Below are 144179 nucleotides of genomic sequence, written 5' to 3' on the forward strand. Positions count from 1 at the left end.
TCTGGAAAAAGTTCCAAATAATGTGGGAGTTCATTCAGTGCTCGTATGTCAATTGGGCATTGTAAGTTCATTGAGTATGATGCCTTTTCTGCTATTGTTCTAGACCAATCATTGCACTGAAGTTTGATCTTTGCACGCTATGGCTGGTTTGTCAACATTTCCTTTGTAATTTCTTCTTTTGTCAGTTGGTTGAGCAGCTCGTTCTTCTATGCTTTCAAGCTGGTATTATGCATTGCTTGTGGGGTTATTTTAAGGATCTGCATCGCTGGGACTGTGTCTTCATTTATGATCTTACGAAGGAGTTCAAACTGCTTCCAGCGTACTATTGAAGCAAGTGATTGTAGGGCTACCTCAAAACGTATTCTGGGCATCGGGTAGTTCCTTGGGAGCTAGAAGATTTTGAACCAGAACGATGCCTCTAGCTTTTGCCAGTTTATTTTATTGGCAATAATCATGGCGTCACTACCGTAAGTGATGATCGGAATTACCTTTTGGCGGTAAAACGCTATGATCACTTTCGCAGAGAATTTCCCATAGCGTCTATGCAGCATCACGCCTTGCTGTGCCAGCAGTTGGATTTTTCCTTCGTGACTGGTCACCCAGGCTGTTTCTTCCTTTTGTTGGTTTGATAACACACCAAGATATTTGAACGACGTAACCGTGTTCAGCACTTTGTTGTCCAGTGTGAAATTTGGTCTGTTTTGGCAATGCGACTTATGATAATTGGTTAATGCCATGATTTTAGTTTTTTTAATATTTATCTGAAGTTCGTTATTGGTCATGTATGATTCTGTCATACGTAAATTCTCCTGTAGTCCAGATGGAGTTTTGTCTAGGAGTACGATGTCGTCAGCATACATCAAGCATGGAATCGGAATTGAATTTATCTTTGGTGGATTGGGATTTGCAGTCTTGATGTTCGTAGAGTAATCAGCAGTATACAGATTATACAGGGTCGCTGCTAAGGGGCATCCCTGTTTTGGGCCATTCCAGATTCTTATCGCCTCCGTAGTTGTACCTTCTTTTGTTAGTCTGATCGAAACTGGCGTGTTGGAATATAATAGTTTGATCGGTTCGCTGATTTCAAGTGGGCGATTCCATTTAGCAAGTTTGTTCCACAGGATGGACCTGTTTATGGCATCGAAGGCCATGTGTAAGTCTATGGCTTCATGTTTTAACAGATTTAAAGTTAGAAGGTTTACATTAGTTCTTACGTTCGGGGAAAGCCGGTTTGTCGACTATCCAAACGGTTAGAAGCTTTCGCCCATATGGTCAATTTTCGTAGCAGATATGATGCGAACAATTTTCCCAATGGGTCTAGCAGGGCAATAGGTCTGAAGTTGGCCGGGTTATCTCTGTCGCCCTGTTTATACATTGGAACCAGTATCGCTTTGGTCCAAGTAGTTGGTAATAACTTGACTGTATTTATTAGGGCTAGTATGAGATCCATTAGGTTCGCCCAGGTCTCCCGATCACGCTTCAGGGCAGCATTAGATAACCCATCAGGTCCGGGTGCTCTGTAAGAATTTAGTTTGCCAATCATTTAAGCAAATATATGCTTTTCCCAGGAGATGGTCCATTGATTTGAAATTGTCGCTATCTCCATATTTTCGTCGCTATTCTGGAATTTGTAAAGATTAGAAAAATGTGCGATCCAATTCTTTTGGGTGACATTAGATACCATCGTTTGTTACTGCTGGGGGTTGTTATTTAGCAGATCCCATAGAGATCTCAAGTTCTTGTTTCTGAGTGTTTGTAGCATAGCTTCGGCATCTGCTTGCTGCAGGGCCATCACGTTCGATTTGTTCCAATTTCTGTATGCTTTTTTTGCTTTCCAGATATTTTCCAGGTTTCTCGGGTTTGGATCTTTTCTCCATTTAGGTGGGTTTTGGCGCAGCAATTTCTTTTATTTTTACTATTTCTTGGTTGTAGTAATGTTGGTGGATCGATTTCTCTTTGAGAGGCTTGTTTTTTTGGAAAGGAAGAAGGACCCAATCGTAATTTATTTTCTGGTCATCTGGCAGAGGCGTTTGTTGGAAAACCTGCGGAATGGTGGCCAACAGATCTTTGCTGATTCTTAATCTGGTGTTACCTCCTACAATTTCTACTCGGGGAGGCGGGGGACAGGGCGCGGGCTCTTCCTCTCCCGCAACTGCTATCGAGAGGATCGAGTGATCACTGTCACCATTATCTTATGTGGCTACAGTGCACACGGCCAACAGAGTGCCCAGTTCTACTTACATAACGACATGCACATGCATTATCACTCTAAATTGAATAGTTGGCATCACTAGCCTAACACAAAGGTGCCCATGGTTGTACAATGGAGCTGGTGGATCACGCATTCTATCTGCATTTATTAAATATGCATGCTATCCGAGCATTACCACTATGAAAATATATAATGACAGAGATGGTTAAACAAACATGGTGGTGGGAATGCAATAGTGTGTATTTAGGAAAACACTTTGTTGCAGTGATGACATTGTACCCCAGTCTGATTGATGTCTGGTTTCTGTTTTGTTTTTCCTCTATTGATCTCCCCTCCTACCAACAATCCTACTATGGGTATGTACTTACCAATGTGATATGGACAATGTGCCGTGTTTCATTTGTATCACAACACTTGAAGTGATGTAATGAATTGCATATATGTGCCAATCACCTATGTATACAATGCTTTACAACCTTGAAAACGGCTGCAAAGGCTGAAACACATGTCGGCTGTCTCAGATACAGTTTGAGATTAAAGCACATTGGAGACACCTATGTAGAAATTGTTTTTGGACATTCTTGCTTAAAGATTTCATTCATGCTAGTATATGAGGTCATAGCACCATTCAACAGCACTTAGCCTTTGTCCAGATTGTTTAATTCGGGAGTTTAGGGTTTTCTCCCCCTGTTGTCGAAGCTGCAATTGACCAACTACCTGACTTTGGAGAGCAGGGCACCCATCTTTGGCTTAAATAGGCATTAATAACCTTCTGCACTGCCTCCCGGCCACCCCTCGCACTGGGAACTGTATCTGTACCCCTACAGTCCCCCACCCCCATTTTCCTTCTTTTTATGCACTTATCAGACTTACCCAGTCCTGCTGCCATAAACACAGCACTTGCCACTTGCTGACCGCACTACCCCTGTTTATTGCTTCATTATCTATTTATTTGTATTTATTATTATGTATCTGTTCTCCTCTGTTCTGCACTTTCCACTCTCCCTTCCATGCACTTTTCCCCTTTCCCTTTCCCATGTACTTCCACCTTCTCAATGTCACTGGCCCTAGTAAGATCGCTGTTTTGTTCTCCCCTGCTCCCCTCCCTTGCCTTGTCGCGCTCTGAAACACCTTTGTACGAGCGTGATGCAAATAAAATATCATATATCATACAACCCACCCAATCCTTTTACATCAATGATTACAATGCAATCATTGCCCTCTTGTGGAATGCAAACATAGATATACAATATATTGCAGACAATTCAACTGCTGTTGCAAGATATCTCACCAAAGCTGAGAAAACCGAGCTAAATGACCTCTGGGATGACATATCATCTGACAAAACAATGTCACAAAAATTGTACAGCTTTGGCATAAAAATGCTGCCCCATAGAGGATGTGGATACTACGAAGCTGCAGACTGTTTAACAGGAACAGCCTTATATGGCAAATCTGAACACATAGTCCGGCTAAGCCTTGGTCCAGCTACATTCAGAAAAAGAGTGCTAAAATCCTACCAAGACATATAAACAATCACCAGAAATGACCCGAACAGCCAGGACATTTTAAAAAACAATTTATTATACACTTACTATCCAAACAGAAGTACTGCCTTGGAAAACATGTGCCTGTACCACATAGCCCAAAAGTTCTCCTACTAAAATATTGTTGAACCAGATGAAAAAAGTGGAAAATACATGGTCTCAGCTTGTCAAGGAAGTCTCGTCAAAATTACCAAACCAAGCCTATGACATTATCATTTAAAGCTCCTCAACATAGACAAATGTACTACATGGCCCTTCTGCAACTATTAAACCATGGTGAAAAGAAGAGGATTTATTGGGTAACCATGACTCATTTGAAGCTGCATTCAATGAAAATGAAAGCAGTGTAACAAATGCCAATTTCAAGCAATACAAAAACATGTTGGACTATGAACGCCAACAAGAGGAAGGAGTTCAAGAACAACTGGATGAAGATACTCCTGAGGGCAGTCCACCTTCTCTTACAGGAAGCCAAGAACCACTTGGAGAGCCACTCATTCTAAATGAAGCATATATAGCCATGACTGAAGTAGAAAATACCATACATAAATATGAACAATCAGAAGGAAATGTGTCAGTGCTGAAATGACAGCTAAATGAGGAGCAATTTAGCATTTACCTAGAAGTGACTGAAGAAATTGAACATAGTTTGAAGCATGAAAATAAAACTTGTAGCTGCCAAAATTATAAGGCTCTGCTCCTCTATGTAACTGGTGAAGCTGGTTCTCGAAACACATTCTTAATTAAAATCATCAGCAAATTCCTCCAAAACTTAAACAACAACCTTTCAGCTGTTGTAACAGCCTCCACAGGTTTAGCTGCCTACAACATAGGAGGTGTTACTTTACACTGACTACTGCTCCTTCCAGTAGAACACCAAAACAAATTAGAGTACTACAGACTATCTACAGAAGCTGCTACTGAAGTACGCAGAATTCTGAAACAAATGAAAATGCTCCTAATAGATGAGGTAAGCATGGTTTCCAACCTAATGTTGTCTTTAATTCACCTCAGATTGCAAGAAGTCCTTAAAACAGACTACGAAGAACTCTATGGAGGAAAACACATTATTGTTTTTGGAGATCACCTACAATTAACACCAGTGAAAGGTGAACCTATTTTTAAAACCTTAGGACACACACAGTGCTGCAACACACTTTGCAGCATAGGAAATGTAAATCTTTAGCAACATTTCTAATACAGAGAACTAACTCAAAACATGCATCAGTCTGCAGACCTCACCTATGCTAACATTTTAAAAAGCATTAGAACTGGTCCTCTTCCTAAATATGCACAATCCATCTTAAACCGTAGACTCATCCATGAGCTATATGGGCGTAACACATCTGCTCCTGATGTCATGGAACAATCAGCACACAAACAATGTATGTGTCAACACGCAACAGCACAAATAAATAGCTGAGGAAAATGTATCTCCAACACAGCTGGTTTGGAAAAAATAATAATATTGTGTTAAACTGCCCAGTAATTCTAAAACACAACTTTGAAGTGGAGCAAAGTTTAGTCAATGCAGCAATTGGTACAGTTGTTGGCTTCCAGATATATCCGCATGACAGCAACTTTCAGTTTGTCAACATCCACTTTCACAGAAGTTTCAGACTTTAAAAGGATAGGATGCTCAACAGCACGATTCCTTCTTTTCAAAGACAAGAATACATGCAGAGAATAATTCTCACTATCTCTTGCATATGCCATCACTATTAACAAATAGCAAGGTCTAACTCTAGATAATGCATTGATTGACATTGACAGCACAGTCTTTAAAGAAGGTATGAGTTATGTAGCACATTCACATCTACGTGCACTCGAAGGACTAGTTCTAGTCGATTTTGATGCAAACAAAGTCAAGGCTGACATTGCTTGCATCCTAGAGTACAACAGACAATGTGCACTCTATACACCCCATCCAGATATGTACCCTGTTCCTCAAAAAGGTACAGTTTTAAAAAGGAAATTAATGCAAACAGAATTTATAAGAGATCTCCCAACAGTACCTACAAAGAAACAAACAACAACTGCTACTCAATCAAGCACTACAACCACAATACTATCTAGTGCAAACACAACTGCACATCCATCAGCACGTAAAGAGAAATCTGTCTTCTAAAAAAAAACAAGTGGAACTCCAACAAATGACACAGAGACAGAACTCTCTGGTCCATTTACATTTTCCAACACAACCGGTGTAAATTGCTATGCAAATGTAGCAATCAATCTTCTGTTCCAATTGCCACCAATTGTTCAAAACATTTACTTGAACGGTGCAGATCAATTGTGTTTGCAAATGCTCTTTCTTCATAGAAATTCCACAAATAATCCTGACAACACTTATTGTATAAGGCAAGAATTGGACTACTGTGTAGGAGTGGTAAAATTCACCATAAACACAGGAAGATCCATAGGACTTTTAAATGTACTTTTAATGTACTTACTACAAGTACTGGAAACCAAAAAGAGCACATCCCTAATGAACTATTTGTGTATGTATGTATACAGAATTGTGAATCCATTCCATTTCATCAGCTGGTGCAACATGCAAATCATGCCATATTATGTACTTTTTGCAATTCAGACAATCGTTCCACCTTGCAGATAAACTCACATAGCCAATATCTGATATGAATGCTTTGAAGGTACAAAGCAAATGGTACCAAAAACAAATGCAAGCTTACTAGCTTCATACACGGGCAAGTATCTCTTGGCAAGAAAACCTTCACACCAGTAGGCATAATCTACCACACTCGTGCCACAACCACCGCATGTCACTATATTGCATACATTAAAAAATCATGTGGTTGGTTTGAATGCAACAACACTTCTGTTACTGTAAAACAGAGATTACCAGCAAATCTAAAAAATGCCTACTTAATATTCCTTAAACCTAAATTTAGTCACTGACTTGTGAAGCTGCCAGTAGTTAGTGAACCTTAAGCATTCCCTTAAGTACTGCACACTCCAAACAAACATACTGTGGAAGGTAAACTCACATAAATGTAGTATGTTTTTTTATTTTGTATAGAATGTGTAGACTGTATAGACATGTGTGATGTCATCATTGATGTCCTGGGTGTTAGTCTTAGCAATGCACGTTGGTGGAGCGAGTTATGGTTGCTTAGCTGAACATAACTAGCAAATTTCAGGGGTTTTTCAGTTTTACTTTGAACCATAATGTCCCTTTAACAAAGTTTTTTTACTGAATTTCATAGGTTTTTAGTAGCACAACTTAGCCATAACGTCCCTTTAACAAAGATTTTTTACTGAATTTCATAGGTTTTTAATAGCACAATTTAACCATAACCTCCCTTTATCAACTGTTTTTTACTGAACATACATATTCATAGTGTGAATTTGATACATGTTTACTAGGATTCCCTTACTTTATATACATTTAACATAGAACATACTAAACCCCCAGCTAGTGATTTTAATGTCCGCGGACTGTGCGTATATGCGCGGACAGACGCGGACAACATCAACACTACCCAAACATTCAGGGGGTATCTTAAATTGTTCTATCATGCCACATAAACACTGCACAAGTTCAAAAAGCAGCACATAAACACATTGGGCATCATTATGACCCAGGCGCTAAGTGTTTAACGGCGCCGTAAAAGGCGCCATTAAACACCTAGCGCCTAATTACGAGGTCCCTTTGCAGGATCCGACCTTAACGGCTGGTTTTACCAGCCGTTAAAGTAGGGACCCGCAAAGGGACCTTGGTGCTAATTACGGTACCGCAATTTGCGGTACAGTAATTAGCGCCTTCACCATTCCCATTGAGCCCTATGGGGCAAAAATGGGAATGGGGAAGGGCCATGGCGGCATGGGGAATTACCGCCCCACCAACCTCAGAATGGGGTGGTAATTCCCCATTCCGCCATGGCGGACTCCGGCATGGACCATGTTGCTTTTAGCACCATGGTTTAGCGCCGGAGTCCTAATGAGGCCCATTATATGTAATAATAAATAAGAAGTGGAACCTATATATGTAACACATCAACCGTCCATTTAAATAGCATATGTACTAAAATGGAATATACCAAAACAAAAAAGATATGCCTCCGACATAATTACCTCACAGAAACTGCAGAGCAAGAAGCAACAGCAGACCTACTCAACAGTAACAACGAAACTTACCAGAAACTAGTAATTTTTCTTATATATTTTTAAACTTTCTGTATTAGGTACACTAAAAGTAATATATTTTCTTTTCCACAGAAATGTCCAGTACTTTGGAATGGCTTGAAGAAAATTTCCCACGTGAGGAAATGACTTAACACAGTGATAATAAAGGTAGACACTTCTCTATATAAGCAAATTAATAATCATTACTTTATGTGTACTTAACATATATATATATTTTTTAACAGACCATACGAACAATGAAAATAATATACCAAAAGAGACATTACAAAATACTCTGCAGTGCATGGAAAAAAAATAGATATGCTTATGGAAAATTTCAATCTTTTAAAACATTATGTGGAGGACCACATAAAAGAAAAAAATATATATCATTGTCCTACATGCACCTGTTCCCCCTCTCCATGTCCCAGTCAACTATCCCCAAACCCTCACCACCAAGAAAAACATTATAATGAGACTTCCATCCCTTCATCCCCTCCCATCCATCTTCTCCAAACCCTTAATTCCCCTGTATTTGTGTCAGTTTCTGCTTCCCCGTCTCTTTCATAAATTTTATATCTGGATATAATAAAAAAAATATTATGTGTGTTTTAATTCAGTCCTTTGTGTGTTATTTATTTTAAAAAGGCAGTTAGGGTCTCCGCGGACAGTGCGGGTGTCTGGGATGCCCACAATTAACCAAAATGGGGGTGTCCTAAGGACATTTTAGCTGTCTGTATGTGTTCTCGACATCATCATGTGACCGCACCCACGATGAGCATGTGTCCTGATTTGCAGACACTGTCCGGGTCCCTGAACATTTTAAAAGTACTTTTTTGGACAATCCGATGTATTTTACACTAAGAATTCACCATTGCACATGTCCCAGACAATGACCCTGGTGTTCTACATACTGTTTGTAACTTTTTGTGCCTTTTTGAGGTGTTCAATCTGTTCGCAGACAGCGCGACTGTCTGCGGAGCGTGCACCTGCTCCCATAAAAAGGCCACACCCCAGAGCTCATCCTCATTGTGCTTCTGGCTACCTGATAGAGCATTGTCTATTTCAGCTTTTGCTGCTCTTGCTACTCTTGCTGCTTTCCATCATCAAACATGAGGCATCTATGGTTGCTGCTGCTCCAGCTGGTGCTACTTCTGCCTCAGCACCACCCCTACCCCCTCCACCACCACCATCTCCCCAAGGGCCTGCAGAGGGGAACAGGCATGAGGATGTAGAGGAGGAGGATGAAGAGGATGAAGAGGATGAGGTAGTGGAAGTCCATACTACCAGCACTCGCTGTGAGTCTTGGGTGTGGCGGTTGTTTACTTTTCATGGTAGAGTGCCAAAAGCATGAGCGAATAAGGTCACCTGCAACCAGTGCAAAATGGTGCTGAGTCATGGGAGGCCTGGTTAGTATAGCTTTGGTACGACATCCATGAAGCAACACCTAAAGTCGTTCCACGGTGGGGCTATTTGCAAGGTTGTACCTTGTGATAAATGTAGTAGGTTGAGTTCCTCTACAACATTCTCTGTTTCCGCTCCTGTCACCACAAGAGACACTCCTGTGGGACAGTGCATCCCTCCAGCTGCCTCACAGGCCATTCATGATGCTGGTGACCCTTACCTTTTGAGGGTTACAATATTGTGTATGTACTGTGACGCAGTACTCTGCAGGGGGAGAGTCTTCGGAGTGCTTTCGAGGCTGCGGTCACAGAGCATAAGAAGGTCTGCTACCTACCTAAATAAGACCCACCCTACATCTTCCTCTCTCCACCTGCCCTTTCTTATCCCCGTGGTTGGTGTCCCTTCCTTACCCTCCTTTCCCCTCGTTTCCTTGTGTGTCGTGTTAAAAAAATCCCAAAAAATATAAAACAACAAAAAAAAAGGATCTTTTCAGAGCCGCCTTTCACAGTTTAAAAATAGAAGTGGCAAATAAATATTTATTTTTGGGGGTGCTGCCCTATCACAACCATTGCACTTTTCTCTGGGAGGAAGTGGTGTCTCTGAAAAGAGCCTTTTGGTGTTTTTTTTTTTCGTTTGAAAAACTTCAGATGGTGAACACCTACTGCAAAATGGATTGCTGTAATTCCAAAAAAGGTTGCAATGCATTTTGTACATTTCTCAGAAAAATCTGATTGCCAGCATAAGTAAGATGGACTCCATCTCTGCGAAAAATGTATGTGTTACAAAACATAATATTTTCATTCTGAAAAGAGGACATGCCAACATCTCTTGAAAAAGGCAGAAACAGCCTTATTGACATTGCGCCTCGATTTCTCCATTTTTGGACCAAATGAAGAAGAACGCAGCCACATTTGTCTCTGCGCAATACGAGAAAAAATTACTTGGGAATTTGGAAACATGTCCATAACCTTCCCAAGTCCTTCTTTCATTGCAAATTGCAAAGAAATTCCAGATACATGGCCTAAACCGTTCCCTCCACAATGAATTATAATTATGTCTGGATGATGCTGTGTCTCCAAAGTAGCACAGATAGGTACCAAGTCCAGCCACTTCATTCCACGCACTCCATGCCAATGCACTTTCACATGAGGGAATCCAAGATGTGCAGCTACTCCACAGCGTTCTGCATGCACCTCCAACCAATGTATCCATGAGTCTCCCAAAATCCAGATAATCTGTTTTCTGAAACACACAGCCATAGCTATCTGTTCTTATCTCAGGAAAAAGGCTTTCTGACAAACTCTCTCCTTATACAACACACCTAGTAAACTTTATTGACCAATCCCTTGCACTGCTCATTCTCATTTGCATGCCTCTCCACCCCAAAACCCCCATATATGACTACCACCATGTCCGCGGACATATCGAAAATCTGACCGTGGTGAATTTAAATTTTAATAGTGTGCCCCATTTCCCCTTTGAGGTTGGCTCTGAAAAGAGCCTTTTTTTTGCAGATGCTTGACAGACACCTGTTATTTTGTATTTGTTTTTTTTTCTTACTTTACTCCTCAAATCTTCACATAGCCTTCTCCAAAGCAACCCTTACATTCCAGAACAGCATGGCATTTCCCATAAAAGATAAAGAAATGCCATCTTCTTTAAAATAAACAGTATTACTGGAATCAATATTCTCATTATTACAGAAGAGCATACCAGCCCTAGGTATGAAGGAACACATGCCTCGGTTGATTGCACACCTAGCAATGTTTTGCTGAGGACAAAAAACATAACTATTGTCTCATATTGCCCTAGGTACTAATCCAGAAAAAATTACTTTGGCATTTGGAAGAATGTTCATTACTGCTTGAACCAAATAATTCAAATCTGCCAACAAAGTAGGGGCACTGACATAGCCCAAATGGAAAGCACCACAGTGCAAAACTACCACATGGGGACTGATCATCCTGCCCATATCTTCACAAACCTGTACAATTTCTTGTACATTGCAGTCAGGCACAGTGCTCCACACCACCTCCACTCCTTTAACATCAAAATTATTTGCTACATGCCTGCATTGAGCATACTGTTGTAAACCATGCACAAACATATCTCCAAGCACCAATACCCTGACTTTCTCCACCTCTGCCACCTTCACTACACACAGTCTCTTTCAACACAAATCCACAACATCAACACCTGATTGGCTAATCCCTACAGTCCCCTTTCTATGCTGGATTTGCTGGAAAACCCCGGATGTGGCACGCCCTGTCCGCGGACAGCCGCGGTGTCTGCAAAGCGTGTAAGTCTTAGACAGCCCTTCTACCCTTTCCACTTCACTCTCTGTGCCATTCCCTCATTGGATACAGCTAAGCAGTCACACATCCATTCACCAATCGCATCCAAGACCTCTACATCTAACTCCATCATCAGAGTTCAGCACTTCAAATGTACGATTGATCACTCTGAGTACAAGTCTCATATCATTGGAAAGCAACTACTACAAAAACTACTGAACAAGTCTACAAGATTTCTACTTGCAGCTGCATGCATATTCACATGCATGAATACAAACCACAGGTATGCATATTTTATGCAGAGTACATGTCCAACTCTTATGCATATAAACAGAGTAACTGCCACTTAACCTGTATAACCTATAACATGAACTTACTATTATTTTTCCCATCTGCTATAATAAACTGTCACTTCCAAACCTGTCGGCTATCTATATTCTTTTTTTACACACGCAACTATCTAAAAAAATTATAATATTAAAAGATGGGAGCAAAAAACAGTATAATTGTAGAAAAACACGTAGTAGTGTATTATAAAATTACACACAGCCAGGATAAGTGCATGCATCTTTATAAACACACACAGATTGACACTATCATTTAAAAGCTCCCAGCTGAAATAACACCAATGCTTGTACATCACACCCTTCTGCTTTATTACACACACCTTCACAAATGCATACATTCTATGCTTTTCTAAAAGGTTTTGCCATTTACTTTACAAAAATTGCAAAACAAGTATATCATTATTTCTTCTTTCTCCTAACATGCAATAACACAACCTTAAAAAACCAAGTGAGTTTCATACACTTAGTATTCTACTCATTTGAAAAGCATGTTGAACTAACATATTGTAAGTAAAATATAAAGGCTGCACATAGTCAAAGGAAACTGCATGCACACCCTGTGTTCAGTTATCAAACAACAATACTACTACAAAAACATAAAAATCAACGTCAAAATTAACATCAGTGCTATAAACACACAAAATTACAAAATTACTAACTTCTTTCTTTTACAATTGCAGTGAAGACCACTCCCCTGAAAAGCAACAGCATCTGAAGTACAAACAACAACTCAGAATAAACCTGCTCATTCCAAACAATAAAAGAAAGTACAATACTACCATAATATTCTTACTGTTACTGAAACACACTGTGGGGTTGATTGATGGAATTTGAGCACCGAAAAACGGGGATTTGTGCGCCATTCTGCCCACAAATCCCCATTTGTAAAACAGGGATTTCCAGGCAGATTGGTGCACAAATACCCATTTTTTGGAGCACAAATTCTATAAATCAGCCCCTAGAATGTTAGTACTGCAGAACAAAGAACTGTTTTAATTCTATACTATTAGATTTAGTATTATTGTTTCTCCTCACCATTAGCTTACTTTGTACTGTCATCTGAACCACAGTATAGTAACACATAAATTCAAGAATAGCATTTCCAACTAGTTGAAGCTGCCCACTGCACAATCACACACCGCCACATACATCCTTACCATCATACTCAGACACACATGCACACAGCACACATACATTGCAGAACAGCCCAACCCATACCTTCTATTTATTTCCAACAGACCCCAAAGAATGCCTACCAAAAAGCAAGTCCGTAGAAAGCAACGCAAAAACTTTGCCTCCTCTTTCAAAATGTAAAACGAAACAGAAAGTGATTAACAAGAATTCAGCTACCACTACTGCTAACACTGCTCCTATAAATCTTGATGTAGTAGCATGTAACAATACCAAAAAAAGTATTTTACAAAAAATTATCCGCCACAGAGTCCTTCAGAATCTTATAAAAACAAGAGAAATATCATGCACAAACCTTAAAACCTACAGTAGAAAATGTATCTTAGAAGCTCTCATAGATAGTGCCATCCTTCTCAAAAGGAAGTTATTTATTTTAGTGTTAAACAGAATGAAACCACTAACAAAACTAACTACTAAATTACAACAAAGACATCTCAATAAATGGAATGCCAACAAAAATAACTTCTTAATTATCTGTGGAGGTTAATGGAGTCACACCATGAACCCAGAACCATATTACAATGAAGAAGCATACAAACAAAAGCAAACAAACACAATTGCCATACATAGCAGCAGACGAGGGTATGAAAAACTTAATAATACCATTATGGAACAAGAAACGCTGCTCACAAAAATATCCACAGAAAACTCAGTATCACCTCTCCATCAGACTGAACCAAAACGTCCAGTGTACAAATGGCCGTGCACATTAATTTGTAAAATTGATAAAAACTCTTTCAAATCTTTACACCAGTTCATCAATCAATATGTAAAAGGCAAAGACAAATTCAAAATGAAACTTCTACAAAATATGGATACCTGTCCAGTGCGCAAACACACAGGACGTCAAGGACATTCATTAGCCTGCATTTCAGGACCTAATTGCAAAAGCACCTTCCATCATATCAAAATGATATCAACACATCATTCAACTATATGAAATCTAGTCCATAAACTGCACTATGCTAAAAGTCCAGCTTTAGCATTAGACAATTTAAATAAACATCTTCTACATGGTACAGCCAAAGACCTACTTGAAGAAATAGAGCATATCCAGAAAATATTTTGGAAGTGAAAGCCACTTACAAAATGCAATAGCTTTACAACAGACTAGGAACAATTCTACAAATGGCAACGTTCTACTACACACATACAAAAAATAAATACTAAAAGTACATCTGCTGAAGTACCAAACCATGTGTGTGTGTGTGTTGCCGCAGAACTTTTTATAAAAGTAGCACGAAAACTGTAGACATAACATACAAAATAGAAGACAATGAAGATTCCAAATGGTTTGAATTAGCTCTCTACCTTATAGCAGAAAACAAATATGAAATAAATGACCCCTTAATACTTTGCAGTTACTGCAATGCAAAACTTGACAATAACCAAACTCCTTCATGTTGTATCAAAATAACAACTCAATTTACATGAGAGCATCATAATTCAAACAGTGCATCCATTTCAAGCAATAATACACCTTCAACCAAAAACAGCAAAATTACCTCCCTCAGAATTAGTGAAAGGCATTCATGGCAAAGTAGTTTATTTACCATTAGATCTGAAAGAAAATGTACACACTCTAGGAGTGCAACGTCCAATAGAGAAATCTTTAATTGTCTTAGTAAATGGTGTACCTACAAAAGACAAAACAAATTGGTGACAACCCAGAGACTTACATAAAGTTAGACAAGACTTGCAATATCTAAAAGACAACAATGAATACTACAAAGAAATTAATATTGAAGAAAACCTAAGGGAAACGACTGAAATATTTCAAGAGTCACCAGAAACTGGACGATTTGAACTTCTACATCCTGCTACAGTATCCAATATTTTACACCTTTATACAATTCATCCATTACACTCTAAAGACACCATAGATGATGCACTAGAAACATACCAAATGCAACAAACCAAAGGATCACCAATCTGAATATGGGAAAAAAGTATAGAAGCACGTGCTTTTCCTCTACTTTTTCCCACTGGGAAAGGAGGAAGATACGATGATAGACCCACTAAGATAACAGGTTCAAAATACCGTTCGTTACGAATGTATTCTGAAGATCCCAGATTTAGACAAAATGTGGAATACATGTTCCACCTACTCTTTGAAAGTGAACTAGCAACTCTATGCTACGGAGTTGTAGATACATTGAAATCAGGTACCCATTTTCAAAATATGTCAGCTACGCAATTACTACAAAAAGTGCAAGAAAAATATGAGGTTTTACAATCAAGCATTACAAATCTGTTAGCAAAGATGTGTGGTACTAAAGAGTACTGGTTCTGACGTCACGGAGATGTACGTTGTATGATAAGAAACTTTGGCCCACCCACTTGGTTTGTTACATTAAGTTGTGCAGAATATGCATGGGAAGATTTACATGATTTCCTATGCATATCAAACAAAAACAAAATAAACATAGATATACTAACACCTGGAGAACTTTGCTCTCTAGATCCTGTTAATGTTTCAAGATATTTCCATCATCACTTCATTGCTATGCTACACTTTATTTGTAATAAAACTGTTCCTCCCATGGGAGAAGTGCAACACTTCATTTAGAGAAAAGAATACCAACCCAGAGGAGCACCACATATCCACATGCTTTTATGGATTAAAGATGCTCCTAAATTTGTTCTAGACAGTGATGCCACTGTTTTACAGTTTATCGAAAAATATGTCACTTGTGAAATTCCATCCGAAGCAACAAATAGTGATCTTCATGCACACATTTTACAATTTCAAGGACACAAATGTGGGAAATATTGTCGTTGCAAATACAAAAACAAAGGGAAATACTACACCAAATGCCGTTTTGGTTTCCCTAGACCAGTTACAGGTCAAGTAAACATCTTCATGTCTTCAGTTAGACATAGTGTTGAAGGTAAATTGCCTAAGAACACATATTACATAAAAAAAACAGAAGAAGCAAAATATATCAATGATTACAATGAAGTCAGTGCCCTCTTATGGAATGCAAACATAGATGTGCAGTACATTGCAGACAATTCCTCTGCATTTGCACGATATGTTACAGCCTACTTGGCGAAAGCAGAAAAAACAGAGCTTCAAGACCTCTTGGATGACCTATCATCGGACAAAACACTGTCTCGAAATTGTACATCTTAGGCATACAAATGCTCTCTCATAGATAATGTGGCTGCTATGAAGCTGCAGATCGTTTAACTGGTACTTCTTTGTATGGAAAATCTAAAAATATAGTATGGCTAAGTCTTGGTCCTGCTAAATCTAGAAAAAGAGTTCTCAAATCATACGACAACATAGAAACAATAGCCAAAAATGATCGTAACAGCCAAGACATTTTGAAAAACAATTTACTAGACACATACTACCCAAACAGGAGTACCACTTTAGAAACCATGTGTCTATACCACCTAGCCCAAAACTTCACATACAAAAATAATATAAAACCAGATGAAAATAGAGGTAGATACAGAGTGACAAATTGTGAAGGCAGTTTAGTGAAACTTAACAAACAAAGCTTAATTAATCATATCAAATTATCATTGAAAACTCCTCAACATAAAGAACTATATTACATGTCCCTGCTACAACTTATTAAACCATGGAGAAAAGAAGAAGAGTTGCTAAATATCTATGACTCCTATGAAGACGCTTTCAAAGCAAATGAAAGCACTATAACCGATGTAAAGTTTATACAGTACAAAACAATGTTGCACAATGAACAGCAACACAAAGAACTCCAGGCCCAACTAGATAAAGACACTCCCGACAGTAGTCAACCTTCTATAACAGGAAGCCAAGAACCACTGGGGCAGCCGCTAAAAGTAAATGAGTCAGAATTAGCTATGACAGAAGTAGAAAACACCATATGTCACTATGAAGAAGATACAGAAGACATAACTGTACTGCAATCAAAACTGAACAATGAGCAGCGTAGCATTTTTTCAAGAAGTAGCAAAACAAATTGTACATGGTGTACAACATGAAAATAAAGAATGTACCTGCCAAAATTACAAACCTATACTACTATACGTCAGTTGTCAAGCTGGTTCAGGCAAAACATTCTTAATCAAAATCATCAGCAAGTTCCTTCAACAATTGACAAACAACAAAATGTCAGCTGTTATAACTGCCCCCACAGGTTTAGCTGCCTACAACATAGGCGGTGTCACTTTACACCGATTACTACTCCTTCCAGGAGAACATCAAAACAAATTAGAATATTACAAACTTTCTACAGAAGCTGCAATGGAACTACGCAGAGTGTTAAAACAAATGAATATGCTATTAATAGATGAAGTGAGCATGGTCTCCAACCTAATGTTGGCTTTCATTCACCTCAGATTACAAGAAGTACTCAAAACAAACTATGAAAAGCTCTTTGGAGGAAAACACATTATTTTTTTCAGAGATCTTCTTCAATTGACACCAGTGAAAGGTGAACCTATTTTTAAAATCCTGAGGGCACAAACTGTGCCGTAAAACTGTTGGCAGCATAGGAAATGTCAACCTTTGGCAACATTTCCAATACAGAGAATAAACTGAAAACATGTGCCAGTCTGCAGACCTCACCTACGTATTAGAGTTGGTGTACTATCTCAAGAAGCACAGTCAATATTAAAAAACAGGCACATCCATGCACTCTATGGCCATAACTCATGTGCTACTGATGTCATGGAACAATTAGCACACAAAAATGTTAAATGTATGTCCTTGATGCCAACTCTTGCAAGCTGTTCAAAATTCAATGAAACAATGTTGAAAAAAGATATGCAACCAATAATTGAAATTTTCTCTACAGATAAACTGGGCGTACATGCTATGACACTACCCATGTGTCAACAAGCCACAACAAGACTAAATACCTTAGAAAACTCCAACACAGCTGGTTTGGAGAACATATTAAAATTATATTTAAACTGTAGAGTAATGCTTAAACATAACCTGGACGTGGAGCAAGGACTAGTTAATGGAGCACTTGGTACAGTTGTTGGCTTTCAAACATACCCACGTGACAACAACAATATTCTCTTTCACAAACTATCAGAAGTTAAAAGGATAGGATGCTCAACAGCCCGCTTCCTTCTTTTCAAAGACATGTATGTACGCAGAGAACTATTTTCACTAACTTTACCATATGCAGTTACCATTCACATATCACAAGGTCTTACCCTAGATAAAGCATTAATAGATATTGGTAGCGCAGTCTTTAAAGAAGGCCTGAGCTATGTAGCACTATCACGCTAACGTACACTTGACGGGCTATTTCTAATCAACTTTGATGCAAGTAAAGTAAATGCAGACATTCCTTGCATTCTAGAATACAATAGGCTGCGTTCACTCTAAAGCCCCATTTAAAATACTATCCTGTTCCGCAAAAAGCAAAACGTTGTAAAAGAAAACTACTTCAAACAGAAACGCAACCGGATCACTGCCAATCCTCCAAAGAGAGTAAAATAAGTTAATACTTCATCAATTACTACAACCAAAGAAGAATCTACTACTCAAAGTAACTCAGGTACTTCTTTAAAGAAGCACCACACACTCCGAAGAAATGACTTGGACACAGAACTATCTGGTCCATTCAAATTTTCAAATATAACTGGTGTAAATTGCTACGCAAATGTAGCAATAAATATTCTATTCCAATTGCCACCAATTGTTGACAACATTTACCTACACAATACAGACCAATTGTATTTGCAAATGTTAGTCCTTCATAGAAATGCAAGCAACAATCCTGACAACACATACAGTGTTCATGGAATAAGACAAAAATTGGACTAATGTGCTGGAATGGTGAAATTCACTATAAACTCACAAGAAGATCCAGAAGAATTTCTAATGTACTTACTACAAGTACTGGAAAACAAAAACATACCTATAAATGAAATCTTCCAGATTTCATACATGTGGAAATATACATGCATTCTCTGCAACAATGTTGGGCAGGAACGAATCCCTAATGAACGCTATGTGTATGTAGCCAAACCTAACTGTAAATCCATTCCATTTCAGCAACTTGTACAAAATGCAAACCATTGCAAATTATGTACTACCTGCAATTCAGATAATCGCTCCACGTTACAAATACAAACACATAGAAAATACATAATACTAATGCTTTTACGTTACAATGCAGATGGTACCAAAAATAACTGCAAGCTGACTGGATTCAGATATGGTCAAGTATCACTTGGTAAGAAAACCTTCACAAAAATAGGTATAATCTACCACGCAGGAGCCACAACCAATGCAGGTCACTACACTGTATATATAAAAAAGAATTGTGGATGGTTTGAATGAAATGATAGCACTCTAAAGCAGAGATTACCAGCAAATCTTATAAACGCTTATTTAATATTCTTAAAACCAAATGTAATAACTAATCTGTGCATAAACATTAATAAAACTTCAATTAGAAAACTATAAACAGAATACACCAACAGGTATCCAACTGCCCCAAGATTCTGCAACAACCAAACAGATAAATCAATACCACTAAATTAGAAGAAGAAATAAACAGTTAGAATACACCAACAGGTACCTAACTGCCCCAAAAATCTGCAACAACCCAACAGATGAGTAACTTGAAAATATAAATAAAAAAACTATAACCAGTTAGTATACGCCAACAGATATCTAACTGCCCCAAGATTCTGCAACAACCAAACAGATAAATGAATACCACTAAAATATAAGAAGAAATAAACAGTTCAGAATACACCAACAGGTTTCTAACTGCCCCAAAAATCTGCAACAACCCAACAGATAGATGAGCAACTTGAAAATATAAATAAAAAACTATAACCAGTGTTATATTGTTAATTGGCCAACAGTTATCTAACAATCTGCAACAAGCCAACCGATAGAACATTAGCCAGAAATAACAAATAAACACTGAAAACAAAGAAAGAAATGTACTGTACATAACAAAAATGTTTTTTTTTAATCCAACATGTATTTTTTTCCCACAGACCCAATGATTTAAGAAACAATCACAGAAACTGAGCACATTTGCACAGTACACTGGTTTGTAAACTACTAAGAGGCCGATTCATGGAATAATTAGCGCGGCGCAAGTGGGCAAAAACGTGCGAATCGCAGTGGAATAGCGAAAATCGCAGTGCAAGTGCGAAAATCGCACGAAAAGCAGCGCACGTCGATTCATGGAAGGCCGTGCGCGAGAAAACCAGCGGATGTGCGATAAAAAAGTGCGCGGCGCACGTTGGCGCACGTTGGCGCACAGGCCATCTAACAGCGTGCGCCAGGTCACAGCGAAAATCGCACAGGCCACAGCGAAATTCGCACATAGCGCGGCGCACGCAACAAAAGTAGGCGGAACACGGGCGTAACACTCGGAATGGGGAACAACTTGCCAAAACGTGGGCGTCACGGGGGAAGTACAGGGCACAAGTGCGCGGAACGCCCACACGCTCGCCTACAACACGTATTCATGGAATAGAATAGGGGAAAAAAGCGCACGCTCAAACCAGCGCACAGGCACAAACACGACCGCCACAAGAAAGGAGGCGGTAGCGTCTCTGCGGCTGTAAGAAATGTGCGCCAAAAGGTGCGCCAACAAATAGCACCTATATACTGCCATGATGAATGTCCCATACTGTGGCCCTCCAGGAAAAATGACGTGCAAAGGGGTACCCACAAACACGGACACCCGCTGACAAAAAATACGTGTGCATGTATACCGGGGTGCGCGGGAAGTGTCACACGCGATTTGCAGGGTACGTGCATCACAGGGGTTCGCGTGAAGTTATTCACGCGATCGGGCCTGGGGGAGCGGGCTACGTGTATTACAGGGGTTCGCGTGAAGTTCCTCACGCGATCGGGCCTGGGGGAGCGTGCTACGTGTATTTCAGGGGTTCGCGTGAAGTTTCACACGCGATCGGGCCTGGGGGAGCGGGCTACGTGTATTACAGGGGTTCGCGTGAAGTTCCTCACGCGATCGGGCCTGGGGGAGCGGGCTACGTGTATTACAGGGGTGCGCGGGAAGTTCCACACGCGAATAGCCTGGGCGTGTGAATTTGAGGGGTGCGCGGGAAGTTCCACACGCGAATAGCCTGGGCGCGTGTATTTCAGGGGTGCGCGGGAAGTTCCACACGCGAATAGCCTGGGCGCGTGTATTTCAGGGGTGCGCGGGGAGTTCCACACGCGAATAGCCTGGGTGCGTGTATTTCAGGGGTGCGCGGGAAGTTCCACACGCGAATAGCCTGGGCGCGTGTATTTCAGGGGGGCGCGGGAAGTTCCACACGCGAATAGCCTGGGCGCGTGCATTTCAGGGGTGCGCGGGAAGTTCCACACGCGAATAGCCTGGGCGCGTGTATTTCAGGGGTTCGCGGGAAGTTCCACACGCGAATAGCCTGGGCGCGTGTATTTCAGGGGTGCGCGGGAAGTTTTACACGCGAATAGCCTGGGAGCGTGTATTTCAGGGGTGCGCGGGAAGTTTTACACGCGATTTCTGCACGGTACGTGTATTTCAGGGGTGCCGGGGAGTCCCACATGTGATTTGACAGTGTGGGTCCTCCCAGGTGTACCCTGTACACCCTCCACGGCCCTGCAGGCAGCCCACACCACAGGGGACTACTCTGCATCCCTGGTCATGTCCCGCAGGCAGCCCACCCAACATGGGCATGCCCCCCAGCAAAGGCACATGTCTCCTTGAACTAATGACCACCAACTCATGTCCCCTTGCACCCCCACCCCCCAGCACTGTGGGGCACCTGCCAGCAGGCCCCCACCCATGTCCAACTCATGTCCCCCACCACCCCCACCCCCCAACACTGTGGGGCACCTGCCAGCAGGCCCCCACCCATGTCCAACTCATGTCTCCCACCACCCCCACCCCCCAGCCACCAGGGTCACCCTCCACCAGGCCCCCACCCATGTCCCCTATCACCCCCACCCCCCAGCCACCAGGGGCACCCTCCACCAGGCCCCCACTCATGTCACCCACCACCCCCACCCCCCAGCCACCAGGGTCACCCTCCACCAGGCCCCCACTCATGTCTCCCACCACCCCCACACCCCAGCAGTGCAGGGGCACCCTCCACCAGGCCCCACTCATGTCTACCACCACCCCCACACCCCCAGCCACCAGGGGCACCCTCCACCAGGCCCCCACTCATGTCACCCACCACCCCCACCCCCCAGCCACCAGGGTCACCCTCCACCAGGCCCCCACTCATGTCTCCCACCACCCCCACACCCCAGCAGTGCAGGGGCACCCTCCACCAGGCCCCCACTCATGTCTCCCACCACCCCCACACCCCAGCAGTGCAGGGGCACCCTCCACCAGGCCCCCACTCATGTCTCCCACCACCCCCACACCCCAGCAGTGCAGGGGCACCCTCCACCAGGCCCCCACTCATGTCTCCCACCACCCCCACACCCCAGCAGTGCAGGGGCAGCCTCCACCAGGCCCCCACTCATGCCAGCCCAGCCACCAGGGGCACCCTCCACCAGGCCCCCACTCATGTCTCCCACCACCCCCACACCCCAGCAGTGCAGGGGCAGCCTCCACCAGGCCCCCACTCATGTCACCCACCACCCCCACACCCCAGCCACCAGGGGCACCCTCCACCAGGCCCCCACTCATGTCTCCCACCACCCCCACACCCCAGCAGTGCAGGGTCACCCTCCACCAGGCCCCCACTCATGTCTCCCACCACCCCCACACCCCAGCAGTGCAGGGGCAGCCTCCACCAGGCCCCCACTCATGTCACCCACCACCCCCACCCCCCAGCCACCAGGGGCACCCTCCACCAGGCCCCCACTCATGTCTCCCACCACCCCCACACCCCAGCCACCAGGGGCACCCTCCAACAGGACCCCACTCATGTCTCCCACCACCCCCACACCCCAGCAGTGCAGGGGCACCCTCCACCAGGCCCCCACTCATGTCTCCCACCACCCCCACCCCCCAGCCACCAGGGGCACCTTCCACCAGGCCCCCACTCATGTCTCCCACCACCCCCACTCCCCAGCCACCAGGGGCACCCTCCACCAGGCCCCCACTCATGTCTCCCACCACCCCCACACCCCAGCAGTGCAGGGGCAGCCTCCACCAGGCCCCCACTCATGTCACCCACCACCCCCACCCCCCAGCCACCAGGGGCACCCTCCACCAGGCCCCCACTCATGTCTCCCACCACCCCCACACCCCAGCCACCAGGGGCACCCTCCACCAGGCCCCCACTCATGTCTCCCACCACCCCCACACCCCAGCAGTGCAGGGGCACCCTCCACCAGGCCCCCACTCATGTCTCCCACCACCCCCACACCCCAGCAGTGCAGGAGCACCCTCCACCAGGCCCCCACTCATGTCTCCCACCACCCCCACCCCCCAGCCACCAGGGGCACCCTCCACCAGGCCCCCACTCATGTCTCCCACCACCCCCACACCCCAGCAGTGCAGGGTCACCCTCCACCAGGCCCCCACTCATGTCTCCCACCACCCCCACACCCCAGCAGTGCAGGGGCAGCCTCCACCAGGCCCCCACTCATGTCACCCACCACCCCCACCCCCCAGCCACCAGGGGCACCCTCCACCAGGCCCCCACTCATGTCTCCCACCACCCCCACACCCCAGCCACCAGGGGCACCCTCCACCAGGCCCCCACTCATGTCTCCCACCACCCCCACACCCCAGCAGTGCAGGGGCACCCTCCACCAGGCCCCCACTCATGTCTCCCACCACCCCCACCTCCCAGCCACCAGGGGCACCCTCCACCAGGCCCCCACTCATGTCTCCCACCACCCCCACCCCCCAGCCACCAGGGGCACCCTCCACCAGGCCCCCACTCATGTCTCCCACCACCCCCACACCCCAGCAGTGCAGGGGCACCCTCCACCAGGCCCCCACTCATGTCTCCCACCACCCCCACACCCCAGCAGTGCAGGAGCACCCTCCACCAGGCCCCCACTCATGTCTCCCACTACCCCCACACCCCAGCAGTGCAGGGTCACCCTCCACCAGGCCCCCACTCATGTCTCCCACCACCCCCACACCCCAGCAGTGCAGGGTCACCCTCCACCAGGCCCCCACTCATGTCTCACACCACCCCCACCCCCCAGCCACCAGGGGCACCCTCCACCAGGCCCCCACTCATGTCTCCCACCACCCCCACACCCCAGCAGTGCAGGGGCACCCTCCACCAGGCCCCCACTCATGTCTCCCACCACCCCCACACCCCAGCAGTGCAGGAGCACCCTCCACCAGGCCCCCACTCATGTCTCCCACCACCCCCACCCCCCAGCCACCAGGGGCGCCCTCCACCAGGCCCCCACTCATGTCTCCCACCACCCCCACCCCCCAGCCACCAGGGGCACCCTCCACCAGGCCCCCACTCATGTCTCCCACCACCCCCACACCCCAGCAGTGCAGGGGCAGCCTCCACCAGGCCCCCACTCATGTCACCCACCACCCCCACACCCCAGCCACCAGGGGAACCCTCCACCAGGCCCCCACTCATGTCTCCCACCACCCCCACATCCCAGCAGTGCAGGGGCACCCTCGACCAGGCCCCCACTCATGTCTCCCACCACCCCCACGCCCCAGCAGTGCAGGGGCAGCCTCCACCAGGCCCCCACTCATGTCACCCACCACCCCCACACCCCAGCCACCAGGGGCACCCTCCACCAGGCCCCCACTCATGTCTCCCACCACCCCCACACCCCAGCAGTGCAGGGGCACCCTCCACCAGGCCCCACTCATGTCTCCCACCACCCCCACACCCCAGCAATGCAGGGGCAGCCTCCACCAGACCCCTACTCATGTCACCCACCACCCCCACACCCCAGCCACCAGGGGCACCCTCCACCAGGCCCCCACTCATGTCTCCCACCACCCCCACACCCCAGCAGTGCAGGGGCACCCTCCACCAGGCCCCCACTCATGTCTCCCACCACCCCCACACCCCAGCAGTGCAGGGGCAGCCTCCACCAGGCCCCCACTCATGTCACCCACCACCCCCACACCCCAGCCACCAGGGGCACCCTCCACCAGGCCCCCACTCATGTCTCCCACCACCCCCACACCCCAGCAGTGCAGGGGCAGCCTCCACCAGGCACCCACACATGTCCCCCTGCCCCCAGGTCCTGACGATACTCAATCATGGCAGTAATGGGCAGCATACCCAGCACAAACACCCAGGCAAGGATTGCATCCACCCACATAGTGAATGCAATTACATGATACAACCCCAATGGCAAGTCTGTAAATGAACACATGTCCGTCACACACACATACACAATGGGTGCAAGTCAATGTCAAAACCCATATCATGACATGTATGAAACCAATGAGAAAATACCACAAGTGAAAGTCAAAAAGAACATGTATTAAAGATGAAAAATAAGTAAAAAAATTCAAACATACAACAATGGCGATAACAAAATAAATGGTCCATGTCCGAGAACAAATGTAAAAATAAAATAAACAAAGTAATCCAAAAACAAATGTTGTCCAAAGCAAAATCATGTGGAAGTAAAATAATCAAAAACCATTTCCTCATGGTGAACACAATAATTAATAAAAAACTTTTTCTTCAAAAAGCAAACTATATACACGAAAATTCCAGGGTCCATGAGCCCAACACCATAAATGAAACCTACTACTACCTAATGAAAATAATATATACAAAAAAGTGGCCATTGTCCGAGCGGTCCAAAAAAAAAAATTAATAAAGGAAACCTAACACTAAATAACTAAATAACTATATACAAAGGCAGCGGGCAAGTCCTGCGGCTCACTCGGTGATGTTGCTGGCCAGGGCATCATCGAACTCCATGTCGATGTCCTGGAGGCGGGACTCTGTCCTGGCCCTGAGGTCTCGCAGGGATAACCCCATGTCCAGCTCAAACTCCATGCGAGCTTCCTCGAGGCACTCAGCCCGCCTCAACGCCCGACGCATGGAGAACTCCGCTCTGACCATGGTGAGCCGCTCCTCTTCCGCCCGCTGCCGCTCCGCACCGATCCGCTGGACCAACTGCTCCCACACGGAAGACACCACCATCCCAGTGTTGCCCTGCCCTCCGGCCGATGCCTGCCCCTCTGATCTTGAAGGCCCCGAGCCATGATGCCTCCCACGTCGAGCCTGCTGCTGCCTCCGACGCCACTGCCTCTGCCAGCACGACGGCATCCAGGCTGATGGAAACCACCGATGCCGTCGTGCACGTGCCCTGCCTGATGATGCTGTCACATCTTCCACCTGCTGGGGTCCAGTTGCTGTGTTGTCCACCCCTGCTGGACCTCCGACTCCCAACTGTGGCAGGGATGGGATCCCCACCGAGCTGGCTGCATTGGTCGGGGCAGGTCCACAGGGGGCCCTGGTGGCATCTGGGCCGGAAGACGGCAAGGAGAACGACTGGTGTATAGCCTGCACAGAGGAGGAGAGGGCCGCCAGATTGGACAACACATGCAGAAAACCCCCGAACATGGCCGATCCCAATTGGGCCACGTCGGCACGGTGCACTTCGTGATGACGTGTGTCGGTCTCCCGGGAAGCACGCACAGCATCACGAATCACAGCCGTGCGCATCGCGACCCCAATCAGGACCTTCTCCACACGGCCAGGGGTTCCCACGTCCGCAGGTGGAGGGGAGTCAGGTGACATGGACATCCCCTCTACCTGCGGACGGGCCTGGGACGGGGCATCCCTGCTGGTGCATGGTGGTGCACTCACAGGGTCAGGGACAGCGACATGCACAGGCCCCTCCACAGTGACCTGTGCTGCCTCCTGCCCCTGGCCCTGGACTGCACCACTTGCACCAGCAGGGATGCCCCCACCAGGCCCCATGTGTGCCCCAGTGGCAGCCTCCTCCTCCTCTGTGCAAACCACCAACCTGGATGGCTCCTCACCGTCTCCCACCGTAGCAGGCCCCTGTGGGGGCTCACCCACCCCTTCCGCTGCAGCCGTGGGGGCATCCCCGCCGCCTTGCTCCACAGCGCCGTCTCCGCCCTCTTCTTCACTAGCCGCTGCGTAGAGGGAGACAAAGAACACAAGCATCAGGGCACTGTACAATGGTCCCCTAGACAGGAAGCAATAGCAGATGAGCACCACTGTCAAAGTACACTTCCATCATGTCCCTCCACAACACATGGGTCAGTCCAGGCAAAACACACACAGTAACAGGCATGCTGCATGCCATGGACATTTCCATGCATGTCCAATGGACTCTTGAAACATTCAATGATATGTAACTCACATGCATCATGGCTCATGCCTATCACATGCACACACTTCACCTCAGTCACATCCATCTGGCCCCAAACACACCAAACACAGCGGATACAAGGTAATTTGGCTGCTTCACTGAATCTGTGCATTGTCACACACATGTGTCATGCATCCATGGCATGCACAAGTCACAGACATGCAGGTCAGGCAGACAGACATGGCTACCATATATGTACCTGGCATCAGCACCCATCCCTCACCCCCACCCATGTCCAGGTACAGAGACTGGCATGCTCTCATGTTCAAAATCTGCATAGGGCTCCCCATGCAGCATTTGAACACATGCAACAACCATGTGGGTCACACATCACTGGTCGCACATGCATTACCATGATGTCCCTGCACACATACATGCATACATGGCCTATGGCACACATACAGGCAAGTATCATAGAACCAGCACACCGCAACATGCCCTGTCTCACACAGTAATGCTTGGATACTTACCGCTCAACTCCAGACGGGCCTCCCTCTCAAGGATCTGGGCGTGGAGCGCTGGGCGTACGCGTTCCATGACCCTCATCTGGATGGAACTCATGCGGCCCCGGCCCCCCTCCACGAGGCGCCGGGCCTTCACAAGGGTCCTGGACCTCAAGTCCTCCCAGCGCTTCTTGATCTTCAGGACGTCGCGGGTTGCCACCCCCTCCGCGTTGATGGCAACCACACAGTCGGCCCAGATCCTCTGCCATCCTTCCTTGCTGGCGCGGGACGATCCAAAGAGGGCATCATACTGCCCCAGGACATGCTCCACCAGGACACCAACTTCGGTGTCAGTGAAGCTGGTGCCCCTCTGCCCCTCTGGCCTGGGGTTGCCACTGGTGCCAGATGTGGAAGTGCCCGACATGGCAACCCCAGAGGCAGGTGTGGGTGGGCAACTGGGTCCTGGGGCTGGGCTGTGGAGCGATGTAATCCCAGTCGGGAGTCTTCAGTTCCAGCAGGGGTGGACACAGCAACTGGACCCCTGCAGATGGCTGATGTGCAGGCACCAAATGGCAGGGCACGGTGGCAGCAGGCAGGCAGGCAGCAGCAGATGGCACGTGGGAGGCTGCTCGGGGCACTGGGGGGCAGTAACTCGGCCTTCTGGGCAGGAGCGTGGTCTTCCGTGTGTTTTCGCGTGGCCAGCTTGATACGGAGTGATTTGGCACGTGAAAATCCTACACGTCAGCGTGAAATCCGAGGAAAGGCCCTTAGCGCGTAAGCGCGTCAGCACGCATACGCGATTCTATTGGACCAGACTCCCTCAGTGCGTAAGCGCATCTGTGACGTGACCCGCACGGGTGTTCCCCACTCAGCACGTGATGACGAGGCACACGTGGAAATACTGCACGTCAGAGTGTCATCGCGTGTAATTGGACAAAAGTGCGCATACACGCGATTGGCCTATATACGTGTATTTAATGGGTGCGCGGGCACTTACACACGCAAGTACGTGAGCGAACCTGTATCCCGTGGTGCGTGTGAATTTCCACATGCTATTGGACTGGGAACTGGATTCCAGGGGTGCGCGGGTCACACGCTGTATCCCGTGGTGCGTGTGAATTTCCACACGCTATTGGACTGGGAACTGGATTCCAGGGGTGCGCGGGTCACACGCTGTATCCCGTGGTGCGTGTGAATTTCCACATGCTATTGGACTGGGAACTGGATTCCAGGGGTGCGTGGGTCACACGCTGTATCCCGTGGTGCGTGTGAATTTCCACACGCTATTGGACTGGGAACTGGATTCCAGGGGTGCGCGGGTCACACGCTCGCCTAGAACACGCGCAAAGCATACATTTGCGCACTTTAACAATAACAAGCTCAGACGCCAGGATGAACATACCGTTCCTAGCAGCAGTGGCAGTGGGCTACCAAAGGAGGAGGAGGAGGATAGTCAGGGCCAGAATATTCACACCCAGAACCAGCCTTTTCGGGATGCCTGATGACCAGGTGTATGGGAGGTACAGGTTTCCACCACACATTATACTGGACCTGGTGAGTGAGTGGGAGGATGACCTCACATCACCCACCCTGTGCTCCCAAGCACTCAGCCCCCTGGAGAAGGTCCTCAATGTACTGCACTTCTTAGCCACTGGATCATTTCAGCGGACAAGTGCCATAGTGGGTGGGGTGTCACAGGCCACCCAGTCACGCTGCCTACACCAGGTCTTGAACATCATGACTGCACGCCCATCAGTCCGCAGGCGCATATACCTGCCCAGAACACCTGCAGAAAGGCATGCTGCGGCCCTGGATTTTTACGGTGTGGCACGATTCCCCAAAGTGCTAGGTGCCATCGACTGCACCCATGTGGAGTGAGCTCCATGTCTACTACTGGAGACCCACCTCCAGTCACTAGAGTTGCGGCATGACTTGAAGCCAGCTTACTCTTTGCCCTGCGCTTTAGGTCATTCCAGCGCTTATAGCAATCATTGGCTGTGCGCCTCACGATTCCAAGGGCACTTACGATGTCCGCAACGGTCTGCCAGTGTGCCTGGCGTTGTGCAGGTGTGGTCTTGGATCCTGCTACAATGACCATCTCGTTGTCATGTCCGGACACATACTCGACAAGTGCATTCAGTTCGTCATCCGTGAAGCTGGGCTTCCTGGATGGGCCGGACTGTGTAGCCGTGTCTGGGGCATCAGCCTGTGCCGGACGAGCACTCTTCCTCTTCCGCTTGGAAGGTGGTGGTGATCCTGAGTGTCCTGCGCCGCTCTGGACACTAGGGGCAGGAGCCCTGGTGGACTCTGTATCAGGAGTGTGGGATTGCACACTCAGCATGGGAGTTGGTGCAGGCATTGGCTCTAGTGTGATGGTGTCAGGGGGAATGTCAGCAGCATGGACTAGGACCGACACTGTCCTGGCTGGGTGTGTGAGGGCTGGGGTGGATGGAGCCGCAGCTGCCCCTGCAGCCTCTCCGCCCTGCCTCCTTGGTGCAGCAGATGACCTTGCTGGCCCAGATGCACGTGGCATGGTGACATCAACGGGCACCAGCGCACGCGTCATAGGCCTGCTGACCTGGAAGTCAGCCATGGAGTCAGCCAGATCTGGTGCCACAATGGGCTGGTCCAACAAGGGCTGAGCATGGATGGTGTCAGCCACATCAGCCTCAACGGGAGGGGGGGGATTATGGGTGCCCTTGACTGGTCCTCCACACATGGGGGGACAGGCTCACCCTACAAGTAACGACCACGTCCCCTACCGGATCCACCACGGCCACCACTTGTGGCTCTTCCACCTTTGCCACCCTTACGGAATCCTCGCCTCCCAGCCATGGCACTGATGTAAATGTGCGTATGGGAGTGGCTGGAAACTATTGTCCTGGGCAATAGGGGGTCAAAGGGGTTGGGTACCAGATGGTAATTGTACCCTAGTGCTCTTGCAAGGCTGATTGTAACCCCTGGGGAAAGATGACGGGTCACGCTACGCACAGGAGCCCCAAAAAAGGGAGATGACATGCACGCAACCCCTCCTAGACCACGTGTGCAGAAAGTAAAACCTGCACTACGCTGTGGCACCCAATAACACAAGAATGAACGTATGCGTGTCACACGCAGCCTAGAATGACCTCTGAAAGGGTAGGCTACACACGGGGCAAGCACAGATGTAAGATACGTGCGTGACTCACCGTCTGCCTGGTAAACGAGCGTGTAAAAGGAGCACGTTTGGTTGGCAACACCCCCGCCAAAAGAAGATTTGTACGCTGTCTGAGGAGACAGGACAACAGTAGAAGGGAACACTGTTTGAGGGAACAGGCCCAGGTAAACCAGTAAAAGCGAAAAAAGAGAAAAAGCTGTCAGAGGTAACAGGGAATATGAACTTGAAAGGCCGTGAAGTAAATCGCGTGTGAAACGACAAGAAGTACAGAATTCACCCACTCGCTCTCCACGAAAAGCACGTACAAGGAAAACGTGTTCTACACATACCTTTTATACAGGGCCATACGTCCAGCGTCACTTACGCGGCGTGTACGCGCTAGGGCCATTTCCACCAATTATACGCTTTGTCACTTCTGCGTGTAGGGACATTTCCACCAATTACACGCTTTGTAACTTCTGCGTGTAGGGCCATTTCCACCAATTACACGCTTTGTCACTTCTGCGTGTAGGGCCATTTCCACCAATCACACGCGATGAGACTCTGACGTGCAGTCTTTCCACGTGTGCTCTGTCATCACGTGCTGTGTGGGAAACACCCGTGCGGGTCACGTCACAGACGCGCTTACGCGCTGAGGGCCTTTGGTCCAATAGAATCGCGTATGCGTGCTGACACGCTTACGCGCTAATGGCCTTTCCTCGATTTTCACGCTGACGTGCAGGATTTTCACGTGCCAAATCACTCCGTACCAAGCTGGCCACGCGTAAGCACACGGAAGACCACGCTCCTGCCCAGAAGGCCGAACTACTGCCCCCCAGAGCCCTGAGCACGCTCCCACCTACCATCTGCTGCTGCCTGACTGCCTGCTGCCCACGTGCACTGCCATTTGCTGCCTGCACATCAGCCAGGGGTGCTGTTGCTGTGACCACCCCTGCTGGAACCGAAGACTCCCGACTGGGATTCCATCGCTCCACAGCCCAGCCCCAGGACCCAGTTGCCCACCCACTCCTGCCTCTGGGGTTGTCATGTCGGGGCAAACACCATCTGGGACCACTGACAACCCCCGGCCAGAGAGGCAGAGGGGCACCAGCTTCAGTGCCACCGAAGTTGGTGTCCTGGTGGAGCAAGTCCTGGGGCAGTATGATGCCCTCTTCGGAAGTTCCCGCGCCGACAAGGAAGGACGGACTCGGATCTGGACTGACATTGTGACTGCCATCAACGCGGAGGGGGTGGCAGTCCGGGACTTACAACATGTCAGGAAGCGCTGGGAGGACTTCAGGTCCAGGACCCTGAACAAGGCCCGGCGCCTCTTGAAGGCAGCGGATGCCAAGGGGCGCCGGGGCCACTTGTCGGAAGAACAGATGGGGGTCCTGGAACGCATATCCCCAGCGCTCCACGTCCAGGTCCTGGAGAAGCAGACCCGTCTGGAGTCGAGCGGTGAGTGTACATGCATCCTGATTGTGAGCAGTGCGTGTGGTGATTATTCGGTATTGTGCAGGTTGCACATCTGTTTGTATGGGGTCGAGTATGGGTGGGGGTGTACATGGCCGTGGGGCTGACACATGCGAGGGCTGTAATGTGTGAGACATGGATGGTGCTTGTGTGTGTAGGCTTGCATGGCAAATGCAGTTGTGCGTGCACACATGTTTGTATGTATGTGTATGTAAGTAGACATGTCCGTGATGTCACGCATGTATGTTGTTTTGGGCTGCATGTATGAGCACTGTGTACATGTGCATGTGTGTGTATTTGACAAGGGTGCAACAGTGATGCAACATGGATGCATGTGACTGCGGTATGTGTAAGCCTGATTGGCAGATGTGACATGGATGCCCGTCTGAACAGTGCGACACTTGGCAGAGGTGTACACATGCATGCAAGTGTGGTGGTGTGTGTACATGTGTGGTGCACTTCCTGTGTTGCATGTGATGTCTGGGTCACCTTTGGCTGCTCATGCTGTTGTATGTGTATGGATGGTGGTGGCAGTTGCGATATGGCTGTGGTATGGCTCATGTGTGCGAGTTGCAATGACATGTGTGTTGGGGATTGTGATGACATGTCTGAGGTTTGCCAATGCCACTCATGTGCAACTGTCATGTGTGTATGTGTCCATTGTACAGTGCCCTGATGCCTGTGTTTTGTTTCTCCCTGTCTGCAGCGTCAACTGATGAAGAGGGCGGAGAAGGTGCTGTGGAGCACAGGGGCGGGGATCCGACCGCCAGCCGGAGACGCAAGGCCCGGCTCCCCTCCCGTGTTGTCATCTCGTCGGGGAGTGAGGAGTCCGGTGCCGCGTCCCAGGCCGCAGCTGCCGGGGGGAGGTCCAAGAGGCGGAGGTTGGAGTTGGACTCCTTGGCAGCAGAAGGGGCAGCTGGGACCCCACAGGGCCCAACAGGGGAAGATGGCACGGAGTCATCCAGGTTGGTGGGGGGTCTGGTGGAGGAGGAGGCCGTGCAAGCACCAGAGACGGGGTCTGGAGGTGGGGATCCCACTGGTGCTAGTGGTGCAGTCCAGGACCAGGGACAGGAGGCAGCACAGGCCGCCGCGGAGGTGCCTGTGTGCAATCCTGTCCCCGATCCTGTCCCTGCATCGTCTTGCACCAGCAGGGATGCCTACGTCCAGACCCGTTTCCAGGCAGGGGATGAACTGACGTCAACTGGCCTTCCTCTGCCTGCGGACATGGCTATCCAGGTCCGGGTTGAGCCTGTCCTGGCTGGTGTGGCGTTGCGTCAAGGGGCCATGCGAGGTGACCTGCAGTCTTTTCATGGAGAGACTGCACGTCATCTCGAATGGCTCGTTGACCACGTCAGCCTGCTGGGACAGGTCACCCAGACCGGATTCCTCCATCTGATGGGGCTTGTTCCGACCCCCTCCTCAACTGGACCCCCTATGCGCCAGTCGTCCTCTGTGCCATCTTCCCACCCATCAGTCACCTGGGTGCCCTGTGGAGCTGCCTCTGACAGTGCGGCCAGGCTGGTGGAGGAGGCATCCCTGCCACAGTTGGGAGTCGGACGTCCAGCAGGGGTGGCCACATCAACAACTGCACCCCAGCCAGCGGAGGATGTGCAGGCAGCAGGAGGCAGTGCACGGGCAGAGGCAGAGCAGCAGCAGCAACATGGTGGGAGCCATGAAGGCTCGGGGCCTTCGACATCGGAGGGGCAGGCATCGGCCGGAGGGCAGGAGGACACAGGACAGAGAGTGTCTTCCGTGTGGCAGCGGTTGGGCCACGCCATAGGTGCGGAGCGGCGGCGGGCGGAAGAGGCCCGGCTCACAATGGTCAGAGCGGAGAACTCCATGCGGAGGGCCCTGAGGCGGGCCGAGTGCCTCGAGGCAATCCGCAGGGGGTTGGAGGAGGACACGGCGTCGTCCCTGCGGACCCTCGGGGCCATGGAACTGGACCGCCTCCGGGACATCGAACAGGAGTTCGATGATGCCCTGGCCCGGAACACCACGGAGTGAGCCGCTGGACTTGCCCGCCGCCTTTGTATATAGTTCTTTAGTTTTAGGTTTCCTTTGTTTTTTCTTATGATTTGGAGTCGACGGACACTGCTCCACTTTTTGTATATAGTTGATATTTAGGTAGGTTTTTTAGGAGGTTTCCTTAGTTCAGTTGTGATGATGGACCCTTGTTATTTTTGTACATAGTTCTTTGTTGCATGGAGAGTTTTTACATTTCACTTTGGACAAAATTTTTTGGATTTGATTTTCTACTTTTGTGTTTTTATGCGGACATGCAGCTTATTTTTTCACATTTACATTGTAGTTAGTTTTCTTTCTTTAGCATTCGTATTTTTGTCCAATACATTTTTTTTTCCATTGTTCACTGTGTGGTTTCATCTCATTGCTTTCATGCATGTCATGTTGTGTGTTTTCCCATTCAATTGGAAAATATGTGTGTGACGGACATGGGTTCATTTGCTTCATGAACATTGGGGGTGTAACATGTGTTTTCATTTCCATGTGGGTGAATGGGTTACTTGGTAGGGCTTTTTGGCTGTGGAGGCTGACCATTACGCACATGATTGGGGATTGTGAGGACCTGGTGGGGGCTGCACATGGTGCCGGGGGGGTGGGGGTGATAGGGGACATGAGTGGGGGCCTGGTGGAGGCTGCCCCTGCACTGCTGGGGGGTGGGGGTGGTGGGAGACATGGGTGGAGGCCTGGTGGAGGGTGCCCCTGCACTGCTGGGGGGTGGGGGTGGTGGGAGACATGGGTGGGTGCCTGGTGGAGGGTGCCCCTGCACTGCTGGGGGGTGGGGGTGGTGGGAGACATGAGAGGGGGCCTGGTGGGGGCTGCCCATGGTGGCAGGGGGGTGGGGGTGGTGGGAGACATGAGTGGGGGCCTGGTGGAGGCTGCCCCTGCACTGCTGGGGGTGTGGGGGTGGTGGGAGACATGAGTGGGGGCCTGGTGGAGGGTGCCCCTGCACTGCTGGGGGCTGCCCATGGTGGCAGGGGGGTGGGGGTGGTGGGAGACATGAGTGGGGGCCTGGTGGAGGGTGCCCCTGGTGGCGGGGGGATGGGGGTGATAGGGGACATGAGTGGGGGCTTGGTGGAGGGTGCCCCTGGTGGCGGGGGGTGGGGGTGATAGGGGACATGAGTGGGGGCCTGGTGGAGGCTGCCCCTGCACTGCTGGGGGGTGGGGGTGGTGGGAGACATGAGTGGGGGCCTGGTGGGGGCTGCCCATGGTGGCAGGGGGGTGGGGGTGGTGGGAGACATGAGTGGGGGCCTGGTGGAGGGTGCCCCTGCACTGCTGGGGGGTGGGGGTGGTGGGAGACATGAGTGGGGGCCTGGTGGAGGCTGCCCCTGCACTGCTGGGGGGTGGGGGTGGTGGGAGACATGAGTGAGTGCCTGGTGGGGGCTGCCCATGGTGGCATGGGGGTGTGGGTGGTGGGAGACATGAGTGGGGGCCTGGTGGGGGCTGCCCATGGTGGCAGGGGGGTGGGGTGGTGGGAGACATGAGTGGGGGCCTGGTGGAGGCTGCCCCTGCACTGCTGGGGTGTGGGGGTGGTGGGAGACATGAGTGGGGGCCTGGTGGAGGGTGCCCCTGCACTGCTGGGGTGTGGGGGTGGTGGGAGACATGAGTGGGGGCCTGGTGGAGGGTGTCCCTGGTGGCGGGGGGGTGGGGGTGATAGGGGACATGAGTGGGGGCCTGGTGGAGGCTGCCCCTGCACTGCTGGGGGGTGGGGGTGATAGGGGACATGAGTGGGGGCCTGGTGGAGGGTGCCCCTGGTGGCGGGGGGGTGGGGGTGATAGGGGACATGAGTGGGGGCCTGGTGGAGGCTGCCCCTGCACTGCTGGGGGGTGGGGGTGGTGGGAGACATGGGTGGGTGCCTGGTGGAGGCTGCCCCTGCACTGCTGGGGGGTGGGGTGGTGGGAGACATGAGTGGGGGCCTGGTGGAGGGTGCCCCTGCACTGCTGGGGGGTGGGGGTGGTGGGAGACATGAGTGGGGGCCTGGTGGGGGCTGCCCATGGTGGCAGGGGGGTGGGGGTGGTGGGAGACATGAGTGGGGGCCTGGTGGAGGCTGCCCCTGCACTGCTGGGGGTGTGGGGGTGGTGGGAGACATGAGTGGGGGCCTGGTGGAGGGTGCCCCTGCACTGCTGGGGTGTGGGGGTGGTGGGAGACATGAGTGGGGGCCTGGTGGAGGGTGACCCTGGTGGCTGGGGGGTGGGGGTGGTGGGAGACATGAGTGGGGGCCTGGTGGAGGCTGCCCCTGCACTGCTGGGGGGTGGGGATGGTGGGAGACATGAGTGGGGGCCTGGTGGAGGCTGCCCCTGCACTGCTGGGGGGTGGGGGTGGTGGGAGACATGAGTGGGGGCCTGGTGGAGGCTGCCCCTGCACTGCTGGGGGGTGGGGGTGGTGGGAGACATGAGTGGGGGCCTGGTGGAGGGTGCCCCTGGTGTCGGGGGGGTGGGGGTGATAGGGGACATGAGTGGGGGCCTGGTGGAGGCTGCCCCTGCACTGCTGGGGGGTGGGGGTGGTGGGAGACATTGGTGGGGGCCTGGTGGAGGCTGCCCCTGCACTGCTGGGGGGTGGGGGTGGTGGGAGACATGGATGGGGGCCTGGTGGAGGGTGCCCCTGGTGGCGGGGGGGTGGGGGGTGATAGGGGACATGAGTGGGGGCCTGGTGGAGGGTGCCCCTGCACTGCTGGGGGGTGGAGGTGGTGGGAGACATGGGTGGGGGCCTGGTGGAGGCTGCCCCTGCACTGCTGGGGGGTGGGGGTGCAGGGGGACATGAGCAGGTGTGCAGGGTAGTCCCCTGTTTTGTGGGCTGCCTGCAGGGGCCGTGGAGGGTGTACAGGGAACACCTGTGAGGACCCACCCAGCCTAATTGCGTGTGATAATTCCCGCACACCCCTGTAATACACGTACCTGGCCAAATCGCATGTGAGAATTCCCGCGCACCCCTGTAATACACGTACCCAGCCGAATCGCGTGTAGAACTTCCCATGTACCCCTGTAATACACGTACCCAGCCAAATCGCGTGTGATAATTCCCACGTACCCCTGTAATACACGTACCCTGGCCAATCGCGTGTACAACTTCCCACGCACCCCTGTAATACACGTACCAAGCCAAATCGCGTCTGATAATTCCCGCGCACCCCTGTAATACACGTACCTGGCCAAATCGCATGTGAGAATTCCCGCGCACCCCTGTAATACACGTACCCAGCCGAATCGCGTGTAGAACTTCTCGTGTACCCCTGTAATACACCTACCCAGCCAAATCGCGTGTGATAATTCCCGCGCACCCCTGTAATACACGTACCCAGCCAAATCGCGTGTGATAATTCCTGCGTACCCCTGTGATACACGTGCCCTGGCTAATCGCGTGTAAAACTTCATGCGTACCCCTGTAATACACGTACCCTGGCTAATCGCATGTATAACTTAACGCGTACCCCTGATATGCACGTTACCCGCTTTGCGTTCCTTGTTTGGCAGCCCTGTGGACTGGTCCAGGGTTAGCGCTGCCCTTTGCGATGATTTAGCGATTTTGATGGCTTTTCCTTGCGCGAGGGCGTTCTTGGGGGCGTTACTGGCGCTGCTGCAGGTTTGCTGCGATACTCTGCGCCACGGCTGGTTTGGGAGCCTAAAATCCATGAATACGCTGTGCGTGGAAATCGGTTTTAGCGCACGAACCTGGCGCAGACAATCGCACGCGGACACTCTGCTCCAGCCGCTTGCGACACTTTTCTGCGAAATTCTATGAATTACCCTGTAAATATGAGGGTTGAAATAATGCAGAAATGTCTATTATGTAATGCAATAACTCTTTATAAACTACCTAAACTAACATGATCTTTTCTTTTATCACAGACATTGAAAAAGAATATCTGCTCCTGTTACCCAACTCATGAAAAAAATATATCCACTCACAAAAAATCAAACAGTAAGTATATTATAATTCAACTCACAGATACCGCATCAAAACACAACAATTGAACCACACATCTAACCATGCACCACAATCCAAAATATTTACTTCCATGGATATGTTATACTGCAGTGTTTGTTACCAAACTCTACAATCTTAATTACATGACATAGCCAAAACGGCCATGCACCCAAGACCCTAGGCCCTGGCCACAACCAACGCAGCATATCACACCCATAGAATCAAACATTTTAACTGTACTATATGGGCTACTGCATTCTTTATGTCCGCAGACAGCCACGGTGACCGCAAACATGACAAACGCATCAGGGGTGTCTACCACCTAAACAAATACAGCATTTGACCCATCTTTCACTCCCCCACCCTCCCCAAGCACTCTTACACACCAACACACTCCCCAAAGTTGTATTTTTTCCCTGTTCGTCGCTGTGCTGTCTGCGGATGTCCGCGGATCTAAGATGGCGGGCGCATCAAAACAATACGACACACCTCGTGCTTTATTCCAGCCAATCAGCGAACACGTCGTATGTCTGCGGACATGACACAAGCTGATTAGCCAATCAGTGTCCTGTCCGCGGAGCGAACAGGGAAATGTGTCCACGGAGCGGACATAGATAGCACTAATTTTTTAAGACCTACTTTTTGGTCGTTTTAAAAAAAAGTACTGGACGGATTACCACCAAATATACAAAAGCACGCGTTCAGTACCAAGCCGCTGCCCCTGCCATAAATTTGGTGCAAATCCGTCCAGCGGTTTGAGCTGTAGGCATGAGCAAAGTTTTTCCCAATCACTCTATGGGAAAAAAATAAATTTTGGGATCCCCCTTATAACTTTGCCCCCCTGCACATATGACTTAAAAAACATATGACAATGTTAACGTCTAGATATATAGCATCTTTTTCAATTTTATTATTCTGACTGCCAGTGAACAAAACCACCTGGCCTATATATGTCAATTAACAAAAACAAGTGGCCCAGATATGTGATGCCATCAGTGATGTCATCAATGACATTTGTGATGTCATCTTTGATGTCCTGGGTGTTAGTCTTAGCAGTGCACGGTGGTGGCGCGAGTTATGGTTGTTTAGCTTACCATAACTGGCGAATTTCTGGGGTTGTTTGATTTTACTTGAAACCATAACGTCCCTTTAACACATTTTTTTCTTTGAATTTCATAGGTTTTTATTAGTGCAACTTAACCATAACGCCTCTTTAACAACGTTTTTTTCAGTGAATTTCATGGGTTTTTACCAGTGCATGCTATTTTCCTATAACTTACTAATATCTTACTTACCCAATACAGCAATATTTGTGTCCCATTTACAAAGTGTCACCTTAAAACTCTGCCATTTCCCACCTTCTGGAATCCTTTTTAACCCTTCTATACACTTTTTGCAACTAATTCAACTAGTTTTGCATCCGTAGACGTCTACGAACATTTGCCTTCATAGCAGACCTTCCGGACAGTGCCACATGACCATACGCTGGTTGCGCGGCATGATGACGTGTCCGAGAACCCATCAGCACTTCACGATAAGATCTCTGCTTCGTGGACAGTTCAGAACTGCATTTTCTGCTAATCTAGGAACTTTCAACTTCAAACTTTCCCTTGCACAGCTCCAACACCTATTCCTACTCTTTATCCATTAACAATCTAGTACACAGTACATACTTTTAGCAAAACTGCTATTTATCTTAAAATGGCATCAGCTAATGCCATCCCTCCTCCCCAAGAGCCACCAACACTGCTGTAATCAAGGAGCATGAGAACCTTAGAAATAACACACGCGCAACATTTTCCCTTGTCCACCTACCCTTCCATATTAGTGTTTGGTTCCTCTGCCCGCATTTCCCTCCCCACCTTTCCTTCTCAGCTCTCCTTCCAAAAAGAAATATCCAAAAACAACAAAAGTCATATTCCTTTAGGAACCACCTTTCACAGTTAAAAAATAGAACTAAAAAAAAATCATGTATAGACTGCATCTACTTTATATTTATCAGTAAAGTACATAGACTCAATAAGATTTTCCAAAATTTCCATTTGCATTTTGTGTTATGCTAATGGGAATATTGTGGCGTTCAACCTCCGTTCCAAGGACTGGAACGATGGATACCAGCCCAGCAGCCCAAGTTATCAGCCCAAGCGAAACAAGGGTGGATAACGAGGTCTCTGGACCATTATTCCCCCATTCCAGACCCTGAAATGGGGGATGAAGGCCATTAGCACACTATGTTCCCAAGGCGGGAACCCAGGGTGCTAAAAAAGAGGATTTTTCTTCCTACACCGGGACGCCTGTGGCGTCGCAGTGTAGGAAGAAAAATCCTTTTCCAAGATGGCCACCATGGAAAGGGAAGGCGAGGGTTCCATACAGGGCCCCTCTTCGCTTTCCATGGCAGCCTGCAGAAGGCAAAAAGAGAACCCTATGACCATATTACCATGAGCACATTTTTCTTCCCTTTCAGATCTATCCTAATTTCGAATAACTTTACCACAAAGCCAGTCCCAAGTGGACATGGTCACTTTAATCCTATGTTTTGTCCCTTGTGGTCATGGCCAGTAGCCAGATTGTCCGGAGCATGACCTTATTCCATGACCCGGACAATCTGGCCACTGCCCATGGCCACAGGCTACCCCTCAGTCACTAAAGGTATACTGCTTTTTTTGTAGCTACATTATGACAATTGTCAAATAATAAAACACTGGCACATTTGCAAAACCATGCTTGTAGGTCCTTGCCAATGCTCCTTAAGCAAGTTTGCTGTAAATCCACCCATGTTTTATTTTTTCTAAAGTGTCAAATGTATGCACATACAATCGTCATATTACCTAGCCTCCACTTGACAAAATCCATTCACACTTTAGGAAAACATCTTTATCTAGATCTATAATCTTTTTGCAAACCTTTCTGTAGATTTATCAAATGGCACCACATTTATAAGCCTTTACAATATCTTAGGACCCCCCCTCTAATTTTGCCCCCTCTTGACAGAATCCCACCAAACTTCGCAAAAACATGTATATCTTGATCTATTATCAGTTTGCCAAATGAAGTGGAGATTTGTCAAATGGCACCTCATTTATACGCCTTTACATTATTTTAGGACCCTCCTCTAATTTTGCCCCCTTTTCACAAAATCCCTCCAAACTTCAGAAAAACATTCATATCTAAATGTATTATCAGTTTCCCAAATTAAGTGTAGATTCGTCAATGGCACCTCATTTATACGCCTTTACATTATTTTGGGACCCCCCCTCTAGTTTTGCCCCCTCATCACAGAATCCCACCAAACGCTGCAGACTCACTCAGAATCAGCTCAGAAATGTACATGCAAAATTTCATGCAGTTCCATTAAGTGGCACCAAAGTTATAAGCCATCCAAGAACTGCATTTCACCAACCCTGTAATTCTGAGGTGTCTGCGAACTTTCCCAGGACTGTTCGCGAACATCCAAACTGTTTGCGGACTTTTGCGGCAAAAAGCACCTGTTTTTTTTATTCTTGCAGCCATATGCCATCCCATCCTCATCACCCATCACCTCCCCAGAGATTATTTGATAAGTTTGACAAGTGCAATGTTGTGTTTTATAATATGTTTTTACCGCGATGTCCGCGGACAGCGGCGAAGTCCGCAAATCCAAGATGGCGGGCGTTTCCAAAAACTTGATGCACTTCACGCTCTTCACCATCCAATCAGTGAACACATCGCATGTCCGTGGACATGACGCAAGCCGATTAACCAATCGGTGTCCTGTACCCTCCCCAAGCACTCTTACACACCAACACACTCCCCAAAGTTGTATTTTTTCCCTGTTTGTCGCTGCGCTGTCCGTGGATGTCCGTGGACCCAAGATGGCGGGCGCATCAAAACAATACGACACACTTCGTGCTTCATTCCAGCCAATCAGCAAACACGTCGTATGTCTGCGGACATGACACAAGCCGATTAGCCAATCAGTGTCCTGTCCGCAGAGTGAACAGGGAAGTGTGTCCACGGAGCCGACATAGATATCACTCATGTTTTGTGACCTACTTTCTGGTCATTTAAAAAAAAACTACTGGATGGATTTTCACCAAATTTACAAAAGCACCCTTTCGGGACCAAGCCGCTGCTCCTGCCGTAAATTTGGTGAAAATCCGTCCAGCGGTTTGGGCTGTAGGTGTGAGCAAAGTTTTTTCACCATTCAGTCTATGGGAAAAAAATACATTTTGGGACCCCCCTATAACTTTGCCCCCCCGGACCAAACCTCACCAAACTTTGCAAAACAATTGAGAGTAGGCCATATACTTTTTTTGCAAGGTTTGGTGTGGATTCCTCCAGGGGGAGCGAAGTTATAAGCCGGCCAAAAAGTGTTCGCCCTATGGGAATAGCAACTTAACCATAACTACACAGCCACTAGCGTGGCTGTGTAATATATATATGTACGTATATTACACAGCCACAGTGGAATCATTACCTCTGTATATGCAAACTTCCCTGGGTCTACCCATGATAGTTTCATATTCAGAATGTCTGCCCTGAGCCGGGCCCTGGAAGCTGGGAAGCATGGTGACACATGGCTCCTAGGTGAGTACAAATGCCTGTGCACATGCATACATGTCACACACAGACAAATACAAAAGCCCCACTAATGACAACTATTATCACCTTACCAGGGGACAGTGCCTACCGTCTGAGCACCTACATGATGACGCCCATACGGAACCCCACCACACCACCCACGTGAGATACAACGCAGCCCATATTGCAACCAGGGCCATAGTGGAGCGCACATTCGGAGTGCTGAAGTCACGCTTTCGCTCCCTTGACCACTCTGGTGACAGCTATTATATGCACTCTCAGTATTGTGCAGGATCATTGTGGCAGCATGTGTCCTGCACAACATTGCAACACGGCATGGCATACCAGTGGACATGGTGGTGCCCCCACATCCACAATAACAGGCACGGCCGCTGCGCATGGGAGGGGAAAGGGCATGTGGCGAGGCAGCCCACACCCAGCTTGTGGCCACATTTTTCACCTAACCTCCAACCCCTGTGGAGTGCACACAGGCCTGGCACATACCAGGTCACAATCGATGATGACAAAGAGACAGTTATCTGTCACTACCTTACCACCCTGAGAATGTGTCCACGGAAGTGCCACATTGTGTGCATCCCTAGCTACTTAAACACAACCAATCCCATGTGACCAAATGGAACACATTCAAGGCATTCACCCCCACCCCCCTTGATAAACAGGGCATGAAAGGACTCGCATGCCACCCAAACCCTCGCAACACTCCTCAACCCTGACTGCCACACCATACCATGGCATGCAACGTCAAAACATCCAACCATATGCACAACACATGACACAATAGTCATGAAGTGCCATGTGAGAAATGTAAATAGTCACCAGACAAATATATCTCACATGGAATTGGAAGAAAGGAGTGAACAAAACCTGACACCCTGAAAACGGTGCCACAAATGCATGTCACCAGTCGTTCAAGCAACAAAAGTCTGAATACCTTTTGCCATGCACAATGGACAATAGCAAATGGCCATATCAAATACCACACACTGCACAGCACAGTGAGTGTGCATTGCATTGGTGAAAATCCCTCTGCATCATTTCAAAAAATGGCATACAACCAAATATCACCCTGCCATGCATGTACACGAATAATGATTCGGAAGTGAACATGGATTGTCGTGACACAGCATGCATGAGAAGGCAATCTGGGTGCAATGTTTTTGGGGGGGGGGTTGCCTAAGTGTATTCGTTCATATGGACATGTCTAGAATACATGCATGTGAAATGAAGTGAATGCCAGTGTCCCGTACACACACATGTGAACATAGCACCAAGGACCCCCCTGTGTCTCAAACCACACTCATCCCGACACATCAAAAGAAATCACTACATTGCATCAGCCATTGACCAGCAGAACATATCATGTACAGAGTACACTACATCGGCAATGGCAGACAGTGACCCATCACTGATTCATAGAAATCGATTAAATGAACAATACACAAACTTCATCAAAGCGCATCTATGAGGGAGTGGATAAGGGAGAAGAACAGTACATTCCTACATGTCCTTCGGACATTCCACACTGTGAGAATGAACTGGAAAAGCAAAGTACATATTACAATTGCCTGGAACAATAAGGGGGCGCCTCAGGAGGGAATGTAGGATGACATAACTAGCATCAACATTCCTATGCCTGACGGGAACAGTCGCAATGTAGGAGTCACATAAGGAGGCGAGTGACAGAAGAGGAGGGAAGAGGTGAGGAGAGTAACAAAACAAGTGACAAACTGTGGTAGGTCTACAAAGAATCAACATAGTGCTGGGGAGGCGGAGAAGAAAGACAGAAGGGAAAGGGGGAAGAGATGACCTGTAATCAGTGGTGGAGGGACTAATGATCAAATTATCTGTCAAAATAATACTTAAAATGGTGAAGGTGGGGTGCGGGAAGGATGGAGGCAGAAGGGCAAATGTCTGCAAAGAACAAGCACCTACGTATCACCATGGTCAATGGCAATTGAGCTAGTGGTTGAAAATGACAGCCAGAGTACAAGGAGGAGGCCAAAGGGTGAAGGAGAGGGAGAGGGAGGAGAGAAGGGAGGAGGGGGCCAAGCTCAAAATGACCAATGGGGAAGATGGTGAAAGAAAGCACACACAGGACGCAGAGGGAAACCTGACGGTGCAGGAGAGTAGGGGATGTGATGATGAAGGGGGGAGACAGAGGGACACTGACATAGGCAGGGGAGACAGGGGGGTATTCAAGTGACTGAGAAGGCATGTGGATAGGTCTAGACAGGGCCACCTTAGTGGGCTTATGATAGTGGTGGCAGGCTCAAGCATCCTGGTTGGCCGGATTGTCACAAGGGGCAAGTGCAAACAGTGGGAGGGGGGGAGCAGGTCCAGGACAGAAACTGAAAATGTAAATCACAAACAATGTAGTCATAACTGTCACATCCAAACACCAGCCAGGGCTGGGAAATGTCCAAAGTGGTGCTAGCAAGGAATGGGTGTTTGTTCTAATGCGTGGTGACAGTGGTAACTCAGCGTGCAGCCTTCATGTGGCATATCAAAATTACTGTGGGAAAACTATCCCAATTCAACATTCTCAGAACATGGAGCCCTCCCACCATCAGTGTGTTGTATGCAGCAAAAGGGTGCATGGTACCAGCTACTGCAGGAAGTGCATCAACAAAGACATTCAATACATAACAAACATCTCAAGCAACATGATGAAATGCGCAGTCAGCTTAATACTCACCAAAGTGAAGTGCAGACATGCATTGGAGAACCCATCTGGAATACCCACTAGGGGTGTACACACAAGTAGATCTGCAGGCTGGCCACAGATATGACGGAAGCCCAATGTCCATGTGTGATATGCTGTTACACCGAGCCATCCTTGCAAGCCCATGGAAAAGGGAAGCAGGAGTAGCATATGTGTGAGGACCCCAAGCAAAACACATACATAAGACAAGCCTGAATGGGCCCAGCAGGAACATACAGTGGATGCCTTCCGATGCCACAAAGCACCACACTGTCACATGAATGCACAATAGACAAAATAACATTTTTAAACAAAGAATTCTAAAGAAAATACAAATAAAATCAAATAATCAATTGAAGTAAAAAAATGAAAAGAGTAATGAAAGAAACAAAAGCAAAATCAATAAAATAGAAGAAAACCAGAAAAAAACATAACAAATAAAACGCGCAGTGAAATCATTGAAAAAGAACAGCTAAATAATGGAAAAATTAAATAAAATTAAAAATGAAAATGAAAAGATAATATACTTACCAAAAACCATACAATTTGGATGAAAAATCAAAAATATTATCAGAATAAAAACTGCTGGAAAAAAATTATAATTTGCAGGAAAAACAAAATCAAAAATTGCCATATATGACCCAGGGGTGGGGGGGCACCCAGGAGGGGTGCGGTACAGGGTGCACCTCTACACTCACATGTGTAGATGTCGAGGTAAAAAAAAAACCTCACTGGGCTCAGCACCTGCACAGCCTGAACTATGTGGGAGATAGGTTGTCCTTGTCACCCTCTGGATCTGAATCAGAAGGTGGAGGTGGTTCAGTTGACTCACCACACCTAGCCACTCCTTGCCCTTCAATGGCAGCAAGTATGCGGGTCTGGTAAGCCAAGTCGTGGTGGGCAATGATACTGAGGTCAGCATGCATTACCTCACGTGTCACACGTGCTTCCTCCTGCAGGGACTGACATGTGAGACGGAGCTTTGCTTTCATGGCCTCACATGACAAACGGAGTGACTCACGGCTTGCACAAAGTTTAGCCGAGATGGTTCTGTCAAGCTGTTCAAACCTGTCTTCTGTCCGCCTACTCTGATCCATCATGAGGTCAGCTAGAGTAGATCGGAGGGCTTGTTGTTCTACCCTCCGGGCCTCACGGTGTGCCTCTGCTTGAGCATTATGTTTTTCACGCAGCTCCACCATTTCAGCCCGGCGTCCCCTGTCATACGCCGTCATGCCCAGCCTGAGTGAGCGGCACGTGGACTGTGTAGCCTGCTGATGGAGCACCATTTGCCTTACAGAGGGGAGGATGGAATGGGCCACACTTTCCATACCTTGAGCAATCATCTCAATTGCTCCCCCCTGTTACTGTGCTGTGGCAATCATGGAATGCTCCCACTCAGTTGACCCCAGTGGTAACACAGCCACCGCGTCGCCGGACACCACACCTGCTGGGCCCATGGAGCCGTGGTCCTTGATGGGTTGGTGCCATCTGCGGCTGCAGGACTGCATCCCTGCGTCGACCTGATGCCCCAGAAACATAGCCAACTGGTGTCGAGTGTGACTGTGCACCCGTAACCACCACAGGTGGACATTCCAACCCTGCCTGGCCACCTACTGCAGGTGTTGTAGACAGAAGACCATCCAACACAGGATCATCTACCGGCGATGACACGTCATGATGCAGATCCGGCTCAACATAGTGGTCAGAGGAAACATCAGAGCCTGACTCAGAGTCAGCTCTGGACACGATGGCCTGGAGCACCTGTGAGTTCTTGTGGGCTGCCACCCCATGACCACCACTGGTGCCTAGTTGGTCATGTGAACTGACCACCATGTCTGGGATGACATCTTCATCCTCTGCCGCCAATGCATCATCACCTGCAACATAAAAAAGAGAAACAAGAACACGCACGTCAGTAGCACATACCACACACATACAGTTCACAACATTGACAGACAAATAATGAAACAGCCATGTCACAGGCAAATCAAACCCCACCATGCATCCAGTAGCGTTGCAATGCAGGGCCATCCAGAAAGCAGTAAAGGATGTGTGAAAAATGTGAATACAACACATGTATTGCATGTTGCACATCACCTGCATCACACACAACCTCTAGAGGGCATACATCCAATGCCAAAATGAGAGATGGTAACAAATAGTCAGCACCTAGCATAAGCATGTGTTACCACACAGATAGCCACAGCTAGAAATGTAACTGAACACACCATGATACATGTAACATGCATGTTCATGTGCAGCACTCAACTACAATCAACTATGCACAGTACATGTGTCATAGGAGGCATCTACGTTAGTGCATTTCCATACTGTGATGGGAAGGACATGGGTACATACATGTCAGGTCAACATCACACAGCACCATCATGATTGCACGTTGAAGGGCTTAACTTGGCACAGGAGTGGGTGTGTGTGTTGCAGTGCATGTGTAGCCCCTCAATTTACAACATCAAGATGTACGTAGTGATGACAATATTCAAACATTATAGCAGTGTAACAGCAATTGCAGCGAAGATGTGCAAATGGCATGCACCAGGTAGCATGGTTTCAATGAAACACCCGGCCCTATGGCCAAAAGCAGGGAGGTACTGCATGGCAATGACATGTTCCGCACAGAAATGTGCATTGCCAGACAGTGTAGGTGTGTATTTATTGCATTTCGTCAGTCAAATGTCTCTACAGCCAATGAGAAGTGGACATGATGGAGGAGAGTTGAGGAACCATCCATAGTACATCCATGCATGTAGAAGACAACACCAGTTGAAAAGTGGTCATGGGCCTGTAACTGGGGGAGGCATGGCCATGATACAGATGTGCACAGCTCAAAGACGTGCGTGCTGACACACAGACCTACAGTGAGAATGACATGGCTGTCTAAATGAGATGACACTTGGATCATCCTGGACAAATACAACAATGAGCAGGTGGTGAAGGACACCTAGGGGCATACATGGAATGCACATGTAACATGATCCTGCACATATGTGCATTGGGGAGCCACTGCCAACAGCACACTCAGAGTCAGCCACACTACACCAAGGACAAAGGATGCGTATGACATGATGTGACATCTCATCAAGATTGTACACGTACACAAGTGGCTCAGAGCGCAAATAAGCAAAGGGAGGGGAACAAGGGAGAAAAGGAATTCAAAACAACTATCATACTGGGCAAAGTGACATACAGAACATGCTAGTGCATGGAGAAGGGATAAACGGTTGAAGACCCAGGAAGGGGGAGAAGGGGAACGTGCCAAACAGAGGAGACCAAAGAAGGAAAATGAAGTGCAATGATAGAATGTCCATTCAAGAAGTGGTAGTGCAGCCAGCAAGTGGCAAGTGCAAGATGATTTGGACAGGGCAAATCTGATGAGTGTAGACAAAGAGTGCTGGACTGTATGGGGACAAGCACTGGACCCATTGATATGGGAGGCCTATACGCAGTGCAGCAGGGAGGCAGGGTGAGCAGGTACCTGATCCGATGGGCAGAGTATGTGCAGGGGCACAGTGCCAACAGAGGAAACTGTTCAGCTGGGTAGAAGAGGGGTTAATGCAGGAGCAAGAAGGAAGGTGCTGAGGTGCTACCAGGAGCAGATATATCTCTCCTCAAGATTCAATGTGGCCAGTTGGCTGTTCAAAAGTGAGCTGCCAGCTGTACACACAGATCTGCTCCTACCTCATTTATTAAATTAACGACTGACCTTGAGGGAGTGTGGGGTAGAGGAGGAAAGGACTCAAGGGGGGAGGAATTGGTAGAGGGATTGTCGAAGGTATTTTCTACCCAGTCCCAAAAAAACCTTGTGCACAATGCAGAGGGTCTGAAGTAACATCCTTGCATCCACTGGTAGCCAATGAAGGGGTCACATAGCTGGAAAGATGGAATCCCAGGGCTTAGGCCAAGGACAAATCTTGCAGTCCTGTACCAGATTAGTGGTGGAGGGTGGAGGCAGGTCGAATATTGAATGAGACTGTCACAGTACCCCTACCTTGAATGAACCAGAGCTTGAGAGACTGTGAGCATGTAGGAGAATGATCGGAAAGGCACAGTACCCTTGAGGAGGCAGAGCAAGAAGTTAATCCATTCCAAGATATGTCACAAATGTGTGTGTAAAAAGGATGTGTTGAGTCAAAGGTGACCCAGAGGTTCTTGGCCTTGCAGGTGGAGGCAGGAGGAGGGCCAAGTGGGGCTGGCCAGAGATTGATGGCAAAGGATGGAAAAGATGCATCGATGAGGAGGATGTCAGTCTTGCTGGCATTCAGACAGAGACGTTGTTAGTACACCAAAAGAAAATGCCAGTGATGCTATCGGAAATAAGGGAGGGACAAGAGGTGGCCAAGGGCAGCCAGGAAATGAGTTGGTTGTCATCAGCATAGCACCGGAACTCGTACAAAAAAATGATAATGCAGTAGTTAAGAGAAGCCTGGTGCTCTTTGTGAATTGAGGCCAAAAGGTCAGACCCCTGTTGAATAACACAGGTGGAGAGGGAGATTGAAGATAGGAACGAGCCATCTTGTAGCTGGGTCGGTCAAACATGCCAAACACACATGTCATTGAGTAACACGCATCAATACTCACCAGATGATGCATCATAATCCATCCTCTCTCCCACTCCACGGATTTGTTCCTCCGGGATGAACTCTGAAGCGATCTCCTCATGCTGAGTGAGGTCATCCTCCTCTGGTGGTGGCCCACCACCAGTCACCAGAGACATGGAGTAATTGGAGGCAAGCTTTTGCTTAGCACTGCATCTGAGGTCATTCCAGCGCTTGTAGCAGTCCTGAGCTGTGCGCAACTGGAATTCCATGGATGTCACACCATCCGCAACATGCTGCCAGTGGACCCAACGCTGGTGATGTGTTGTATGGCACTGTGGGCCCACAAGCATATCGCGTTGGTGTTCCGACACGTAGCCCACAAGGAAGTCCATTTCCTGATTGCAGAAAGGCTTCTTCCTTGACGTGCCGGAGGCCGGAGCCGTGTCTGGGGTCCCATCCTCTGGTGCAGGAGCACGCTTCCTCCTTTTGGCCGGTGGTACTTACCCTGAGTGGGCAATGTGGCCCTGATCAGTGGGGGCTGTGGTGCTGGTGGACTGGACCAAGGCAGTGGCTGTTGGTATGAGGACAGAAGGTCTGGCTTGGGTCTGACTCACTGCCGGGGTGGTGTTGGCTGCATCTGCACATGCAGTTACCACCACCCGGTTGCTTGGGGCAGCAGATGTCATAACTTCCCCAGATACGTGTGCCACAGTCACAGCTACAGTGGGAACACGTGACCACAACCTACGGACAAGATGGAAATCATCCTGGGAGTCCTCATCACGCCACGCAACATGCGCTGCCTGACCCAGAGCCCGGGTGGAAGTAGCCACAGCTGCACCTGCAGCTACCACCACCGGTGGGCCTGTGACAGCAGATGTAATTTGCTGATGGTTGAAATGGGCGCCAGGTTGTGATGCAACAGCTGCATCACCAGGAACAACAGGGGGTGGTGGCATGTCTGCACCAGCACGTGGCTGGGCATCCCGTCCCAGAGGGGCACCGCTTCCTCTTCCACCCCTGTAGCCACTTTGGCCACCCTGGACTCCCTGTCCTCCCTGGTCTCCGTGCCCATGTGCCTGACCACGTCCAGCCCTTAGCCTTTGGTGGCCTCCCAACCATGGCACCAATGGAAAATGGGCTATGGGAGGTTCACTCAACAATTGTCCTGGGCAATTGGCTAGAAGAGGGCAGGGTACTTGATGGAATAGGTACCCCAGTGCCTGCAAGGCTGTCTGTGACCACCTGGGGAGAAATGACGGGTCACACAACGCTCAGGCACCCTCAAAAACAAAATCAAAAAATAAAAAAATAAAAAAATAAAAAATAAAAAATAAAAAGAAATTTATGCTCAGGAAATTGGAGAAAAAAAAATGTGTGAACGCGACCCTGGTAGCCCACATGCGTGAAATATTACCTCCAGCAGTACGGTGCGGCACCCAGGAACACAAAAATCATGTACCTGTGGAACATGCGGGCTATAATGACCTCTAAACGGTACGGATGCACAGGGGGAACCACAGTGGGAAAAAAGCATATGCGACTCACCGTTTTCCTTGCGTCACAAAAAAGTCACAAAAAAAAAAACACGCGCGCTTGTGCGCGTAGGCAACACCCCACGAAGAGAAGAAGTACGGACTTCAGACGCTGTGAAGTAATGGCGTGTGATTCCAGCAGAGTAAACACATGTGTCATCTCCACGAACAGCACGTACAGTGTTTTGCTGGCCCATGCTCACCTTTAACCCGTGCAGAGAGCAACGCCCGCGTGCGTAACATCACATACGCGCTCATGCACTTAGGCCCTTTCCTCGAATGACACGGATTCACACGCGGATGTAATTTTTTTGCACATGCGGGTGCACCCGTGCTGAGGGAAACGCCAGCGCATATCACCTCACATATGCACTTACGCACGAAGGGCCTTTCCTCGAATTACACACTGATGTGCAGTTTTTTCACGTGCCAAATCACTTTGTATCAAGCTGGCCACGTGACAACACACGGAAGACCACGCTCCTGCCCAGAAGGCCATTTTCCTGCCCCCCAGTGCCCTGACCACGCTCCCACCTGCCATCTGCTGCTGCCTGCCTGCCTGCTGGCCACGTGCCCAGCTATTTGGTGCCTGCACGTCAGCCATATGCAGGGGTCCAGTTGCTGTGACCACCACTGCTGGAACAGAAGACTCCCGACTAGTATTCCATCGCTCCACAGCCTAGCCCCAGGAGCCAGTTGCCCACCCACACCTGCCTCGGGGGTTGCCATGTCCGACACAACACCATCTGACACCAGTGGCAACCCCCCCAGCAGAGAGGCAGAGGGCTGCCAGCTTCACTGCCAATAAGTTGGCATCCTGGGGGAGCAAGTCCTGGGGCATTATGATGCCCTCTTCGGATGTTCAGGTGCCGATAATGAAGGACGGAAGAGGATCTGGAATGACATTGTGGCTGCCATCAACGTAGAGGGGGTGGCAGCCCGCGACATGCAACACGTCCGGAAGTGCTGGAAGGACTTCAGGTCCAGGACCCTCAGCAAGGCCCAGCGCCTCTTGAAGGCAGCGCATGCAGAGGGGTGCCGGGTCCGCCTTACCAACATCCAGATCAGGGTCCTGGAACACATACACCCAGCGCTCCACCTCCAGGTCCTTCAGAGGCAAACCCGTCCGGAGTCGAGCGGTAAGTGTCCATGCGTACTGATTGGATGCAGTGCATGTAGAGGTGTGCCAGGAGTGTGCAGGTTGGACATATGTCTTGAAAGGCCAATGTATGGATGTGTATGTACAGGGACATGACCCTGCCGCATGTGAGTCCAGTCATGCGTGAGGCACATCAATGGTGTATGTGTTCAAATGCATGATGCCCAAATGCTTGTGTGGGTGCATACATTTCTGTGTATGTACTGTCGCATGGTTGTGGTCTGACATATGGATGCTGGTTCCACCTTCATGTATGTGAACAATGTACATGTGCGAGTGTGTGTATTTGACATGTGTGTCACTGTGATACACCATGGATGAATGTGACACCGACATGTAGGAGTCTGATTGGCAGATGTGACATGGATGCCAATGATTTCACTGCTACAGGTGGTGGAGATATACAGATGCATGTATGTCTGGTGGCGTGTGTGCATGTGTTTGGCACTCCCCATGTTTCATATGGCGTCAGGCTAACCTTTAGATGCTCATGCTGTTGTATGTGTATGGATGGTGCTGCCTGCTGTAACATTTCTTTTAATTTGCAAGTGTGTGGGTTCAAATGATATGTGTGTTGGGGAGTGTGATGCCATGTGTGAAGTTTGACACTGCCACTCATGTGCAGCTGTCATGTGTGTATCAGACCATTGTACAGTGCCCTGATGCCTGTGTTCTGTCTCTCCCTGTCTGCAGCATCAACTGATGAAGAGGGCGGAGACGGTGCTGTGGAGCACAGCAGCAGGGATCCCACCGGCAGCCAGAGACACAAGGCCCAGCTCCCCTCCCATGTTGTCATCTCGTCCGGGAGTGAGGAGTCTGGTGCGGTGTCCACGGCCGCAGCTGCCGAGGGTAGGTCCAAGAGGCGGAGGTCGGAGGTGGACTCCTCGGCAGCAGAAGGGGCAGCTGAGACCCCACAGGGGCCTATGGAGGAAGATGGCACAGAGTCATCCAGGTTGGTGGGGGGTTTGGTTGAGGAGGAGGCTGTGGAAATCCCACGCACGGGCCTGTAGGGGGATTCCACTGGTGCTAATGGTGCAGTCCAGGGGCAGGGACAGGAGGCAGCACAGGTGGCAGCGTAGGTGCCTGTGTGTAATCCTGTCCCCGATCCTGTGACTGCATCATCCCGCACCAGCAGGGATGCCTTCGTCCAGACCCGTTTTCAGGGAGGCAGTTATCTGTCACTACCATACCACCCTGAGAATGTGTCCACGGAAGTGCCACATTGTGTGCATCCCTAGCTACTTAAACACAACCAATCCCATGTGACCAAAGGGAACACATTCAAGGCATTCACCCCCACCCCCCTTGATAATGGTCCCTGTGGACGTGGCTATCCCGGACCGGGTTAAGCCTGTCCTAGCTGTGGTGGTGTTGCATCAACGTGGTATTCGGGATGACGTGCAGGGTTCTCGTGAGGACAATGCATGTCATTCCGAATACCTCATTGATCGTGCCGGCCTACTAGGACAGGTCACCCAGGCTGGGTTCCTCCATGTGCTGGATCTTCTAGCGACCCCTTCCTCAACTGAACCCCATATGTGCCAATCGTACTCCGTGCCATCTTCCAGCCCAAGTATCACCTGGGCACCCTGTGGAGCTGACCCTGAACCAGCAGCCAGGCTGGTGGAGGAAACATCCCTGCCACAGTCGGGAGTCGGAGGTCCAGCAGGGGAGGCCACCCCCACAACTGGACCCCAGCAAGAGGAGGACGTGCAGGCATCAACCAGCAGGGCACATGCACGGCAGCAGCAGACTCAGGCTGGGAGGCATCATGGCTTGGGGATATCTACATCAGAGGGGCAGGCATCGGCCGGAGGCAGGAGGACCCTGGATTGGGAATGTCTTCTGTGTGACAGCGGTTCGGCCAGCGGATAGATGCAGAGCGACGGTGGGCGGGGGATGCACGGCTCACTGTGGTCAGGATGGAAGAACTCCATATGCAGGGCATTGAGGCAGGCTGAGTGCCTCGAAGCCACTCGCAGGGAGTTGGAACAGGCCATGACTGCATCCCTGCGAGACCTCGAGGCCAGGGAAGAGGCCCACCTCCGGGACATCGACGTGGTTTTGATGATGCCCTGGCCTGGAACATCAAAGAGTGAGCCGTAGGACATGCCTGCCGCCTTTGTACATAGTTCTTTAGGGTTAGGTTTCCTTTGTTTTTTTGTTCTATTTTGGAGTTCATGCACTTTTCTCCACTTTATGTACATATTTGTTTGTAGGAGTTCTGGTAGGTTTCCTTTGGTTTGGGCATCATGGACCCTTTGGACTTGCTGTGTATATAGTTCCTGACTTGTACATACTTTGGTTATTTTAACATCCCATGGATCAATGGTTTTTCCTGGATTTTTTACTTTATTTGGACATTGGAAATGGACCACTTCCCTTTTTTCCTCTTGTGGATTTTTGTTTTACATTGGATTTTACTTTTTTATGATTTTATTGTCTCTTAATGTACTAGTTTTAATTCATAATATGTTTTTTCAATACAATTTTTAATACATTTCATTCATCTTCATTATTGGTGTGGTCTACTCTTATTGGTTTTGTGCATGTCTCTATGAGCATTGTCTCAGTCATGTGTTGCCACTGTGTGGCTCTGTTGTACATTTATGCATGGCCATGGTGGGTCTTTTGAGACTCTCATGGCATGGGTAATTTGGGAGTGGGTGCAGTGGATGGTTGCGTGCTTGTACTGGGGGGCAAAGGGGAATAGGGTTGGCATTAGGGACATGGGTCAGTTTTGTTAGGACATGTTGTTTGGTGGGACATGAGTCGGGGCCTGCTGGCAGGTGCCCATCACTGCTGGGTGGGTGGGGGTAAAGGGGGACATGAGTCGGGGCCTGCTGGAAGGTGCCTGTCACTGCTGGGTGGGTGGGGCTGCAGGGGGACATGAGTCGGGGCCTGCTGGCAGGTGCCCGTCACTGCTGGGTGGGTGGGTGGTTGGGGGACAAGAGTCGGGTCCTGCTGGCAGGTGCCCATCACTGCTGGGTGGGTGGGGTTCAGGGGGACATGAGTCTGTGCTCCCAAGTGCATGGTGCCATGTGGGCTGGCTGTGGGGCATGCCCAGGGGTGTAGGGTTGTCCCCTGTGGTGTGGGCTGCCTGCAGGGGATGGGGAGGGGGGAAAGGGCACACCCGAGGGCCCACACTGCCAATACGCGTGTAAAACTCCCTGCGCACCCCTGCAGATATATACAATGGAAGTCCAAATGGTCCATGATCCACAAACAAAAGGAAACCTACAAAAAAGTCCTATGAAGAATAAACTATATACACGAAGTGGAGCAATGTCCATGAACTCCAAAATAAAAGTAAAAACAAAGAAAACCTCACACTAATCACTGAAGCTGGTAGCCCTCTGCCTCTCTGGCTGGGGGTTGCCACTGGTGCCAGAAGGTGTTGTGTCAGACATGGCCACCCCTGAGGCAGGTGTGGGTGGGCAACTGGGTCCTGGGGCTGAGCTTTGGGGTGATGGTACTTCAGTCGGGAGTATTCTGTTCCAGCAGGGGTGGTCACTGCAACTGGACCCCCGCAGATGGCAGATGTGCAGGCATCAAATGACAGGGCACGGTGGCAGCAGGCAGTAAGGCAGCAGCAGATGGATCGTGGGAGGCTGCTCAGGGCACTGGCGGGCAGTAATTTGGCCTTCTGGGCAGGAGCGTGGTCTTCCATGTGTTGTTGCATGGCCAGCTTGATACAGAGTGATTTGGCACGTGAAAAAAAAGCACATCAGCGTGTAATTCGAGGAAAGGCCCATAGCGCGTAAGCGTGTCTGTGACATAACACACTCACCACGGGTTGAAGGTCCTATGTGGGTTTCCATCGCTCTGTACGTGCTCTTTGTGGGATGCAGTATGTGAATTCCGAGGGTGCGCGTGGACTTTTCCACGTGTTTTGACTGGCGCGAGCAAGGTATGTGTATTCTGAGGGGTGCGTGGAGAGTCTACCATGCATTTCAATAGCGCGAGAGGGGTACGTGTATTCCAAGGTGTGCGCGGGGAGTTTTAGTGTGAGGATAGCGCGCGAGGGGTATGTGTATTCTGAGAGGTCCGTGTGGACTTTTACACGTGTTTTTGATAGCGCAAGCAGGGTACGTTTATTCTGAGGTGTGCGTGGGGAGTTTTCCACGCATTTTCGATATCGCAAGAATGGTACGTGTATTCCGAGGCGTGCGCATGGACTTTTAAACGTGTTTTCATGCTTGGGGGGCTTTATGCTGGTCCCTTGGCCTTTGCGCCATGTAGGAGAATTGTGCGATGTTTTTGGCGCATGTGGAGGGATTGGGGGTGTTACTGGCACTGCTGCAGGGTCGCTGCGCCACTCTGCGCCACGGCTGGTTATGGATGTTGAAATCCATGAATATGCTGTTCGCTGAAATGGGTTTTGGCGCACGCGGCTGGTGCAGACTGCCGCACGCGCACACTGTGCGCCAGCCGCGTATGCCACTTGTGCGCCGATTTCTATGAATTACCCCCATAGTTCTTTAGGTTGAAGAGTTTTTAATGACAATTTGATATGATTAATTAAACTTGTTTTGGTAAGTTTTACTAAGCTGCCTTCACAATTTGTCACTCTGTATCTACCTTTTTTCAATCATGTTTTATATTATTTTTGTATGTGAAGTTTTGGGCTATGTGGTATAGACACATGGTTTCCAAAGTGGTACTTCTGTTTGGGTAGTATGTGTCTAGTAAATTGTTTTTCAAAATGTCTTGGCTGTTGGGATCATTTTTAGCCATTGTTTCTATGTTGTTTTATGATTTGAGAACTCTTTTTCTAGATTTAGCAGGACCAAGACTTAGCCATACTATATTTTCAGATTTTCCATACAAAGCAGTACCGGTTAAACGATCTGCAGCTTCACAGCAGCCACATTCTCTATGGGAGAGCATTTGTATGCCCAAGCTGTACAATTTCTGAGACAGTGTTTTGTCCGATGACAGGTCATTCCCGAGGTCTTGAAGCTCTATTTTTTCTGCTTTGGTTAAGTAGGCTGTAACATATCGTGCAACTGCAGTGGAATTGTCTGCAATGTACTGCACATCTATGTTTGCATTCCATATTAGGGCAATGATTGCTTTGTAATCATTGATATATTTTGCTTCTTCTGTTCTTTTTATGTAATATGTATTTTTAGGTGATTTACCTTTAACACTATGTCTAACTGAAGACATGAAGTTGTTCACTTCAACTGTTTCTGTAATCGGTCTAGGGAAACCAAAGTGGCATTTGGTGTAGTATTTCCCTTTGTTTTTGTATTTGCAAAGACAATATTTAGCACATTTGTGTCTTTGAAATTGTACAATTTGTGCATGAAGATCACTATGTGTTGCTTCTGATGGAATTTCACAAGTGACATATTTTTCGATAACTATAACACAGTGGCATCACTGTCTTGACCAAATTCAGGAGCATCTTTGATCCATAAAAGCATGTGGACATGTGGTGTTCCTCTGGCTTGGTATTCTTTTCCCCAAAATAAGTGTTGCACTTCTCAGAGGGGAGGAACAGTTTTATTGCAAATAAAGTGTAGCATAGCAATGAAGCGATGATGAACATATCTTGAAACATTAACAGGATCTAGAGAGCAAAGCTCTCCAGGTGTTAGTATATCTATGTTTGTTTTGTTTTTGTTTGATATGCGTAGGAAATCAAATCTCCTATGCATATTCTGCACAACTTAATGTAACAAACCAGGTGGGTGGGCCAAGGTTTCTTATACAACGTACATCTCTGTGATGTCGGAACCAGTACTCTTTAGTACCACGCATGTTTGCTAATAGATTTGTAATGCTTGACTTTAAAACCTCATATTTTTCTTGCACTTTTTGTAGTAATTGCGTAGCTGACATATTTTGAAAGTGGGTTCCTGATTTTAATGTGTGTGCAACTACGTACCATAGAGTTGCTAGTTCTCTTTCAAAGAGTAGGTGGAATATGTATTCCACATTTTGTCTAAATCTGGAATCTTCAGAATACATCCGTAACGAGCAGTATTCTGATGCTGTTATTTAAATAGGTCTATCATCGTACCTTCCTCCTTTGCCAGTAGGAAAGAGTAGAGGAAAAGCATGTGCTTCTATACTTTTTCCCATATGCTGATTGGTGATCCTTTCATTTGTCGCATTTGGTACGTTTCTACTGCATCTTCTATGATGTCATTAGAGTGTAATGGATGAATTGTATAATGGTCTATAATATTGGAATACTGTAGCAGGATCTAGAAGTTCAAATTGAGCAGTTTCTGGTGACTCTTGAATTATTTCCGTTGTTTCCCTTAAGTTTTCTTCAATATTTATTTCTTTGTAGTAATCATTACTGTCTTTTAGATATTGCACGTCTTGTCTAACTTTATGTTAGTCTACCAGTTGTTGCCAAATTGTTTTGTCTTTTGTAGGTACACCATTTACTAAGACAATTAAGGATTGCTCTATTGGACGTTGCACCCCCAGAGTGTGCACATTTTCTTTTAGATCTAATGGTAAATGCACTACTTTGCCACAAATTCCTTTCACCAATTCAGAGGGAGGTAATTTTGCTGTTTTTGGTTGAAGGCGTATTATTGCTTGAAATGGGTGCACTGTTTGAATTATGATGCTCTCATATAAATTGAGTTGTTCCAGGGGTTTTGGTAATGGGAATATTTCCAAATTATTTGTGATAGCACTTGAAGTAGTTTGATTGTTGTCGAGTTTTGTAGTGCAGTAACTGCAAAGTATTAAGTGGTCGGTTATTTCATATTTGTTTTCTGCTATAAGGTAGAGAGCTAATTCAAACCATTTGGAATCTTCATTGTCTTCTATTTTGTATGTTACGCCTATAATTTTTGTGTTACTTTTATAAAAAGTTCTGCGGCAACACACACACACATGGTTTGGTACTTCAGCGGATGTACTTTTGCATTTTAGTATTTCTTTTTTGTATGTGTGTAGTAGAAGGTTACCATGTGCAGAATTGTTGCTAGTCTGTTGTAAAGCTATTGCATTTTGTAAGTGGTTTTCACTTCCAAAATATTTCCTCTGGATATGGTTGATCTCTTCGAGTAGGTTTTTGGCTGTACCATGTAGAAGATTGTTATTTAAAATGGCTAGTGCTAAATCAGGACTTTTAGCATAGTGCAGTTTATAGAGTAGATTTATTATAGTTGAATGATGTATTGATATCATTTTGAGGTGCTTTTGCAAATAGGTACTTAAATGCAGGCCAATGAATGTGCTTGCAGTCCTGTATATTTGCGCACTGGACAGGTATCCATATTTTGCAGCAGTTTTATTTTGATTTTGTCTTTGCCTTTCACACATTGATTATGGAACTGGCATAAAGATTTGAAAGATTTTTTGGCAATGTTACACATTGACGTGCATGGCCATTTGTATACTGGACGTTCTGGTTCAGTCGAATGGAGAATTGATACTGAGTTTTCTAGGGATATTTTTGTAAGCAGTATTTCTTGTTCCATTATGGTATTATTAAGTTTTTCATAACCTTGTCCAATGCTATGTATGGCAATTGTGTTTGTTTGATTTTGTTTGTATGCTTCTTCATTAAAATATGGTTCTGTGCTTGTGGTGTGACTCCATTCACCTCCACAGATATTTAGGAAGTTATTTTTGTTGACATTCTGTTTATTGAGAAGTCTTTTTTGTAATTTAGTACTTAGTTTTGTCGGTGGTTTCATTCTGTTTAACACTAAAATTAATAACTTTCTTTTGAGAAGGATTGCACTGTCTATCAAAGCTTCTAAGATTAACTTTCTACAGTAGTTTTTAAGGGTTGTGCATGATTTGTCTCCTGTTTTTATAAGATTGTGAAGGACTCTGTGGCGGAACATTTTTGCTAATATAATTTTTTTTGGTATGGTTACTTCCTACTATGTCAAGATTTATAGGAGCAGTTTTAGCAGTAGTGTTAGCTGCATTCTTGTTAATCATTTTCTGTTTTCTTTTACATTTTTATAGAGGAGGCAAAGTTTCTATACTGGAAGATTGTTTTGTTTTGCTAAATGACTGTTAGCTGTTTTGTTTGAACTTTTTGTACAAACTCTGCTAGAGATGGATGCTTATTTGGCACATTTTTATTTTCATTTGTTCTATTTCTGCATTGCTTTCTACGGACTTGCTTTCTGGTAGGCATTCTGTGGGGTCTGTTGAAACAAAAAAAGAAGGTATGGGTTGGGCTGTTGCACAATGTATGTGTGCTGTATACATGAGTGTCTGAGTATGATGGTAAAGATGTATCTGGTGGTTTGCGATTGTGCATTGGGCAGCTACAATTAGTTGGGAAGGCTATTCTTCTATTTGTGTGTTACTATACTGTGGTTCAGATGATAGTAGAAAGTGAGTTCGTGGTGAGGCTAAGCACTAATAGTAAATCAAATGGTATACAATTAAAACAATTCTTTGTTTTGTAATACTAACATTGTAGAGGCTGAGTTATGTTATTTGTGATCCGAAAAACAGGGATTTGTGTGCCATTCTGCGTGCTAATCCCTGTTTAATAAATGGTGATTTGTGGGCAGAATGGTGCACAAATCTTCGTTTTTTTGGTGCACAAATTACATGAATCACCCACACAGAGTGTTTGAGTAACAGTAGTTTATATAGTGCTGCACATTTTAACAACAACAGGATACATATAACAATTAAAATTATAACAGTAACAGTAGAAGCAATTTACAATTGAGAATCAGACCAACAAAACAGTAAGTAGAGCAATTAAACTGAAGGGGAGACGGAGAGTAGTGCAGTAGACGTGAGAGAGAGAGGAAGGGGTGGGGAAGAGGAGGAGGGAAACGGATGTGGTGAAGGGTGAGAATGGGGGAGGGGGAGGGGAGGTAGATGATTAAGGAGATAAGCCAAGGGGGGAGGGGGCAAGAAGAGGGGAGGGGTTTCATGGTGGGGAATCGAGAAGGAGAGATTTGAGGAAAGTGCGGAATGAGGAAAAGGTAGAAATACAGCAGAGTGAGAGAGGTAAGAAATTCCAGTGCAGGGGGGCTAGGAGATGGAAGGAGCAGAAACAGGAAGTGGTACAAGGGGAAGGAGGAACAGTGAGAGGAAAGTGGTAAGCAGAGCGAAGGGAGTGGGAGGGAGTGTAGAAAGAGAGGAGAGAGGAGTAATAAGGGGGAGCAAGATCGTAGAGAGATTTAAAGACTAGGCAGAGAAACTAAGGTAGTATTGTACTTACTCTTTTTTTGAGGAATGAGCAGGTTTCTTTGGAGTTGGTGTTTGTAGTTCAGATGTTGCTGTTTTCCAGGAGAGTGGTCTTTACTGCAATTGTAAAATAAATAAGTTAGTAATTTTGTGTGTTTATAGCACTGATCTTAATTGGGAGGTTCATTTTTATGTCTTTGTAGTAGTATTCCTGTTTGATTTCTGAACATAGTGTATGCATGCAGTTTCATTTGACTATGTGCAGCCTTTATATTTTATTTACATTATGTTAGCTCAACATGCTTTGCAAATGAGTAGAATATTAAGTGTACGAAATTTACTTGTTTTTTTAAAGCTGTGTTATAGAATGTTAGGAGAAAGAATAAATAATGATATATTTATTTTGCAATTTTTATAAGGTAAATGGCAGAAACTTTATAGAAAAGCATGGAATATATGCATTTGTGAAGGTGTGGGTAGTAAAGCAGAATGATGTGATTTACAGGTAGTGGTGTTATTGCAGCTGGGAGCTTTTCAATTATACTGTCTATGTGTGTGAGTGTGTGAAGATGCATGACCTTTTACTGGCTGTGTGTAATGCTATGATACACTACTACGTGTTTTTCCACAATTATATTGTTATTTCTTCTATCTTCTAATATTATAATTTTTTAGATAGGTGTGTGTTTAAAAAAAAATAAAAATGATACACAGGTTTGGAAGTGACAGTTGTTATAGCAGATGGAATAAATGACAGTAAATTCATTTTATGGGCTATACAGGTTAAGTGGCAGTTACTCTGTTTATATGCATTTCTAAGAGTTGTACATGTACTGTGCAGAAAATATGCATACCTGTAGTTTGTATTCATGCATGTGCATATGCATGCAGCTGCAAGTTGTAATCTTGGAGACTTGAAGGGCAGTTTTTGTAGTAGGTGCTTTCCAATGATATGAGACTTGTACTCAGAGTGATCAACAGTACATTTGAAGTGCTGAATTCTGATGATGGAGTTAGATGTAGAGGTCTTGGATGTGATTGGTGGATGGTTGTGTGACTGGTTAGCTGTATCCAATGAGGGAATGGCACAGAGAGTGAAGTGGAAATGGTAGAAGGGCTGTCCAGGTTACGATATGGCCATGGACATGACGGTAGTCCACGGACACCGCGTATTACATACAGGGATTTTGGGGTGGAGAGACAAGCAAATGAAAATTAGCAGAGCAAGGGATTTGTCAGTAAAGTTTAGTGGGTGTGTTGTGTAAGGAGAGAGATTGTCAGAAAGTCTTTTTCCTGAGAGAAGAACAGTTAGCTATGGCTGTGTGTTTCAGAAAACAGATTATCTGGATTTTGGGAGACTCATGGATACATTGGTTGGAGGTGCATGCAGAACGCTGTGGAGTAGCTGCAGATCTTGGATTCCCTCATGTGGAAGTGCACTGGCATGCAGTGCGTGGAATGAAGTGGTTGGACTTGGTACCTCTCTGTGCTGGTTTGGAGACAGAGCTTCATCCAGACATAATTATTATTAATTGTGGAGGGAACAGTTTAAGGCATGTGTCAGGAATTTCTTTGCAATGTGCGATGAAAGAAGGACTTGGGATGGTCATGGGCATGTTTCCAAATTCCCAAGTAATTTTTCTCGTATTGCACAGATACAAATGTGGCTGCCTTCTTCTTCATTTGCTCTACAAATGGAGAAAGCGAGGTGGAATGTTAATAAGGCTGTTTGTGCCTTTCTAAGCACATTCATTTTTCGCAGAGATGGAGTCCATCTTACTTATGCTGGTAATCAGATTTTTCTGAGAAATGTACAAAATGCATTGCGTCCTTTTGTGGAATTACAGCCATCCATTTTGTAGTAAGTGTTGACTATTTCAAGTTTTTCAAACACAAAAAACCCACCAAAAGGCTCTTTTCAGAGCCACCACTTCCTCCCAGAGAAAAGTGCAATGATTTTGATAGGGCAGCCCCCACAATTTTAGATGTCCGTGAACTGTCCGCGGATTTCTAAAAATGCATAGGGCCCTGCTCCATTTATTTGTCACTTTTATTTTTAGACTGTGAAAGGCGGCTCTGAAAAGAGCCTTTTTTTATTTTTGTTGTTTTATATTTCTTTTTGTTTTTTACACATGACACACTAGGGGAGGAGGGGAAAGGAGGGTAAGGGGGACACCAACCACGGGGATAAAAAAAGGGCAGGTGGAAAGAGGAAGATATAGAGTGAGCCTTACTTAGGTAGGTAGCAGGTCTTCTCGTGCTCCTTGACCGCAGTCTCGAAAGCACTTTGAAGTCTCTCCCCCCGGCAGAGTACTGCGTCGCAGTACATGAACAAAACTGTGACCCTCGAAAGGTAAGGGTCATCAGCATCGTGAATGGCCTGTGAGGCAGCTGGAGGGATGCGCTCTCCCACCGGAGTGTCTCTTGTGGTGAGAGGAGCGGAAACAGGGGATGTAGTAGAGCAGAGGTCGCCAAACAGTCGATCGCGGGCGACTAGCAGCTCGCTTGAGCCTCTTCAGTCGCCCGTGCTGGAAATACTGAAAAAGAAACACTTGCTGTGTTTTTGCGGTTATTTTCCTTGATCAGGATCCGAACCCTGGTCGTCCCAATTGCGGGCGGGGAGCTTGGCTGCTGTGCCACATGGAGCTGCTTGCAATTTCCCTGACAGATGTCAGTATCACATTCCCTTTCTGCAGGCAGCCTGTAGTACCAGAGTTGGCCTTGAGCGCCCCCCCAACACTGTCTTGCTTAAGCAAGCTGCTCTTGTTTGCCAGAGATGTCAGAGGGGTTGGGGTAGGATCAGGATCATTGTGACCACGCAATGAAAATATCACAGTAGCACTGCTGCTCGCCTGGAAATGTTCAAAATAATATTTTAAAAAATGATGCAATTTCTTTCATGTGGCTTCTTTCCAAACTCCACACTGTACATTTCCACTTTAAATCACTTCCATGACACAGGTACACCCACTTTTAGTACATTATGCGATTCATAGACACGCTGTACAGTAGAAGCCTACCAGGGTAGCTCAGCAGGTTGACAGACCGATGCTGAGATGTTATATATTCAAAACTAAATGGCGTATCATATCATATCATAAGTTTTTCAAGGCGCGACGAGGGAAAGGAGGGGGAACAGAGAGAAGACAGACAATGATCCTACTAGGCCAGGTGTAATTCAGATCGCGCAAGTGCATGGGAAGGGGGAAGGAGGAAAGTGCAGGGGCGAGGGGAAGGGGACAGTGCAGTACATGGGATAATAAATAACAATCAGTAGCGTCTGGCCAGCTGGTGGCAAGTACAAGGGTAGTGCAGACATCAGGTGTCAAGTGCTAGTGGTGGAAATGTAGGGGTACACAACAGTCCCTAAGTGCGGGGGGTTGCCAGGAAGGCAGTGCAGGTGTGCGACTGGAGGGGGGGGTTGGGCTTCAGAGCAGGGGGGGTTACCAGGTGACCAGCGCAGGTGACCAGTGCAGTTTCAGTATCAGCCAGGAAGTCAGCAGGGGAGAGGAGGAGAAAAGGCAGAAGCAAAGAGAAAGGTTTTGAGGTGCTTCCGGAACCGGAGATGATTCTCCTCAAGTTTCAGGAGACAGGGAGGCTGTTCCAGAGGGAGGCCCCAGCCGAGGAAAGAGATCTACCACCAAATCGTTGCTTGGAGAAGCGACTGACCCTGAGGGAGTTGGAGGCGGATGAGCAAAGAGCTCGAGAAGGAAGATATTTTGTAAGAGAGAGCTGAAGGTATTGAGGCCCCAGGTCCCAGAAGGCCTTGTGGACCATACAGGGGGTTTTGAGCTTAATCCTCGCAGCCACTGGGAGCCAATGCAGAGATTTCAGTGCTGGGGGATAGGATCCCTGGGCTTGAGGACAAGGACAAATCTTGCAGTCCTGTTCTGGATCAGTCGCAGAGGGCGGAGAGTAGAAGCAGACAGATTTAGAAAGAGGCTGTTGCAATAGTTCAGCCTAGAGAGAACCAGAGCTCTGGAGACATTGAGCACCTGGGGGAAGGAGAGGAAAGGAAGAATACCTCTGAGGAGGTGCAGCTGGTAGTGTGACTTCTTAGAGATGTCAGCGATGTGAGGAGAGACGGAGAGTGTGGAGTCGAAGATGACCCTGAGGTTTTCAGCCTCACAGGTGGGAGCAGGAGGAGGGCCAACGGAGGCCGGCCAGAGAGTGACAGGAAAGGAGGGAGCAGGTGTTCCAAAGACGAGAATCTCGGTCTTACTGGCATTAAGGCAAAGATCATTGGCAGCACACCACTCCTGGGGACAGGCTGTCAGATATGAGGGAGGGAGGAGAGGTGGCTGAGGATAGCCTGAAAATGAGCTGAGTGTAGTCCGCATAGCACTGGAATCGTAGAAAAAGTGCTGTAAAATGTGTTTGGCCAGGGTATAGGTTGGGCTGGTTGCTTGCTTATATTCAGGATGGAGGTGGGGATATTTCTGCCCCTGTAGTGAAAATCAAAAGTTAGCACCAATTAACCCCACAGTTTAATTTCCTAAAAACTGCTGTCAGCTCAACAGACGCATTTATTTGTGATTAACCAGTTTGACAAGCATATAACATCTTTATAAAAACATTTCAACGAAAACTAGTGAACGCGAGCAGCATTTTTCAATTTGGAAATGACTTTTGTTTTTTTTTTTATGAAAGTGTGAAATGTGCATTTGGAAAACAATAGTGTGCCTAGCATGTAGATTCCTGCATAATACATAAAGGAAGGGCACAAAAATGACAGGATATTTGTGTGGTAGTCCAACAAATATCTGTCTTTTTGAGACAGCTACTAATAAATAATAATGCAACAAAGAGGTTTTTGAAGTTCTTAATATAATCGTGAAGGCATATGTTATTCTATCTGTTTATAGAGAGGAAATAATTGGGCCAAAAAAATATTGGTAAAAATTCAGAGGTTTATAAATATCCTCACCCTGATTTTTCCCGTTAGTAGCTCTCCACTGTTGGCCTCCACTACAAGTAGCTCTAGCTAACGTAAAGGTTGGAGACCCCTGTAGTAGATGAACTCAACCTACTACGTTGATCGCAAGGTGCAACCTTGCGAATGGCCCCACTGTGAACAACCTTAGGTGTCGCTTCATAGATGTCGTACCAAAGCTTTATGAACCAGGACTCCCGCAACTCAGCACCATTTTTCACTGGTTGCAGGTGACCTTGTTCGCATGTGCTTTGGGTACATCACCATGAATGGTAAATAACTGCCACATACAAGACTAACTGTGTGTGCTGGTAGTAGGGACTTCCACTACCTCATCCTCTTCATCCTCCTCTACATCCTCATGCCTGTTCCCCTCTTCAGGCCCTTGTGGAGGTGGTGGTGGTGGAGGGGGTGGGGGTGGTGCTGATCCAGATGTAGCACCAGGTGGAAGAACAGCAGCCATGGATGCCATCAGGTTTCAGCAAAGGCAGCAAAATCTGGAACATTGCAAGGCAAAGTAGATAATGCTCTGTGAGACAGCCAGAAGCACAATGAAGATGAGGTCTCGGGTGTGGCCTTTTATAGGGGTGCTGGTGCACGCTTCGCGGACACCCGCGCTGTCCGTGGACAGATCGAACACCCCAAAAAGGCTGAAAAGGTCCCAGAAAGTATATATAAAGTCTGGGTCATTGTCTGGGACATGTGCTATGGTGAATCTTTACTATAAAATACTGTGGATTGCCTGAAAAGGTACTTTAAAAATGTTCGGGGACCCGGACAGTGTAAGCAATTCAGGACACACACTCAGCGTGGGTGCGGTCACATGATGATGTCGCGAACACATCCGCAAAAGGAACGGGTGTCTGCAGGACACCAAATGTACAGGAACAGTTGTGCGCATTCGCGTGGGTGTTCCACGGACAGTGTTTGGGTCCTGAAACTAATTAAAAGTGCAACACAAGTGAGAATAACAGTTACGGACAGGCGCGATGTTCGTAGGATTTATGAGTGTGGTGCGCATGTGCGTAGATGTTCTGAAGGCAGTACAGACAGGAATCGTGTCCTTAGCACACCTTCATTTTGCTTAATTGTGGACATCCCGGACGCCACGCGTGTTCTAAGGACAGTTCCATTTTGCTTGCGCACAGTACAGACAGGTATAGTGCCCTTAGGACACCCCCATTTTATTGAATTATGAACATCCCCGGACACCGCGTGTGTTCTTAGAACAGTTTCACCTTGCCTACGAACAGTACAGACAGGTATAGTGTCCTTAGGACATGCACATTTTGTTTAATAACGAACATCCCCGGACACCGAGTGTGTTCTTAGAACAGTTTCACCATGCCTACGAACAGTACGGACAGGTATAGTGTCCTTAGGACACCCCCATTTTGTTTAATTCCGGACATTCTGGACACCGGTGTGTTCTAAGGACAGTTACATTTTGCTTGCGTACAGTACGGACAGACATAGTGTCCTCAGGATACCTCCATTTTGGTTCATTGTGGATATTCAGGACACCGAGTGTGTTCTTAGAACAGTTTCAACTTGCATGCGGACATTAAGGACAGGCACGGTGTCCTTAGGACACCCCCATTTTGTTTAATTCCAAACATCCCCGGACACCACGTGCATTCTTAGAACAGTTTCACCTTGCCTATGAACAGTACGGACAGGTATAGTGTCCTTAGGACACCACCATTTTGTTTACTTACAGACATCCCGGACAACCGCACTGTCCGCGGACACCCCAACTGCCTTTTAAAAAAAAATAAGACACAAAGGACAGAATTAAAACACATAATATTTTTATTTATTATATATAGATGTACAATTTATGAATGATAAGGGGAACCAGAAACTGACACAAACACAGGGGAATTGGGGGTTTCAAGAGGATGGATAGGAGGAGATGAAAGGATGGAAGTCTCATCGAAACGTTTTTCTTGGTGGGGAGGGTTTGGGGATAGTTGACTGGGATATGGAGAGGGGGGAAAGGTACATGTCGGACAATGGTATTTATTTTTTTCTTTTTATGTGGCCCTCCACAAAATGTTTCAAAAGGTTGAAATTTGCCATGAGCATGTCCATTTTTTCTTCCATGCTCTGTAGAGTGTTTTCCAATGTATCTTTTGGTGTACTATTTTCAATGTTTGTATGGTCTGTTAAAAATATATATATATATATATTTATATATATATATTTATATATATATGTTAAGTGCACATAAAGTAATGCTTAGTAATTTGGTTATATAGAGAAGTGTCTACCATTAGTATCACTATCTTCAGACATTTCCTCACATGAGAATTTCTCCTCAAGCCATTCTAAAGTACTGGGCATTTCTGTGTTAAAAAAAAATATATAGATTGGCCACCAGGGGGTGCACGGATGCTCTCCTCTTTCGAGTGAGCTCTGCACCTCGGGTCACGAAACACAGTGAGAGCCCCCACTGTCTGACCCCCCTCCCCGAGCTAAGATTCCCAGGAGTCAGATCGGAAAGTGCCCCCCTCAGTTGGGCGGAATCTGGAGGAGAATCGGCCACGGGAAACCGGAGAAAACACAATCTCCAAGAGCACCCACGCAGCCACGCTACGCAGGCACCTCTTTGCCGGCAACCAAAACTACGCGACCTCCCCCCCGCGGAACGCCAAACCTAGAGGAGAGGGAGAGGGCCATGACCCGGTGAGCGACGAGAAAGGTGACATCTCGCCAACCCAGCTGAACATCAGGAACCCTGCCACCCCGCCCCGATCGCACGCTCAGGACTGCAGAGCAAAGGGGTGAGTGCCCCATGTGCGTTTAATGTAAAAGCACTCCCACACCCTCACTGGCAAACGGTGCAGCCCCTCCCCAGGAGCTCCTTGACCCTGCACGTTCCGCAACACGTCACCTGAGACACAGGCACTGCTCTACCATGCGAGCCCACAATAAACTGTTCGGAGGGAGGCCAAGGCCCCAGTGAACACCAGTGCGAGCTGGTACCGTGTTGGGGCCCGGGGAACTCTAATACAAGGCCACTCTGACCATTGATGAGGCCCACTCTCCCGCGTGACAGAAAATCAACTCCCCCGTGGGGAAGCATAAGCAAGCTTCCACAAACAAACGCACGCTCCCAGTAGGATATTGTGAACCTCCACACTCTTGGCACACCCTCCTCCCTCCCTCATCTAAAGTCATCGACCCAGACACTGCGCAACCCTAAATGCGTCCCGGGCAAGGCCCGTAACTCAATACAATTAGGGCACCCTCGAGAAAGGACCCAAAGCTTCATATACCAGGGACAAAGCGCCCACAAGAGGAAAACAGGACCCCTGCATACAGGGACGAACAATAGAGCCATCATTGCTGAAACATCATGTAGTTCTGCCCCTTCCCAGAAGATCCAGTTGTCCACAACGGCTACCTCTAACACGTACGGAAACTTCAAAAAAGGTCACGAGGCGTTAGCCTGAATACATGCTCGCTAAAGAAACGCTGGCCACTTTTCCATACACCCCCTCAGCACACTGCGTCAGCGACACCAAGATGGCAACCGAAACAACAATGCATGGTGAGACTGCAGCCACAAAAGGTGACATTGCGGCCCTATTAACTGAAATAAAGAACATGGGGGCCAACATAGGTGGCAAAATTGACAGGATCCCTCAGCGCCTGGACAAGATGGAAGATAGGTTGGATGGGGTGTAAAATAATCAAGCCTCGATTGACACCCTAGAAGCACAGCTGGAACACAGAATGACAGACCTGGAGACGAGGGAGAAAGAGTATAGACTGAAAATGGATGACTTGGAAAATCGCGAAAGACGCAGCAACCTGCGCTTTTTCGGCATTCCGGAACAGGAAGGTGAAACAGAAGATGACTTAAAGAATACCCTCCATGACATCATTAAACTTTTGGCTGCCGATGACGCAATTGATGAACCTAAGACAGAGCAAATACACAGAGCGGAGGCCCGCTAGGAGGACCGAGATCAGTCCTTGCCCGCTTCAATCGATATCAGGACATGGCTAGGATTCTAGAAAAAGCGAGGCGTGGAGGTGCGATTACTCTCAGTGGAGCGCTAATAACAATATAACAGGAACTATCCTCCATGACCCTGGCTCTAATGAGGATGTGTGGTCCCCTGACGAAATGGTTGAAGGAACGAGACACCGATACAGATGGGGAGACCTCTTCTCCCTCTCCTTTCAACACAATGGCATGAGGTTTCGACTGAAAACAGAGAGGGAAATCAAGGCATGCATATCCCACTTGCTAGATACAGGCGAGCAAAGAGGTAATTAAGAAACATCAAGGAAAGAAGGGAGAGAATGGAGAATTCAAGGCCCAAAGAGACAGAAGGTAAAGGGCTCGAGGAAATATTGAAGAGGCAATATTTCCCCGGAAGGTGGCAAATAACTCTGGTCAGAAAAAAAAAGAGGGTTAGAATTGAACTGGTTATGCAAATACTCAAGGTTTCTAGTTTTGGTCCAATTCAGGGACTTATGTTTGGTTGCTTCGCGGAGATGAATATTGAACGGGGGGAAGAAGAAGTGGGGGCTCATTGTTATACTGATAATTATTTTATTGATAGGACTGTGAGGTAACGGTCTCTGCTGGTGGTTCATTGTCGGATCAGTGTCTTTAACGGATTCGATGGAACGCCGTCATGTGATGGGAGGGATGGGGAAGGGGGGAAGGGAGAATGGATTCAAGACAGGGTAGGGGTACAAATTACAATAAAATTCTTGATGACAACTGATGAGGGTAATGCACAGAGATACGCTGCAAAGATGAAACATAAGAGGGAATGATTACAAGATGGGGCAGGGGTAAAGGCCAAAACAGAATCATTTAAAGATGGCTATCGTTGAAGTTAGTACACGGGGCCCCTTGAGGGTGGGGACGTTTAATGTTAAAGGGCTTAACTCGCCAACCAAGAGGTCACTGGTATTGAGAGAATTTCGGAGAGCCAAAATCGACATCCTCCTCCTGCAGGAAACCAAATACATGAAGGGGGAGGAGAGATCGATCCTGGGAAAAAGTATCGGCGTAGAATTTTGGGGCTCTGGGCTGCTGGATAGAGGTGGAGTGGGAATCCTCATTAGAAGGGGAATTGAGTCACAGGCCACTAAAACCTGGTCAGACATAGATGGGCAAGCCCTAGTAGTAGTTGGAACCATTGGAAACGTCGAGGTGACGATAGCTACAATCTGTTCCCCCAACGTTGGTCAACTCAGATTCCTTTCTAGAACCATCCCCAAAATAATGTTGGAGGCCACTGGGCATATTGTTCTGGGTGGGGACTTCAATCTATGGGCAAACCATGACTTGGATCGGAAAGCGGGCAACCCATCCCCGGAAAACGGAATGAGAGGGGACCTTAACGATTATGCAAAAATGATGCAGGGGTATGCATTGGTCGATGTATGGAGGGAAATGCACCCGGATGAGAGAGGATAAACGTTCCATTCAGCCCCACACAACACCTTCACCCGAATTGATTACATTTACCTTTCGCAAGAGTTGCACAACATCACAACACACACCGAGATCACCCCAGAACATGGTCAGACCATGACATGGTTACAGTTGACATACAGTGGGAACACTTACCGACCAGAAGTGGGAAATGGAGATGCAATGAGGCCCTGTGGAACGACTTGGTCTTTAAAACCGAACTAGAAACAGAGATTAATGAATACTTCAAAGCCAACAACACCGAGGAGGTCTCCAAACAGGGGGTATGGGAAACGACCAAAGCAACCTGGAGGGGGGTACTCATATGAGAGGGAGCCTGGAAAAAAAGAGAAAGAATGCTAATTGAAAATAGACTCAGGGGTGAAATATGTCACTTAGATAGGGAAGCCAGGGAGGGAGACACCACAGACCCTAACAAGATTCAAGAGGCGACAAAGAAACGGGAAGAACTCCGTCACTTAGACCATGGCCAGATAGTGCGCAAGCTGCATCTTCTGAAACAAAACTTTTACGAAAAAGGTGACAAAACCGACGCACTACTAGCAGCTAGACTCAGAATGCAACGAGCAGAGCGCAGAGTGATAGAGATAACAGATCAGGGGTCAAGCAGACCCTCCATCCCCGAGGCATTTGCTAAATTCTATGAATCATTATACACCCCAAAGAAAGACCCAGACTCAAGAGAGTTAGAAAATTACCTTGCTGGCATTAACCTCCCCAAAGTGGCAGCTATGGACTCAGCCCACCTGGAGTCCCCCATAGTAGAAGAGGAAATACAGGACACAATCAAAGGATTGACATTGGGCAAATCCCCAGGAGAAGACGGATACACAGCCGGCTTCTATAAAACTTTCAGCACCCACCTCACTCCATTCCTGGTCGAACTATTGAATGAAATCCACGAATCAGGGACAGCTCCCAACTCCTTTGTTCAAGCGCTCATAACGGTCATTCCCAAGGAAGGAAGAGACCCCAAACAATGTGGGTTGTATCGCCCCATATCTCTACTTAATGTGGACGCCAAAATATACACAAGGCTATTAGCAGTTAGACTAGAGACCCACATGCCCCACCTCATCCACTCTGACCAAGTCGGATTCATAATCGGGAGACAAGGGGCAGATACCATGCGGAAGACCCTCCATTTGGTTGCAGCCTCCGAAGCTATGAACAACGACCCTGCCCTGCTCTCTGTTGACGCTAAAAAGGCTTTCGACAGAGTGGAATGGGACTTCCTGGCAGCAGTCCTTTGCATAGTAGGAATAGGACCGAAACGCAGAAGGGGAATAAGAGCGGTTTATACAGCACCCAAGGCCTCGGTATCTGTTAACGGGGAATACTCAAGATGGTTTCTAAAACGCGGCACCCGGCAGGGATGCCCCCTCTCAGCCATCCTCTTTGCTCTTTCAGTAGAGCCTCTGGCCAAAAAATGAGAGAAGACACCCAAGTAGAGGGAATACGACTAGGGCAGGCGGATTATAAGGTGGCACTGTACACCGATGACATGCTCCTCCACGTGACAAACCCAAATACATCCATCCCTAGGGCACTATACCTCCTGGAAGAGTACGGCCACGTATCAGGGTATAAAGTTAATAAATCTAAGTCAATACTCTTCCCCCTACAGGGATCTGCAGAAATGAACAATGATAGATACTCCCCCTTAGGTCTCACGATAGAACATAGTAAATTAAAGTACCTAGGTATACAAGTTACAAGAAAACTAGAAGATCTCTATGACGCCAACTTCCCAGCGCTCCTCCAAAATTTCCATGCAGACCTTGCCCGATCGGACAAATTGACCATATCCTGGCTAGGACGCCTCAACGCAATAAAAATGACCTGTCTCCCGAGGTTTCTATACCCCTTTCAAATGCTCCCCATTAAGATGCCACGACGATTCTTTGTAGAATTCAAGAATGCAATTATAAAGTTCCTATGGCAGGGGAAAAAAGATAGAATTGCATATAACAACCTGACGCTCCCAAAGTTAGAGGCAGGGTGGGCCTCCCAGATATTCAAAAATACTATGAAGCGGCCCAATTACGAGTTCTCATTCCTCACCTCCGCAATCAAAAAGAGCCCCAGTAGATCTCGATGGACAACCACTACCTGTCCCCAGCGATGGTCTCTTAGTGGCTATGGGCCCCTAGGAAGAGAGTATTGAGGAGGTCAAAAACACATCCGATGTTTGAAACCATATGGGAAATATGGCGAATTGGCACATAAATGAAGAACATCGCCACATGGCCATCACCACTGAGTCACCTGTGGTCCCCTGGCATTAATGACCAGATTCCCAACGTAGATAGATTTCAATCCTGGTATGAAGTGGGCTTAGAAAGTGTAGGACAGCTCCTGAAAAAAGACTAATTTATCATGCTCCCGGAGTTAGAGGGAGCATTGGGAATAGGCGTTCTGTCCGCATTCCACTTCCTACAGATCAAAGGTGTTCTGACGAAACCTGAATGGAAAGATGAATTGAGAAGAGAACTCACCCCATTTGAATCCCTATTAAACTCTAGGACAGAAATGAAGGGACTGATATCGGTTCTATACAAAACACTGATAGAAGCAGGAAATGGTATAACAGAGCCCCTCAGACTAAAATGGGAGAGAGACATAGGGGAAAATATCGATCCAGAGATATGGGAAAAGATGTGTCGAGCACCACCTAGAGCCTCGATCTCATGCCAATACAAACTACACGCAATCAACTATTAAACCGATGGCAATATGACCCGCACAGACTCTCCAAAATGTACCAATCATCCAGTCCACTGTGTTGGCGAGGATGTGGATTCACGGCAGACTACTGGCACATGTGGTGGGGATGCCCTCGAATTAAGGTATATTGGGACGAAGTACTGGGGTGGATCAGGGACCTAGATGGGATTCAGAGGACAGCAGACCGTATTGTTTGGATTCGAGAAAGTCGAGGACGAGTGGAGGAGGGTTAAAGATCTGGCTGCGCTACTGCTATTGGCCGCAAGGCCTCTGTTAGCCACAATATGGAAATCCACCACAGTCCCACCGAGAAAGAATGGGTCAATGTGGTATCCAACATATGTACCATGGAAAAAACAACATCATCCCTACACGGGAAATCCACACAATGCGACACTATGTGGATGGAGTTCCTCAATAAACACATGCCTGGAACAATACACTAACATGTGATGACTAGCCAACCCCATAATCCCACGCTGTAAAAAAAAAGGACCCCCTAATAGGTCACGCAACTCAAGAAGGAGATATAACATGATAAGCTCCCCAACAAGGTGGTCCTTAAAGCATGCAGCCCACCAAACGACATGCAACACAACCCTCATCAGATGTGACTGGAATCCAGCGGGGAGGGTGGAGGGAGAGAGGGAGGGAAAGGGGTAGAAGAATTACAAATGTATATGGTCACCGCAAATGTGTACAAACTAAGGATGGAAAACTTATGTGATTTACGTTGAAATGCAAATCTGGATTATAAGTATTTTGAAAATGTTTGACAAAGATATAAGTCTAATTTTTGGTTGATTTCCTGAAAAGTGCTGTGACTTCGTTTGAAACAAAATCTAATAAAAACAATTAAAAAAATAATATATATATATATATTACTTTTATTGTATCTAATACGGACATTTTTGAATTATCAAAGAAAAATTAAGTTTACTTACTAGTTTCTGGTAAATTGTGTTCTGTTCTGTTAATCGGCTCCTAGTTGTGCAGTTTATGTGAGGTAATTATGTTGGAAGCATATCTTTCTTGTTTTGGTATATTCCATTTTAGTACATATGGTATTTAAATGGATGGTTGATGTGTTAGGTATATAGGTTCCACTTCTTATTTATTATTACATATAATGTGTTTGTGTGCTGCTTTTTGAACTTGTGCAATGTTCATATGGCATGATATTACAATTTAAGATACCCCCTGAGTTTTTGGGTAGTGTTGATGTTGTCCGCGTCCATCCGCGGACATTCGCACAGTCCCTGGACATCAGAATCACCAGCTAGGGGTTCAGTATGTTCTATGTCACATGGATATAAAGTAAGGGAATCCTAGTAAACATCTATCAAAATCACACTATAAAAATGTATATTCAGTAAAATACCTTTTATAAAGGGAGGATATGGTTAAGTTGTACTACTGAAAACCTATGAAATTCAGTAAAGAAATGTTGTTAAAGGGAAGTTATGGTTCAGTTGGGCGACTAAAAACCTATGAAATTCAGTAAAAAAAACTTTGTTAAAGGGACGTTATGGTTAAGTTGCGCTACTAAAAACCTATGAAATTCAGTAAAAAAACTTTGTTAAAGGGACGTTATGGTTCCAAGGAAAACCAAAAAAAAGCTGAAATTTGCCAGTTATGGTAAACTAAGCAACCATAACTCGCACCACCACCATGCACTGCTAAGACTAACACCCAGGACATCAAAGATGACATCACAAATGTCATTGACGACATCACTGATGACATCACATGTGCATTTACTTTTCATGAAAGGTCTGTACACGGGATTCTTATTATAATGTTGACAAAAAAGTGTCAAGGATCATAGGAATAAATATCATGAGCTAATTAGTGCATTAAGCAATGGATTGATATAAATAGCATTCTATTATGAAGTACTATCCATTATACTAAGCCACTCATGCAGAAACATAGACATTGTGTGTAGCATACATGATGAAGATGCAATATTCATAATGTTGACATGTTGAATAATGAAATGATAACTGCTTTCTTATTAGAGTTTTGCGTACTGTGAAACTTGTAATAAGTAGCTAATAAAACCCACTTATTACATAATTGCATTATTACAGACAAAACACAAAGAACCAAGAACACATACAAATATGGGTATATACAGGGAAAGTGAAGTAAGCAAAAAGGCAGAAGTAGTAGCAGAAACAGTTCATAACCTAAATGATTATCTTTATGCAGAGAAATGATTGCTCTGTTTCAAAGCTGCTATTTACCCTATGTATATGTATCACATGATGTGACTGGACCCTAAGGAAAGTAGTGTGAGTACAATGTATACACATATGAGCATATAAGGGAAAGTACAGTAATAAAAAAACAACAGAACTATCAGAAAGTACTGATAGCCCTACTGATTATCTTCATGCACAGAAAGGATTGCTGGCTTTCAAGCTTGTGTCTTCCCCTATGTATATGTTTCATATGATGTGACTGGACCCTAAGGGAATTACTGTAAGAACATACTTGAAGGATAAGTCTACAAATATAGTATGTTTTCAATTTTTAGTTCCTGACTGTTACTAAAGAAAACCAAGTGGCCTAGATATGTCAGTAAATGAAAAAAGGGGGAGCCAGATATGCAATGTCATCAGTGATGTCATCAATGACATTTGTGATGTCATCTTTGATGTCCTGGGTGTTAGTCTTAGCAGTGCACGGTGGTGGCGCGAGTTATGGTTGCTTAGTATACCATAACTTGCGAATTTCAGGGGGTTTTCGGTTTTAATTGGAACCATAACGTTCCTTTAGCAAACTTTTTTTACTGAATTTCATAGGTTTTTAGTAGCACAACTTAACCATAATGTCCCTTTAACAAAGTTTTTTTTACTGAATATATATATATATGTAAACATATATATGCATATATATATATATATAAATATATAAATATATATTATTGTGCTGCGGTCGTCCCACTACAGTTAAGCTGAGTTCCATGGGAAATCAAACAATGAATTGCTAATATATTTTGACTCTTATAATGAATTCGGCTGAACTTGTGTAGACAATTTTGTATGCACTGAGTGCCGATAGTTAGAGGTGTGGGGGGATAAACTTTAACAACAGAAAGAGGTAAAGCAGTTGAGGGAAAATCAACAAGCATAACCTCTAAGTAAAGGGCATAACCATTAATACTTTGAACACAAAGCTTGTGATTTTAGTTGTTTCCCTATGTGAGAGACTCTTATTGTCACGTCCTATTTATTTTGGACCTTCAAAGAACATTCTCGAAGAACCATTTTGTAAAAAATATACATATTTTTTCGCAATTATACACAAATTAAGAACACCAATTGATGTAGTCCTGTCACCAATTTAGTCTCACAGGGTCAATATTAGCATGATCAAAGTTGTATCCCGAGACTCCCGGCCGGTCAATAGAGCCGAGGTTTGCTCGGAAATACTTTAAGATGAGATCGCTGCACCCTTGAGATGGATGGGGGTGCAGATTTGTTACTCAAGCACCAATCAATAAGGACAATGGTTTGGCAAAGGGAGTCAGTTTAATGACAAGTACAGAAAACAGGGAGTCATGGATATCAGCAATGATGCGATCGTCCTTCTCGCTTCAACTCCAAGGAACTTCATACAAGTTGTAACATTTATACTCAAAACTCGTAACACTAAAAAGTTAACATTTAATTCTAACATTTAATTCTATTGGTTAGGAAAAGGTAACTTTACTATAGGTACTATATCTGTATATGGTAACAGAGTGAGGGGATTGGATAAACACTGTCAGGTGGGTATCTAAGCCCTTTCTTCAAAAATGACTACTGTAGATGAAACTAAAAGTACAACCTCTCATTGGTTCTACTAACTATAGGACCCTAGATTACTTGGTCCACTGTGATTGGTTTGGCACCAACCCAATGCTTACTTTTCCACTTTGCTTAGCAGCACGCAGAATGATCAGCCAGGTGTGAGGTGCCCCTTATTTACCCGGCCTTTCTCCAATTAAGGTCACAATCAATCATCTCTCTAGTAGCCATGTGTCAATTAGTTCACTGTGGTTGGCCTCGAAACTGCATCTTCTGTCTGGAAAAGTTCTGATATCTCTGCCTAATCCAGTGCCAAGCGTAGGTGTGAACCCTAGCTTCTTCTTGCTCGGGTGGTCACGTGCTTCCCACACCGTGAATTTGTCTCTTTTCTCTCAATTTGTGTATTTGATTCTCATTTAGCCTGCCACCTGCCTACGTCTTCTTATCTCGACCTTTCAGAGGCAGGATATTCTGTTCTCAGTTTCAATTAGATGTAGCTACTGTTCACCTCGTCTATTGGTATGACCTTGGCTTCTCTGGCACGAGTTGCCTCTGCTGAGTTTCGATTCAGCCGTCTCTTCTCATTTTGCTAGAATATGAATCTTTTCTCATTTGGCCTTTAGTAACCTGGGTTGATTCTATTTCTTGTGCAAATTAGAAATACTCTTATAATACTGTGCTTCGTTTTGGGGTAGATTATGTATAATGGTGCTTGCCGCAATAGTCTTCTACTTAGCATAGCAAGCCGCACTGTTTTCTTAGCTTTCTTGCAGTTCCAAGCATATTTACAGGTGTAAACTGATTACTACCTTCATCTTGCTTACAGCTTACTTCTTTACTTTCTTACTTACTTACTTATTTCGACATTGTCCTTTCACTTTAGGTTCACAATATCCTTATTCATGGCGTTTCGTCTCTATGTGTCATTCTCGTGTCGTCATTTCTTCTATCTGTGAGTCAGTCCGGGTTCTTGTGACTTCACCATTCATCTTCCATTAAGACCATTTTGGTTTCTTCTGGGACTGTACTTAGGCAATCATCCTATCGTCTCATTTGTTGGTAGGGTTTTCTCACTGGATACCTTATTGTTCATGGTTTTCTTGGTAATGGTACTTCAATAGGTGCTGTTTTTCCGATAGGCACTGGGCAGACTCCTACTGCGGCTCTCTGCTGGTTTATTTGCTCATCATACGTCACATATCTCAGTGTGAACATTCCTGGAACTTCAAAATGGACAACTGGAGTGCAGGCTTTATTTGGGACCTCCTCTGCACTCCCCCCTCTGGGCGACTTGTCAACCACTTTCACTTCTGTCTTTGGATTCATCTTACTTGGTTCTTCTATATTCAACTTCACTTCATCACCTGGGTTCATTCCTTCTTCATCTTCTGGGTCTATACATGATCGTTTGAAGAAGTGTCTCTTTGGAGTCCATATCTTTATTACTCCTTTCATGCTTCATGTGGTCTTTACACGTTCGTCTTTATTCCATGTCAACAATTGACACTGTACATTTGGGCTTCAGTAATCCCATCTTCCCACATAGTTTCGATGTTTCCTTGGGTAGAGAAACTTTGTTCCCTCTGGTGCATGAATGCTAGTCTTAACAAAGTATCTTGTTTCTTCATCAGTCAGGTCTTTGGGCTTCCATCCTGGCTTGACGTCAATCATGATCTTCATCCCTATGGCTTTCTGCATAGTTTTCTGCCATTGGGAAATTATTATCTTAATGACACAGAAGCCTAGTAATATTATTACTAGCAGGGCTCCCAGGTACTGCATCTGCCATCCATTGTGGGACCCATGAGAATAGTGATCCAAACCAGCTGTCATCGTCCAATTCGTCAGTTTCGTCAATCATCTGGTTCTGCAGTTTTGTTAGCATACCTATGGCTTCTGATAAAGTTCCATTTTCCTCATCGTGAGAAGGTATAAATGTGTAACATGATTCTCCGATTTTTGCACAAACTCCTCCATCCATAGCTGTGATCATGTCAAGTACATATCTGTTGTGGAGAGTCATCAGTCGGATGGCTCTTTATTCTTCTTTGATTGCATTGAATCATTTTATGATGGTGTTGATGGTCTGCAGTAACTCCCATTTGGTTATCTGCAACCATTTAGTGTTTGCTCTAACTTGGACTCTTGGCATAAAAATAGTAGTGAACACTGATGAGGTGAGGCTGAACAGCCTATGTTCATATGAAATTGCATGAAAGGCTTCTTCGGATTTGGCAGAGAAGTAATTTTCTCTCTTCATTCAAGTTAGCAGTTCCACAGATCTCTTCTTCCTCAAGTGAGCATCTGCTTTTGGGAAACTGTCAATATTCAGGTCACTTTTCGGGATCACCAGTGCTGGAACATGGACATTCACTATTGTACATATGTCTCGCCAGTTTTTCGGCAGTCTGATGTATGCCTTGTATCCACATGCCCAATAATGATCCATAATTACTGCAGTTCCATGCACCATTCCTGGAGCATCAAAAAATAGTCCACAATTCTGATTTTCTCCCATCTTCCTTGTACCATTATTCCTAAAGCACAATTTTGGGTTCTCTAGTGGCACTATCTGCAGGGGTCCTCTTCTGTCTTCGACCCATGTTAGCGGTTTTGCAAGCTTTGGCCATAATGGCTTGCATCCATTTCACACTATGTTGAGATGGCAGGCTCGTAGTGACCGAAGACCATCCATGCAAATCACTACTCCTTTTTCCCATCTGTCTGGTGAAAGCACTGTTCCCCAAGTTTGCATTTGGCCTCTGTTCTTCCATCTCCAAGCTTCTTCTGGAGTTTTTCCTTGGACATTTAGCTTCTGGTTTGCTTCTCTTTTGATTTCTGCTCCTTTAACTCCAGGCTTCTCGTGTTTTGTCTTTCCATTGTTTCTTGTCCTTATGTCCTGGACATAATCGTCTTCATTTGGATCAGTTGCTTCAGTTGCCCATTTCAGTGAGGCATCACTACCCATGAATTGGCCTCTTGTTGTGCACATTGCTACGTGTGAGAGACAGTGTGCTGTTTGAACATCAATTTCTACAGCTGCAAAGATCTTGGACTTTCCCATGCTGTAGGGTAGGAGTGCACAAACAAAGCATTCACCTTCTGAACTCTGTCTTCCACATTCTTTCATATGCTGGTACCAAATGCTGTTTCCCAAATGTGCTGTGCTGTCCAAGTAATCGTTTAGTTCACTGTTATCTCCATGCATGCTTCTCTTGATTCTTAATGTTTTCCTGTAGTTTGTTATCAATACATCCCTGAATGCATCTGTACGGCTCCTTGCTGGAGGGTTCTCAGGTATCCTGATCCATGGCACAGGCTTCCTCGTCTGTGCCATTTGAGTAGATCGAATTCTGGCAGTTCTTTCCTGATCCTCATATATCTTTTTCTTTCTGGCTAGGAATGTTCGTATCCATGCTGGCGTTTGTCTCGTATGTGGCTGTACTGTGGAATTTGTACTTGTCCCTTTCACATGAACATATGGGTTTGTCCATGCTGTCTCTATGGGTTTATTCTCTAACTTCTCTTGTCCTTTTCGTGCTCTGGTTACGAATGGCCAAAATGAATCTGCTATCAGTTGTGTTTGTGCAAGAATCTTTTCCAGGCTTGACTTTATTTCCACAAGTGCTGAATCAGAAATGTCCACTAGTGTTGTTCCTGTTGGCATCTCCTCCACTTTCTTTTGTTTTTCTGCAAGTTCAGTCTCTTTCATGTGTCTTTTCACCTTGCGTGTAGTAGGATTGCTTGTAGTATGTAGTTTTTTCCTCTCTGAGGCTTTGAGTTGTGGTTTTACAGTCATTGACACTAGGCCTGTTGCGTGTGCATTCTGTGTTTACATGCGTGTGGTTGTCAATAACCTTGTCACATTCATACTTTGCCGATCCTGTCTTCGGCCTTTTGATTTGTCTGTTACCACAAGTATGTGTTATTGCTAATCACATCCATTTCAAGTTCATCCATTCCACCATCAGATCTTCTAGGGACTGGAATGACTATATAAGGTCTGGGTACCTTTGTAGGTTTCATGCGTTCATCATTAGGTGGGTGCACTGGAATTGGACCACTTTGTGCACCAATGAAAAGTGCAGTTCTGATTGTTAATGACAGTAAACAATGATGAATACAATACATAAATACATTATGCCCCTGTATGTCAGGCGGCAGAATTTACTTCCAGAGAATCGTGGACGTCTTTCCTCCTGCGGGAGGACAAGTTTATTGGTCTGGATCCCCATCTCACTCATTCGCCAAAATGTCTACCTTTTACTATATTTCTTTAAACAATATAGTCTTTCGGATTCTGTGTTGTGAGTTTCAGGTGTTACACAACAATTGTCCCCCCCCTCTTGTGAATAATGAATTGTCTATTATCCTGGGATGCAGTTCTTTTGCTAAACTATGGGAAAAATCAAATCAAATAACACTTCGGCACGTCCTTTTACTATGCATGTTCAAAGTAGGTCAGCTCCCAGTCCACGCCTCGGATCTGCTTCAGTCCTGAAGACATGCTGTGTCCTGGTTAATATGAAAAATGGAGAAAAATAACAACAAATGGAATAATGTGAAACCCTTGACACTGTTTCCTCAATCTGTCCCTTGGCGAAAAGCTTTTAGAATCTCCTCAGATAGTTCTGTTGATGGTTAGAGAGTTCTATTTGTAGTACGGTCCCATGCAAGAGCATGCCCATCTGTGCAACATTAGCCAGATCTCTGATGAATGTGAGGATGTCAACATCGATCGGTCTCCCCACTAGCTCTAGAAAGTCAGTGACTAGACGAAAGAGGACATCCGTCCTGTCTTGCTGAGTTTCAGGATTGTATGCTTTCTCTTTATTGTAAACAATGTCTGCACTGACCTTTTGCGTGGAGTGCAACTAGGATCATAATTTTATTTAGGAGAAGGCTTAGATGTTATGTATTCGCTGGATCTCAAAGAAACGTGAGTGTGTCTGTCGTTCTTCCAACAAGATTTGGGCAGTCTTTGGTTATGCAAAAGAACAATGTATTGATAAGTTCATTTATTTCCTTCTCTGCTTGGGACATTTGGCTTTTCTTCACTGCACTCAGTAAGTATCACTGTACTCAGTAAGTAGGAGAAATTGTTCGACAATTACAGTAAGCAATCTTCTTATTGCCTTTTTGTTCTCGGGATCTTGAAGAAAGTTAGTGACACTGGTGATTCTCCCCACCAATGACGGGTATGATCTTAGCACTAGATTAAAGTATATCACCACGTCTTTGGTGATGTCGCTACTCTGGGACACCATAAGTGATTCTGAATAGGGTATCGGTGTGAAATGAGTCTGGATACTGTATTTTCTTCCAACTTATATGTCCTCGATCAAATTTGGCATGTTATTTTCTTCACGGTTTCAAGTGTGCCTCAGTCCAAAGTCCACAGTCAACAGATTGTTGTGGTTCATAAATGCAGCTTTCTTCTTCGCCCTGCAGATAGGCTGCACAGAGTGTCTGTTTAATATGTCCTTATCCTCTTTCTTGCTCAGAGGAATGTCCAAAGTGAAACCACAACTATCTCACAAAGGTTCTTTGTCTTTACTTTTGCTGCTTTGCTCACGCATCCTTTTTCTTCGCCATGGATCTCGTCTGCATGTGCTGTGGTTCTTCCCCATCGCTCGTAGTCTCCTAACGCTGGGGTACAGGCAGGGGCCTTCTCCAATGTAGGGTTTGATATTGCCCAGGAAAATCCAAGCTCTCCTGCCTTGTGGTTTTACTATGGATGGAGTGCAGACCTCCACTGTGAAGGGACTGTTAAATCTTGGCTCATACTACTTTTTCCTCGTATGGTTCCTTACAAGGATGGTGTCTCCAGGGAAAACGGATGGTACACAAAGTCCTTGAGCTGTGTCGCTAGTAGGATCTCCTTCTGGGTTTCGTGCTGCCCTGCACCCCTTTCGTCGTCACTGCAGCTGGTCTGAAATTACAGTAAGGCAAGATGTTATACAATTCAGGTAATTTTGCATTTTGGATCCTAAAATTTCTCTTGTTGACTGGGCATCACATCTAGCTCTATCTCGGGGTGTCAGAGGAGTACGCATTCTTCTTCCTGTGGCTATCTCATGTGGCGTAAGATGATGGTCGGAACCGGGTTGGTTCCTAAGTACATACAGTGCCAAAGGAAGGCAGTGCAACCATCCCTTTCTTAGAGTAAGCTTCAACTTGGCTATCCTTTCCTTTAACAAGCTGTTGAGCTTCTCACAGATCCCGTTACCTTGCAGATAATATGCTGATGAGAACTTGTGCTTTGTACCAAGCAGCAAGCTGATCTGTTCAAATACTGTATTAACAAAGTGATCTCATAACCTCGCACACCCCCCCACCTGGGGAACACTTCTCTTACTAAAAATTGGGCTGCACAGGTAGAGGCTGGGTGTGTACAGGGACCTGCCTCAATCCATCTAGAGAATGGACACACCACAACAATTAAGTATCTGTACCCATTACATACTTGAATCATGTCGACGTAATCAACATGCAAGTGCTGAAAGGGCCCATTTGGCCTGGGGATGACTCCTCTTATTACTTTTAATGTGTGCCCAGCTGTGAATTATTGGCACATTACACAGTTTACCATAGAGAATGCAACATGCTAGGTCAAATTCGGTATAAACCAGTCTTCTGCGAGTGTTGCTGCTAAATTCTCTTTTGTCATGTGGGCTGGGTAATGTAGCTGCTCCAGTGCTATTTATTATTATTTAATAGGGCTATAGGCATTACTGGTTTACCAGTGCTGTCTTGTCACCACAAGCTGTCAGAGGGGTTTAAAGAACACCCTCATCATTTCCAAAGATGTTTCTCCTCCTGTGGTGCCTGCCCTTGGAGCTCCATTAACTGTGTTTGCCCAAGATTGTTTTATCCTTCTGGTGTGGTCCGTGCAACCATCATTCTTTCATTGGAATAGGTGACTTCCACTTCCATAATCGTCTCACTTTTGGATGCCACATGCTTGGCTTCCGTGTCTGCTGCTTGGTTTCCGCATGAGATAAAGTCTGTCCCCTTCATGTGGGCGGCACATCTCACAACCGCTATGCCCACTGGGAGCTGTAGTGCCTTGATCAGCCTGTCCAATAAGGCTGTGTGCTGTACTGGCGTGCTGTCCGCTCAGAGGTAGCCCCTTCTTTTCCAGTGCGCTAAGCTTGCATGCACTGTTGACGTCACATAGGTGGAGTCACTGTACACCGTTACTTCCTGGTCTGCGTGATTCTCAATGGCGAGTATCAGCGCCAATAATTCTGCAGCCTGTGCTGAATGGTGAGACGGTATTCGTGCACTAAGGAGTACTCGAAATGCTCTATTTGCGGTGTGTTTCACTACAGCGACGCATGTATATCATTGTCCATCGCTTTGATCGATTCTTGACGAACCGTCAATAAAGACAACTTCTCCTTCCACCAAAGCATTTTCTTTTACTTTGGGGATTTCATCATAGAATTCTTCATAGTTTGCACATTCATGTATTGGTTCTCCTTCAGTGACTGGCTCTGCAATGAACATAGCTGGTTTCACTATCTTGCATCGTACTATCTTAATCGATGGATTCGATATGATCAATTCATAGGCAGAAGCTCTCTGAGATGTCAGTGTACCTTTAGGTTTCTCTAGGACAGCAAATAGCGAGTGCTCGACGTACAAAGTCATTAAGCATCTCATTACAATGGTCGTAGTCTTCTCTATAACGAACGCTGCGGCAGCTAAACTTTGTTCGCACCGGATATGGCCCTTCATCACTGGGTACAAATTTCCACTGTAGTATGCCAGGGGTTTGTACCCCAATGTGGTTCTCTGTGTGAGCACTGCCATCATGACGCTGCCATTTGTGTGCGATGATAAGTAAAATTCCTCTGCATAATTAGGGATTCCTAAAACTGGTACTGTGCAAATTGCTTTTTTAACTTCAGTAAATCCTTTATCCATGGTCTCAGACCATTCAATCTTTTCTTTTGTCACCTGGGCCTTCTTTAGGCCCTGAGGTAAAGGCTTGCTGTAAGAGCTATAATCCAAGACCCATGCCCTAACATAGTTTCACAGGCCTAGAAAGCTCTGCATTTGTTTTATCATGTGTGGCTTAGCCGTGTTCAATATGGCTTCAGCACTTTCTGGGGTAATTTTCTTTCCCTCATGTGAGATCAACTGGCCTATGTATAGCACTTCTTGTTGACAATATTGTAACTTTTCCTTGTCAACCTTATATTCTTTCTCAGCCAGTATAGTCAATAGCTGGACAGAATCGTGGCTGCATTGCTCTTCTGTCATGCTGCAAATTAAGATGTCATCCACATACTGTAGGACAACACTTTTTAATGTAATATTGCTTAAATCCATCTGTAGGACTTTGTTGAAAATAGATGGAGATTCACAATACCCCTGGGGTAGCCTTGTGCTCTTCAGATGCATCTGTCTGAATGTGAATAACGTCAGATCTTGTGAGTCATGGTGCAACGGGATTGAGAAAAATGCATTTTTCAAGTCAATCAGAGTGAAATATTTTGCCTCAACAGGTATGTTACAAAGGATTGTAGCCGGTTTAGGGACTTAAGGGAACTCGGCCTCAACAATATCATTTATTTGGTGTAAATCCTGGATTAGCCTCCAAGACCGTCCCTTTGATTTTTTGATCGGATAAACCGTGGTATTGCATGATGATTCTGATGTCACTAAGATGCCTTCTTCCATCATAACCAAAATTGTCTTAAAAATCCCTTCATCTGCCTCTCTGGAGATGGGATATTGTCGTGCTTTGGGTAAAATTGCTCCTGGTTTTAGCTTAATTTTCACTTCTCCAACCTCTTTTAAGAGGTCTATGTCATAGGGTCCTGTAGTCCTCACTGAGACAGGTACCTGGACCATGTCGTCATCAACATACTCAGGACGGTTTCATGCCAACATCATTCTCTGAGGTACTTCTCTTTTGATCATTCTCACCCAGAAAATGAGACTCACTTCCACCATTGTCTCTTCCATGTCTGTTTGCTCTTCAAACAGATCGTCATCAGTGACATTAGTCAATCGATATCCTTCTTCAATGGCGATTACTGAACACCATTGTCAACCCTCGTCATCATAACCATCAATCAAGGTCATTCTCCCCCGTACTGCAGCTGTTTGTATCATTAAGGGAAAACTTGTCCCTTCTCCTCGTGCATAGGTATTCTTGGTCTAAATAAAAACTAATCTGGGGTTTTCATAATTCTGTCTGCAAGGCCTGGCAGCCCTGCCATTAGTATGCGAATACCATATGCAAATATTTCTGGCTCTAATGATATAACCCTCATAGCTGTCTGTACTGCATATGCTCTGATTATTTCGCATACATTTGAATAGTGCATTCCTGGAGTTGAACATACTATGCCCTCCTCCGTGAATGAGATTGTCATGTTTAACTTAGTCATTAAATCTCGACCCAAAATATTTACTGTGGTCTGGCATGAATATAATAAAGGCACATTCATTTCACATTCTCCTATAGAGACTGGAAGTGCATTTGTGAAGGGAACACCACTTGTGGCTCCTGTGAAACTCTGAGTATTTATTGCCTCGCCGGACAAGGAAAACTTGCCTTCACGTAGGCACGAGCATGTTGCACCCGTGTCAACTAAGAAGGAATATTCATTATCCCCTATAATGACATCCACCCTAGGTTCTCGGTGAGGGTCTGGTGTCACTGATAGGATAAAACATATCAGGGCTCCCAGTGAGCTGTCCTAGTCCATATACAGTTTTGTCCCACTTTGTGCTTGTGGATTTCCCCCATTCCCATTGGTACTTCCCATTCCAGGGTTCAGGGTCTGTCCTGTGCTCACTGTCGTGACAATTGCAGCGGTGATTGTTGGGACTGCCCTTGTGGAAAACTCACCACATGTTGGGGCTGCGGGTTTTGCTGAGCTCCTGAAGTTTGCTGTTGAACCATGTGATTCTGTGCAACTCCCTGTTGTAAAGCTGCAGGGGAATTCACCATGCATGCTCCCATACTTTGGCCATTTTGCACCTTGCCTTGTTTTCTGCATGTGCGCGCCAAATGCCCTGTCATCCCACACAACCAACATACTGGCGGTGGTCGGACCATTTGCCCGTTTGACATACCTTGATTGCCATTTTGCATGTTTTGGAAACCTCCTTGATTATTTTGAAATCCTCCCTGGTTACTTTGCCACCCCCTTCCTCTAAATCCTCTTCCCCTGGGTAAACCTCAATATTGCCTTGATTATTATGTTGTGTACTATTGACCTGTTGCATGCTTGATTCAGCTGTACTAGTTATCATGGCTCCCTCAAGAGCATATTTTGACAATTTCTTCTGCACCAATTTGGCTTCCTCAGCCTTTCGTATAGCTTCCTTTTTGCGATTCTTTTCTTGCAGTAGCCGGCAATAGTGTGTGATGGTCAGCTGTATTTCTGCCCACGGTTTCGCCTCGACTCCTACCAATTTCTTGAGCTGTTTCTGTATTGCCTTTGGCAGCCCTTGGCACAATATATGGTAGAACACAGGTATAGATTTTGTCCAAGATTCATGAGTCTCGAATACCCACACGTCTTGAAAATTCTATATGTAAATTAACGGATCCTCAGACTCGTTCATTTTACATGTCATTTTAGCTCCCATATCAGATGTGACTGGGTAAAGCACTTATAATGCTTTCCATACTGCGGCTCTGCAGTTGTAAATGGAGCTCCGTCATGCACGGTATTAATTGTGGTCACACCAGGGTAACCTGCACGTGTCCACACATTGTCTGCGCTCTGACCAAGTATGGTGATTAGGAGACCCTGGATATCCCCTATAGCTAGCATGTTTCCTCCTGTCATTTTTTCTAACTCATGTATCCACTTTCCAGCTCCCGATGTCTGCATTGGAAGCATGTTTTTTCAGATTTTCTCGATCCATATGTGGCCATGAAATGTATTGTAGTCTTGCTCCCCCTTCTCGAATAACGGAAATTGGGTTGAATAGCTCCCTTTCTCTTCTCTCATTGTTCTTCTGTCTATTGCAGGGGTAATATTCCTGCACCGCTGCCTGCTTGACAATGTCCTAAGCCTGCTCACATAGGGCGGTGGAGACACCACCCTCTGACCATCAGATACTTCTTCGTGTCGGTCTGACTGTGTGGCTGACTCTGATGCCCTTAGCATGGATTCACTAGTGTCGGACCATCATATCCCTTTCTCCCTTGGGAGTCATCTTTCACTCCTTCTCTTTTCCTCATTTTCCTCGTGTTCCTCCCTTTCTGAGTCGGACATCATCTGTGCCCAACTCGTTCCACTCCTTGTGTCTTCTCTGTTTCTACTTATTTCTAGTCTATCCAGGTACAGTTCTCTATTCCCACTACTTCGGGAGACATCCTCAGTGTCATAGAGCTGAGTGCTCTCTAGGCGCTCATCTTCCCCTTCCCCTTGAGGTATTTGCTCTAGTCTCATTTCATCATATATTCTATCAATCGTTTCTCTGATGCCTCTGGTATGAAAGTCATCTTCCATATTTGCCCTTGACGTGCCTGGTACTGAATCGTACACAGAAAAGAACTCCTCGATGTCTTCCCAATCTACTACTGGAGTTCTGCTTTCTGTCTTTGCTTACGTTCTACATCATCAACAAATTCTTTGCGTTTCCTTGCCTCTTCTCTGACCCTATATTCTTCCTTTTTCTTTTAATTTCTACGTTCATCTGCCCTTTGGATCTCCTCAACCCTTCGTCTCTTTATTCTCTTCTCTCATATTCTTTGCTCTTCCTCGAATCTTTGCTGTTTCTGTCTGTCGTGATCATTGGCTGCTCTCTGTTTGTGATCAAGCTGTCTTTCTTGGTCTTCGCGATACAGCTGTTCTCGCCTTTGTCTATCTTTTTTCCTTATTCTTTTGTCTCTCAATTCCTTCTCGTTTTCCTTTCTCTGTACATTGTCTAGCCTCCCTTTTTATTTTGCATCATCAATGCCTTTGTCATCTAGTTTCAATAAAATGTACCCTCCCATCCATTTGTTTTTTGCGAACGTTATCTCATCAGTTCTATCTTTGCTTCCTTTCCATGGTTTGCCCTCTCTCTTTGTCGAGAGATGCACTTGTCTGTGTCTGGTCCTGTCTCTCTTCATCGCATCTCTCCTTGTCCCTTGGGACTATGGAGGTGATATCCTTATCCTTTTCTTTACCTTGATTTTCGTCACTACTTTGTGTAGGTGACTCATATGCTGGGTTGCTATACCCTATAGCTGCTTTAAGTTCTCTCAGTGGGTATAGCCCTTCGTCCTTATTGTCGTCAGATTTTTTTTTGACGGAGCGGGTGGCGCAGTAGGCATCTCACCCCCCTCTGTGCATATATTAAGTATCCAATCTATTGGCGGCTCCTCTTCCTTTCCTTGTTCGTACATTTTCCAAAGCTCAAGAACAGCAAGGCGTTTGTCTAACTTCTTGCCCATGTATGTGACATGCAAATATGTCATCATGTGTTGCAAAACAGCTTTAGATAAGGACCCACCTTGTGGCCATGGCATAAACATCTTGTCGGTAGTTCCCTTAACCCACCCTGTACTATATTTTTTTAGCTTGGGGGCATGTTTCGGCAATTGTTTGCATAGGTTTGCTAATGGAGTTATGTCTTCCATGCTTAAATCTGTTCACTTTCTCCTTATATAACACTTGTCAACGCTTCACGTGACTTAAACAACTTCCAACAGTATAAGCGAGCACCAAACACTGCAAGCTCCAATCCCAATTTTTTCCGCAACATTTTATATCTTCTATTTTACTCAAAAAACATCAATTCACATGTGATATTATCTTGGCTATTCAATTGCGTAAAATTAAAATCAGTTTTTTCAAGGAAAATGTTTTGACTTGTGATGTCACAACAAATAACATGTAAGACAGACGTTCAACAGACTAGACGAACACCAGCCGGTCACACGTATCTCTGCCTCTAAATATTACCCCGACATGGAGTTTAACATACCCCTTTCATGGCGTCTTTAATCGCCATGGCAGTCTATTTGTTCTCCCTTTAGTTGGGACTATGGGTACACGTTTCTTCTAGCCGCTTGTATTAAAGGCGTAGGTATAAGGCGAATCCTCTCACTTCTCGGGTGTCCTCCCCGGTATCTTCTATGTTTGCTTAATTATTCTTGAGTCACTATCCCCTTCCCCTTAGATATATATACATTCTTCTCTACTTCTGACTATGTTTTGTTTTTTCTTTCCCGCCTCCCTCCGTTACCTTTTCCCTTTACTTGTTCTAAAGCATGCACTTTTGCCAAAACATTCTGGGCCTCATTACGAGTTTGGAGGCAGCCATGTAGCTGTTAGCTCCATGGCTGCCTCCAAACCGGGCTCCTTTACCGGGTTCCTGCAATGAGGAATAACCGGGTCATTCCGACATAGGAGGACCCAGTAATTCCTCCTTCTAGGAACCATTCCCCATTCCCATTGAGCCCTCGTAGGGCTCAATGGAAATGGGGAGGGAGGTAATAACGGATAGATTACATCTGGCCCGTTATTACCTCCCTCTTACCCTCGCGGGACCCTGAAAGGACATCTGATTTTACCACGCGTCTGATCCGGGTCCCGCAAATTGAAGCTCGTAATCAGCGTTCCCGTAATGAAGGGGGGCGGTCCCGTACCGGCCCCCTTCATTACGGGAGCACCACCCTTATAATGTGGTCTTCAGTCTTTTTCACTCACTGTTCGCATGGGTCCTCTCTGGACCCTCAGGATCACCGCCTTTGTTACTGCCTCCTACGGCTTTTCATCTGCTCAGCCGCCCATAGGAATGGGAAGGGGTTGCGTGGGGAAACATGGGTTCCTTCAGACCCTAGTCTGCATATTTTACTTACACTACCACTGTCTATGGGGAGCTTCACGGTCTATTCAGCCGAATGGCAAAGGACTCGTGATATTGCCGAAGACCTAGAGTAACTTTATGTCGACGGTCAATGGGTGTTTTATCCTGATCAATAATCGATAATCGAAAAACCATCAATCTCTGCTACCAAGTCTATCCCGAGACCCCGGGCAGCCCATAGAGCCGAGGTTTGCTCGGAAATACTTCAAGATGAGATAGCTGCACCCTTGAGATGGATGGGGGTGCAGATTTGTTACTCAAGCACCAATCAATAAGGACAACTCAATGGTTTGGCAAAGGGAGTCCGTTTAATGACAAGTACAGAAAACAGGGAGTCATGGATATCAGCAGTGATGCGCTCGTCCTTCTCACTTAAACTCTAATGAACTTCATACAAGTTGTAACATTTATTCTCAAAACTCGTCATAATTGACGTGTAACACTCAAAAGTTAACATGCAAATCTATTGGTTAGGAAAAGGTAACTTTAATATAGGTACTATATCTGTATATGGTAACGGAGTGAGGGGATTGGATAAACACTGTCAGGTGGTCATCTGAGTCCTTCCTTCAAAAAAGACTACTGTAGACGTCACTAAAAGTATGACGTCTCATTGGTTCTACTAATTATAGGACCCTAGATTACTTGGTCCACTGTGATTGCGTTGGCACCAACCCCATGCATACTTTTCCACTTTGCTTAGCAGCACACAGTATGATCAGTCAGGTGTGAGGTGCCCCTTAGTTACCCGACCTTTCTCCAATTAAGGTCACAATGAATCATCTCTCTAGTAGCCATGAGTCAATTAGTTCACTGTGGTTGGCCTCGAAACTGCATCTTCTGTCTGGAAAAGTTCTGATATCTCTGCCTAATCCAGTGCCAAGCGTAGGCGTGAACCTTAGCTTCTTCTTGCTCGGCTGGTCATGTGCTTCCCGCACCATGAATTTGTCTCTTTTCTCTCAATTTGTGTATTTGATTCTCATTTAGCCTGCCACCTGCCTACATCTTCTTTTCTTGACCTTTCAGAGGCAGGATATTCTGTTCTCAATTTCAATTAGATGTAGCTACTGTTCGCCTCATCTATTGCTATGACCTTGGCTTCCCTGGCATGAGTTGCCTCTGCTGAGTTTCGATTCAGCCATCTATTCTCATTTTGCTAGAATATGAATCTTTTCTTGTTTGGCCTTTAGTAACATGGGTTGATTCTGCTTCTGGTGCAAAGTAGAAATACACTTATAATACTGTGCTTCATTTTGAGGTAGATTATGTATAATGGCGCTTGCCGCACTATTATTCTACTTAGCATAGCAACCCGCACTGTTTTCTTAGCTTTCTTGCAGTTCCAAGCATATATACAGGTGTAAACTGATTACTACCTTCATCTTGCTTACAGCTTACTTCTTGTATTTCGACATCGTCCTTTCACTTAGGGTTCACAATTTCCTTATTCATGGCGTTTCGTCTCTTTGTCATTCTTGAGTCATCATTTCTTCTATCTGTGAGTCAGTCCGGGTTCTTGTGAGGTCACCATTAAGACCTTTTTGGTTTCTTCCGGGACTGTACTTAGGCAATCATCATTTCGTCTCATTTGTTGGTAGGGTTTCCTCACTGGATACCTTACTGTTGATGGTTTTCTTGGTACTGGTACTTCAATATGTGCTATTTTTCTGATATCCTGGAACTTAAAAATGGACGATTGGAGTGCAGGCTTTTTTTGGGACCTCCTCTACAAAGTAATCGAAGTGATGCATATATAAATGTTTACCTCATTTACAAGTAAACCTATTCATTCAATTGCTTGTTCATTTTAAAGTGTCATGTGCTGTGCAACTCTCTAAACTAGGTCATACCTCAATGCACACATCTTACTCAAACTCACATCCCATTCATTCAGTTTTCATCCACTATCAAAACTTCAAACTAGAAACAATAATGTGCCCGACATGTTTCTCTCTGATCATTTTATCATGTGTTTAGTACTCGGAAATTCTTCACGGGCTAAAATCCGAGGCACGTTAACCGTGCATCACTTATTAATGTAAATGGTGAATCACAACTGCATGTTTTGTCAGTCTTTTTGTCTTGATTGCAATTGTGTCCTTGGTCCAAGGCCTCAAAGTGCCCTGTGGTCAGTGTACCGAAAGTGAAGTCTCTCCCTATAGGGGAACAACAAACAAATAATAGGGGTATAAGTGACCTATTATATCTGCTCAGCTCTTGGACAACTATTCCTCAATAATAGGAGTCCTGGCTAATTGTTTAAAAACATCATGATGCTTAATCGGTACATCGGTATATCATCTTTAAGCTTCTTCTAGTATCAACAGTGAATACTGGCTACGTTTTTGTCAATATTATCAAATGCCATCTTGCCCTCATCTTCAATCTATCATTAGATGGTCAAAGACCCTTATCAGTGTGTCTTTACAAACATCACTCCCTATGGGAGTTTACTTATATTTCCACATACTGTTTATAACCACTCACCGTCCTGTGTCTTAACAAATTCCTGCCTCATGTCATCCAGTCCTTTCCAGGTCTGTGCAGTCCTGTTGTTAATCGAGAGGGGAGAATTGGAGTCTCGTAGCCATCTGTTTAGTCTTTCTACAGGGTAAGGAAAAACCTTTATTAGATATTTTCTGTTGCTTTCTCTCCCCTTCCCTTCTAATTTTCCAATTCTTCTTACCCAGTAGGTTTTAGCCCTATTCATGGCGATTCAATGAGCTCACACCGGCTTGGGGCGGTTGGGTAATTTGCGTTTCTACCTCTTCTATTTTGGTCTCAAAAAGTTGTTTTTCTTCCTTTCTGTTTCTGGCAGAGCTAATGGTTGGAGAATTACATTTGGGAAAGGGTTAAAAGAGCCCATTCATGTTGTAATCGTTGGGATCCTTTCAGGGTAATTTATGGAATAAATGTGTGCCGAAAAGGGGAGCACAAGTGAGAAAATCGCAGCGCACGCGTGCCAAAGCCACACACGCAGCCGTTCACCGTTTCATGGACTGCGCTGCGCTTGAAAAACCAGAGATGTGCGCCGAATCCGTGGGTGGCGCACGCAGGCGCACATGTCACTAAACGGCGTGCGCGACGTGCACAGGAAAAGTGCACATCGTGTAGCACACACAAGAAAAGTGGGCGGAACACGGGGCGGAACATGTGGAATGGGGAACAACACGTGAAAGTATGGGCGTTATGGGGGAAGTACAGGAGGTAAATGCTCGCAACGCCCACACGCGTGCTAACAACAAGTATTCATGGAATCAAACAGGGGAAAGCTGTGCGCCAAAAAAGACGCGCTAATCCGGAAGCACGTACGCCAGCAGGAAGCAGGCGTAAGCGGCCCGGCGCAGCATAAAAGTGCACGCAAACAACAAACTAGCTCATAAACTACGATGAATATACCATTCCATGCAGCAGTGGTCGCGGGACACCGCACGGGACACCGAAGGAGGAGGAGGATAGCCAGGCCCTGTATTTTTTTACCCAGGACCAGCCTTTTTGGGATGCCTGATGACCAGGTGTATGGGAGGTATAGGTTCCCACAACACATAATCCTAGAACTGGTCAGGGTGTGGGAGGATGCCCTCACCTCACCCACCCTGTGCTCCCAAGCACTGAGCCCCTTGGAAAAGGTTCTCAATGTACTGCACTTCTTGGCTACTGGGTCATTTCAGCAGACAAGTGCCTTAGTTGGGGCTGTCTCACAGGCCACGCAGTCCCGCTGCTTACACCAGGTGTTGTCCATCATGACTGCATGGCCCTCAGTCCACAGGCGCATATATATGCCCAGAACACCTGCAGAAAGGCAGGCTGTCGTCCAGGACTTTTACGGGGTGGCACACTTCCCCAAAGTGCTAGTTGCCATTGATTGCACCCATGTGGCTCTACGTCCTCCCAGGGCCACTGAGCACATCTATCGAAACCGCAAACACTGGCATTCCATCAACGTGCAGGTTGTATGTGATGCCAAGGGAATCATCACCTCAGTATATGCCAACTATCCTGGGTCCACCCATGATAGTTTCAAATTCAGAATGTCACCCCTAAACCAGGACCTCGAAGCTGGGTGGCATGGAGACACATGGCTAATTGGTGAGTATAAACGCCTCTGCACATGCATGCATGTCAGACACTGAGTAATGTGAAAACCCCACTAATGACAACCATTATCACCTCCCCAGGGGACAGTGCCTACCCTCTGAGCACCTACATGATGACGCCAATTCATAACCCCAACACACCACCATAGGTAAGATACAACACAGCCCATATTGCAACCCGGGGCATAGTGGAGCGCACAGTCGGAGTGCTCAAGTCACGCTTTCGCTCCCTTGACCGCTCTGGTGGGCAGCTGCTATATGCGCCCCCAGTAGTGTGCAGGATCATAGTGGCTGCATGTGTCCTGGACAACGTTGCAAACAGGCGGGGCGTGCCGGTGGACATGGTGGTGCCCCCACATCCCCAACCACATGCACGGCCGCTGCGCATGGGAGGTGAAAGGGTAAATGGTGAGGCAACCCGTACCCAGCTTGTGGCAAATTACTTCACCTAAAATTCCATCCCTGTGGAGTGCACACAGGCCTGGCACATACCAGCTGACAATCAATGATGATGACAAAAGGGACAGTCAACTGTCACAACCATGCCAGCCTGAGATTGTTCACCTGGAAGTGCTACATACTGTGCACCCCTAGCTAACACACCCAATGCTGTGTCAGAAAAAGTCACACATTCATGCAGCATGAAGGACTAAAAATATGACATCAAAATAGTGGCATGTCACCCAACCCCTCCCCATCTCAGCTACCCAACACACCATGACATGGCATGCAATGTGAAAGCAACCAAATTAATGCACAATACATGACACAAGTGTCACAAAGTGCACTGTTCCAAATGGAAACAGGCCACAGACGATGTGCTCTCAGTAATTAATGAAAAACAACACACATGAACAAATAGTTACCAGCAAGACAAAACATCAGTAGAGGATCAAACAGTGGCAATACATGACAGTAAAAAATTAAAGTACTGCAAGTGTCACAACCTGAGTAAGGCAGCACATCGACTGCTTCCAATTGGAGAGTGTTGCTGGTAGGCAAATGTGTCAGTGTACTGCATACAACATGAACTGCATCTGTAAAAGAGACGGGCTTGTAAAGGAATGAAGAAGGTACATGCATATAAGTTAAAAGTCATGGATGTACAACCATATATAAATCCACCATGCATTGGAGAATTGAACAACAATCTCCACTAGGGATGTATACACAGTTTTGACTACAGACTGCCCACACAATTTATGGGAGCCCAATGTCACTGTGTAAGTTACTGTCACTTGGTCACACCCTTTGTGAGCCCATGGAAAGGGGAAGCAGGAGGGGTGTGTGTGTGTCAGGAACCCAAAGTTTCTAAACCAAAGACAGGACAAGCCTGCATGTGCCCAGCTGGAATACACAGTGGATGCCTACGGGAGCCACAAAAAGCAACACAATGTAAAAAAAAAAGAGAAAAATCAAAAATGGCCATGTCTGGAACAGGGGGGGGCACCCAGGAGGGACGAGGTACAGGGTGCACCCGAACACCCACATGCGTGGATGTTGAGAAAAAAAAACCTCCATGGGCTCATGGCCTGCACGGCTACGCTACAGTGGGAGAACTGCCATTGCTGTCATCACCCTCTGGTGCAACATCAGAAGGTGAGCATGATATGGGAGGCAGACCACGCAAAGCCCTGGCATGCTCCTCCATGGCAGCAAGCATGCAGGTGTGAAAGCTTTGGTTCTGAAGGATGATGGTACGGAGATCCCCATGCAGCACCTCACGGGTAGCACGCATTTCTGCCTGCATGGCCTCGCATTATGCCCGAATCTCCTGATGGGTTTCCTGGAGCTCAGCTGAGAGTGTCCATGTCAGCTGCTCCAGCTGCTGTTCTGACCGTGCACTCCGGGACACCTCAAGTTCACACACAGTATCTCTGAGGGAGCTGTGTTCTAACCTCAGGGCTTCCCTGTGGGCCTTGACTCTGCAGATATGGCTGTGCGCAGAGTCTCCAGTCCAGCCCATCGCTCCCGGTTGGACGCCAACATGTTCTCCCTGTGTGAGTGGCAAATGGACTTGGTTGCCTGCTGCTGGAGCTCCACCTGCCTTTCAAGGGGGGGAATGGAAGTGGCCACCCTATCCATGGCCTGAGCCATCATTTCACACAATGCCCCCTGTTGTGCTGCTATAGTGTACATTGAGTTTTCCCACACAATATTGCCTTATGGCGCACAGCCACCACGTTGGCGGGCACCACACCTGTTTGGGGCAAGGTGATGTGCACCTTGCTGTGCTGGCACTGCCTGAGGCTGCAGGACTGCATTCCTCCTTTGATCTGCTGGCCCAGGAACAGGAGCAAATATTGTGGAGTGTGACCCTGCATTCGTAACCGCCACAGGCAAACCTTCCAACACTGAATGCCCCATAGAGGGGTCTACCCCCAGTGCAGGTGGGTTGGACAGAACAGCATCCATGTCAGAAACACTCACCTGCGACGGGACATATGTCTCAATGTCCGATTCAGCACCTGATTCATAGAGGTCTCTGGAGGCGTACACAGAGACACCCGTGGACAGTATGGTCTGCATGAGTAATGGGTTTTAACCCACCACCACCCCACGTCCTCCATTGGTGCCCGCTTGTGGCTGTGAGTACTCCTGGCTCGGCGCCATCTCCTCCTCCTCAACAGTATCAAGTGCCTCATCACCTGCAAAAACATTAAAGAAAAGTAATGAAAACAGGCATGAGCACCATAGCACACACACATAGGCATGACGAGGCAGACATCCAGTACATAAATGACACATGTCACACATGACAATAACTCTGGCATGCATGCACTGTCAATGAGTCAGAAGGGGAGGCAAAAAGCAGACACTGAGGACTCCAAGATGGAAAACCAACACATGTGCGGCATGCTGCAACAAAGCCAGTGTTGACTGATGCAGTGATGGCAGGCACATGGATACATCAATGGTTGGTCACTTCGACATGACAGAAGACAATTGTCATGTTCAACATTCAAATACGGCCGCAAAATATTTGTGTGCAGGCCATGTGTATGTGCACATTACTCAATCAGCCTGATTGTTCAAATCATTTCCATAAAAGGTTCCCATAATAAGGCAAGAAATGTGGGCCATTGTGGGGTGTAATCTATGACTGAAGTATGTCACATTTAGGGAAGTACGGCACAAAAATGTGTGGTAAAAATACTAATGATTTCATCAATCAGGCAGAATGAACATAAAAACTGTATGAACAGTGTTGTGGCAAGATGACAGTTAAAGGGCAAGTGCAGTAATCAGGTGCAAACTGTTAACTGTGGTCAGAAGGGATACTGTGAAAGCGAAACCCAACGGCAGGAAATGGCTTGGAGGGACCACATGGATGACCCATAGAAGTCATGACTACACAGCCTCACCTGGCACTCAATCAGCACACATCACCCAAGCAACATACACATGGATTGCACACACATGCATGGGCACTCACCAGACATTGCTTCAAGATCTGGTAGGTCTCCCATGCCTTGGATCTGATTCTCTGTGATGAAGGCTCCAGCGATAGACTCTTATCAGTGTGTCTTTACAAACATCACTCCCTATGGGATAGTGAGTTGTTCCTCCACTGGTGGAGACCCACTGCCAGTCACCAGAGGCATCATTGGAAGCCAGCTTGTTCTTTGCTCTGCGTTTGAGGTCATTCCACCGCTTAGAGCAATCATCAGCTGTGCGCCTCACAAATCCAAGGGAACTAATGTGGTCCGCGATGGTCTGTCAGTGGGCCCTACATTGAGCAGTCGTAGTCTTGCACCCTGCAGTCACCACCATTTTGTGGCCATGGGCCGACACGTAGCCCACAAGTGCGTCTAGTTCTGCATCATTAAAACTAGGCTTCCTTGAAGTGCCGGAGTGGGTAGCCGTGTCTCGGGTCCCAGCCTGTACCGCAAGAGCACCCTTCTTCCTCTTGGAAGGTGGTGCGGACCCTGAGTGGCTTACGCCACTCTGGTTGGTAGGGGCTGAAGCACAGGTGGACTGGGCACTGGAATTAGCCAAAGGCACGATGACCAAAGGTCTCACTGGAGGCATTGGCTGCTGGGTGATGTTGGCAGGACCAACCTCGGTGTGATGGACTTGGATTAACACTGTCCCGGCTGGGAGACTCGGAGCTGGGGTGGATTGAGCTGCAGCTGCCCCTGCAGCCTCCTCGCCCTGGCTACTTGGGGCAGCAGATGACATTGCTGCCCCAGATCCACGTGGCCTGGTGACAGCAACTTTCACCACCACACATGGCTTTGAATTGGTGACACGCATGTCAGCCTGGGAGTCATCATGTGCCGGTTCGGTTGACAATATGGGGTGGGTTAACAAGGGCTGAGCTGGGATGGTGTCAGCTACATATCCCCGACCCATGGGGGGGGGCATAGGTGTCCCTGATTGGTCCTCCACACACTGGCCTCTTGGGCCACCCTGCACATCCTGGCTGCATCCCCTACCGCGCCCACCTCTTTGAGGTCGGCCACCTTTGCCTCCCTTACTGCTTGGTCGCGTGATGTTGTCGTGCAAAAGGGAGGTGCAGTAAACAATTGTCCTGGGCAATTGGGGGTCGAAGGGGTAGGGTACTAGATGGAATACGCACACTAGTGCTCTAGCAAGGCTGTCTGTGACCCCTGGGGGAAGATGACGGGTCACGCAACGCTCAGGCACCCCGAAAACAAAATTTAACATGCACGCGACCCCTGGTAGACCACGTGCGTTGAATAAAGAACCTGCACTACGCTGTGGCACCCAGAAACAGAAAATTAACTGTACGCGTGGTACACACAGGCTACAATGAACTCTGAATGGGTACGCGATACACGGGGCAACCACAGGTGAAAAATATGTGCGCGACTCACCGTCTGCCTGGAAAAAGAACATGAAAAAGACACGTGTGTGCGCATAGGCAACACCGCCGCCAAAAGAAGAATTGAACGCTGTCTGAGTATACAGGGAGTCTGAACTGGAACCGTTGTGAAGTATTAACGTGTGAACCGACAAGAAGTACAAGAATCACCCGCTCGCTCTCCACAAAAAGCACGTACAAGAAAATGGCATCCTCGCCCAAACGTGCAACGTCACTTACGTGCCTACGCGCTAAGGGCCTTTCCTCCAATTACACACAGTGACACCGGGACGTGCACTTTTTGCACGTGTAAAATGAACATGCACCCGTGGTGAGGGAAACGCCCTTGCGCTTCACGTTACAGACACGCTTACGTGCTAAGGGCCTTTCCTCAAATTACACGCTGACGTGCAGTTTTGTCACATGCCAAATCACTCCGTATGAAGCTGGCCAGGCAACAACACACGGAAGACCACGTTCCTACCCCAAAGGTCATTTTCCTGCCTCTCCAGAGCCCTGAGCACGCTCCCACCTGCCATCTGCTGCTGCTGCCTCCCTGCCTGCCTGTCTATTTGCTGGTCACGTGTCCTGCTATTTGGTGCCTGCACGTCAGCCATCTGCAGGGGTCCAGTTGCTGTGACCACCCCTGCTGGGACAGAAGACTCCCAACTGGTATTCCAACGCTCCACAGCCCAGCCCCAGGACCCAGTTGCCCACCCACACCTGCCTCTGGGGTTGCCATGTCGGACACAACACCATCTGGCACCACCAGCTTCAGTGCCAATGAAGTTCGTATTCTGGTGGAGCGAGTCCTGGGGCAGTATGATGCCCTCTTTGGAAGTGTACGCGCCAACAATGAAGGACTGAAGAGGATCTGGATGGACATTGTGGCTGCCATCAAGGTGGAGGGGGTGGCAGTTGCGACATTCAACATGTCCAGAAGCGCTGGGAGGACTTCAGGTCCAGGACCCTCAACAAGGCCCAGCGCCTTTTGAAGGCAGCAGATGCTGAGGGGTGCCGGGTCTGCCTAACCAACAACCAGATTAGGGTCCTGGAACGTATAAGCCCAGCGCTTCACTGCAAGGCCCTTGAAAGGCAGACCCGTCCGGAGTCGAGCGGTAAGTGTACATGCATACTGATTGGATGCTGTGGATGTTGAGGTGTGGCAGGAGTGTGCAGGTTGCACATTTGTCTTTGTAGGGCCATGTATGGATGTGTATCTACAGGAGTCCTGTCATGTGTGAGACACATCGAAGGTGTATGTGTTGGAAAGCATGCTGCCTGAATGCATGTGTGGTGCACACATTTTTAAATTTCTGTGTATGTACTGTGGCATGGTTGTGGTGTCACACAGGGATGCTGGTTCCACCTGCATGTATCTGCACTATGTACATGTGCATGTGTGTGTATTTGACAAGTTTGCAACTGTGATACACCATGGATGCATGTGACACTGACATGTAGGAAGCTGATTGCCAGATGTGACATGGATGGCGATGTTATCACTGTGACAGGTGGTGGCGATGTACAGATGCATGTATGTCTGGTGGCGTGTGTGCATGTGTTCTGCACTCCCCGTGTTGCATGTGACGTCAGTCTAAGCTTCGGCTGCTCATTCTGTTGTTTGTGTATGGATGGTGCTGCCTGGCGCAACATTCCTGTTCATTTGCTCATCTGTGTGAGTTGAAATGATATGTTTGTTGGGGAGTGTGATGCCATGTCTGAAGTTTGAAACTGCCACTCATGTGCAACTGTCATGTTTGTATCAGACCATTGTACAGTGCCCTGATGCCTGTGTTCTATCTCTCCCTGTCTGCAGCGTCAACTGATGAAGAGGTCGGAGACGGTGCTGTGGAGCAAAGCGGCAGGGATCGCACCGCCAGCCGGAGACGCAAGGCCCGGCTCCCCTCCCATGTTGTCATCTTGTTGGGGAGTGAGGAGTCTGGTGCCGCATCCGTGGCCGCAGCTGCCGAGGGTAGGTCCAAGAGGCGGAGGTCGGCGGTGGACTCCTCGGCAGCAGAAGGGGCAGCTGAGACCCCACAGGGTCCGATGGAGGAAGATGGCACGGAGTCATCCAGGTTGGTGGGGGATTTGGTTGAGGAGGAGGTCGTGCAAGGGACACACACGGGGTCTGGAGGGGGGATTCCACTGGTACTAGCTGTGCAGTCCAGAGGCAGGGACAGGAGGCAGCACAGGCCGCCACGGAGGTGCCTGTGTGTAATCCTGTCCCCGATCCTGTGACTGCATCATCCCGCACCAGCAGGGATGCGTTTGTCCAGACCCATTTTCAGGGAGGGGATGAGCACACAACAACTGGCCTTCCTCTCCCTGCGGACATGGCAATCCGGGACCATGTTGAGCCTGTCCTGGCTGGGATGGTGTTGCGTTAACGGGTTATGTGAGATGACCAGCAGAGTTTTCGTGAAGACTCTGCACGTTATCTCGGATGCCTCTTTGACTGCATCGACCTACTAGGACGGGTCACCAGTGCTGGATTCCTCTGTGTGCTGGACGTTGTACCAACCCCATCCTCAACTGAACCCCCTATGCGCCACTCGTCCTCCGTGCCATCTTCCGGCCCAAGTATCACCTGGGTACCCTGTGGAGCTGCCTCTGACCCAGCGGCCAGGCTGGTGGAGGACACAACCCTGCCACAGTCGGGAGTCAGAGGTCCAGCAGGGGTGGGCACCCTAGCAACTGCACCCCAGGAGGAGGAGCATGTGCAGGCATCAACAGCCAGGGCACAGGCACAGCAGCAGCAGGCTTAAGGTGGGAGCGATGATGGCTCGGGCCATCAACATCAGAGGGGCAGGCATCGGCCAGAGGGCAGGAGGACCCTGGATTGGGAGTGTCTTCCGTGTGGCAGCGGTTGGGCCGGCAAATAGATGCGGAGCGGCGGCGGGCGGAAGAGGCATGGCTCACTATGGTCAGGGCGGAGGACTCCATGCGCAGGGTGCTGAGGCGGGCTGAGTGCCTCGAGGCAATTCGCAGGGAGTTGGAGGTGGACATGGCTTTATCCCTGCGAAACCTCAGGGCCATGGAGCAGGCCCGCCTCCAGGATGTGGAACGGGAGTTCGATGATGCCCTGGCCCGGGAAATCAACAAGTGAGCCGTAGGACTTGCCTGCTGCCATTTTATATAGTTAATTAGTGTTAGGTTTCCTTTCTGTTTTTACTTCATTTGGGGCGCTTGGACAATGCCCCACCTTTTTGTATATAGTTGTTCATTAGGTAGGGTTTTTTGTAGGTTTCCTTTCAATGGTTGGGCTCATGGACCCTGGACTTGTACTTTGTATATAGTTCAACACTGGATTTCACTTCATTTATTTTTTTTTTACCATGGATCAATGGATTTGTCTTATTTTTTCACTTTGGATTTGGTTTGATGGACAGCCACTTTGGACCCATGTTCTTTTGGATTGATTTGGATTCTGCTTTCACACATTTTTTAAAAATATTTTGTACATGCAGCTTTTTCAACTTTTATTTCCATTTTGTGTGATTTCATTTAATTCCCTTGCTTTTGTGTTTAATACATTTTCATTTCATACTTTAATGTGTGGTATTCTCTCTTTGGTTTCATGCATGTCACGATGTGTGTTTTCTCATTCACTTGCACCCATTGTGTGTGTGTGACGGACATATATTGATGTGCATACTTGCCATTTGGGATGTATCATGTGATGGGGATTTAATTGTGGGTGGAGGTAATACTTGGTTGTGTGTTTGGACTGGGGTGGAGTGGGGTGATATTTGGGTGGCCATAAGGCCCATGATTGTGGATCGTGATGACGTGTTGGGTGGGGACATGAGTCGGGGCCTGCTGGCAGGTGGCGTCAATGGTGGGTGGGTGGTGGACATGTGTGAAGTCTCCCAGGTGCATGGTTCCATGCAGCCTGCCTGCGGTGCATGGCCAGGGGTGATGGGCTGCCTGCGGGTGGGGAGGGGGGTAGGGACACACCAGGGAGGGACCACATTGCCAAATGGCATGTGTGACTCCCTGCGCACCCCTCAGAATACACTTACCCCCCCCGCGCTAGCGAAAACGCATGTGATACTTTCCGTGCACCCCCAAAATACATGTACCCCACTCGCACAAGGCCTGTCGCGTATGATACTTCCCGTGCATCCCCAAAATACACGTACCCCACTCGCACAAGGCATGTTGCGTGTGATACTTCCCGCGCACCCCTGAAATACACGAACCCCGCTCGCACAAGGCCTATCGCGTGTGATACTTCCCGTGCACCCCAAAAATACACGTACCCCACTCGCACAAGGCCTGTCACGTGTGATACTTCCCACGCACACCCAAAATACACATACCCCACTCGCACAAGGCCTATCGCGTGTGATACTTCCCACGCACCCTCAAAATACACGTACCTCACTCGCACAAGGCCTATCGCATGTGATACTTCCCAGGCACACCCAAAATACACGTACCCCGCTCGCACAAGGCCTATCGCGTGTGATACTTCCCATGCACCCTCAAAATACACATACCTCACTCGCACCAGGCCTGTCGCGTGTGATACTTCCCACGCACCCCCAAAATACACATACCCCGCTCGCACAAGGCCTGTGGCGTGTGATACTACCTGCGCACCCCCAAAATACACGTACCCCGCACGCACAAGACCTGTGGCGTGTGATACTTCCCGCGCACCCCCTAAATACACGTACCCCGCTCGCACAAGGCCTGTCGCGTGTGATACTTCCATGATTACGCAGTGCGCCAGAATGCAGTTTTGGGCACACGGCTGGCGCACGCTCCCTCTCTGCGCTGCTTGCATGCGCTGCCTCTGCACTGAAATCTATGAATTACCCCGTTTATGTGGTTCTTTCTCTTTTGCAAAAGATTTATTGTGCATACCCTGTATGGGTTTTCCCTCCAGATGATTGTTTACTGTTCTCTCCTGGCTTCTGTTAATTGAGTCTCCTGCAGGGAGTGCACGAAATCAAATGGTTACTTTCTGCTGTGTCCGTATTATGATTAAACGGTTTCCGCTGGGTACAGCTGGCCTTCCTAGACCTTGAATCCACCCGGAGTGCTCACTATAATCAAGAGAGAAATATCATGTGTGTTGTCAATTGGCACGGTCATTAGATATTTCCCTAATCCACACTTCAGCAATTCCTCTACGTCTAGGAGCGTCATAGCTGATGTTAAGAATACTTACCAACGGATAAGAAAATGCTTTACCGTAGATTTTACAAAAAATTGTTCTAATTCTAAAAGGAGGCTTAAGTCTATCTTTTTGGCATCATTCTTGCTATCGCGTCTTACCGTTAGTTCCTGTGGCAAGTGCTTGCGCGTTCAAGTATGTTGTTATTCTGCTTGAATGATGTGCCATTCGCCCTTTGCTGAACGCGCTTCCCTTTCTTCGCTACTGTAAGTTATATTTTAATTTGTCGCTGCTTTTCCTACCTTGCGCCCAGCCAATTTAGCGAATTACGTGTCGCCCTTATTCTTCGTTTTGTCTTTTGTGAAGACACACCTCTGGCGCTTTCCTTCTTATCCGTCACAGTTTTGCCTTAGACGAATCTCTAAATGATGCCCAGTTTATCCTCGTCGCCACTGTTGTGGTCTTATTTCTTTATTATTAAACACGGGACAGCCAACAGTCATGCGTCTTCATATCTCTTTATTCATATAACAGCTGAACTTCCCCCAGCCTTACATTCTAGAGTACCACCTATCATTCTACCATTCTAAATTCTAGCCACACTCATAAACTACAACTATGTTAACTATGCAAAGACAGCCCACAACAGGAGGTAGCAGGTGTGCCGATGAGGAGAATCTCGGTCTTACTGGCATTAAGGCAGAGATCATTGACAGCACACCACTCCTGGGTGGCGAACAGACAGTCAGAGATGAGAGAAGGAGAAGAGGTGGCAGAAGGGAGCCTGAAAATGAGTTGGGTGTCATCCGCACAGCACTGAAAGTTGGGGCAGAGAGCGGCAATGCGGTGGGCAAGAAGTGCCAGGTATTGGTTGAACAGCCAGGGAGAGAAGTTAGACCCCTGGGGAACACCACAGGTAGAGATAGAGATATAGGAGAGGAAGGATCCAAGTTGGACCAGGGAAGGTCGATTGGAGAGGAAGGCGGTCAGCCAGACCAGGGCCTGATCGGTGATACCCAGTTTCTCACGGAGATGGTTCAGCAGAATGGCATGGTTGACCGTGTCGAAGGCAGAAGAGGGATCACGTAAAATGAGGACGCAGGGGGTGTTGGAATTGGGGTTGGAGAGCAGGTCTTCACAGATGTTCAGGAGAGCAGTTTCCATGCTTCTGCCAGCTCTGAAGCCAGACTGATGGTCATGAAGACAACCAACAGATTCAGTGTGAAGATTAAGCTGGGAGATGGCCAGCTTTTCCAGGAGTTTGCCAAGGAAAAGAGTGATTGAAATTGGACGGTAATTTGCCGGGCAGGAAGGGTGGGCAGAGGGTTTCTTGAGAAGTGGGTGCACAAGGGAGTGCTTCAGGGGGAGGGGAAGACTCCGGTGGTGAGGGAGTGATTGCAAAAATCAGCCAGAGCAGGAGCCAGGGTGTCTATGTGGTCATTGAAGGTTTTGGAGAAACAGGGATGAACCTGTTTTGACGAGACTTTCATAGATCGCACTTGTCTGGAGACCTTGTCTGAGGAGAAGGACGGCGGAGAGCTAGCCGGAAAAGGGCTAGAGGAGGAGCAGGGAGTAGAGGGGGGAGGGGGAGAGGAAGAGGAAGAGAGAGAGGACAGGATTTCCTGAGTTTTAGAGATTAAATGAGAAGCCAATGCTGTGCAGAGAGCCTTGGAGGGGACAGGAGAGGTAGAGACTGCAGCAGGATTGGCCAGATCCTTTCAGATTTTAAAGAGTTTGGCAGAGTTGTTAGATGACACGAATATGCAGGGCCAAAGCACAGCCTCACGTATTCAAGTACAGCAATCACATGCTCAAACAACAGCCACATATGCCATGCATTTCCATCATAGGCCTAGTACAGCCTCACGTATTCAAGTACAGCACGTGTTTCCATTATAAGCCTAGTACAGCCCCATATGGCCAGTTCTACGGAACCAGGCTGTCACATTAACGGGCAGCTGTTGTGTTTTAGAAGTGGACTGAATCTCACATGTGTTCCAGGTTGGTCGTAAGGTGCCGGTTGCCATTTTCCTGCCACTCCACTTCTGTCTCCTTCCTTGAGTGGGAGGCATAGTGGGCAGGGAAATCTAAGGGGCGGGTGATTTGAACACTCTCCTGCTGACGTGGAGTAACAGGCGTATGTGCTATGGACAGGTTTCCCTCCCCAGACTTGTTTTTAGCCAACTGGAGGTTTCTGAGCGGCCTTCGGAGGGGCAAGGGATGGAAACACCCCTGCTTCATGCTAAAAGCAGCACACGCCCTTCCTCTGCGTCCAGCTCCACCGCCATGTGCCATGGGGATCTTGACCCAGGGTTGGGAAGTTGAGCAGGGGCTGCTACACACTGGAATCAGGGAAGGGAGGTGTGGTGCACAGAGGCTCTCGGGAAACACCTGCACTGAATCACCAATGGACCAAAGCAATTCACGGAACTACCAGCGCATAGATGTACATTAACCTTTGACGTCTACTGAAGGTCATGAGCTGTCACTGCTGTGAAGCTAACTGCTGTTTTTCAGAAGTTTAACGATTGTTTTTATTTTTCCCTGCATCAACCGTCCATCTAAAGTTCGACCAAAAGGTGCTGTGCTTTATTTGGCACAATGAATACAGTCACACAGACCTAAACTTTGAGAGGGTAAACATTTTGAGCATCTCTCTGATCGGGGACATATACACGCCTGGCATTGGTGATTGTATTGTCTGGTTATTGGCTGAGGCCAGTGAGGCGTGCAGCCGTTTACGTGCCCGCCCGGACGGTTCCACCCTAAAGTGCTCCATATTGAACTTCTCTAGGCTTGTTTGGCTTCCCTCCCCCGTCCCCGTTCTTCATGCTCCATTTACACAGAGCAACCTACTGTGTGGCCGGGAGCTCCCGCAGCTCCGCACCGCGCAAGCGCGGCTGGGCCTGGGCGTGCAGCGGACCGAGCTCACAGCATCCATCCCCAGTGGGACCACCACAGTGGCTTCTGCATGTTATCGTGTCATGTGTCTCCTCGCTGCACACAGGTTACCGCTTAGTATTCAGCAGAGAGAGATTTGCCTGAATAGAAAGCCAGGTAGCGCACACGCGGAACAAACAATTGGGACACCAGCGTTTTTTATTTAGCTCCCTGACCTTTCAGGCAAAACCATATCAGCAAAGGCTCGGCAGCTGCAGTGCCGCGACTGGCGCGCGCACGCGCCTGTCTTGCTCAGGAATGGATTGAACTATTTATACCCGCAGCAGACCCCTATATAATTTCATTAATCACATGCCAGCGCGGTTGTATCGCCAGAGCGCACGCTAACTCTAATTATCTTTCCACTGCACAGATGTTTCTCCGTTTTCCGTGTTCAATACAGGGTCGTTAGTCACCGTCGTGTGCCATAGATTTCAGCGTATATGACATCAGCCCTCGCTCAAGCCCCGCCTGGTTAAACATGCCCCCTCGAACGCCCTCATTGTGCAGGGAATAATTGAGGACAAAGTGGGAACGGTTTTATCGCACACAGGTGTGTGTTGTCAGCGGAAGCCTTCCCCTGAAATACAGCCCTGCGATCGATGTGGCCCAACCTCGGCCATTGTGCCGGTCTGTAATATATGGAGAATTGCCTGGGGCTAATTACGCGGTTAAACAGAGCTCGACATCCCGGCAGCAAAGCGCCTGGGAGAGAACACTAATGGCAATGTGGACTGTTGCCCGGGACGTACAGTTGGCGGCTGGGCGAGCAGGCCCCCAGCCAGGGGTCGGGTAATGCAACCCAGGCGGGGTTCTGCTCTGCGGGCATTACCGCGACGCAGTGCACGCTTCAGGCCCTTGGTCCCGGCTCCTTCCATCAGCGGGTTCTAGTCATTAGCGTGTGCTGATGTTACCTGGTCCCGCGGCGAGGGCATCCAAGCGGCTGCCAAGAGATCCGTTATCTTTTCATGGCATCGCAAACTGCGGGCGCTTCCAGGGGAGCTCTGAACAGACAACTTCATTATCTTGGACGTCTTCTGCGGGCAGGCTGCAGCTGCTTGAACTGACTGCACCGGGCTTCGGAGTGCAGGATACACGCCGTCTCCACTAGAGATATTTGGGCGTAGGGTACGGTTTCAGAAGGTCTTGCTAGAAGCGGCCTAGCATTGCCTGGCCCTGGAGGAGCGCACACAGGCCCGGCCTGCCATGCAAGCTGATGTTCATGGCGATGAAAGGAGGAGTCAACGTTGCTGAAAGACTTGAGGCAGCTGTCCTATGCGTAGAGCCGCGCTCAACTAAATTACTCAACACCTGAATCTGACAGGCTTGGGATTGCCGCGGCCTCAGTTTACATAAAAAGTGGTGATGCTACAAGCCTTCCACCCACCTTGTCAAGGCGTTTAAAAGACCTTTGCACAGAGCACATCCTTAAGTTTAAGGTCCACGGGCTCCTTGTCAGAGAATATCAACACCCCTCTTTGAAGTACAGGGAAGTGTCTCACAAGTTGCTACTTAGGGTGCAAGCAGTGGCCTAGCTCCTAGCCTCGACGTCTAGAAAGCTGTCCATGGGCACGGCCAGGCCTAGGATTTGCGGGGCCCTGGGCGGCAAACTACACTCTACCCTCCTTATTTCAGTAAATAGTGACATCAGTGATATCATAGCCCATTATATCACAGAAGGAATCTTTAATAGGGGTATCATGGGAAGTTAAAAAATTAAAAACAAGTTGCCATGAGTAAGGCAGAGGAGACATACACTGTGACGTCCAGTGCACGAATTGTCACTGTTAATACTTACCTATGGCAATATCAGGATTGAGATTTTTTTAAAGTAGCAGACAGTGCGAGCTGAATACCATAGACTACTAATTTTGGCAGATAAGACATAGTGAGGAAAAAGCATTTGCCTGTGACCACACACTTTGGTTAAGTGGCGAAGCCGGGAGTTAAGACCATTCTGCAATTCAGGCACTTTAATACAACTGTTCCCCGATGTAATTGGTAGAAATATTGTTGGCAAAATGTATTTTTACAAGGTTGTGTCATGATTTGGTTGCTGTGTTACATTTGCCCATGTTATGTTTTGAGCTACGGTCCTGCGTCTGTCCCGCGAGCTCCATTACATTATGGAATGTGTGGGCTCGCGAGACAGAGGCAGGCCGTTGCTGGTGTTATACGGGGTTTGCGTTCGGGCTCCGGGCGGGCCTGCTAAATAAAACTTTGAATTTACATAAAGCATCTGCTTCCTCGCTTCATCTGGCGACGAGGATTGGATAAAGCAGAGCGGGCCCGCCGGAGAAGGTGACAGCGCCGTGTCGCTGGGAAACGAGCTGGCGCCCTCAATCAGCTGTTTGATCGCAGTGCCCACCCCCGGTAAGGAGACAGGGTGAGGAGGCCTTGCTGCAAACTGTGACCAACAAGGGATTGCTGGTTTCTTTGCTCCTAAAGCAACCGTGCTGGGCTTCCCCTCCTCGACCCACGCCCCTAGGAGGGCAGAGTCAGCGGCCAGCTAGCGTGTCGTTATGCCAAAATCTTCAAGTTGTGTGGCACTTGGGAAAATTAAGTTAAGCTTTGATTTCTCTCTCAATAAGGAAGCAATACACTTCAAAGTGGAAAGTGTCCTCAGACTGAACCTGTAATGATTTGGTTGCTGTGTTACATTTGCCTGTGTTATGTTTTGAGCTATGGTTCTGCATCTGTCCCACGAGCTCCATTACTTTATGGAATGTGTGGGCTTGCGAGGCGCAGGATCGTAGCTCAAAACACAACACGGGCAAATGTAACACAGCAACCAAATCATTACAAGTTGCTTTGAAAACACCATCTGACGTTGAAATCCATTTAAAAAATATGGGGCTGTGTTTTGCTGACTGAAGCTAACTGCTGCTGTTGCAGAAGTAAGTTTAACAATTGTTTTTTTTTTATTCTGTACATATTTGGCCATACTGTCCAAATTGACAATACGGTTTTATTTCAGAAACTACATATATGAATTATTTTCACTGTCAAAAGAAATGAACTCCAAGCAAGATCTAAGAATGTCATGTGGGGCAGCGATTGAGACATGTGCAGACGGAGCAGGGTTGGTCTTCCGCAGGATGGCCTTATAGTGCGATAGAGCCTATTTACCCGGGAGGTATTGAGGCCATGAGAGTAAACGATTTTGCAGGTCTTCAGACAATAACAAAAGTAACAGTTCTCAAGTCCTAAATAAAGGGGGATGGGGGGCTCAATAATACACACATAGGAGCTGAGTATATAGGGGCAGTTGCACCTGTTCTCCTTGAACAACTGGGCCAGTCAGGTTACTTTGCCACTGTGGAGATTCTGCAAAGTATTTGAATGGGGTGACCAAAAAACAAAACAAAATCTTGTTTTGGCTTGTGTGTCGCCTTACCTAGATAGGCGACACACCAGCGCTTTACTAGGGTTAGTTTGCACATAAAGGGATAGGGAGATTCTCTACAGGGACATTTAGTTAATTGTAGGGAATCTAGATGCAGGAATAACTTTTGAATACATTTGTTCTGTCTGTGATGAGTTAAACTATGAGTGGGTTGAGACAGAATGTGCTAACGCGTTGACTTTAGTTGTGTTTAACTCACTTGCTCTCTCATCATTTCCCCTCCTCACACGGTATATGACTTTTGGCAAATCTCAGTTTTATAAAGATGACTTCAAAAGTACACAAACCATAGTAAGGTAAATCCTTATAGAAATATGTTAGGCAAAAAGTGTACAATTGGGCATTATTCACCCAATTTTGAATGTGCAACTAAAATACCAGAATGCATACAATGGCCTTTGAGTTTAAAAAAATGTACTTTCAAGACTTGAAGCCTCATAACAAAAGGTAATGTGTGCAAAATATTACACTCTACCAAAAAGAAACACTCTGCGCTTTGAACTAGTTCAGTTGTGTATAAGCGCTTTACAAATAAATAATTACATTTACTTTTCGTTGCGTTAAACCTGAACATCTTAAATAATGTACTTAGGTGAAAACAGTTTTTTCTGATACATTTTAATTGGCCTCGAGGAGGGCATAGATTTAGGCAGTTAATTGGTGCTTTGTGTGTGCCTTAAATTGCCAATTTCCCTTTGCATTTCTGAACACAAAAACATTAAAATGTCTTTTCCAAAACAATAGTCTCTTAAATGGGCCATCACTTGTAAATTGCTCCTACTTTAAAAGCTGTGCTTGAAGAAAGAAAGTGGTAAGCAGTCATTAAGGGGCCTGCAGCGCCTGCCGCTGGAAGGCAATATTTGTCTCTCTAGAGTTAGGGAGCTGGGGAGTGACACCGTGGCCTCACTAGAACAAAAAGAAAAGTGAGCCTGCCCATGGAAGCAGCACATCCCGATTTAAAACCATGATTCATGATATAGTTGAAGCAGGCATTAGGGCCTGGAGCACCCCCTACAGCAGGCTCTGGGCCACCGCACAGGCTGCCAATACCTGTGACTGGCCCTGTCCATGCGGCTGATCCCTGGTGTGCATTAAGCACACATTCATGCCTGAAGTACTAACTGGGACTGGCAGTGCACACACCATCCCTATGCCTGATGTACTGGAGCAGTGTCCCGTGGGCTAGGCCAGGCAGTACATGCAGTACTTAAAATCTGAAAAATAGTGACAAGGCATGTAACACCAACCCATGTTGTGGAACTGCCTTCTCTATCATCTAGGTTCTGCTGGTGGCAGCACATACTGATGAGAATTGAAGGGACTTGTTTGCAGAACTCACAAAAGGGGACAGGAAACCCAACAACTCTTTGATATTCAATGTGTCAACTTGAAGCTAGCTCTAACCCCTCTGTATGAAGGGCAGTGAATGGCATGTCTGGGGAAACTGTTTACAGTAGACAACCCCTGCAGGCCACCCCCTTTCAGAGGGAAGAAGTATGTGATTTGATGGAGACACAAAGTCTGTTCTCGCCATAAGCTTCAAGCGAGAACTGCACTTTAATCAGGAGACACAGTGAGCTCAATTAACCAGAGAGACACTTTTATCCACAACATATGGCGATATGGGTGGGATTTAGTGGTACGTGTTGACACCCCTTAACTTCCTTTTATGCAAAACACTCTCTTTATGACCTCACGCATAACACAAGATTGTTGGTGGGGACCCAGGATTGGTTTATTAAGGTAGGCTTAGCCTGCACCAACCAGTGGGCCCCTTTTGGTTTTAAAGGATGGCTGAACCCCTCACTTAGAAGATCATCTGATGACTTTGAAAGGAGTAAGGAGAACTTATGACCCTGGCTGAAGGTACAGTCTGCCCTACATCTTCCACCAGTGAAGAAAGGCCAGGATTTCCAAGAGGGAAGCAAGATCCCTCCCCTAAACATCTCCCAGGGGACAGAGGGAAATACCAGACTCAGAGGACCCGTCCAGCAGTTCCAGAACCGGTACCCAGCCGACACACAGTGTGCCAAGCTAGGCTCCACCATCAAGCTTCCTAGGTGGGAAGTGCCATAGACTCTCTGAACAAAAGACAAGGCTGTTGCCTGCAAACACTCTCCTCAGCTTTGGGCCCTCCGCTTTAAAGGACGACACATTCCCAGCGAAGCTAGGAGGAGTGCCACAACAAGCATCAACCAGCATCCATCTTTTAAGGACATTTTTGAGGCAGTTGAGCCTCTCGAACTGCGACTGGCGGCACCACTGAATGTTGTCATGCTGCAGTCACTAAAGCCATCCGAGATGCCTCGACCAGCATTCCAGATCCGTCAACAAGCACAGAGACAACGATTCTTGACCCAGAACCACTGTGTAGACCAGCCTGCAGCCATGTGTCCCGCCTCATTTGCCGAACTGCCTGCCTTCTGATACCCGTAGCTGTCTCACATCTTGAATTCCGTTGCAGGAGCGGCAAAGTGTCCTAGAACTGATCCAATGCTGTCGAGCATCAAGCTCATCTAAAGCACCAGGTACATTGTGGTTCTGTCCCCCTGATCCTTCTATGAGGGCCCCTGGTGACATTTACGACCCCTTGCTCCCTTGGTGCTGAAACCATATACCGGCGGCACCAATGAATGTTGTCACGCTGCAGTCACACTGCAGTCACTAAAGCCATCAGAGACGCCTCGACCAGCATTCCAGATCTGCCAACAAGCACAGGGACAACGATTCTTGACCCAGAACCACTGTGTACACCAGCCTGCAGCCGTCTGTCCCGCCTCACTTGCCGAACTGCCTGCTTTATGATATCCGTAGCTGTCTCCCATCTTGAATTCCGTCGCATGAGCGGCAAAGTGTCCTAGAACTTATCCAATGCTGTTGAGCATCAAGATCATCTAAAGCACCAGGTACATTGTGGTTCTGTCCCCCTGATCCTTCTACGAAGTCCCCTGTGACATTTACGACCCATTGCTCCCTTGGTGCGGGAACCATATATCCATGACCAGTTAAGACTGATTGCTTTACCAACTACCCTCCTGTCAGTATCCAGAGTGCACCCCTTACCTTCGTTAGGGTGGGTTGTATTTTTTAGTGTGCTAGAACAGTCTGTTGTAATAATAATAAAGTAGATATTTGTATACAACCTTGACTGGACCGTCCCTTTTATCATTTGGTAATAATTGTATTTTCACTGTGTTGCAACTAACCAATGATCCATGACCTTGCCAAGATAAGCCTGCAGTTCCATCCACATTACCAAAATTGGACAACAAGGTTTATAATTTACTTGTGTTTCCAATCTGTTTTGGATCCATTCTGGTGTACTAGAGGTATGGGGCTGATTAATGGTTTAGAATCCAATATTCATCCCTGCACCACTGGTGCCCGGAAGTTGATTTGTCACAATGTTTCTCTTTGACCATGGGCTATGGTTTGGTGAGGTAGCTTGGCATGCCAAAGAGACATGCTTTTAATGCTTTCCTGAAGGTCAGGTGTTTGTCTATTGAGAATAGTTCCCTGGGGAGGGTGTTCCAGAGTTTTGTTGAGATGCCTGAAAATTCTGATCCACCATATTTTATTTCCAAATATTTTTTGGGTTCTAGATGTATGTCATTGCTAGCCCTCAGAGTTCCTTTTTGGTCTGCAAATGGAGATTTTGTCTTGCAGGAATTCTGCTCCTTGGCAGTGAATTCCTCTTTGAACAATGCAAAGTGTTTTAAAATAGATCATTTTCTTGACTCAGAAGCCAGTACAGGCTTCTTAGTGCTGCTGTGATGTGTTCTTTCTTACCGTGTTTTAGGAGGAGTCTTGCTGCTGTGCTCTGGACCCATTGTAGTTTTTTATCGATGTAGTCAAGCATTCTGAGGCAAATACTGTTGATATAGTATAATCTTGACACGACGAATGAGATGATGGCGTGGGTACTGTGTGGAAACGCGAGAAAGGGTAATATCCGTTTGATAGTATTAGGTGGTAGAAGCATTTCATTTCTACTGTGTTAACTAGAGGTTTCAATGTTAGTTCATTGTCCATCAAAATTCAGCGACTTTTAACCATTTCAAGCGTGTTATAAATAACCTATCATATCATATCATTTCAGTAGGCCATGGTTTATGCGGTTGCTAGAGAGGTTGTTTGGCATGCTCATGATTTCAGTTTTGTCCGTATTAAGTTTAAGGGTGTTCTTTATCCATGTGTTGACTTATCAGAAGCAGATGACAAGTGTTTGGTCTTTCTCCTTGCTGGTGTCAATTTTGTGGATAATTGAGTATGATATGCATAGTTGTATCATGTGAGTCCATCTCCCTTGAAGTACTTCATGAGTGGTGTCATGTAAATGTTGAAGATTGGTGGTGAGAGGGATGAGCCTTGTGAAACACCACAAATAAGTATGCATGATGATGAGCTGAAGGGAGGTAGCCAGTTGGTTTTCGTTCTTCTATCTGTCAGAAATAATTTCATCCACGGTACTGCAATGTTACTTATCCCTGTTTCTTGTATCCTTTTGATGAGGGCTGGAATTCTCCTCCAGAACATTGTAAACAAAATAGATTACAATTATGCATTTTGCAGCACACTTTCTATGAAAAAATAGATAAAAAGCCACACAATTTGCAATAAGTCTTGTAGGCTAGCACAATAAAATTAAATAGATGCAGGTAATGAGCAGTGCACAGGAGCATTTTCCAATGCATTTATTTATGCCTTTGTCCAAAATAAATACCAGTGTAAAACATTTTTATGCTGGCTGTGCACAAACATGTCCATGAAAGCTGCACAAATATTTGTCAGTATTGCCATATGTGAAAATACTCCTGTTGGCTTTGCCAGTAAATAATGCCATGCCACAGCAAGAAAACATAAACAGACTGGCTGCACCCATTATGGGTGTTTAAAAACACTTATTATATTATATACTGGCTTTACCCTTGAAGTCCAGTAAAAAATGCCATGCCACCGACAGTAAGAACATATGTCCAGACTGGCTGTACCAATACAGGCTAGTACAGCAACAAAGGCACACTCATTATGTTGGCTTTATCCTGATGCCAGCAGAAAATGAATGTCATGCCACAATAGGAAAACATGTCTAGACTAGCTCTACCAATGCAGGCCAAAATAGCAATTTAAGAACATTTATCATGTGGGCTTCACCCTTGATGACAGTAAAAATGCCATGCCACAGTAAAACAATATATTGAGTCTGCCTGTACTAATGTAGGCCAGTATAGCCATGTACTAACACAAATCATGTTTATTTACCCTTGATTCTCTGTCAAAAATGCCATGCACCAATAAGAATATGTATCCAGCCTGCACCAATATAGGCCTGTCTAGCCATGTAATAACACTTAACATGTTTGCTTTGCCATTGATGGATGGTAAAAAATGGCATGGCAAATAAGAAAATATATCCAGACTGGTTTCATCGATGTAGGCCAGTCTAGCCAGGTAATGAAATGTATCATGTTTGTTTTGCCCATTATACCAGTAAGAAATCCAGGACAATGTAAGAAAACAAATCCAGACTGGCTGCATCAATGTGGGTCAGAATGGCCACCTAGTATCCATTATCATGTATGCTTTAGCCTTGATGCCCAGTAAAAAAATGACATGCCGCAGCAAGAAAACATATCCAGCCTGGCCCGACCAACATAGAACAGTACGGCTGCATAAAAACACTTATTATATCATAGCTTTACCCTTGATGCCCATTAAAACATGCCATGGCACAGACAGTAAGAAAATATGTCCAGACTGGCTGTACCAATGCAGGCTAGTACAGCCACAAAAGGGCACCCAATTCTTGGCTTTTTCCTTGATGCCAATAAAAATGGAATGCAATGCCACAGTAGGAAAAAATGTCTAGACTGGCTGTACCAATGCAGGCCAATATAGCAGCATAAGAACATTCATCATGTGGGCTTTACCCTTGATGCCACAGTAAAACAATATATTCAGATGGACTGCACTAATGTAGGCCAGTCTAGCCATGTTTTAACACTTATCATGTTTTCTTCACCCATGATGCTCTGTGAAAAATGCCATGCAACAGTAAGAAAATATATCTAGACTGTCTGCACCAGTATAGGCCAGTCTAGCATGGTAATAATTTATCATGTTTGTTTTACCATTGACACCAAGTAAAAAAGACCGCAAGATATTCCATGGCCACAGATGGATCGAGAAAATTTGAAAAACAAGCTGCCAATGCTGACATCGGGAGCCAGAAAGTGGATACATGAGTCAGAAAAATGGCAGGAGGAAACATGTTAGCTATAGGGGACATTGAAGGGTCTCCTTATCGCCATACTTGGTGAGAGAGCAGACGATGTGTGGGCACGAGAAGGCTACCCTGGCATAACCACAATTAATACCGCGCACGGCAGAGCTCCCTTTAACAATTGTAGAGCTGCAGTATGGAAAGCGCTACAAGTACTATACCCAGATACTTCAGTTATGGGAGCTATAGTGACGCGAAAAATGAAGGAGTCTGAAGATCCGTTAATTTACATACAGAATTTTCAAGACGCATGGGTGCTCGAGACTCATGAATCTTGGATGAAATCTATACCTCTGTTTCACCATTTATTATGCCAAGGGCTGCACGAGCCAGTGCAGAAACAACTCAAGAAATTGGTGGGAAATGAAGCCAAGCCTTGGGCTGAAATACAGTTGACCATCGCACATTATTGTAGACTGCTGCAAGAAAAGACTCAGAAAAAGGAAGCCGCTCAAAAGGGTGAGGAATCGAAATTGGTGCAAAAGAAATTTTCAAAATATGCTCTTGAGGCAGCCATGATAACTTGCACAGCTAAATCAAGCATGCAGCAGGTGGCTAGTGCACAGCAGAATAATCAGGGTAATACCTGGGTTTTATTCCAGGGGAAGAGGATTTAGGGGAAGAGGATGGTAGAGCAATCAGGGAGGTTTCCAAAATAATCAAGGAGGCTTTCAAAATATGCAAAATGGTAACCAAGATATGTCAAATGGGCAAATGATCCGACCACCGCCAGTTTGTTGGTTGTGTGGAATGACAGGGCATTTGGCGCGCACATGCAGAAATCAAGGCATGATGCACAACGGGCAAGGGACAGGAGCAGTCATGACAAACCCACCTGCAGTTTTACAACAGGGTGTTGCGCAGAATCACACAGTGCAACAACAAGCGCCAGGAATGCAACAAGGCGTGCAACCTCAGAGCATGGGACATTTTCCAGAAGGACAATCCCAACAGGCTCTGTTGCAATTATCACAGACGATGAGCACAGGGCAGACTCTGAACCCTAGAATGGGAAGTAAAAATGGGAATGGGGGAAATCCACAAGCGAACAGTGGGCCAAATTTGTATAGAACAGCTCACTGGGAACCCTGATGTGTTCTATCCTATCAGTGACACCAGACCCTCACGGGGAACCTAGGGTGGATGTCATTATAGGGGATAAAGTTGTCATGAGCACTACTCCCGAGGAGCCAGGACTGGCCCAGCGCCCCCGGAAGCAGACCCTTCTTCCACATCTCTGGACCCAGCAGACCCCTACAGGGGCCCTTTGGACCGTGTCCTGGCGCCTTTGGCGCCAGGCTCATAAAGGACTTCAGTCCCGGCGCCATAGGCGCCGGGCTCATATTGATAAACTGTGTAATAATGCTTGGGTGGACTTACCTGAGGCAGACCATGTTGCATACTTACCCAGAACAATCCAGTCTGGCTGAAGTCCCCAGCCATCAGGGCTGGGAGGAACTATTTCCTCTATTCAGGAACTCTTTTCTTACCTGGGTGGGGACGGTGGAAGAACACACACCTGAAGCACTTCTCTGCTATTTAAACCACGCCCGATGGAATACACGTGCTTCGCGTTATTCTGCATCAGCAGCAGGACGCTCACCGAGCCGGCTCCTGCATCTTGGCTCCTGACACGCCCACCAGCACCCGGAACACTTGCAAACAAACAAGAAAAGAGAAGGCGAGCATTAGAAATTACTTACCGGAATCCGGCCTCAGCAATCCTACCTCCGATGATCCTGCAAAGGAAAGGTACAAGATTAGCAGCGCTCTCAAACGCTCAGAGCCGTGCCGTCTTGCCTTACCCATCCGTGGCCTCGCCGAACTCCACCGCGGCCACGACGCCGGCAGCATCTCGGCACCTGAAAAACAGAAAAAGACAGTCATTAGAGGTGCCCGCTCTAAAGCGGCCACATTTCTTCCACTTACTTACGTGCCTCATCACGTGCGACAGCGGCTGTGTCGCCGGCAGCATCTCGGCACCTGTAAGCAGAAAAAGACAATCATTAGAAGTAAGCAGTCGCTTTTGTTTCACTTACCTTCCTCCACCGCGGCTACGACGCCAGCTACATCCCAGCACCTGCATAAGAGGAATACATGCTGAGCACTAACTAAGCACGGAGAACAAATACTCACCAAGAGACTTACCAGCTTTAGGTTTCTGGGCCCCAGCTCCTGTGGAGAAAAGACACTCATACTTACGGCTACCGTAGGAGAAACGAAGGACACAGTGTCCGCAACTATTTCCCATCCAGTGACGTAACTGGATTCTGCGCACCCCTGCACCTGAAGCAGGATGGAGAGCTCATCTTTACAATACCTAAGGGGAGAGCTTGCAGAAACCAAGTTGGGGGTCAAGAAGAGTGAGAAACGGGAGATTGGTGGGAACACATATCCACCCCAGCTGGTAATCAATCCCTTTTCTTCCACCTGCAGAAAACTTACTCTACAAGCCAGGCAATCCAAATTCGGAGGCCCCGTCCAGAGCATCTTCCGGGCCCTGCGCCTCACGATAGAAGAAACGGTAGCAGTTCAGTTCAGGTCAGCGTCTCTGTGGGAATCAGGTGAGCTTTACAGAACGCGAAGCCTACCAATAATCTCCTACCCAGGCGCTATGGAAACTTCTGATACAGATCAACTGGCCCAGCTACTGGGGGAATTAAGGGCTGAAGTTCATGCTGCTCGGCAGGAGACGAACGCCCTCAGGAGAGAGTTAATAGTGTCAAAGGAACAAACTGACGACCTTCCCAGACAGTTATTAGAGAGCCAAGCGGGGCAAACCCCTCTGCCCAATCCAGGGGGGAATTTTACCCCAGTTACTTCAACCAATCCCGTTCAAATCAACCTACCTGGAAATGTGCCACTGGCACCACCTGAACGTTTTGCTGGAGACCCTAAAAGATTTGCAGTGTTCATAAATCAATGCCGATTGCACTTTCTCTGCAGGCCCGCGGCCTTCCCGAATGACCAGACCAAGGTAGCATTTGTACTTTCGTATCTTAGCGGCAGTGCCGCCGATTAGTCAATTCCACTGGTTACACAAGATGATCCAATCCTTCGGAATTTCCAAGCCTTCCAGACGAGTATGGAAAGACTTTTTGCAAGGCATTCCCAGGGGCAGGCCCTGGACAATGAACTCCTTTCCCTACGACAGGGCAACCAGGATCTCTTAGCCTACATTGCATCCTTCAATAGGTTAGTTGTGGAAACTGGACGGCCCGAGGAGAAAAGAATCTCGCTATTTCACCGAGGTCTACGCGGCAAACTCAAAGACGTCCTGGCCAGGGTCGCAAATCCACCTCAGGACTGTTCGGATTATATTGATTTGGTGGTCCAATTAGATCACAGGCTTCAAAACAGGAAGGCGGATCGATCCAGGTTTGAAACCCGAATCTTCACTAAGACTCAGAGCAACTCCAAAAGTGTCGATGGCACCGAACCTATGCAGATTGGGGTTGTAAAGGGCCCCTTAACCAGGAAAGAGCGTGACAGAAAACGGCAAATGCAACTACGTCTCTATTGTGGGAACTCGGGACATTTCCTTCGAGACTGCCCTGTAAAACCACCTAAGAAGACCGTAGGCGCTTCCGACAAGAATTCCGAAAAGTCTGAGCCGGGAAACGACCTTGCCCGACAAGCGTAGAGGTCCGCTTGCCAAGCTTAAAAACCAGTTCTTTGACCTCGCACTTCATTATGCCAATGGTCCTCGTAAATCCGAAGCAGCCAGAAAGATTGCATGCAATTAAGGCATACGTGGACAGTGGAGCTATAGGAAATTACGTGGACCGCGAGTTGGCTTCCAGGATGAACCTACCTCTTTGCCCAAAAGCTGTTAAAGATGTCATCACCACTGTGGATGGGACTGAGATCGCCTCCGGGCCGGTAACCCATACCACTACTGAAGTGACATTACTAGGCCAAGAAGGGCATCGGGAGGTAATAGTGTTCGATGTGATCAAGGCTCTGCAATTTCAAATAATTCTGGGAATCCCTTGGTTGGAAAAACACAATCCTCAGATTGATTGGCGAGCAAAGACGATAACGTTCCCAGAGTGTGCACAAACCTGCTATCTACGATCAGACATTCGCCTAGCGTCAGTAACGGCCGACAGTTTGCAATTACCGCTAGAGTATCGAGAGTTTCAAGATGTTTTCCAAAAGGAACAGGCTAACACCTTACCGCCCCACAGGTCATACGATTGCCAGATAGATCTACTACCCGGTGCAACTCCTCCTTGCAGCAGGATCTACGCCCTTACCGAGCCCGAGAACCTTCACCTGCGACAGTACCTGGACCAGTACTTGGCCAATGGTTTTATTCGTCCATCGAAGTCCACTGCATCCTCGGCTCTGTTCTTCGTGCCAAAAAAAGAAGGTGACCTCAAAACCTGTATAGACTACCGCGCTCTGAATCAGATAACGGTAAAAAACAGATACCCTTTACCTCTGATCCCGGAACTCCTTGACCAGGTGAAGGATGCTTGCATATATACAAAACTAGACCTACGGGGGGCTTATCACTTGGTACGGATCAAGGAAGGCGATGAATGGAAGACAGCGTTTCGCACTAAATATGGGTTATTTGAGTACCAAGTGATGCCTTTCAGACTATGTAATGCACCGGCCGCCTTCCAATATTTTATGAATGATGTCCTCAGGGAGCTCATTGACATCTGTGTTGTCGTCTACATAGATGACATTCTTGTTTACTCCTCTTCGGAAGCAGATCACCGAAATCATGTTAGAACAGTACTTGAAAAACTTCGCCAACACAAGCTATTTGCCAAACTTGAAAAATGTGTTTTCCATGCCACTGAAGTCGAATTTCTGGGTTTTATCCTGACACCCAAAGGCGTCCACATGGACTCGCAAAAGGTGGACGCTATTTTCAAATGGCCATCACCTACTTCTGTAAAAGGTGTTCAGAGCATGTTAGGCTTTGCCAATTTTTATCGCAGATTCATTCCGGAGTTTTCACGAGTGGTACAACCCATCACGGCTCTCTTAAGAAAGAATAAACGTTTTGAGTGGTCTGAAGAAGCTGAACCAGCCTTCCAAGAGCTAAAAGCCAAGTTTACTTCTGCGCCAATACTGAAGCACCCACGCCCAGATCTCCCTTATATCGTCGAAACCGACACATCCAGCTTAGCTATGGGAGCGGTCCTCTCACAAAGAGACCCAGAGACTAACCAATTACATCCCGTGGCGTTCTGGTCTCGAAAATTCTCGGCGCCTGAGGTTAACTACGCCATCACAGACAAGGAACTGTTAGCTATTAAATCCGCCTTTAAGGCCTGGCATCATTATCTCCTTGGGGCCAGACACACCATCACAGTGATCACCGATCATCGGAATTTACAGTATCTGAAAACTGCCAAGGCTCAATCCTCTCGACAGATCCGCTGGGCCCTGTTCTTTGCCGAATTTGACTTTGTGATCACTTACCGCCCCGGCAGCAAAAATGGCAAAGTAGATGCTCTTTCCCGGATTGGAATGGGAGACACCATTGTCAACCCAGAGCCTGTACCAATAATTCCTGAACAAAGTATCTTGGGCCTGATTTCTTCACAATCCATCGAGGACATTGAGGCAAAAGTTAAACAATTTCTGAACCCAACAGACTTGCAGAACTGGCTACAAAAAGGAATGGATTTCACTTTAAACAATGACTTGCCTTATTTCCGAGGACGATTATTCCTACCACACTCCGATTTGCAAAGGCAAGTAATCTCCTGCTATCACGATTCATTGATAGAGGGCCACCCTGGCATTGCCAAAACCGAAGAGAAAGTGAGAAGACAATTCTGGTGTCCTTCGTGGAGAAAAGACATAAAAGAATTCGTGATGTCCTGTGGTGTGTGCGCTCAAAACAAGGGTCAAAAGAAAAGACCGGCTGGTCTTCTCCAACCATTAGACATTCCACCGTCTCCCTGGCACACCCTTTCTATGGATTTTATCACAGACTTACCCTCCTGCTCCGGGTACAACACTATTCTCGTTATTGTGGATTTGTTTTCCAAGATGGCCCACTTCATTCCTTTAAAAGGCTTACCCTCAGCTTCGGTACTAGCCAGAGAATTTCTTGAAAACATTGTCCGGTTACACGGATTCCCATCGGTACTAATCTCAGATAGAGGAAGCCAGTTTATTTCCCATTTTTGGCGTAGTTGCTGTCAATTGGCTCAAATCGATGTAAGACTCTAAACCAGCCATCACCCCCAGACCGATGGTCAAACTGAAAGAACTAACCAGACTCTCGAACAATATTTACGATGCATGCTACAACAGTCAGAGAGCAACTGGAAGGACATCCTTTGGATAGCTGAGTATGCATACAATAATTCTGTTCACTCTGGAACCGGGCAAAGCCCCTTCTACACTTTGTATGGAATTCATCCTCAAACTTCCAACCTCGATCCACCTCAAGATCTTGGAACACCCGCCGTAGATCAGTTACACACTGCTATTACCAAAGCCTTCAAAGAAGCTGCTGCACATTTACAACCAGCTAAAGGAAGGTACAAGAGAGGAGCAGATCAACACCGAAGCGAGGCCCCTCAATACCAGATTGGGGACCAGGTCTGGTTGTCCACCAAACACTTATCACTCAAAGGACCTCGCTCTTTTAATCCCAAATATCTGGGGCCATATCCAGTTACGCCCATAATAAACCCAGTGGCCGTTAAACAAGAATTGCCAGCTCATATGCGAATACATCCTGTTTTTCACGTATCGCTTTTGAAACCCATGCAATCTGGAACCAGACTAACCAAACCTCCAGAACCAATTCAAATGAACGGGGAACCTGAATTCGAGATTAAAAACATTTTGGACTCTAAGATCATCAGATCAAAGCTGTTCTACCTGATTGACTGGAAGGGTTACGGGCCTCAAGAGAGGTCATGGGAACCCTATGACCACGTCCATGCTCCTCGTCTAATCAAGAAATTTCACCGAACCTTTCCGGATAAATCAAAACCCCCGGGGAAGACAATTTTGGGAGGGGCCTTGAGGGGGGGGGTGCTGTCATGAGCACTACTCCCGAGGAGCCAGGACTGGCCCAGCGCCCCCGGAAGCAGACCCTTCTTCCACATCTCCGGACCCAGCAGACCCCTACAGGGGCCCTTTGGACCGTGTCCTGGCGCCTTTGGCGCCAGGCTCCTAAAGGACTTCAGTCCCGGCGCCATAGGCGCCAGGCTCATATTGATAAACTGTGTAATAATGCTTGGGTGGATTTACCTGAGGCAGACCATGCTGCATACTTACCCAGAACAGGCCAGTCTGGCTGACGTCCCCAGCCATCAGGGCTGGGAGGAACTATTTCCTCTATTCAGGAACTCTTTTCTTACCTGGGTGGGGCCGGTGGAAGAACACACAACTGAAGCACTTATCTGCTATTTAAACCACACCCGATGGAATACACGTGCTTCGCGTTATTCTGCATCAGCAGCAGGACGCTCACCGAGTCGGCTCCTGCATCCTGGCTCCTGACACGCCCGCCAGCACCCGGAATACCTGCAAACAGACAAGAAAAGAGAAGGCGAGCATTAGAAATTACTTACCGGAATCTGGCCTCAGCAATCCTACCTCTGACGATCCTGCAAAGGAAAGGTACAAGATTAGCAGCGCTCTCAAACGCTCGCAGCCGCGCCGCCTTGCCTTACCCATCCGTTGCCTCGCCGAACTCCACCGCGGCCACGACGCCGGCAGCATCTCGGAACCTGAAAAACAGAAAAAGACAGTCATTAGAGGTGCCCGCTCTAAAGCGGCCACATTTCTTCCACTTACTTACGTGCCTCATCACGCGCGACAGCGGCTGTGTCGCTGGCAGCATCTCGGCACCTGTAAGCAGAAAAAGTCAATCATTAGAAGTAAGCAGTCGCTTTTCTTTCACTTACCTTCCTCCACCGCGGCTACGACGCCAGCTACATCCCAGCACCTGCATAAGAGGAATACATGGTGAGCACTAACTAGGCACGGAGAACAAATACTCACCAAGAGACTTACCAGCTTTAGGTTACTAGGCCCCGGCTCCTGTGGAGAAAAGACACTCATACTTACGGCTACCGTAGGAGAAACGAAGGACACAGTGTCCGCAACTATTTCCCATCCAGTGACGTAACTGGATTCTACGCACCCCTGCTCCTGAAGCAGGATGGAGAGCTCATCTTTACAATACCTAAGGTGAGAGCTCGCAGAAACCAAGTTGGGGGTCAAGAAGAGTGAGAAACGGGAGATTGGTGGGAACACATATCCACCCCAGCTGGTAATCAATCCCTTTTCTTCCACCTGCAGAAAACTTACTCTACAAGCCAGGCAATCCAAATTCGGAGGCCCCGTCCAGACCATCTTCTGGGCCCTGCGCCTCACGATAGAAGAAACAGTAGCAGTCCAGTTCGGGTCAGCGTCTCTGTGGGAATCAGGTGAGCGTTACAAAAGTATATTCCTTCTTAGTTGACACAGGTGAAACACGCTCGTGCATACATGAAGGCAAGTTTTCCTTGTCCGGCAAGGCCATAGATACTCAGAGTTTTACAAGCGCTACCAGTCGTGTTCCCTTCACAAATGCACTTCCAGTCTCCATAGGAGAATATGAAATGAATGTACCTTTATTATATTCTCGGCAGACCCCAGTAAACATTTTGGGTCGAGATTTAATGACAAAATTAAACACGACAATCTCATTCACGGAGGAGGGCATAGCATGTTCCACTCCAGGAATATACTACTCAAATGTATGCAAAATGATTAGAGCATACTCAGGACATATAGCCATGAGGGCCATATCATTAGAGCCAGAACTTTTCGCATATGATATGCGTGTGCTTATAGCAAGATTTGCAGGTCTTGCAGACAAATCATGAGAACCCATGATGAGTTCTTATTCAGACACAGAATACCGATGCATGAGGAGAAGGGACACGTTTTTCCCTTGATGGTACATACGGCTGCAGTGCGAGGGAGAGTGGCCTTGATTGATGGTTATGACGACGAGGACCAACAATGGTGTGCAGTAATTGCCATTGAAGAAGGATATCGATTGACTGACGTCACCGATGACAATCTGTTTGAAGAACAACCAGATATGGGAGAGACAATGGTGGAAGTGACTCTCACCTTCTGGGTTAAAATGATTAAAAGAGAAGTACCTCAAAGAATGATGTTGGCACGAAATCGTCATGAATATTTTGATGACGATATGGCCAAAGTGCCTGTCTCAGTATGGGCTACAGGACCCTATGACCTAGGCCTCTTTAAGGGGGTTGGAGAAGTGAAGATTAAACTAAAACCAGGAGCAATCCTCCCAAGAGCATGGCAATATCCCATGTGCAGAGAGGGAGATGAGGGGATATTTAAGACAATTTCGGCTTTGATAGAGCAAGGCATCTTAGTGACGTCAGGCGGATCTTGGCGTTCAATCCAGGATTTACACCCAATAAATGATATTGTTGAGGCCGAGTTCTCTCTAGTCCCTAACACATTTACAATTCTTTGTAACATACCTGTAGATGCAAAATATTTCACGGTGATTGACTTAAAAAATGCATTTTTCTCAATCCTGTTGCACCGTGACTCAATGGATCTGATGTCATTCCCGTTCAAACAAATGCGTCTGAAAAGCAGGAGGCTACCACAGGGGTACTGTGAGTCTCCTTCTATTTTTAACAGAGTCCTGCAGATGGACTTGAGCAATATCCCACTAGAAAGTGTTGTCCTGCAATACGTGGATGACATCCTCATTTGTAGCACAACAGAAGAACAATGCAGGCACGATTCTGTTCAGCTGTTGACTATACTGGCTGAGAAAAGACATAAAGTTGACAAAGAAAAATGAAAATATTGTCAACAAGAAGTGCTATACATAGGCCAGCTGACCTCACATGACGGAAAGAAAGTGACCCCAGAAAGGGCTAAAGCCATATTTAACACGGCTAAGCCACACACGATAAAGCAGATGCAGAGCTTTTTAGGCCTATGCAACTACGTTAGGGCATGGGTCTTCTACTACAGCACTTACACCAAGCCTTTACTTCAGGCCCTAAAGAAGGCCCAAGTGATGAAAGAAAAGATTGAATGGTCTGAGACCATGGAAAAAGGATTTGATGAACTCAAAAGAACCATTTGCACGGCACCAGTTCTAGGGGTCCCCAATTATGCAGAGGAATTTTACCTGTTTTCTCACACAAATGGCAGCGTTATGACAGCAGTACTCATGCAGAGAACCACACTGGGGTACAAGCCCCAGGCATACTACAGTGGGAATTTGGACCCAGTAATGAGAGGTCATTTCCCGTGTGAACAAAGTTTAGCTGATGCAGCGTTCGCCATAGAGAAGGCTACAACCATTGTAATGGGATGCTCAATTACGTTGTACGTCGAACACTCACTATTTGCCATTCTAGAGAAACCAAAGGGCACATTGACATCTCAGAGAGCTTCTGCTTATGAAGTGATCATATCAAATCCATAGATTAAAATAGTCAGATGTAAGATAATGAATCCAGCACTGTGCATATTGTAACACCGGTGATAGAAGGAGAGCCAATACATGACTTTGCAAATTATGAAGAATTCTGAGATGAAATCCCCAGGGTGAAAGTAAATGCCTTGGCAGAAGGAGAGATTGTCTTTATTGACAGGTCTTCGAGGATCAACCAAAGTGATGGGCGAAGATACACAGGCGTTGCTGTGATGAAGCACACAGCAAAGGGAGAATTTCGAGTGCTTCTTAGTGCACGAATACCATCTCATTATTCAGCACAAACTGCAGAATTATTGGTGTTGATACTCGCCATTGAGAATCATGCAGACTAGGAAGTAACGGTGTACAGTGACTCCGCCTATGTGATGTCGACAGTACACGCAGGCTTAGCGCGCTGGAAAAGGAGGGGCTACCTCCGAGCAGACGGCACGCCAGTGCAGCACAAAGCCTTATTGGACAGGCTGACCAAGGCACTACAGCTCCCAGTGGGCATAGCGGTCATGAAATGCGCCACCCACACGAAAGGGACAGATTTTATCTCACGTGGGAATTAAGCAGCAGACACGGAAGCCAAGCGTATGGCATCCAGAAGTGAAACAATCATGGAAGTGGAAGTTATCCATGCCAACAAGCCAATGATGCTTACATGCACTGCACATGAAAGTAACAGTAATTTGGGACAAACACAGCTAATGGAACTCCAAGGGGAGGCACCACAGGAAGAGAAGAACCTGTGGAAACATCAAGGGTGTTCTTTAAACCCCTCTGACAGCTTGTGGCGACAAGACAGCACTGGTAAACCAGTAATGCCTGTAGCCCTACTAATAGCACTGGAGCAGTTACATTACCCAGCACACATGACAAAAGAGAATCTTGCAGCAACGCTCGCAGAAGACTGGTTCATACCGAATTTAGCTGAGCACGTTGCATTCTTTATTGTAAACTGTATAATCTGCCATCAATTCACGGCTGGGCACACATGAAAGGTAATGAGAGGAATCATCCCAAAATCAAATGGGCCTTTTCATCACTTGCATGTCAACTACGTCAACATGATTCAAGTATGTAACGGGTACAGATATTTAATTGTTGTGGTGTGTCCATTCTCTAGATGGATTGATGCAGGTCCATGTACACACCCAGACTCTACCTGTGCAGCCAAATCTTTAGTGAGCAAAGTGTTCCCCAGGTGGGGGGTGTGCGAGGTCATGAGATCAGATAATGGCCCTCACTTTGTCAATGCAGTGTTTGAACAGATTAGCTTGTTGCTTGGTATAAAGCACAAGTTCTCATCGGCGTATCATCCGCAAGGTAATGGGGTCTGTGAAAACCTCAATGGCTTGTTAAAGGAAAGAATAGCCAAGTTGAAGCTTACTCTAAAGAAGGGATGGTTGCACTGCCTTCAACTGGCACTGTATGCACTTCAGAACCAACCCGGGTTCGACCATCATCTTACGCCACAAGAGATAGCCACAGGAAGAAGAATGAGAACTCCTCTGACACCCAGAGAAGAACTAGATGTGATGCCCAGTCAACAGGAGAGGTTTTAGGGTCTGAAATGCAAAACTATCTGAACTACATGACATCTTGCGTTACTGTAATTTCAGACCAGCTACAGCGACGATGAAAAGGGTGCAGAGCAGCACAGAACACAGAAGGAGACACTACAACAGACCAAGTTCAAGGTCTACGTGTTCCACCCGTCTTCGCTGGAGACGCCGTCCTTGTGAAGAATCATACAAGGAAAAAGTGGGACGAGCCAAGGTTCAACGGTCCTTTTACGGTGGAGGACTGCACTCCATCCGCAGTGAAACTACAAGGCAGGAGAGCTTGGATTTTTTTTCGGCGATATTAAACCCTACATCGGAGAAGGCTCCCTGCCTGCACCCCAACAAAAGGAATCGACGAACGATGGGGAAGAACCACAGCACGAGCAGACGAGATCCATGACGTGGAAGAAGGGTGCATGACCAGCCAGACAAAGACAAAGAACTTTTTGCAAAGTTGTGGCTTAAATTAGACACTTCATTTTAGCAAAAAAGGGGATAAAGACATAAAAAAACGGACACTCTGTGCATTCTAATTGCAGGGTGAAGAAGAAAGTTGCACATACAAGCCACAACACAGTCTATTGACTGCGGAACGTTGGACCGAGGCATACTTAAGCCCTGATGAGAAAAGAATATACCAAATTTTGTTCAAGAATATTTACATTGGAAGCAAATACAGTATCCCGACTCATCCCACACCGAGACCCTATTCGGAATCACTTATGGTGTACCTCAGTAGCGACATCACCAAGGATGTGGTCACCTACTTTGATCTAGTATTAAGATCATACCTGTCATTGGTAGGGAGGCTCACCAGAGTCACTGACTTTCTTCAAGATCCTGAAAATGAAAAGACAATAAGACAACTCCTTACTGTCGTTGCCAAACAATTTATCCTACACCATGAGTACAGTGAGAAAGAATCAAATGTTCCATACACAGGCAGAAATAGATGAGCTCATCAACACACTGTTCTTTCGCATAATTCAAGACTGTCCAACTCTTATCGGGAGAACAACAGATACATTCATGTTTCTTCAAGACCCAGCAAATACAGAACATTTAAGCCATCTTTTAAATAAAATCATAATTCTAGTTGTACTCCACGCGACTGGACAGTGCAGACATTGTTCACATTTAGGAGAAAACATATAATCCTGAACCTCAGCAAGACAGGATGGATGTCCCTGTCACCAGAAGACACCAGGTTGGCCCATAATGTCCTCTTTCACCTAGTCACTGACTTTCCAGAGCTTGTGGGGAGACCAATCGATGTTGACGTCCTCACTTTCATCAGAGACCCAGCTAATATTTCACAGATGGGAATGTTCCTACACAGAATCGTGCTCCAAGTGGAACTCTCTAACCATCAGCAGAGCTATCTGAGGAGATTCTAAAAGCCTTCCACCGAGGGACAGATCAAGGAAGCGGTGTCAAGAACTCCACGTGTCCTATTTGTTGTTATTATTTCCCTAGTCCTCTGCACTGATCAACGTACACTATGTCCTCAGGACTGAAGCAAACCCGAGGAGTGGATTGGGAGCTTACCTATTTTGACCATGCACACCAAAGGGACTCCCTACAGTGTTATTTTATTTTGATTTTTCCCGTAGTCTAGCAAAGGAACTGTATCCTGACATAAGAGACAATTTGTCACTCGCGAGAGGAGTGACACTTGTGGAACACCTGACACTCTTAAACTCAGAATTCGAAAGACGATATTGGTTGAGGGACTAATAAGATTGACATTTGGTGAATGATCGAGAAGGGGGTCCAGAGTGTCACACATCGGGGTCTGAATGACCCGCTCGCCTCCTCATCACGCCAGGCGAAACAGACCACATTCAAGGCACCTACCAAAGTCGTGAAGCTTCGCCACAGTATCTGATGTTTCTCAGCCCCTTACTTCTCTCGGTGGGGTTACCCTGGAGGTTGGGGTCAACGACATCAAAAGTATCAACAACCCAGCCTTTGCCTATAACTTCCAGGAAACCTACCTTTTGCGTGTAGTTCCGACTATGCGGAACGTGAGCTCTGACGGGCTTACGGCGCTCCGCCTCCTGGGTAATATTAGGCACTGCAGCGGGAAGGACGCTGCTTCTGATTAACGTTGCAACCGGCATCTGACATTTCGTCTTCTGTGCCTTTCCTAATCATTGCCTTCCCGTGTACCAGTTCCTGTTTTCCATTTACGGACTGCCTTGAGATTTCTTAATTCCTCTGCCTAACCGTGTACCGGACCTTTGGGCGCCCTACTGTTTGCTTGCATCCTGATTCTGTACTGTCTTTAACCCGCCTGTGTACCAGACCTTGCTGCCTGTCCACTGGATTGCCTTTTGCTGTTCTTCCCGTACAGAAACTTCTGTCCTGAATTACCAAACCACCGCCTTCACCTGGTTTTCCTCACCTTCCTAGCTGACTTCAAGTTCTCAGCTTCAACCTCTAAAAATCGAGGGTGAGTTCTTCCTGTTACAATTTCTATTTGGAACATTTGAGCTACTGAAACATGGCTACCTTATTTGTGTAGCCTCCTGCAATACTTCACCTTAGGTATATTGTGAACTGTACCCTTCTTCAATTCAAGTGTCTTTTTGTGGATTCCGACTCCATTTCCTCAAGTGTATGCAAGGACGCTTTGCTGATTGTACACAAGGACTCATTTCTCAAAGTGCACACAGGGACGCCTTGCTGAGAAGTGCACCTACCCGTATCTAGTGCGCTCCTCGTGCCGCCCGGGTATAGTATCCCTACTAACCTTCCTGTTTATTGTTTTGTACTTCCGTTGTTTTCTAGCCTGGATTGATTAGGTTATTTCATTCCCTGTTCTGGTAAGACCTCCTTAACTCTTCTTTATTATATCCTATCTGAAACCATCAAAATAGAATCTAATATCTTTTCTATACTTACAGGGGAAATTCCATTCTTGTTCCTTTCAATTACAAGGGGAGTGGGTGTCCCAGGTACTTCCTGCTTTTGTGAGGTTTTTCTTGTGGTGGTCTTTGCTCTCACCAAGTATTTACCATTTGTCTTTTTCTTTCAGCTGGGTCCGTGGTGGTGTGTTCTCCCCGCTCTTTTGGGTGGACGGTCTCTCTGTCTGCGATTAAGCGCAGCAGAGAGTCATATCATCAAAAAGAGCTTATTTCCCTCAACAGAGAGGAGGCTCAGGTGGAGGCTCCATCTCGAGCTCTTCAAGGAACATCCAGTACAACCATCCTGGTCGCTTGCCCAGACTACTCGCCGGCGGGTGAGTAACACAGAGAAGAAATCTGGTCCTCCCACAAGAAAAGAGGCACCCCCGCTTCTCTGGAAGAAAATGCTGCCGCCTGACCTACAGGGGCATAATGTATCTATGCATCATATTCATTATTGATTTACTGCCATTAACAATCAGGACTGCATTTTTTATTGGTGCACAAATCGTTCCAATTTCAGTGCACCCACCTAATGATGCACGCATAAAACCCACAAAAGCACCCAGACCTTATATTTTCCTTCCAGTCCCTAGAAGATCTGATGGTGGAGTGAATGAACTTGAAATGAATGTGATTAGCAATGATACACACACACTTGTGGTAACAAACGAAAAGGAAAGCCGGTGACAGGGTCGGCATGGAATAAGTGAAGTAAAATCACTGACAACTACATGCATGCAAGCACTGAATGCACACGAAACAAGCCTAGTGTCAATGACTGCAGAACCACAAATAAAACCATAGAAAAGAAGAGAGACTGCCTACCATAGGAAACTTCACAGAATATGTTGTGAGGAAACAAGAAGAGTTAAGAGGAAAACCAACAGAAGCATTCATATCAGAGACTCTCAAGGAAATAAGGGCCAACTCGGAAAAACTTTCTGCAAGGACGCAACTGATAGTAGACTCATTATTCCTGCACATAGCCAGAGCAAGGAAATTGCAAGAGGAACTGAAGAACAAAACCGCAGAGACTGTATTGCCAAGCATATATGTTCCAACGCAAGGGACAAGTACCAGTTCCACAATACAACCATACACCGGTCCAGTGTCAGGCTGGTTGGCATGGGCATTTGTAACCAGCAGGAGAAAGATGTATGAGGAGAGGGAAAGAGCTGTCAGACTTTTGTCCACTCAAATGGTGCAGATGAGGAAGCCTGCACCATGGACCGGGATACCTGAAAATTCCCCAGCAAGAAAGAGCCATACAGATGCATTCAGAGATGTAGTAATAGCAAACTACAGGAAAACACTAAGAATCAAGAGAAGCATGCATGGAGATGACAACAAACTCATCGACTACCTGGACAGTACAGCACACCTAGGAAACAACATTTGGTACCAGCACATGAAAGAAGTTGGAAGACGAAGTTCAGAAGGGGAATGCTTTGTTTGCGCACTTCTACCATACAGCATGGGGAAGTCCAAGATCTTCGTAACTGTAGAAATCGATGTCCAGACAGCACACTGTATGTCACACGTAGCAATGCACAAGACCAGAGGCCAGTTCATGGGTAGTGATGCCTCTCTGAAATGGGCAACTGAAGCAACTGATCCAAATGAAGACGATTATGTCCAGGACATAAAGACAAGAAACAATGGAAAGACGAAACACATTGTGATCAAATATGAGAAGCCTGGAGTTAAAGGAGAAGAGATCAGAAGAGAAGCAAACCAGAAGCTAAATGTCCAAGGAAAAACTCATGAAGAAGCTTGGAGATGGAAGAATCAAGGCCAAATGCAAATTTGAGGAACAGTGCTTTCAACAGGCAGATGGGAGAAAGGAGTATTAATATGCAGAGCATGGATGGTCTTTGGTCACTACGAGCCAACCATCAACATAGTGCAAACCGGGTGCAAGCCATTGTGGCCAAAACGTGCAAAACTACTGACATGGGTCGAAGACAGAGGAGGACCCTTGCAGATAGTGCCATTAGAAAGCCCAAAGTTCTGTTTCAGGAATAATGGCACAAGAAAAATGGGAGAGAATCAGAACTGTGGACGAGTTTTTGACGCTCGAGGAATGCTAAACGGAACTGCAGTGATTATGGATCATTATTGGGCGTGTGAATCCAAAGCATACATCAGACTGGCAAGAGACTGGGGAGACATATGCACGATAGTGAACATCCACGTTCCAGCATTGGTGATCCCGAAAAGTGACCTGAATATTGACAGTTTCCCGAAAGCAGATGCTCATTTGAGAAAGAAGAGATCTGTGGAACTGATAACTCGAATGAAGAGAGAAAATTACTTCCCTGCTAAATCAGAAGAAGCATTTTATGAAATCTCATATGAACACAGATCTGCATTCCAGAGCTTGCTTCTGCTGTTCTCGCAGACACTCTTCTTTTCATTGCAAGAAGTGGTTGCCTTTCCCTGTGTTCCTACGCAGTTTCAGGCAACCTCCCAGCTCATTTCAGAGCTACTCCTTTCTCCCGCGTTCTTACGCAGCCTTCTACTAACTTTATCTAGTTTCAATACAGACCCCCGTCGCGTTCCTACGTGACGCTCTTCAACCTGTTGCTTCGTTGCAAGACGGAGCACCGCCACGTTCCTACGTGACATAGTAATTCCACGGACTGCAGTCAACACCCGGCACAGTTTCACTCCATATACATCCAATACGGCAATACTATTAACCTCATTACTCTTTGTCATTTTCCGTAGACATTCCATTCTGAATATACTTCCTCTGCTAAATCCCATCCTACTTGCAGGAGAGTTTAGTCTGACAGTCTCTGTACTCACTCCTGATCAGGACTCAACTGGACCGTCAACTATTGTAAAAGGGTTTGTCTTCCTGGATCAAGATTTTCTTTTCCTCCTACTACAAAGTGCACAGAACTTTGGACGCTTACCTGTGTGCACCAACCCGAATCTAGTGCGGCCCTCGTTCCCCCCGGGTTAGATTCCTCACTACCCTTTCCTTGTCGTTGTTTTCTCCTTGGATTCATCGGACATTGTTGGGACTTACCTGTGGCTGTACATCCAGGTTAGTGTATTTAACATAGGTTCTTACTGTCCTTTTGTAATAATAGCCTTCTAATAAGTCCACTCTCTATCGACAGCCTGGGGAATCTTGGTCCACTCCTGCCCTTCTCACTAATAGCTCTCTTGGACTGTGGGTTTTTACTAGTCAGAGAGTGACATTAGTTAGGATTCTCTTGAGACACTACGTTCTACCTCTGACAACAGTAGATGGGAGAAGACATCGAGTGTATCCTTTGCAACTACCAGTCTGTATCCTTTAAGTGAACCTTAGACATTCCTTCTGTATCTGTTGTGTTCATTATCACAAACTTGGTTTTAACAACTTGCTAGAGGTGGTCTGAGATTGCTAGCTCTCACGGGAAAGCCTTATCTGGCGTGGCTTAATCTAAATCTTTTTGGAGGATTGTTGCCAGAAATACCAATAGTCTGGCTCCAGGGACCAAGAATATTTTGGAGTTACATGTTTCTGTAACAAATTGGGTTATGCATCCCTCCCCCCTTTACAATCTAAATGTTAATACCCTGGTGACAGCATCATTTTGCATTTAGCACTTTTCACTGTGGCTGGAATCAATTGGGTTATTGCCTGATAAAAACTGGGCAAAGCACTGGGGCTTGATGGGATCCCTAATGCCGATTTTTGTAGTATTACAGAGTTCTGGGCACCTTTTTTGACCCACGTTTTTTATGTGATTATCCGCACTGTGTTTATACCTATCAATTGGAAAACTCGAATATTTTTGCCTATATATAAAAAGGCCCATAGATCATCTCCAGTATCTTATCGCCCTGTTACACTCATGGATGGGATGTCCAAGCTCTTTGTGGGGTTCCTAAAAATAAGATTGGAGGAGTGGGTGAGGGAACATGGTCTTTTTCTAATACTCAATTTGCCTTCAGAGCAGATGTGGACAGGGTACACCAGTGCCTAATCTCTACTTGATCCTGGTCAAGAGCACCATTCTTTTGGGCTCTCCTGTCTATGTGGCCTTTATGGACCTCAGTTCAGCCTCATGATCAGGAGACTCCTCTGAATGGGAATCCCAAAGCCCCTGATTTGATTTATAGAGGCACTGCACATTGATGCTTGTGTCAGTGTACGCTACAGGGCAAGTGTGGAACTGAGTGATCATATTGCTGTAGGGAAGGAAGTAAGGCAGAGGTGCGTTCTTGCCCCCTGCTGTTCAATCTTCATACAAATGCTCTTGCCTTGACCTTAGTAGCATCCAGTCATTTCCGGGGCAGGAGAGTCCCGATCCTAAGTTATGCAGACAATGCAGTACTTTTGGCTTGGATGCCAAGCTCTTTACAGACACTTGTGAGTACCTATGGTGATTACATGTCAAGTCTGGGTCTTACAGCAAATACTGGGTAGTGCTATGCTATGTGCTTTGCCAACCATCCTCGTAAGATTCCCCCCATAGTGCTGAATGGTGTCTGTTTACCAGACTGTTCATACTTCTCCTACCTGGGGATCTGGTTCAAAAATAGATTGATGTAGAAAGGGAATATTGAAGCATATAGGTCCATGATGAACCAGATCATTGGAGAACTCTTTAGATTCACAAAAAACATGGGACAAGTCTCTGTAGAGCACATTCTAGAAGTATATAGAGGGACAGTTCTGGTGACAGGCAAATGGTGGTGCACTCTGGGCATGTGCAAACATTAAGTCTTTACAGAGCGCTGAGAACTCCTTTTGTGAATGTCTCCTAGGGGTATCCGCTTCTACACCATCATATATTTTACACTCAGAGTTAAGCATGGAACATTTGACGGATTTGTTTTCCCTGCGGCCAATCTTGTTTTGGCAGGCTGTGTGGGCAAATGTAGAAGGGTCATTAACCAGACTGATCCTCACAAATGATTTTATGCTGGGGAATGATCAGAACATTTAATGACTTGCCTATATTAAAACTACCCTGAGTTTCTTCAGGATGGGCGACTGCTTTAGGAATCCAGAGAGAATTGCTAGTTTTCTTATTAGGCTGATAAAGGAGCGATTTGGGACCTTACGGGCCTTCCTGAGGGATTATGTAAATGTGTGTAAGGCCTCTGTTACCTGCTACGTCCTGCTCTCTCCAGTAGCGGGCCTAATTGACTATCTAGATATTGGGACCAGTACTTTTCACCGGACCTTGCCAGCCAGGGCCTGGCTAAATGGTTTCCATCTAAAGTCAGTGGGCCTCATTACGAGTCCGGCGGTAACCATGCCGGTGCTTCTGGTGGGTTTCTGCCAGACTCGTAACACTTTTCAAGCGCCTGACTTCCCGGTGCTACCAGGACATTACAAGTCCTGTGGGATTGGGAAGTCAGGCGCTGGAAATGCTAGTCCCCATTACCATGGAGCCCCATAGGATGCCATCACAATAGGGACACGGAAGCACTGGCATATTCAATATGGTACTCCAAATTGACATAGGCAATGTACAGATGCAGAGCACGGTTATACAGTATGTAGATGACATATTAATCTGCAGCACGACAGGAGAACAGTGTAGATATAACTCAGACACATGTTAACAGTAATGGCAGAAAATGGGTACAAAGTAGAAAACGCCAAGCTACAATATTGCCAGACAGAAGTGCTGAACATTGGACAGACGATATCCCAAAATGCCAGAAAAGTGACACCAGAAAGGACAGAAGCAATACACAAGACAGCAAAAGCCACAACTATTGGACAAATGCAGCAGTTCCTAGGTCTATGTAATTACTGCAGGGCATGGGTATTCTACTACATCAATTACATAAGGATCCCTATTGAGCGCACTGAAATAAGCATAAAGAGGGGGGAAGACATTACAATGGACAACAGAAATAACTGAGGCATTTGACGAGCTGAAGGAAGCAATATGCACAACTCCAGTGTTAGGGATCCCAGATTATCGAAAGGAATTTTCCATATTCTCACACTCTGATGAAGTGGTTAAAACCGCCATACTGACACAGAAGAGAAGCATGGGGCACACAAGCCTCTAGCCTAGTACAATGGGCAATTAGACCCAGTCATGAGAGGACACTATCCATGCGAACAGGCATTGGCTGCAGCCACATTCGCAGTGGACAAGTCAGCGAGTATTACCAGGGGATGCAGCACCACTCTCTATGTGGAGCATGCTCTGTTTGAAATACTGGAAAGGCCAAAGAGCACACTGACAACACATAGAACTCCGGGGTATGAGGTGTTACTATCTAACCCAGCTCTCAAAATAGTGAGATGCAGACTTGTCAATCCGGCAACCTTTCTGCAAGATGAACATTGGACAGACGATATCCCAAATGCCAGAAAAGTGACACCAGAAAGGACAGAAGCAATACACAAGACAGCAAAACCCACAACTATAGGACAAATGCAACAGTTCCTAGGTCTATGTAATTACTGCAGGGCATGGGTATTCTACTACATCAATTACATTAGGTAATGTAGAGCTAACCCAGCGCTCAAAATAGCGAGATGCAGACTTGTCAACCCGGCAACCTTTCTTGCCGACGTTTTACAGAAGGCTGACTATGCACACGACTGCACAGCAAACATGTAAGATACAGGAGGATGCACCTGAGGGGGGGGACATGCTTTACATTGACGGGTCTTCAAGAATTGACAAAAGGACTGTGGAAAGGCATACTGGGACAGCAGTTGGGAGACTGAGAGAGGACGGTAGTGATGCAAGGTAGTGATGAGCGCACGCCTGCCATCACATTACTCAGCACAAGCAGTAGAATGAGTGGCCTTCATATTGGCATTGTGCACTGGGGCACAGCACAGAGAAGGAAGTGACGATTTACACGGATTTAGCATACGTGGCAGCCACAATGCATTCTGGACTGTCACGTTGGATGAGGGAGGCTTCGGGCATGGTGATGGGTCACAAGAGCAGCACACACTCCAATTGGGCAGACTGATAGAGGTCATAGATCTCTGAGAGCAAATAGAAATAGTGAAGTGCCAAGGACACACAAAACTGGAAGATCCCATCTCCTGGGATTTCGAAGGAGCAGACGCAGAAACAAAACCCGGTGCCCATTTTGGGGGCATTTTAGAAATGGAGGCCTCATCCCACGCATGTGATTATACAAGAACTATGATACTAAAATAGGACTACAACACACTACCAGTGACACAGATTATGGAGCTGCAGGGAGCTGCACCCAGGGAAGAAAAGGAGCTGTGGCTAAGGAAGGGATGTTCAGTGTCTCGACCGATGCCCTATGGCAGCAAAACAATACAGGGAAGGTGGTAATGCCTTTTGCATTATTGCACACAACACTGACACAATTACACTATCCAACCCATACAGCGAAGGAGGTGCTTGCTGCTCATATTGGAGAAACATTGTTCAGTCCTAACGTGGCAGAACACGTGGCTGAATTCATGAGTTATTGTCTAGTGTATAAACAATATACTGCAGTTCATACAATGAGGGTAGTGAGAGGAGCCATACCTCTCCTAGTGGGTCCATTCCAACACCTCCAAGTCAACTATGTCAACATGATCCAAGTTTGCCAATGGTACTGCTACATGATAGTGGTTGTGTGTCAATTTTCCTGTTGGATCGAGGCGGTCCTTGTTCCCACCCTGATGTCCTTAGATTGTCAAAATTGCTGGTCCGGGAGATATTTACATGACAGAGCATGTGTGAGGTCCTGCGGTCTGACAGCACCCCTCACTTCCCCAATGAGATGTTCTGGCACATCACAACCTTGCTAGGAATCCAAAACAAATTCTCCTGTGCCTATAGCCCACAAGCCACCCGGGTGTTTGAGCACCTCAACGGCTTGCTCAAAGAGGCAATAGCCAAAATCAAGAAGAATAAAAACTGGCTCCATTGCCTTCCCTTAGACTTGTTCACACTGCGCAATAAGCCCGAGTCCCACCACCATTCAACTCCATATGAAGTGGTGACAGGACGGCGCATATGACTTCCCCTGGCTCCTGCCACTAGGGCAATTAAAGATGCTGAAAATGTGTCTGATGTAGTGGGTCAAGAAATGTACGAGTATACAACTTCCTTGATTGCTAGTTGCTCTTTTATATCTCCCCAGCTTCAAAGACAACATGAGAGGCCTGAAGCCGGAAAAGAGAGTGACAGCACCAAAACCAATGAGGACTTACTAAAACAGCCACCTTGAATCCAGATGATAAGGTTCTCTTGCGTAATGTTTTCCTCAAATGGGATGCTCCACAGTTCACTGGCCCACACGCAGTTGAGCTAGTGACTGAGAGAGCAGTGAAACTCATTGGAAAGAACACTTGGAATCTCCTCGGCAACATTAAGCCCTACAAAGCAGTGGCCTCTCCTAGCACCGACATCAACAGGGCCAACAATCCTCAACAAGAAGAGCAAAACAATAATCTGGAATCAGCACAGCCCAAAAGAGGACACCCACTGGTTAATAGCTCACGGGCTGCAGAGTTAGGGCAAGGACTTCCTACACATATAGGGCCTCATTAGGACCCAGGCGGTAAGGGGTTTACGGCGGCGTAAACAGCGCCGACCCTTACCGCCTGATTCCGAGGTCCCTTAGCGCCATGGAGGTTTTAACACCTGCTTTTAGCAGGTGTTAAAATCCATGGCGCTAAGGGACCTTGTTGTTAATTACGCCACCGTAATTTACGGTGGCGTAATTAATGCCTTCCCCACTCCCATTATGCCCTATGGGGCAAAAATGGGAATGGGGAAGGGTAAATGGGTTAATGGGGACTTACCGCCCCACTCACCTCAGAATGGGGCGGTAAGTCCGCCAACCACCATGGCGTAAACATAGTTTACGCCATGGTGGTAAAGGTACGACCCAGGTGGTAACTTACTGCCTGGGTCGTAATGAGGCCCATAGAGTGAGGGCACACTGTCTGTTTGTTATTTTTCTTTCCGCACACATTTGTCATAAAAGTGCGACTGTATTTATTGCATTTCTTCCATGCTTCCCATTGATCACCATCCTGACACCTTCCATGGCCAATCTGTCCAATTTGTTAGGAGATGCAACAGAACCCAGAGATGTCACCCTAATGTCAATTTCCGTGTCTACATAGCATATCTGGCCCAGGTTTACCCACAACTCGAAAGAGGAACCCCATCCATCCTTGCAGTACTCCAAGACCCTATAATAAAGCTGTGTGGGAACAACTATTCATTTTTGCTATTGCAGACTTCATGGTCGGCTGGGCTTGAACTAATACAATACTAATACAATAATGCTTGTTTTTGCTAATTTCAGGTGGGCGACTGATATCTTCAAGCTACACCAGGATCCAAGCAGCACAGGTAATGGAGACCGTTATTAAAAAGGTGCTTATCTTGTCTCTTAAATCCAAGTGGTGTTTTTGCTTTCATTTTTTCGTGAATATCCCTTGCTACTGCTGTATATCCTCTACTAACATCACCCTGACTTCAGCAGGTGGAACGGCCATGTCAGGTGGAAAGGGGAGCACTGTAAGCCCAGTAAGGAGAGGTAAGTGCAGTGTTGTTACAGACATGGAAGTGGAGAACCTATATCTCACTGATACTGCTTGAGTATCTAACAACATGTGGTACAAGCACAGGACCAAAGTAGGCAAAGAAACCACTGGGAAAAGCTGCTATGTCTGCTCATTAATCTCCTATGTCATGAGTGCCTTCTGAACGTTTATTCAACAGAAATACTAGCAGCAAGAGCACAATGCCTTATGTACCTATCCATGGTTAGAACCCGAGG

This window comes from Ambystoma mexicanum, chromosome 4p, assembly GCF_040938575.1.
Source record: "Ambystoma mexicanum isolate Mex_15411 chromosome 4p, UKY_AmexF1_1, whole genome shotgun sequence".
NCBI lineage: Eukaryota > Metazoa > Chordata > Amphibia > Caudata > Ambystomatidae > Ambystoma > Ambystoma mexicanum.